At 41.0% G+C, this 121896-nt stretch overlaps 3 protein-coding genes and 1 long non-coding RNA gene across 7 annotated transcripts in view; 2 read left to right on the top strand and 2 right to left on the bottom strand.

The window, feature by feature from the left end:
* The first annotated feature begins 7158 nt into the window (after nucleotides 1-7158).
* On the top strand, nucleotides 7159-40444 carry LOC139764182 (uncharacterized). Of its 3 annotated transcripts, XR_011716321.1 has the most exons (5): nucleotides 11822-11958; nucleotides 21256-21383; nucleotides 37498-37579; nucleotides 37752-37920; nucleotides 39325-40444. It is a non-coding gene; the product is annotated as an uncharacterized lncRNA (long non-coding RNA). The 3 variants fall into 3 exon arrangements; XR_011716323.1 differs by lacking the exons at nucleotides 11822-11958; nucleotides 37498-37579 and adding an exon at nucleotides 7159-7178; XR_011716322.1 differs by lacking the exons at nucleotides 11822-11958; nucleotides 37498-37579 and adding an exon at nucleotides 15602-15709.
* On the top strand, nucleotides 7160-10353 carry LOC139764180 (uncharacterized). Its single transcript, XM_071690738.1, has one exon. It carries the CDS (start codon nucleotides 7329-7331, stop codon nucleotides 9738-9740), a length of 2412 nt encoding a protein of 803 aa, XP_071546839.1. The 5' UTR covers nucleotides 7160-7328; the 3' UTR covers nucleotides 9741-10353.
* A 120-nt stretch (nucleotides 40445-40564) lies between the features above and the next one.
* Nucleotides 40565-83820, bottom strand: LOC139764181 (armadillo-like helical domain-containing protein 3). 2 transcript variants are annotated; one of them, XM_071690739.1, is made up of 15 exons: nucleotides 83757-83820; nucleotides 77175-77345; nucleotides 73785-73931; nucleotides 72312-72453; nucleotides 67307-67440; nucleotides 66571-66726; nucleotides 63546-63694; nucleotides 61221-61457; nucleotides 58021-58241; nucleotides 55436-55668; nucleotides 53874-53975; nucleotides 49185-49285; nucleotides 45286-45364; nucleotides 41614-41730; nucleotides 40565-40933 (listed from the first exon to the last, which is right to left on the bottom strand). In XM_071690739.1, exons 2-15 carry the CDS (start codon nucleotides 77310-77312, stop codon nucleotides 40841-40843), a joined length of 2049 nt encoding a protein of 682 aa, XP_071546840.1. In that variant the 5' UTR covers nucleotides 77313-77345; nucleotides 83757-83820; the 3' UTR covers nucleotides 40565-40840. The 2 variants fall into 2 exon arrangements, with proteins under 2 accessions (XP_071546840.1, XP_071546841.1); XM_071690740.1 differs by having other exon boundaries at nucleotides 83368-83802.
* An 8418-nt stretch (nucleotides 83821-92238) lies between these two features.
* The window catches only part of LOC139764179 (uncharacterized), an 89362-nt gene continuing 59704 nt past the window's right edge, over nucleotides 92239-121896 (bottom strand). Inside the window, exons 8-14 of the mRNA XM_071690737.1 lie at nucleotides 119963-120090; nucleotides 118546-118742; nucleotides 117098-117343; nucleotides 116618-116737; nucleotides 115267-115376; nucleotides 107486-107676; nucleotides 92239-100116 (exon numbers count right to left, since the gene is read on the bottom strand). Coding sequence (XP_071546838.1) covers nucleotides 98849-100116; nucleotides 107486-107676; nucleotides 115267-115376; nucleotides 116618-116737; nucleotides 117098-117343; nucleotides 118546-118742; nucleotides 119963-120090 — 2260 coding nt within the window. The 3' untranslated portion in view covers nucleotides 92239-98848. The remainder of the gene's footprint in view (nucleotides 100117-107485; nucleotides 107677-115266; nucleotides 115377-116617; nucleotides 116738-117097; nucleotides 117344-118545; nucleotides 118743-119962; nucleotides 120091-121896) is intronic.

Raw genomic sequence — 121896 nt, 5'->3', positions numbered from 1 at the left:
GCACTACTCCTGAAGCAGGAGTTGCAGGAGTATGTGATTGAGTGTAAGAAAGTAAACTCTTGATTGATATGGATAAAACTGAAAGTGGATGGAGAGAGATGGGTGATTATTGGTGCCTATGCCCCTGATCGTGAGAGGCAAGTGTTTTGGGAGCAGCTTTGATGCATGAGACCGGGTGATATTGATGGGTGATTTGAATGCAAAGGTGAGTAATGTGGCAGTTGAGGGTATAATTGGTGTACATGTGGTGTTCAGTGTTGTAAATGGAAATGGTGAAGAGCTTGTAGATTTGTGTGCAGAAGAAGGATTGTTGTTTGGGAATATCTGGTTTAAAAAGAGAGATTTACATAAGTATACGTATGTATGTAGGAGTAGACAGCCAGAGAGCGTTAATGGATTACGTGTTAATTGATAGGCCTGTGAAAGAGACTTTTGGATATTGATGTGCTGAGAGGGGCTGCTGGAGAGATCTCTGATCATTATCTTGTGGAGGCAAAAGTGAAGATTTGTATAGGTTTTTAGAAGAGAAGAGAGAATGTTGGGGTGAAGAGAGTGGTGAGAGTAAGTGAGCTTAAGAAGGAGACTTGTGTGAGGAAGTACCAGGAGAGATTGAGTGCAGAATTGCAAAAGGTGAGAACAAATGACGTAAGGGGAGTGGGGGAGGAATGGGACGTATTTGGAGAAGCAGTTGATGGCTTGCACAAAAGATGCTTGTGGCATGAGAAAGGTGGGAGGTGGGCAGATTAGAAAGGGTAGTGAAAGGTGGGATGAAGAAGTAAGATTATTGGTGAAAGAAAAGAGAGAGCATTTGGACGATTTTTGCAGGAAAGTAGTGCAATTGGAACAATGTGTTATACCGGGGTCGACGTGCTGTCAGTGGATTGAACCAGGGCATGTGAAACGTCTGGGGTAAACCATGGAAGGGTCTGTAGGGCCTGAATGTGGATAGGGAGCTGTAGTATCGGTGCATTACACCTGACAGCTAGAGACTGAGTGTGAACAAATGTGGTTTTTTTTTTTTTTATTTATTTACCCGGCGCTACCTAGCTGAAGCAGGGAGTAGCGATGCACGCTGAAATAACCTGCCAAGCACCAAACAACCGAATTCACAACTCGGAATTGAACTTCAACCTGTCAGACATACACCCAACCAACAACGCCGTAGGAACAACTACACCAGCGATGTACTTCAGCATGCGGAGTCCTGCATGTTCAGGTCCCGATCACTCAAAATCTTTTTCACTCATCTTTCCACCTCCAATTTGGTCTCCCACTTCTCGTTCCCTCCACCTCAGACACATATATCCTCTTGGTCAATCTTTCCTCACTCATTCTCTCCATGTGACCAGACCATTTCAAAACACCCTCTTCTGCTCTCTCAACCACATTCTTTTTATTTCCACACATCTCTCTTACCCATACATTACTTACTCGATCAAACCACCTCACACCACATATTGTCCTCAAACATCTCATTTCCAGCACATCCACCCTCCTGCGCACAACTCTATCCATAGCCCGCACCTCGCAGCCATACAACATTGTTGGAACCACTATTCCTTCAAACATACCCATTTATGCTTTCCGAGATAATGTTCTCGACTTCCAAACATTCTTCAAGGCTCTCAGAACTTTCGCCCCCTCCCCCACCCTATGATTTACTTCCACTTCCATGGTTCCATCCGCTGCCAGATCCACTCTCAGATATCTGAAACACTTTACTTCCTCCAGTTTTTCTCCATTCAAACTTACCTCCCAATTGACTTGACCCTCAACCCTACTGTACCTAATAACCTTGCTCTTATTCACATTTACTCTCAGCTTTCTTCTTTCACACACTTTACCAAACTCAGTCACCAGCTTCTGCAGTTTCTCACATGAATCAGCCACCAGCGCTGTATCATCAGCGAACAACTGACTCACTTCCCAAGCTCTCTCATCCACAACAGACTGCATACTTGCCCCTCTTTCCAAAATATATATATATATATATATATATATATATATATATATATATATATATATATATATATATATCTTTCCAATATATATATATATATATATATATTGGAAAGGATCACAATTTTGCGCGTGATCACGTATATTCAAATATATATATATATATATATATATATATATATATATATATATATATTATTTTTTTATTTTTTTTATTATACTTTGTCGCTGTCTCCCGTGTTTGCGAGGTAGCGCAAGGAAACAGACGAAAGAAATGGCCCAACCCCCCCCCATACACATGTATATACATACGCCCACACACGCAAATATACATACCTACACAGCTTTCCATTGTTTACCCCAGACGCTTCACATGCCTTGATTCAATCCACTGACAGCACGTCAACCCTGGTATACCACATCGCTCCAATTCACTCTATTCCTTGCCCTCCTTTCACCCTCCTGCATGTTCAGGCCCCGATCACACAAAATCTTTTTCACTCCATTTTTCCACCTCCAATTTGGTCTCCCTCTTCTCCTCGTTCCCTCCACCTCCGACACATATATCCTCTTGGTCAATCTTTCCTCACTCATTCTCTCCATGTGCCCAAACCACTTCAAAACACCCTCTTCTGCTCTCTCAACCACGCTCTTTTTATTTCCACACATCTCTCTTACCCTTACGTTACTCACTCGATCAAACCACCTCACACCACACATTGTCCTCAAACATCTCATTTCCAGCACATCCATCCTCCTGCGCACAACTCTATCCATAGCCCACGCCTCGCAACCATACAACATTGTTGGAACCACTATTCCTTCAAACATACCCATTTTTGCTTTCCGAGATAATGTTCTCGACTTCCATGCATTCTTCAAGGCCCCCAGAATTTTCGCCCCCTCCCCCACCCTATGATCCACTTCCGCTTCCATGGTTCCATCCGCTGCCAGATCCACTCCCAGATATCTAAAACACTTCACTTCCTCCAGTTTTTCTCCATTCAAACTCACCTCCCAATTGACTTGACCCTCAACCCTACTGTACCTAATAACCTTGCTCTTATTCACATTTACTCTTAACTTTCTTCTTTCACACACTTTACCAAACTCAGTCACCAGCTTCTGCAGTTTCTCACATGAATCAGCCACCAGCGCTGTATCATCAGCGAACAACAACTGACTCACTTCCCAAGCTCTCTCATCCCCAACAGACTTCATACTTGCCCCTCTTTCCAAAACTCTTGCATTTACCTCCCTAACAACCCATCCATAAACAAATTAAACAACCATGGAGACATCACACACCCCTGCCGCAAACCTACATTCACTGAGAACCAATCACTTTCCTCTCTTCCTACCCGTACACATGCCTTACATCCTCGATAAAAACTTTTCACTGCTTCTAACAACTTTCCTCCCGAACCATATATTCTTAATACCTTCCACAGAGCATCTCTATCAACTCTATCATATGCCTTCTCCAGATCCATAAATGCTACATACAAATCCATTTGCTTTTCTAAGTATTTCTCACATACATTCTTCAAAGCAAACACCTGATCCACACATCCTCTACCACTTCTGAAACCACACTGCTCTTCCCCAATCTGATGCTCTGTACATGCCTTCTCCCTCTCAATCAACACCCTCCCATATAATTTACCAGGAATACTCAACAAACTTATACCTCTGTAATTTGAGCACTCACTCTTATCCCCTTTGCCTTTGTACATTGGCACTATGCACGCATTCCGCCAATCCTCAGGCACCTCACCATGAGTCATACATACATTAAATAACCTTACCAACCAGTCAACAATACAGTCACCCCCATTTTTAATAAATTCCACTGCAATACCATCCAAACCTGCTGCCTTGCCGGCTTTCATCTTCCGCAAAGCTTTCACTACCTCCTCTCTGTTTACCAAATCATTTTCCCTAACCCTCTCACTTTGCACACCACCTCGACCAAAACACCCTATATCTGCCTATATATATATATATATATATATATATATATATATATGTATTTAAACTATTCGCCATTTTCCGCGTTAGCGAGGTAGCGCTAAGAACAGAGGACTGGGCCTTTTTTGGAATATCCTCACCTGGCCCCCTCTGCTCCTTCTTTTGGAAAATTGAAAAAAAAAAAAAAAAAACGAGAGGGGAGGATTTCCAGCCCCCCGCTCCCTCCCCTTTTAGTCGCCTTCTACGACATGCAGGGAATACGTGGGAAGTATTCTTAACCCCCTATCCCCAGGGATGATATATATATATATATATATATATATATATATATATATATATATATATATATATATCGTGTATGTAAAGTTTTTCTGAATTTGATTACTGGATTTGATTACTGGTATTTCATGTCACGGGATACACAGATATGTAGGTATACCGTATAGAAGTAAAGGGATCCTGTAATAACAGACATCATATGATCACCTGTTGTAGAGTTAGCCTCTAAAAGGCCAGCAGAGAAAACGTAAACGTAACCCGAAAGTGATCATGGCAGCGGGTTTACATTTAGCTGTGGTATTCCATCCTCCTAAGGTTCAAGAAAGCGTCATTTCCGTCTTATCATCATCATCATCATCATTGTCAAAAGGTATTTCGAATAGGTTTTGGAAGAGGTGTTTATCTGGCTTCTCTGTATCATAGATGTTACCAAATCAAAATTATTTACACAGTTGAATGAACTAATAGATTCATAGTAGTTAGTGTGGTACAGTACCTATCCATCTACGATTGACCTACGACGGTATTTTGCCACAAGGCAGGTCTAGTGCGTATCGCATGACTAACAATGCTGTTTTTCTCCGCTGTTAACACACACTTGTATAACTGTCAATCTTGGCCTTATGTGGAACTGTTTTCAGGCATTTATTGAGGCTTCTGAATGTATTTTGTTTTACTTTGAGTCCTTATCTTTAACTCTGTCTCCTTGACAATTTCATTTTAGGCCTCTTTATAGGGTGAAACCGATACGTCTATTATCTTTCCATGATAGTTTTTTCCTAAATATATCCAGTGAAGAGAGAGAGAGAGAGAGAGAGAGAGAGAGAGAGAGAGAGAGAGAGAGAGAGAGAGAGAGAGAGGAGGATTTGCCCTCTCACAAGTGAATCTATAGAAACATTTTAAACAATTTCATCATAATTACGCAGCCTGTGTAACGTCACAACTTGGAAAACACAACTGGAAATGCACTTTCTAGAGTTCCATCTTGTGAGATCAGTTATGTGTTACGGAGAGAAAGAGAGAGTTTTACACTCGTGTTGACCCCGTCTCTTAACTCCCTACGTATGTACCATGTCTTAACCTTTTAACCTTAACTTTGTGTGTATATTAACGCTGGTGACTACGCGTGTATAATGTGTACTATGCAAGATTTTGGAATTGACGTGTACATGCATTTGTTTACTTTACCACTGGGGCGGCGGAGGATGTGCGTGTGGGTATGACGAAGAATAGCCTAGGTTCATTACTGAAAATATTCCGAGTGGAGATGCCGTTACCATCTTTGTATCCCAGTTTGTTCAAGAAAAAAATGAACAAATGGACTTGTAAACAAAATCATTGAGAAGAAAAAGAGGGTCCTTGAAATGCGTCTTCACAATTATGTCACGGCTTCCCCGACCTCTGCCACCTCGCCATCGCCCGCTAACACACCGTCTCCGACAACTAGTGAAACTTAAGGCGAGGTTGGCTGGTTGATAACCTGCGTCCCGAGGACTTTCACTGACGTAAGCCAAGGCTCTAGTACTCGAGTCTTGTAGGTTGGTTGTAGTGTTGATATGTATGCAGCATATGACCGAACCAGGTACTAGTGTTGATTCAATTGTGAGTAATGTGGCAGTTGAGGGTATGATTGTTTGGGGCACAAGGTATTCATTAAGGTGAGAGAGAATCGGTAAACAGTTTGTAGTGATGTGCTGAAAAAGGACTAGTGACTGGATATTCCTGGTTGAGAAAGAGAGACATACGTAAGTACGCGTGCGTGAGTATAATAGATGGTTAGCGGGCATTATTGGATTACATAATGATTAAAAGGTGTGCAAAAGAGAGACTTGCATGTGAATGTGTAGGGAGTGGCTAGACAGTTTACTATCTTGGAGGGCGAATATGGGCATGTTTGAAGGTAAAGTAGTGCCATCGTGGCCGTACGGATGCAAGGAATTGGCTATAAGTGAGAACATACGGAAGAGGATGAATGTGTTGGAAATGAAATATCGTAGGATACTCTACTGTGGGGAGGACTGACCAAGTAAGTAATGATAGGGTAAGAGAGAGATGTGATGAGATCTATGGCTAAGATAGCTGATGAAGGTACGTTGAAATGATTTGGACTTGTGGAGAGAACGAGTGAGGAAAGGTTAACAAAGTGGATATGTGTAATTACCTGATAGGTTAAGGAGAAGGAGGATATGTGGTATACGGTATAAGTGGTATGCGCGCTGTCATTGGACTGAACCAGGGCATATGAGGCAACCGGAAAAGCCCAGGGTATAAGAAGCAACGGGAAAACCGTGGACTGGTCTACGGGGCATGTTGTGGATAAGGGGCTGTGTTTTCGGTACATTACACACAACTCAACACCTAGAGAATTGTTGTAAGCGGATGAGGCTTTTTATTTTGTTTTTTTTTCGTTTGTTCCAGTCGTTACCTCAACCTGGGAAACGGCAAACAAGTATATATATATATATATATATATATATATATATATATATATATATATATTTTTTTTTTTTTTTTCATACTATTCGCCATTTCCCGCGATAGCGAGGTAGCGTTAAGAACAGAGGACTGGGCCTTTGAGGGAATATCTTCACCTGGCCCCCTTCTCTGTTCCTTGTTGTGGAAAAAAAAAAAAAAAACGAGAGGGGAGGATTTCCAGCCCCCCGCTCCCTTCCCTTTTAGTCGCCTTCTACGACACGCTGGGAATACGTGGGAAGTATTCTTTCTCCCCTATCCCCAGGGATATATATATATATATATATATATATATATATATATATATATATATATATATATATATATATATCCGTAATGTCCTCTGTAATATAACTAAAGAAATTATCGTGGCTCAGTCAAATCTGACTAGTATTCTTGCGTGGAAGGACGTGTGAACGTGGGAAGCGTGGGAAGACGTAGGAGGAGTGGCGGGCAACACCAGTGGCTTTCAGCAGTCGGGTGCAGGCCGCCACCCGGTGAGCACGTGTACTCAAGTGCGGACGAGATTCTGTTAGGTTTCAGCTCTATTTCTCACACACACACACACACACACACACACTTGTTTTTCTTCTCGTTTAGGATCTGCAGTGATTTTGTGAACGCCTTTCGTTGCGTCAGGAAAAAAAATGATGCACAGTGGGAATGCGGCGGTACTGGTGATACTGGTGAAGTTGTGTTGTGGAGTGAGTTACTCTGACTTGAAGGTCATGGGCGCGGTCTGCTCGCCCCTTGACTCTTGTGAACGTGACAGATCAGCGTCACTTCCTCTCGAGTTCAATGATGCCAACTGTTTTTGTGACGAACGGTGCGAGGAGTACGCTGACTGTTGCCTCAGTGCGCAATATAATGTCAGTAGGTATAAAGATAACCTGGAGAGCCACAGTTGTATTCAGCTGCAGGAATACGGCAACATATACATGACGGGAACATGCGGAGACGGTTGGCAGGATGAGGAAGTGTCCAGGTTATGCGTCAACGGGTCCCCAAAGTCTAGCGGGAGGAGGAGGGACCCTCTAGGAAACTTACCTGCGACCAGCCTCGATACCTCCGTCACCTACGCTAACTACTACTGCGCCATCTGCAACAGGGACACACAGTCGCTGAGGGTATGGTCTGCGCGCTGGGAGTGTTCAACGCTGTTGAAGCACAGCAAGAACTTCACCCGAGAGGACCTCGTCTCCAACCTGGTCTACAGTGGTAGTGAATGGGGTGTCAACTTCGATAACAACGGTACGATCGAATTCCACAGGTGTTTTATATATCCTGTGATACCTAAGGAGGTGAGAAGTGCGACTAGAAAGTGTTTTGAAGCGGTTATGACGTGTGCTGAAGGATGGAAGGAGGCGAGCGTGGCCGACTTGTGTCGGTCCTACACAGCCGTGGTCTACACCCGCAATGACTCCTTCAAGAACCTTCACTGTGCCATCTGTAACAACGTTACCCGAGAGGAAACCACCTGCTTGAAAGGTTTGTCGGATAGGACAAGAACAGACGAATTCTTTAACTTTAAAGCCTTCGCTCTCCTGTTGGACTTCACCGACTCCAGCGGCAGCAATGTAGTAGGATCAACCTCTACATGTCAGGAGTCAGAAATATGGGATCCCTTCTTCAGGAAGTGCAGAAGTGTCATGTGTGCCAAACAAAACCACGTATTAAAGCACGGCAAGTGTATCCCCGCCAGTGACCTAAACGCTGCTATAAGTACAGAGCCAAATACATTACCCCCTCCCACCTCAGCAGCCACCGATGGTGTTGGCGAACTGCCGACCACGACCCACAGTTCCATAGCAGCTGGAAGAGATAACAATGCCATCGTTTTCCCAGGCGAGAGCTTCCGTAGCACGCAGGTGCACACCACCACAGTAATAACGCCCTCCTCCACCACATCCACGATCTCCAACACTGCCATGTCGTCCAATGAATCCGCTGAATTTCTTAATTGTAACAGAATTTCTCTCTCCGAGGAAGAATTCTCTGTGTTGGAGAATGGAACTGTGTTCGTGGAGGCTTATGGCCGAAGCTACGACATGGAGGAGTACGAGGTGAGTGAGGACGGCATTCTGTTATGCTCACCACTAACGCCCACAGACAAGTTCTCCCAGGCGATGGGTTGGGTGTCGCTGGCGGGTCTTGGGCTGTCCTGTGTGTGTTTACTGCTTCACCTAGCCGTCTTCCTGCTGGTGCCAGATTTTAGAAACTTGTCTGGTAAGAACCTAGCATCCCTGTGCCTAGCTCTTGTTGCGTCATACGCCACCTTCATCGCCAACGTTTTTGTCAAGCCAGACCAGACTGGGTGCGTCATATTAGCCGCCGCCATGTATTACTTCTTCCTGTCTTCTTTCACGTGGATGAGCACGGCAGCCTTCGACATCTGGTACACCTTCCGGCGAACCAAAACAGAACTACGAGTTACGGGCGGCAAGCAGAGATACAAGTTCCTGGCTTATTGTCTCTACAGCTGGTTCCTGCCCGCCGTAGCCGTCATGGTTCTTGTGTTAGTTGACAGACTGGAACCTTCCGGGGTGCCTGAGGAATACCTCCCGAGCCTTGGAAAACGATGGTGTTGGTTTGGACATCGGAAGGCCTTGCTGGTCTTCTTCGCCATCCCTATGGTCGCCATCATCATCGTCAACAGCGCCTTCTTCATCAGTAGTGCTAAGATAATCGCAGAGACGACCCACACCGCCTCGAGCATGACGGACGCCTCGCATCACAAGAACCAATACAAGATGTACCTGCGTCTGGCGGTGTTGATGGGGTTCACTTGGCTGAGCGGCATCGTGGCCGGCTACCTGCAGCTAGAGGCCGCCTGGTATGTTTTCGTGTTGCTTAACACTCTCCAGGGAGTCTTCATCTTCCTGGCCTTCACCTTCAGAAGAAAGGTATGGCGGGCGGTAGGCGGCCGGTGCCGGCGTCTGCTAGAGCGAGGGGCGTCGTGGGTAGGTGGCCGCCATCACCCAGGACGGCAGACGCTGGAGCTGGGCGACGCTTCCGACCTTCACTCATCGTCATCACCCATCACCTCCCACGAAGGGTGATGACCACCCCAGGGCTGCCTGTCACCAATCACCCATTTTCCTCTCGATGATTGACGACTCTAAGGTCGTTCACCACTCATTACTTTCTACAAAGACTTTTGATTCCCTGGGGCTTCCAGCCGTCATCATCCATCACCCCTCGCGACAGACACAGGTTCCTGAGAAGCCAGTCAACATTCATCCCTTCTCATCACATGTTCCCTGAGGATACCAAACCAAAGCTGAACTAACGTGTGAGTTGCCATGCTTGTAACCTGCAGTCAGAGCTATATATTGTGACTCACTCGCATCTGCACTGCTGTTGTACTTTATGTCGTGTGTGTCTGCGTGATTTGTGCTATCCGACGGTATAGTCAATAAAGTACGGAGAGGGAGCTCTACACTCGTGGTTGCCCCTGTCTCCTGAGTGCTTGTGTGTTGTGTTCTGTGTGTACACAGACGTGTGTTTTAGTCAGTAGCTATAGGTCCATAGATTAACTTTTATATCCTCATGCATCAGAGACAGAAATAAACGAAATGCTCATGTAAATATCCACAAAGTTATTTATTTCATAATATATATATATTTCATATCTGACAAATGTATTTGAACCAAATAAAGTTTATTAATCAGGAGATTCCAGTTAGTTTACCATACATTCCTATGCATCTATCAACGAGATTCTCATAAATTACTTTAGAATTCTGTTTAGTTCTTACCAGCGATTATTTCAGTTTCTGTATATTGTATTACAGAGGAAAAGATATATTGCCGAATAGGTTTCTAAAACGATCTTTTTGTCTTTCATTAGATTAATCTTATTTTCAGTTTGTCCTACTATGAGGGGAACAAAGTTTTTCCAGAGAGGACAAAGGAAACCACATAGCTGACCTGAGGCAAGTGGGTTCACATCTGGCAAATTTGTACACTACAGTAGAAGCTGTAACTGGCGCCAAACGACACAAAGACACTTTATTTCCTTCAAGAAGCGAATGATATTCTTGAGAGTCAAGTTATGTTGTATGAGCCATCCATGGTGAACATAGGTGGTCGACACCCGCACTAGTGACCTGGTTATTTCATCCACAAGCTTAGAAGAAAAAGTCTGCTGTATTGTTGCAAGGCTTCAAACGTGAAGTTGAAGAGGTACCTCTCCCTAGTCCATACGGTGAAGTACAGAGTTTCGAATTTTCCTAAGGTAGTGAGCGATGCTTAACCAAAATCACTCCCAGAAAGTTTAAGAAATATGACAATCAGTGATGCTGACGGTCTTCTTGTTTACGCAAAGACTTTTTGTTTGTGTTTTTTATTTCATACGTAAAGCCTGTGGTAGCCTCAAACTTATCATGTCTGCAGTGAAAACAGATAATGGCGAGATTGGAACGTCAGAGTTTAAAAGTTCATGATTAGACCTATGGACTACGTCTCGTAAATATCATAGCAACTCGTTCCCCTGTTCCGCAGATGCAGTTCAGAAAGGTAATTCGACGATGTATGTATAGTCTCAAAGCTCTCAAGGCACTTCTGACGATAGTGTTAATAGTAGACCTCCTTTGAGTGACGTACCTGACTGAAACGGTCTCTTGTAGACTACAGCGCACCAGGTTTGGTCCTTTGTAACAATGAAGACAAAGATAGTAAAATGATGTCATGAGAATTGTACATGATTGTTCCAAAAAACCACTTAAGTACTTGAAGTGTAGAAAGAACTACGTTTACCCTGCGTGGATGACAGAGTACTTGCAGTCAGGCTCATGAAAGGACTGAAGTTTGTGTGTGGTGAGGCAGCTAATGTTATATCTACAAATCAAGATACATAGGCGATTCAAAATGTAAAACCACTATACAATAAGCGATCTATTGTCAAGGGTGGATGAAGATGGACCCCTCTGTCCTCAACCAAATGGTATAACTACCTGTTGTTGCTGCTTAATGTGGAGAAAGCATTATGAGAGAGAGGTAATCCGTCGCCTATGAATAGTTTACTTTCACCACCCACAGTTCCATCTGTTCGGGTTCTTGTGACTAACGTCATAGACAGTTAAAGAGCAATAGTTTCCCCCGGCTGTAAATGTCAACATGACCAAATTTGTTTCCTCAGCTGGGCGAGGCGGGCGGACTGATGTGGCTGCCTACAGCCTGGTGGCACAGGTCTCTGGTCCACCTGTGCTGGGAGTGGGAGGCACTGGACAGGGAAACGCAGTCGTCCACGAGGCTCCACACAATGTAAAGGATATGGTAAGGGATGACCACGACCACCACCACGACGTGACGGAGACAGTCAGAAAGGGAGAAGGATGACCATGAGAAGGGAGGGACAATCATGAAGACGGTGGGGACGATCATGCAGTGAGAGGGACGATCATGAAAGAAAAGGGATCATGAAGGGAGAAGGAGGATCATGAAGGGAGAAGGAGGATCATGAGGGAAGATAGATGATCATGCAGGGAGGAGGGCGACCATGAAGGGAGAGGGACGATTATAAAGGGAGAAGGACGATCATGAAGGGAGAGGGACGATCATGCAAGGAGGAGAAGGAGGATCACTCAGGGAGAGGGACGATCGTAAAGGAAGAGGGACGATCATGCAGGGGGGAGGAGGATTATTTAAGGAGAGGGACGATCACGAAGGGAGAGGACGACGACAAGGAAGGAAACGACTACAAAGAGAGCGGGAGGGGACGACCATGAAGGGACGAGCCACAGGTGCACGAGAGGCCTCCCTGGTCGGCCAGTATCCACAAGGGAGCAGTACAGCCCACACCCTCGCCCCCACACACCCATAACCCGGCCAACGTATATCATCATCCTGGCCTTAATAGACTTACATCATCCATCCCACACACACCCTACCCACACACTCTTCCGCCATCCACCCCACACAACTTCACCATCCTGCCCACACACTCTTCCATCACCCTACCCACACAACACAGTTTATCAGAAGGCTATTTTCTCTACACGAAACTGGTATGGAAAAAGCAGTCACGTCTGTGTGGTTTCTCTTGCAGTTTCAGGCTGACCGGTGTTAGCGAGGTGCCATGTACGTAGTTTAAGCGTCCATAATGAAGCAACTGGCCTCTTGTCACTTTGCACTCCCGATCCAAATCACTGTAAGGCGCAGATGGGTCATTTAAAGATCACTCGGGCACGTTACTGTCACATGCACGATAATCATCATGCAGGCCAAGTCTCTCCCAAGGATGTGTTCTCTCTCTTGCGGTTATCGTACAAAAGAACGTACAGCTCCATAAATGCTTTTGTAAACATTACCTAAAAAGAAAAAAAAGAAATTATCTCATGAAGTGTAGGGTTTACCTCAGCTTTAATCCGATTCCCAAAGAAAGAGATTTCATAAATCTGCGTCCTAAATTTCACATGTGCACCAATATGTCAGCCAGTAATATCCTGAGAGAATAATATTTTGATATTTTGACAGGTCCCTCAAAGAATCAGTTCTGTGGCTACAAGACGAAGTTATCTCGACAGATGACATCAGAGCTATGACGTAACCCCTGGAAATGCTACTCGGTTACCTGTAAGTCAGTGTTTATTACCTGCAGACCTTGGAAATCCTTGGTCAAAGTGACAACACCCCGAACATATCAACAGCTTACCTTCAGCAAACCTCAAATAGTTTTCTCAGATAATGTAGAACTTCGATCGTAAGTTGTAACCTACGAATATCGGTTCTCTCTATGAAGAAAGAGTTAACACTAAACTAAGAAGCAGTAATAGATAAACAGTACAATCAAACCACGCATCACAGTCTCCACAACATGTAAACCATGCAAGGTATCAGTCAAAATACCACAGGGTAGACATCTTACCGTCTAGGCAACGGGAAGTATACACCAAAATAGCCAAGGTTATTATCAAATTCAATTACTTGATACGTTGTAGTAGTGAACATTCCTAGACGATCCTGAAGAGAAATAGTGTGTGTCACTGTCCTCAGATGTAACACCTACGCAGTACATTTTCATTTCAACAGGATCGTTTAAAGAGAGGAGGAGTCTTGAGAGACAATGGAACAATATACAGATGTTCCACGACGGTGACGACGAGTCCTGTCACCTCGCGAGGCCTTGAAACCTACGGAGTGTGCGCGGTCTCCTAGCCACGCAGCGCCATGGCAGAACTCACCGTTATCCTCCTGTATGTCACGGGAGGCCTGCTTTATGCAAGCACTGAGGTCGACGCGTTCAGTTTACACGGTCTCAATGTTCGGCCAGAGGGTGAGCACGCGCAGGGCGGTGAGTAGGCGTCACTCAGCCGGAGGACACTGGTTTCCGCCCACTGCACCTGCGTCATGCATGACGTTGTGGGTTTTACCACAAGATGGGTATGACGTCAATGTTTACATTACCATGTCGGATCCCAGGAACCTTAGCCAGGTGAATGAGAGGAGACAGCTGGCTGGACACATGAATGAAGGAGTGGCTTTCCCTTGGTCATGTGTGTAGCCTGGCTAGAGTGTGGGATAAGGAAAATCAGGAGATGGCTGCTCTAGTGATGTTGGCTTGCTTCTGACAGTCTGGCAGCGCTGATTCCGAGATCTCAGCAGTGTGAAGGAAGAGGAACCTGGCTCGGTATGGCATGATCTGACGCGGTTTGCACGGCAAGGAGACAAGCCCTGTACCCTTGAGATACGTTACGGTAAGCACAGGCTTGACGCAGGTTAGAGACGCCTACACCATTGCCTCCGTTATCAGAATCACTGGCAAATGTACTTGTCTCGCTAAAAGGTTAATTAAACACGGCATTTTTCTTTTCTCCTTAGAACTGAGATTATTAGAAATAGGAAAATAATCTCCAAACCAATATACACACAGGAGTCCATTTCATACACCACGATGTCAGAGATCGTGCTGATGAAGGTTCCCTGTTGCCTTTGAAAGGCGCTGGTCTTTGCCTCCGAGGCTTAAAAGATCACACGCCAACATATGGCTCTAGAAATTCGATGAAGCACCTTAGCCACCACATGAGTTAGTGGCGGTGCTGATGTTAATGTTAGAGGTGGTGCTGATGTCAGTGATCCCTGTATTAAGTCTTCTCCTATGCCCGCAGGTACAGCAGTCCGGTGTGAAGCGGCTCCCAAAAGTGCTTAAAGATGTCTTTGCAGATACTCTGCAACTAAACTCTGTAGCTCACCCTTGAGGTGGAGCTGATAGATGGAGCCTTTCGTGAGGCAGCGACCTTTACGCTATTCCCCAAACAAACGCCGGGTTCCAGAGGGAGGAGGAGATCACGTATCAACTTCAAAATGATGTGGTGGAGTTGAGCGACACCGAGCGAGCTGTGCGCCAGAGCCAGACGGGACGTTATGGCTGTATAGTGATCAGCGAAGAGTTAATGCCCCTCACACTCTGACTTCCTGGTATCGACGACATCATTGATGTTGTGGGTGAACGTCCTCTGTTACCAAACTGGGTCTCCTGAAGCGATATCTGAGAAAGCGACGAGGTTGCCGGTCTCTGTAGCTCCCGACGGCTTCTACTGGTACAACATGATGCCCTTCGGCACGCGCGAGGCTTAAGAGGCTAATGTTATCAGGGTTGGTGGGACTGAACACATGACATCCTTGCTGGACGTGGTTCAACGCCTTTTGATACCCTGGTGTTATGTGGTATCAGTCCATTTGACAGATGACACAGCTTGAATTGTCTCACTGGTTCTCATTTATCATATGCCAACTACCGTATGGACTACGTAGCTTGTTATGGATGAATTTATATCACTGTATTCTATGTCACGTCCATATACAAATTGTAAGTGACTTGTGTAAGTTTATGAATGCATTTTGATTGATTTTTTTGTGTTGTATTAGAATTGGCAATGAGCGTGGTAATTGGGGCAGCCATACCGGGCCGTGGGGGAGGTGTCGCGTCAGTCACTCAGTGTCATGTTGACGGTTGGAGAGGAAAGGTGTATCGCAACGTTCTTGTCGAGACATGGCGAGGCTCGTACAGGGACTCGCGGGTTTTGTGGTGAGTCAGGTCTAGTTGTGGACAACATCATTAGAAAATTGTAATCCGTTATAATGATAATTTTTTTTGTAATTGTGTTAAGGTTCGTTGTTAAGAATTCTGGTTCTGTGCTTCGGTAAAGCCTTGAATTATGGTGACTATTTCAGCTGTACATAATTTTTTGTTGTACAGATGTATACTATGAAATTGATCATTGTTCTTCCTGCAAGTATTTTATTTTTTCGTTTGCTGTACAATTTTCCAGACTACTCTTAATGAACTGATTCTCGACAATTTACCTTAATCAGTGTTTTATGTTTCGTTTGATTAAGTCTTGCATAATAGAGAGAAGTGTTTACGTTGTTTTGAGAGTTGTTTGGTAGGCCAACTTTTGGAGGCCGTTTTCTTTGGATTTGTGCGAAGTCGCTGAAGGTGAGCGAGATGGACTCCTGGTGAGGATGACCTTGTCGTCCAGCGCCTCCACCCAAGACCTTGTGACTGTTCCCTGTCGTTGGTGACGCCAGAACAACAATAACAGCAACGCGCGACAAAGTCTCTGTTGTTAACTTGGTTTAATCTTGTCCTTCAGCTTCTTAGGATGTGGCGCAAGGGTGGGTGTTACTGGTGGTGTCGTAATCGTGTTTCTGGGATTGGGTAGATTTCCGGGGCTTTAGTAGTGGTTCAGGACGTGGGACGGGACGTGGCACCTGCCTGGCATTGCTTCACATGGTAAGGCTGTGCATCCTAGTGTTGTAGCGACAGACTTGTTGGGTTTCGCTTCGCCTTTATGAATATTGTTCGTTGCCTTGACTGTACACACTTCCTTTTTCCAACTTAAACCCGGGGACATTTCCGGTTCCACCTTGATCGGCAGCCGAAGTAGCCGAGAGTTCCGGAAGTTCGAGGTCACAAAGGGGTCCTAAACCTGGCCCGCCATTTATAAACTCTGGAACAGATACTGCACATGCAACGTCCTCAGCTTGGAGACCCACCATGATATTGTCTTCACTCCTATTGATGATCTCTTGACAGAGGGTGACCCCAGTATGAATTCATAGACTCGGGTATAGTGGCAGCAACATCGTAACAGTGGAACTTTCGAAGCTTCCAAAGATGGCCTGACATGTTTCCTCTTGATCAACAAATTCCCGTTAGCCAGCCAGCCAATCGTATTCCCGTTCCAACTACCCCAGCCTGACCATGATTGAGATAAACTGGGGTGGTAATAATAGAAGCTGGAATGGTAATAATGAGAGGAGCCGGGGTAACTACGTATGAAAATGTAATAGAGTAAGTCAGGTCAGAGCGTGTGTTCTTCACTGTGGTCGCCTGTCACCACAGCTGCTCCGTGTGGAGGCAGATGATCCGTCATTGTAGGGATCAGAGCCCTTTGCCGCCAGGGGTAGAAACCCTGATATATATTAGTGGTCTTTCCCTTCGCACCTGGGTGTGTGACGATCTGGCAAATCGTAAACTAACGGGTCCATGCTAGTGTGGGAGACTAGCCAAAGCAACTGGTGGCGTTCTGGCGTCGATCACTTGGCAGTGGACGTCATCCTGAACGCCGAATTTAAATAGGACAAATTAGAGTGCGTGGAGGGTCGGCCACCAACACCAGAGGGAACCCCCTGATGACTAATGTGAAGAAAAAAAAAGTTGAGCAAGCGTGTACCGCCCCAAGTATGGTACGGGGTAAACTTCGATGTCTTAATTGTACCTTGGTCGTCTTGAGAGACAAAGCGCACATAAACATGAGGTACTTGGGGAAAGCCTGCTGTGTCGGGGAAAGTGTGCGAGGAGTTGTTTGGAAACATGAGGTACTTCGGGGAAAGCCTACTGTGTCGGGAAGAGTGTGCAAGGAGTTGTTTGGTTGGTGGGCTGGGTCTGACGGTCGGCAAGCCACCACTTACACCTGCGACACTTTTTTTTATTTTTGACTGTATCAAGTCCCTGTACAATAATCCTTCTATCCAAAGATATACGAGTAGAATTTACATAAATGAACAAGAGAATAGGGTGAAATTTATGTAAATGAATATGAAGATAGGAATAGAAAGTTGTTGCTGTGTCAATGTGGCATCAACACCACAGTGCCCAGGGATGCAACTGCGAAAGAAAACGATGTCGATCAGGGTTGAACTTTTCAGTTGGGATCACGCTCCAGGTTCGCCGTAATGATGAACAGTTATATGGACGAACAGATTAAGATCTCCGTCAGTTTATAGAGAGACGCACGAGACTACTACTCCTCCAGAAATATCTGGTGATGGTGGGGCGCAGATAAGGGCTTGGGAAGGGATGGTAATTTGCAGTTGTCTTTTGACAACTTTGTTAGATCAGAGGTTCCTCGGGGATTGCCGACAGAATTTATCGCATTCGTCTTCCTTGGGAGTGAGGTTGAATGAAAATGAGGATGTGATGAGGAAGTAGTTTAGTGAGGAAATAGAAATGATAGAAAACACCCCTGCGCTGGGGCTCAGTTGCCCGATGCTCAACCAGACCAAAGCAAAAGCATCCACCTCCTGAAGACTTCACACAAGCACGAACGATCTCAGGTCAGAAAGTTATCGAAAAGAAACTTCAGTACCATTCTCCAGAACCAAAGTCTACGGAATCGCTTTTTAGACTTTTTTTGGTCGATAGCTCGTTTTTGGTATTGCAGACTTTATCCGGGCGAGAAACGATGGTAGACACTCTTTAGCCCGGAATTCTACTGTGTAGGCAGTTTTGCAGAGGACTGATAACAGTGAGTCCTCCACAGATGTTTCGTTACGAGGGAGAGGAGCCTTTCTCAAGGATAACCATAATTTCGTTCAATGTAGACCTATTTATGGCCTCCCGTACTGATTCCTCAGCTTGAAAGTCTTGAGATCTGCTTTTCAAGGGTATTAAATGCTTACCCGTCTCAGTGGCCGCGGTGGGGAGAGCCTCTAGTGTTGGCACGTTACTCAGGATTTTCCAGTGATTCGTTATGTTACCATATTCCAAGAATCCCTGGGATTATAACCCTGCAGCTTCCAAGACAGCTGGCGTCTTGCTGTTTCTGGGAACGAGAGCCTTGCTGATCAGGGCAGTTTTGTTCTCCCAGTCGAGGACTTGAGCCCCAGTCATCTTGGTGGGAAGAGAGAGTCATAGATGATTCGTCTTCCCCCTTGAGGTTTTCAGCCTCACTGGTCTTTGAGTCTGGAGCCTCGACAGCGACTGGTGTCCCACTACTCCTTGACAGATTCCGTATCATTCTTTAGATAAAGAACCTACCGTTGTGACTGACTATTCTAATCGATTCTTGGAAATAAAAAACTGTGGTAGGAGCCCCAATGGTTTGGCATGGATGTAGAATGTGTATGTAACCATTAAGAAGATTACTAGATATAGATGAAGCAGGTATTTAACAGGACTCTATTTGTAATAGGCCATTTAGACACAGGAAGGCAGCTGTCGCGTATGTTCAAGGTAAGGTCATCATTCGATCTGTGGGCATCAGGTCAGGGGTGATCGAGCTGACATACCAGATGAGGTTCGACTACACTCGATGCTCCGTGCATTTTGCTGCGTATCATACAAGCTGTCTGTACCAATGCCTGAAGTCTGAAATCCTACTGTTGAAAGCAACTAACACTATCGACTGATTCGTGTGGATGAGCATCGTCGAGATGTTCCCATGGATTTCGTGGCAGTGCTTTAAGGCTTTTGCAAAACGCTCCGCCACATCGTTCGTTGCTGGATGGTAAGGAGGTTCAGAAGCAGTGTTCACTGTTCCTAAACTTCTAGAAGGGGCGTTGTCTAAAATAGTCCTTCCAGTCAGTCTGTGGCAAGGGATCATCATGAGCTCTCGTGTTTTGACTTGAGCTGTTGCAAATTTGAACAAGAATTATCAACTATATGCGTCCACTACCGTGAGATATGACTGACCAGTGAAGGGGCAAAGATGATCCACACTGACACGTTGTCAAGGGTACTGTGTGACCCCCCCCCCCCCCCCCAGGCATGTGAGCGAATCGGCGATGGGTTATTCCAGTGTGAGGAGCAGTTGTGACTGGTCAGGTTGCCGGTCGTGAATATGCAGAACTTGCTTTCGCAAGGCGGGTGGACCCACATGGCTAGCAGGTACTCACTCTCATAGCACACCCTTGTTGCTTAGGTGGTTCTGACCACACGGTGAAGTATGGTTTGAAGTCTTTCTGGTTGCTGAGTAATTGTCGTCCAGCCATGCATGACTCCGTGGAACACCGTCTATAGCACTAGATCTTTCAGAGCCTGGTGAGGTTTGATTCGAGCTGTGACTTCAGGTGTGTGTTCTCGGGTGCGCCATTACGGGCACAACTTAGGTGTGTGTGTTCTCGGGGTGCCGTTACTGGCTCAGGTCAGTCCGTGTGTAACTGAGTGTTTTGGGCTCTTTCCAGTGGATGCACTCGATATTTTGTAGCTACGTATTTTCATCATTATTCATTAATTAGATTGTACATGATTTGCTGTAAGTGAAATATTCATGTATCATATGCAGAGCTGCATGCAGTTATAACTGAAGAGACATGAGAAATCCTTTCTTAAGATAGATTATCAAAACTTTTTGCTTTATCTTCACACTTTAGAGCTGAAATAATTATGATAGATGCCAAGATTTATATTGTGGAAGCAACATTTAAGTTTAGCTTTAGCATAGAATGTACACTATAGTAACCCAACTTATTAGCACTCGGAGAATACTTTACTATAGCTAACCCTTAAGATAACACTATTTTCTGCAATAATAATTTTGCCCATTTTCTTTTATCTTTTCGGCTATTGTTGCACGCCTTCTTGTCTTAAGATTATTTACGTCTAGAAATATTTAGTTAAGAAGCTATACTCGCAGGTTTTTGTGTTTCCTCAAAGGCTGCAGATGGCATCTATTTTAAAAGGGAAGAGCGATGGGCATTGTATTTTTTTTCATTGGCCATGACACTGGACGTGGCTACACAGGGATGGAAATGGTAGATTACTACGAATATATATATATATATATATATATATATATATATATATATATATATATATATATATATATATATATATATATATTAGAAAAGCGGTCACTGACAATAGTATATCAAACTAGTGCCCACAAGAGGCCATCGTGAGCACACTTATATTCTCATTATTTGAAGGCACACATACCCATAGCTACAACGAAAAAATGCCTCGCTTTTTCAGTTGATATTTTCTTTTACCTTCCAGCCAAATACTGCTTTATAGCCACAACAAATACAAGCTGCAATTGACCTCTTTTATCTTTGGCCCGATAAATGACACATAGATACTAAGACCGAAAAATCATGATCCCAGACTCGACCGTAAAACTGGCGACATGCCCTCTTATGTTACATTATTATATTACATTATCATATTAGTTGGAATATGCGCGCAGTTTTAGGTTTAACAGTCCTGAGTTCACACGGAGAAAATATAGAATAACTCCATAAACTCCAACAAACGTTTGGGCATTATGAGGGTTTCTTCATCGAAAGAGGAACTTTAATGACCCAGTTGGTATGAATGATATATAGTATTCTTTTCGTCTTCCACAGGTCGCCCGTGTCCCTCTGATCTTCCCTACGGTTGCCTTACGAAAAAGAGATGTTCATAGGAACCACTATTCTCTGCACACAGCCATTATAACGAACCATCAAAGGTCGTGAAGCTACACCAACACATGGTAAGGATGATAGCCCAGTGTAGAACATTTTACTGTTTGATAATCATCACTTTTCCTTGGATGGCCGACACCTCTTCCCCTAACCAAAGATTCGCTCCCTCATAATTACCATCACTTCGGTCTTCAGCTGAGAGTTCGTCCTTTACATATTTCTAGGTATACTGACACGGACACGTGTTTCATGATGAAATTGATTATGTTATCATATATATGTTGAGGCCCTGGTCTCTGGAATTTTCCATAATTCTTCTTCGTTTTCCCTATGTACTGTGTGCAAGTTAGGTATGCTTTTGTGGCGACCCACTCTCGCTCCACGAAGTGTTACCTTACTCACAACGTCTTGAATTTGTGGTAGGTCACAGCGGCCCTCTGACATCCTTCTTCGATGTTCGGCAAATCGAAAGATGCCTCTCTAATGATGACCTAACCTTTCCATTAGAAGAGCCGCCCTCAGTCCACCTGCATGGAGAGGTCAGAGCTTGCGACGTTCGGCTTCGACGACCTGGCCTTCCTGCCTCTTGTATACCGAGTATCACCTTAGTCAGGCAGTTGACTCGCTCTAGCCAAGTATATCACTCTATTACCTGAAGTCTTGGCGATGTGACATCAGACTCCAGCCACCCTTTGGGCTCGTCCAACATCAGTAGTCCCTACACGACTCCTGACGTTTCATCTTCCTGGCAGATTTTATTGTGCTGCCTTATCTCCGACATCTGCCTTCAGCAAGACTCGTATGGGAAATCGCCTCCACCCGTCACAAGCAGCAGCTGTAGCAACAAGGGACCAACGGCCACGCCCGCCGCCTTCCTGTAACACAACCACAAGCAGGCAGCCGCCGTAGGCAGTGTAGCGGGTGTTCTGGTTGGCTTGTTGGATTAGTATAACTGCGAGAGGGGCACGGTCCAAGACAAGTTAAACAACATTGCTTTATTGGTTAAGTTCTATAAAGTTATATAGCCTAACCACATCGAGATACTGGAGGTGCAGGATTATGGTGCTGAAGAGGTAAAGGTATGTTTAGTTATACGATACAGGCTTCGCAAGGTCCTGAATGCTGATGAGGATACCAGGATGAAGCAGGAGCAAGGGGAAGTGCCTGCTGCCAAGTCTATGTAGAGGTCCTGTAGGAGGTGGGCGTAGTACGTACCAGGGTTCGTGCAGTGTGCGGCGGCTGCCGATTTGTGCTTGGGTTGCTGGAGTGCTGCTGGTGTTGTTACAGCTGCTGCTCGTGACGGGCGGATGACATGTCCCAAGCGAGTCCTGCTGAAGGTGGACATCGGAGATGAGGCAGACAGTGAAACCTGCCAGGAAGATGGAATGTCAGGAGTCAAGCTGAGTCAGGTTTTTGAAGTCGAATGTCGCAGGCTCTGACCTCTGTCCGTGCTGATAGACTGGGAGCAGCTCCTCTCATGGAAAGGGTTAGGTCATCTATAATTACAGCGACATCTTTTGATCTGCCACTGTCGAACTTCGAGTGTGGATATCAGGTGCGCCCGTGGGCTGTCGGGGTGTCGTCAATACGGTGAGTCGCTGCATTTCCATGCATTTTTTCAATGAAAATTAGAAATATCCGTTTTAATAAAATATTGCTTATCTTCTCATTCTCACTAAATATCCGTAGAACTGTCGGCGGGGTCATAATATCTGGTACTCGTGTTCCCCACATAATCATCTCTCGTAACCCCACCAATCGCCTATTTCCTTTTTATCATCATTTCTTTATCAGACATTTTCTTCCCAGAATTAGTTTCATATAGCTCAACAGCAACAACCATGCCAGGACCTCATGATTTATTTCTTGTCCTAAACCAGCTAAGATATCCCAACTGTACTCTACTGCACCAAGCAGAAATTAATCGTGGGATTTTATAGATTTTGTTGATCCTTATAAATCATTTTCATTGTTTTATGTCAGCCCCAAGATTTTCTTTACCTTCAGCAAACTGTCCACTAGCGAGTTATTTATTTTCGTGGAATAGGATAAAAAGAACCCAAATTATAAGGTGCAGCTTTGATATATTCTGCTAAGTCTGTACTAACAGATGATATGAACTGTCAATATTTGTAGGGACAGTATCATAACCAGTGAGGTTAGGTCTCTTGGTGTAGCGATTAGCATTCCTGAATGCTAACCGCTACACCAAGGGAGTCATAATGAAAATGATGAATGCAAATTAAGGGAGAGCGTGGAAGTAGGAGTTGTATGGACAGGAATGAATGAAAATTATCAAGGAAGAAGTAAAGAAGGATTTGCTATTATGCTATCACCGAGAGTATGGGAGAGTGTCAAAAATCATGGATGAAATGGATCAAGAATTGTGTGGGTGAAAGGAAAGATTGGAATGTGTATGTATATGGCTATGTATATATCTGGCTGTTAATTTGAAGACAGTGCAAGGTAAAGGTGAAATGAAGTATTTCTGTAGAAATTTGAATGACTCTATAACTGGCTTTGAGTTGGAGAAGAAGGTGGCTGAAATGGTTGATACAAGAGGGATGTGATGAAACTGAAAGGTGAAATGTGATGAAATTGGCGAGATAGTTGGTAAGTAGGGAGTACCTGAAGTAAATGAGAATGAAAGTAATCTTGTGGATGTCTGGCTGAGAGGGGTTTATTCCTTGCAAACACCTGCAAGGTAAAGGTGAAATGAAGTATTTCTGTAGAAATTTGAATGACTCTATAACTGGCTTTGAGTTGGAGAAGAAGGTGGCTGAAATGGTTGATACAAGAGGGATGTGATGAAATTGAAAGGTGAAATGTGATGAAATTGGCGAGATAGTTGGTAAGTAGGGAGTACCTGAAGTAAATGAGAATGAAAGTTATCTTGTGGATGTCTGGCTGAGAGGGGTTTATTCCTTGCAAACACCTGTTATCAGCACAAGGTAATCCACAGGTAGACATGGAGGAGAAATGGTGGAAGAGAAGAGCAAAAAGGTTGACTGTCTATGTGGAAGTAGATGAAGGTCGAGAAAGGCTTTGCTGGATGCTAGAGCTGTGAAAGGATTCTTTGGAGACTGACCATTTTGCAAGTTTATTCTCATGAGAAATGGGACCCTGTCTGCAACAGATAATGTGACTGCATTATGCACCTTTGTAATGATTTTCTTCATACCAGATTAAGTAATCAAGTCTTTACCCTGTTTCCCAATTCTGATCTCACTTGCTGTTATCATTTCTTGTATGGACCAAAGAAAACTTATCTAGGTTCAAGAAAAAAACACTTAAACTCTCTGTATGTACATTTACCTCAATCACCAAATTTCATAATTTTATATCAAAATCTTAACATGATAATCTTAACCTGATAATTTATGAAATCAAATTAATACCATTATGGAACAATCCCCATTTCAAATGTACATAATATAGATTTAATTTACATCATATGCTTTAAAGGGAAAAAAAGTTGATGGATAGATGTTACAGACAAGAGGAAGACAGTATGCACCTCCAGTACAATAAAGAGGGGCATAAAAACTAAGTAGACTGGGTTTTATGATGTTTTAATAATTTATGTACAAACAGCATTCAGCTTCTTTGTAAGTACATTACTGATACAATAGATACACAGCCTAAAATGGCTACAAACTCATCTTTAACAGTCATCATTTACTACTGTGCATGGAAATTTCAGTAAATCATAAAATCTCATTGAGAACATGAGTAGTTATATATGAGTGTCAATTGAATATCCATCTTTTATTGAAAATGTAAGATTATATCAAACAATAATGTTAATGATGGATTTGCTAATCTGGGCACTTTTATTTATGTGGTATACATTTCACACATCCATAAATACTGTATACAGTTATGTACTAGATATTGATAAGTATAATGAAATACAAATCTGATTCACTAGGGTTAAATCTACAATGATCAGGAAAACACATAAGGGCCTTTTTTTACTATTCATAAATGACAATTATGGCACATTTTATAAGGAATCCAAATCTATTTTGATATTGTGGAAAAGGGACTAAAAATGCTTTGAGCCACAACATATTCATGTAAACTTACCAGTAATCTAAATAAAACAAAGCACATTGTCTACTTCTGCAATATAAAACTAACATTATCTGATAATCACGTGGGGAGAACATACATGAAAAATCAGTACACACTGATATATCCAACAAATGGGAAATAAACTGTATTCATTCTCATGACCACTTCTTACTGCTCAATACGTTTAGGCAATAATATCATTATGAAGAATAATATCATCACAATTTTCAGTGGCCCAGTGATAATTAGTAAAATCACTCCCCATGACCCTGTTACCTGCTCTATGGAAACTCTTCAAGGGGAAAAGACATATTGTCCATGACGATGACATAACCTGCCTATAATTTGGTTTAACACCATATCTCTAAACTACAATAGCTTAGCCATTCTAAGAACATTCTATTGTGATACACATGTCAAAATTTCAGTACAATTCCAAATGAATCGAATATGTAGTAAATATCAATTTATAAGGGGAAAAATAGTTTTTATTTATCTTACACTGTCATTGTATTTCACAGTATACCTACAGTACTATCATATTTGAAAATGCATGAATGTAATGACATGGGGGTTTTCTGCCTGTTCTCAAATACATATATATAGATACTTGATTGCTGTCTCCTGTATTAGCAAGGTAGTGCCAGGAAACAGAGGAAGAAAGATGCATCCTCTCATACACACACACATATATATATATGAATAAATAGAATTATGAATATATATATATATATATATATATATATATATATATATATATATATATATATATATATATATATATATATATATATATTTGTTGTTGTTCGCTGATGATACAGCGCTGGTGGCTGATTCATGTGAGAAACTGCAGAAGCTGGTGACTGAGTTTGGTAAAGTGTGTGGAAGAAGAAAGTTAAGAGTAAATGTGAATAAGAGCAAGGTTATTAGGTACAGTAGGGTTGAGGGTCAAGTCAATTGGGAGGTGAGTTTGAATGGAGAAAAACTGGAGGAAGTGAAGTGTTTTAGATATCTGGGAGTGGATCTGGCAGCGGATGGAACCATGGAAGCGGAAGTGGATCATAGGGTGGGGGAGGGGGCGAAAATTCTGGGGGCCTTGAAGAATGTGTGGAAGTCGAGAACATTATCTCGGAAAGCAAAAATGGGTATGTTTGAAGGAATAGTGGTTCCAACAATGTTGTATGGTTGCGAGGCGTGGGCTATGGATAGAGTTGTGCGCAGGAGGATGGATGTGCTGGAAATGAGATGTTTGAGGAAAATGTGTGGTGTGAGGTGGTTTGATCGAGTGAGTAACGTAAGGGTAAGAGAGATGTGTGGAAATAAAAAGAGCGTGGTTGAGAGAGCAGAAGAGGGTGTTTTGAAGTGGTTTGGGCACATGGAGAGGATGAGTGAGGAAAGATTGACCAAGAGGATATATGTGTCGGAGGTGGAGGGAGCAAGGAGAAGAGGGAGACCAAATTGGAGGTGGAAAGATGGAGTGAAAAAGATTTTGTGTGATCGGGGCCTGAACATGCAGGAGGGTGAAAGGAGGGCAAGGAATAGAGTGAATTGGAGCGATGTGGTATACCGGGGTTGACGTGCTGTCAGTGGATTGAATCAAGGCATGTGAAGCGTCTGGGGTAAACCATGGAAAGCTGTGTAGGTATGTATATTTGCGTGTGTGGACGTATGTATATACATGTGTATGGGGGGGGTTGGGCCATTTCTTTCGTCTGTTTCCTTGCGCTACCTCGCAAACGCGGGAGACAGCGACAAAGTATAAAAAAAAAAAATATATATATATATATATATATATATATATATATATATATATATATATATATATTCATAATATATATGCAATTGAGTGGGAGATGTATAAAAGAAAGAGACAGGAGGTCAAGAGAAAGGTGCAAGAGGTGAAAAAAAGGGCAAATGAGAGTTGGGGTGAGAGAGTATCATTAAATTTTAGGGAGAATAAAAAGATGTTCTGGAAGGAGGTAAATAAAGTGCGTAAGACAAGGGAGCAAATGGGAACTTCAGTGAAGGGCGCAAATGGGGAGGTGATAACAAGTAGTGGTGATGTGAGAAGGAGATGGAGTGAGTATTTTGAAGGTTTGTTGAATGTGTTTGATGATAGAGTGGCAGATATAGGGTGTTTTGGTCGAGGTGGTGTGCAAAATGAGAGGGTTAGGGAAAATGATTTGGTAAACAGAGAAGAGGTAGTGAAAGCTTTGCAGAAGATGAAAGCCGGCAAGGCAGCAGGTTTGGATGGTATTGCAGTGGAATTTATTAAAAAAGAAAAAAAATATATATATGTATATATATATATATATATATATATATATATATATATATATATATATATATATATATATATATATATATATTTTTTTTTTTTTTTTTTTTCGCTGTCTCCCGCGTTTGCGAGGTAGCGCAAGGAAACAGACGAAGGAAATGGCCCAACCCACCCCCATACACATGTATATACATACGTCCACACACGCAAATATACATACCTACACAGCTTTCCATGGTTTACCCCAGACGCTTCACATGCCCTGATTCAATCCACTGACAGCACGTCAACCCCGGTATACCACATCGCTCCAATTCACTCTATTCCTTGCCCTCCTTTCACCCTCCTGCATGTTCAGGCCCCGATCACTCAAAATCTTTTTCACTCCATCTTTCCATCTCCCATTTGGTCTCCCACTTCTCCTTGTTCCCTCCACCTCTGACACATATATCCACTTTGTCAATCTTTTCTCACTCATTCTATCCATGTGACCAAACCATTTCAAAACACCCTCTTCTGCTCTCTCAACCACACTCTTTTTATTACCACACATCTCTCTTACCCTTTCATTACTTACTCGATCAAACCACCTCACACCACATATTGTCCTCAAACATCTCATTTCCAGCACATCCACCCTCCTGCGCACAACTCTATCCATAGCCCATGCCTCGCAGCCATATATTATTGTTGGAACCACTATTCCTTCAAACATATCCATTTTTGCTTTCCAAGATAATGTTCTCAACTTCCACACATTCTTCAATGCTCCTAAAACTTTCATCCCCTCCCCCACCCTATGATTCACTTCTGCTTCCATGGTTCCATCCACTGCCAAATCCACTCCCAGATATCTAAAACACTTCACTTCCTCCAGTTTTTCTCCATTCAAACTTACCTCCCAATTGACTTGTCCCTCAACCCTACTGTACCTTATAACCTTGCTCTTATTCACATTTACTCTCAGCTTTCGTCTTTCACAAACTTTACCAAACTCAGTCACCATCTTCTGCAGTTTTTCACCCGAATCAGCCACCAGCGCTGTATCATCAGCGAACAACAGCTGGCTCACTTCCCAAGCTCTCTCATCTACAACAGACTGCATACTTGCCCCCTCTCCAAAACTTGCATTCACCTCCCTAACAACCCCATCCATAAACAAATTAAACAACCATGGAGGCATCACGCATCCCTGTCGCAAACCAACATTCACTGAGAACCAATCACTTTCCTCTCTTCCTACACATACACATGCCTTACATCCTTGATAAAAACTTTTCACTGCTTCTAACAACTTGCCTCCCACACCATATATTTTTAATACTTCCACAGAGCATCTCTATCAACTCTATCATATGCCTTCTCCAGATCCATAAATGCCACATACAAATCCATATGCTTTTCTAGGTATTTCTCACATTCTTTAAAGCAAACACCTGATCCACACATCCTCTACCACTTCTGAAACCACACTGCTCTTCCCCAATCTGATGCTCTGTACATGCCTTCACCCTCTCAATCAATACCCTCCCAGTAACAAAGTAAAATAATAGAAAAAAAAAAAAATATATATATATATATATATATATATATATATATATATATGTATATAGGCGTGGGCTATGGATAGAGTTGTGCGCAGGAGGGTGGATGTGCTGGAAATGAGATGTTTGAGGACAATATGTGGTGTGAGGTGGTTTGATTAAGTAATGTAAGGGTAAGAGAGATGTGTGGAAATAAAAAGAGCGTGGTTGAGAGAGCAGAAGAGGGTGTTTTGAAATGGTTTGGGCACATGGAGAGAATGAGTGAGGAAAGATTGACCAAGAGGATATATGTGTCGGAGGTGGAGGGAACGAGGAGAAGTGGGAGACCAAATTGGAGGTGGAAAGATGGAGTGAAAAAGATTTTGTGTGATCGGGGCCTGAACATGCAGGAGGGTGAGAGGCGGGCAAGGAATAAAGTGAATTGGATCGATGTGGTATACCGGGGTTGACGTGCTGTCAGTGGATTGAATCAGGGCATGTGAAGCGTCTGGGGTAAACCATGGAAAGTTGTGTGGGGCCTGGATGTGGAAAGGGAGCTGTGGTTTCGGGCATTATTGCATGACAGCTAGAGACTGAGTGTGAACGAATGGGGCCTTTGTTGTCTTTTCCTAGTGCTACCTCGCACACATGAGGGGGGAGGGGGATGGTATTCTATGTGTGGCGAGGTGGCGATGGGAATGCATAAAGGCAAACAGTGTGAATTGTGTGCATGGGTATATATGTATGTGTCTGTGTGTGTATATATATGTGTACATTGAGATGTATAGGTATGTATATTTGTGTGTGTGGACGTGTATGTATATACATTGTCTATGGAGGTGGGTTGGGCCATTTCTTTCGTCTGTTTCCTTGTGCTACCTCGCAAACGCGGGAGACAGCGACAAAGCAAAATAATAATAATAATAATAATAATAATAATAATATATATATATATATATATATATATATATATATATATATATATATATATATATATATATATATTTTTTTTTTTTTTGATTTTCCAAAAGAAGGAACAGAGAATTGGGCCAGGTGAGGGTAGTCCCTCAAAGGCCCAGTCATCTGTTCTTAACGCTACCTCGCTAATGCGGGAAATGGCAAATAGTTTGAAAGAAAAGAATATATATATATATATATATATATATATATATATATATATATATATATATATATATATATATATATATATATATATATATATTATTATTATTATTAGCAAATAAGCAATTGACTCACTCACCAGGTCCTCTTATCCTCAAGAGACTGCATACTCGCCCCTCTCTCCAAAACTTTTGCTTTTACCTCCCTCACCACCCCATTCCAAAACAAATCAAACAAGCATGGTGACATCACCCATCCCTGCTGCAGACCGACCTTCACTGGGAACCAATCACACATCTCTTCCTCCTTGTACACATGCCTTACACCAAAAATAAAAACTTCTCACTGCTTCTAGCAGTTTCCTCCCACACCATGATTATACATATATACCTTTCTCTTTCCATACTTAATGGCCACACCTTGCACTATGTTATCATGTGTAAAGCACCAAAACCACAGCTCCCTATCCACATCCAGGCCCCACAGAACTTTACATGGTTTAACCCATATGTTTCACATACCCTGGTTCAGTCCATTGATAGCATGTTGATCCCAGTATACCACATAGCTCCAGTCCACTCTATCCCATGCATGCCTTTCACCCTTCTACATGTTCTGGCCCCAGTCACTCAACATTTTTTTCACTCCACTTTTCCATCAATTTCTGTTTGATAAAGATAGATTATTATTCTTTATTATACTTTGTCGCTGTCTCCCGCGTTAGCGAGGTAGCGCAAGGAAACAGACAAAAGAATGGCCCAACCCACCCACATACTCATGTATATACATACACGTCCACACACGCACATATACATACCTATACATTTCAATGTATACATATATATATATATACATACACAGACATATACACATATACACATGTACATAATTCATACTTGCTGCCTTTATTCATTCCTGTCGCCACCCCGCCACACATGAAATGACAACCCCCTCTCCTCGCTCTGGGTTTTCATTGTAATCTTGAGTAATTCTAAAAATTCCAAAAGATAGGGAATAACTGTTGAGGGTTTGGCAGAAAAAAAAGCTTGTATCTTTTTTTCTACAGTATTTGACATGGCTCAGCCATTCTGTCCATGAAGCTTCTGCTGTGATGCATGTGTGGGTCAGGTGTTTGCTTTGAAGAATGTATGTGAGAAATACTTAGAAAAGCAAATGGATTTGTATGTAGCATTTATGGATCTGGAGAAGGCATATGATAGAGTTGATAGAGATGCTCTGTGGAAGGTATTAAGAATATATGGTGTGGGAGGAAAGTTGTTAGAAGCAGTGAAAAGTTTTTATCGAGGATGTAAGGCATGTGTACGTGTAGGAAGAGAGGAAAGTGGTTGGTTCTCAGTGAATGTAGGTTTGCGGCAGGGGTGTGTGATGTCTCCATGGTTGTTTAATTTGTTTATGGATGGGGTTGTTAGGGAGGTAAATGCAAGAGTTTTGGAAAGAGGGGCAAGTATGAAGTCTGTTGGGGATGAGAGAGCTTGGGAAGTGAGTCAGTTGTTGTTCGCTGATGATACAGCGCTGGTGGCTGATTCATGTGAGAAACTGCAGAAGCTGGTGACTGAGTTTGGTAAAGTGTGTGGAAGAAGAAAGTTAAGAGTAAATGTGAATAAGAGCAAGGTATTAGGTACAGTAGGGTTGAGGGTCAAGTCAATTGGGAGGTGAGTTTGAATGGAGAAAAACTGGAGTAAGTGAAGTGTTTTAGATATCTGGGAGTGGATCTGGCAGCGGATGGAACCATGGAAGCGGAAGTGGATCATAGGGTGGGGGAGGGGGCGAAAATTCTGGGGGCCTTGAAGAATGTGTGGAAGTCGAGAACATTATCTCGGAAAGCAAAAATGGGTATGTTTGAAGGAATAGTGGTTCCAACAATGTTGTATGGTTGCGAGGCGTGGGCTATGGATGGAGTTGTGCGCAGGAGGATGGATGTGCTGGAAATGAGATGTTTGAGGACAATGTGTGGTGTGAGGTGGTTTGATCGAGTGAGTAACGTAAGGGTAAGAGAGATGTGTGGAAGTAAAAAGAGCGTGGTTGAGAGAGCAGAAGAGGGTGTTTTGAAGTGGTTTGGGCACATGGAGAGGATGAGTGAGGAAAGATTGACCAAGAGGATATATGTGTCGGAGGTGGAGGGAGCAAGGAGAAGAGGGAGACCAAATTGGAGGTGGAAAGATGGAGTGAAAAAGATTTTGTGTGATCGGGGCCTGAACATGCAGGAGGGTGAAAGGAGGGCAAGGAATAGAGTGAATTGGAGCGATGTGGTATACCGGGGTTGACGTGCTGTCAGTGGATTGAATCAAGGCATGTGAAGCGTCTGGGGTAAACCATGGAAAGCTGTGTAGGTATGTATATTTGCGTGTGTGGACGTATGTATATACATGTGTATGGGGGTGGGTTGGGCCATTTCTTTCGTCTGTTTCCTTGCGCTACCTCGCAAACGCGGGAGACAGCGACAAAGTATAAAAAAAAAAAAAAAATTTAAGGGATATGTATTTTATATTTCTCTTATATGCTGTTATATTTCAAAATAATCCTGCTGTACTATCATAGTTGAAATGATAAGGGTGGACAAAATATGCCCCAATTAAGTCTTTCTTGGGTGAAAAGAAAAAGTAAGAGAAAAAGAATGAAAAAATTAATTAGGCTTTGCAGGTGTTTGCAGATCTAACTCTCGTATGGAAGTTATAAGAACAGAGAAGGATGAACAAAGGAGAATTCAACAGCTTCACATGGATGAATCATGGTATTCTAAAACTGAACAGCAAGAAATGAGTGACACTTAGAGATACAGGGAGAAACTGCATCTTAGCACTATTGAACTTTACTAGTTACTAGGTTACTGCCTCTTCATTCTGAGATACTGCACAGGTCTGATCTAAGGAAGAAAGCTTCTCCACTCTGAGATATTGCACCGGTCTGATCTAAGGGGGGAAATAAGTTGAGAATGAGAATAAATAATAAAATAAAGAAGGAAGGAAAGTTAGGCAAAGCAGGATTGTCTGGGTAAGAGTGAATAGAGTTAGAAGTTTATGAAACAATCAATTATGGAAGAAGAAAGAGAAGCCAACAATACCTTGAGGGACACCCATGTTGATGGAAAAAAAGGGAGAAGTTCCTCCGTCAACAACTACTGCAGTGCCCTTAAAGGTGTCATATGCCATGACAAAAGATTCACTTAAGTCATGAGAGAGGAGGACCAGACCTGAGTCACAAGGGAGAGATCACAAATGGACCTCATAGTGCAAGACAGTATTTTTGCACAGAAAGGAGTGAGATTCCAATTGATGCACAGAAAGTAGGGAATGAGATTCCAACAGTAAGGAAAAGTGGGAGTTGCAGAGATCTTCAAAGATTCTGGAGACAACAGAAGCTGGGGCACTGGACTGATGGTGTGAACAGTTAGAATGGTCTCCTTTCTTAGGGATGGGCTGCATCAAGATATTCTTCCATGAAGGAGGAACAGTCTGGAATTCTTTAGACAAATGAAATGTGTGAGCTAGAATCACTGCTAGCTCAGAAGTATACTCCCTATGGAGTATACCTCTGTGTGCCATCTGGGCCATACACATTTCCCACTTGGAACTAAGAAAATGCTTAGAAGATATTGCACAGGAAAATATGAGATGGCACACGTCCAGTGAGAGTAGGACAAGACACAGAAGCATAGAAAGTCCCAACAAGAGTGGCATTATCAGGTCAGAGGAGGAGATAGCATGAATTACACAACATATTGGAGATGACTTTAGTTAAGGACCAGAAAGAGTTGCCAATATGAGTCATCAGCACGCTTTCTTTTCATGAAAGTGTGTTGACTACAAATAAAATTTTGTTAATGATTCTGAGCAGAAATGAAAGAAGGGTGGGTTTCATGGGAAGGGAAGTTTAATAACCTGATATGTTCCATCCCTGATGCAACAAGTATCGGAGTATGAGTGATGAAACCCTGATTCGGAGAAAAATTGGATAGAAGGGATGTAGGACTCTGAGGTATAATCAATAAAATCAATAGCAGTGGACCCATTCTACTTCAGTAGAGTCAATCTAGCTCACAATCCTTATGTATACCAACAAAATGTAAAACTTTTTCTAATAGTAATGGACTTTGGTCTAAGAAAAAAATACCACAGTATTTATTTCTCCCAGAAATGTATCAGATGCTCCCAATTTACATCTTGTACACAGGCCTCCAACATTATCAAGACAAGCCTGCTACTTGCTTCATCTATATCATACCTAACTTCCCAAGAGACTTCTTGAACTTAAATGGCAAGAACTGCCCTTGGGCCTTCAGCTTTCAAAGGTGTTACAATAGTTGATGGATGGTTTCAGAGACCATGAAGAAGATTTCATAATCACCAACATGCTTGGATGCAGGGAAAGTTTAAACCTGATGGAGAAAGCCAATGTACTGGTCCATGTTCCAATAAATAGCCGTACATGTGCATGCTCCAATCAGCTTGTCAGCTGATCCTGACAAGCTGATTTCATAGCTGTAGATGATACATATTGTTTCATGCACAACTATAATCATTACCACTGTTTCATTTAAACTTTCATGCTCTTTCATGTTCCACACTGAGATCTGCCTCATGTTTCCAGAGATGCAAAGGGCTGTCTCATTCTTTCAGTTTCTCTTCCTCTATCTTCTGCTTACAAAAAGACATCTCATTACTTGGAACAAAGTTCTTTTAACCTTTAGAAGTCAGGAGTCATCAAATGATGACTTTTGTGGCAGGTGGTATGTATCATCCTATGAGCTCTAAGTTTTGTGGGCTTTGTTTAAGTCTCCATCAATATTTTGATAGTTGTAAGGGTGTTAAATGTTATCTTGTCACTAAAGGTGCATTCTACACACTCTGAAAGTAATTCTGAAGTGTGAATACATATGTATAAATGTAAATTTGTAAATATGCAAATATGTAAACAATATACAAAACAGTGATATGTCATTACGTTAACATATGAGGCTCATCCCAACACCCCTTTCATGCCCCCTTCCTCCACCACTCCATTTCACATCCATCAGCAGCAACATGTTCTTCACCACTATACCAAGGCCATTTCAGTGATATGCTATAACTTTATGTGCATCATGAGACTAGCCCCCTGCTTTAAGTCTACCTTTTTTCCAACATCCCTCCACCAAGATACCATGGCCTCTCAAGTTATGTTAGCTTATGCATCTGTGCATATCCTTTACTTTCACATTATTTCTTTCATTCCCTAAAAGGATACAAAAAATTTTGAGGACCTAAATCTTTGTCCAAGTCTGCCATTTAAGAGTAAATTTCCTTCACTCACTTTGAGTCATGGGGTCCCTTATAGATGGCAGTATTACCAAATGCAGTTTTGTACATGCTGAAAATAGTGGTTACCATTTTACCAATTGCAGCATAAAGTTAGAGTATCTGTGGTATTTTTTCACTCCTAGGACAAGTGTTGTGGCGGCCACAGGCTACTTCTAAAAGTTTCTTGCAACTTCATTGTTTGGCTTGTTCCACTCATCCACTCTTTTCTGATAAATGACATCTTAACCATTTCCAACTTAGTTTCTTGTAGCGCTTATAGAAATTCTATATAGTTGCAGGGAGCTTTATAAATAATAAAAGGCATGCTGGAGATAAAACTGAATATCTTTTACAAAAAGTCAAGGAAAATTTCCCTCCTCCACCTCCAACTGAAATGGTTGCTGAGTTAGACAAGTCAGAGGGTGACAAAGATATCCCTAGTGTCCTTCTCTTTCCCTCCCAGTAACCATTATTTTCCCAAGCCCATCATCACATTTTCTGGCAAATTTGAACTGAGTATTGTCTAAATCAATAGTTGTGTTTTAAGTAGTTCTTGGTCATAGATGTTGCATGTATATTCCAAGAAAAGTGCTTAAAAAGTAACCCAAATATATAATGGGTTGTAGCGGTGAATGAAAAATTTTGTACAATGACAGGTTTATCAGAAACATAACCTCACCATTATGAGGCTGATGGGTGTATTTATGTGCATGTATAATACTTTTTTCTTATTATTTTGTTAGCCACATAGCACCAGAAACAAATGAAGAATGGCCTCATTTACTCACATCCCCACTCTAGCAGATATGTATAATGCATTGAAACCGGAGCTCCTTATCCACAGCTTAGCCCTTGAAATTTCTGTGGTTTATCCTGACCATATCATGTACATCTATTCAGCACACAAACAGCACATCACCCCCTGCAGACCACATTGCTCCAATCCCTTGCATGCCTTTTACCCCTTTTGCGTATTCAGGCTTAGATAACTCATAGCCTCTTTCACTCTGTCCTGTCACCTCTTTCTTGGTCTCCCCACTGCCCTTTCCACTTATGAAATGCATGTCTTCTCAGTCATTCTCTCTATGTCATCTCCTCCACATGTCTTGACCATTTTAGCCCTCTCACATATAATCATATTAATAATGAAAATAATAATAATAATAATAATAATAATAATAATAATAATAATAATAATAATAATGAGCTTTGGTTTCGATGCATTACACATGATAGCTAGAGACTGAGCGTGAACGAATGTGGTCTCTTTTGGCAGTTTTTCTGGCACTACATCACTGAAGCAGGGGGTAGCAACGCTATTTCCTGTGTGGTGGGTAGCAACGGGAATGGATGAAAGCAAGCAAGTATGAATATGTGCATGTGTGTATATGTGTATGTGTGTATGTGTATGTATGTATATGTTGATATGTATATAAATGTATATGTGCGTGTATGGGCATTTATGTAAATATATGTGTATATGAGAGCATGGGCCATTCTTTGTCTGCTTCCTGGTGCTATCTCGCTGACGTGGGAAACAGCAATTAAGTATAATAATAATAATAATAATAATAATAATAATAATAATAATAATAATAATAATAATGGTAATAATAATAGGAGTGTGTGAGGCACGCATGGAATAGATGTTTTGAACCAGAGCAACTCAACAGGCTGAACCAGGACAAATGAACAGTCAGAAGAAACAACAGAAAGGTCAAAGGAGGCTTTGGTCTGGTGCATTACATATGGCAGCTAGAGAGTAGATGTGAGTGAATGTCATTTCTTCATCTCTTCCCATCACTATCTTGATATGGCTGGAAACACTGTGAATGTGTGAAAAAAGAAAATTATAATTTCTAATTTTCATGGATTCTACCTACAGGTGATGATACTGTGAGTGAGAAGTCATCTCTGATGAGGCTTTATCATCATTAGCAGAAAGGACATAGGACAGTACAGTTGAGGTACCTCCTTAGACTCCATCTTAACCTGTACCCTCATGGAGCACAAACTTGAAACAGCAAGCATCTTTTAGAAGAAGTACAAGGGTGACTTAGTAATGATACATATGTATGTATATTATCCCCAGGAATAAGGGAGAAAGAATACTACCTATGTCTCTTCTGCATGTTACAGAAAGCGACTACAGGGTGGGGAGCAGGAAGCTGGAAATTTTCCCCTCCCGTGCAACTAATTTCAAAGAATAGGAACAAAGAACAAAGCAAGGCGGGAACTTTTCCTCAAAGGCTGAGGCTGAGTCATCTGTTCTTGGTGCTACATCAGTAAGGCGGGAAACAACAAGGAGGTATTATTGAAAAAATATATATGTATGTACAGGGTATACCTTTTCTAGATTAATTCTGAAGGGATCAAAGTCTCGGAAGAAGGGAACTGAATAATTTTCTATATTTCTGTAACAATTTCTTTGCCTACCATCCCATTTCCCCTGGGCATAGGAAGGAAATAATACTACAACCATACCTCTATTAATGAATCCTCTGGGAACAAAGTTAAAATGATAAAAAAAATGGGTAAAGCCACTTGAATCTAAATATGAGGGCTTGTTTATACATTAATGTCATGAGTTCATTTAAGAGGTTGGTTGTGGTGGTGGTGGTTTGTCATGATTATAGTGGTAGTACTGGCTGTGTTGATGATGGTACTGTTGACGGTTGACAATGGTGGCAGAGGTGGTGATGCCAATTTGGTGAATCAGGAATGGAGTAGGAGTAATGCAGTGATAAATTAGTGCTAGCTCTTAAAAAGTAAACAAATGGCGAGTGTCATTTTGATTCACTATCGTACTTTGGTACTTTTAATGTGTATACTTTTTTCTACATATGAGTATTCAAATTATCAGGCAATATAAACTTTTGTTCGTATTTAATTATGCTTATTCAATGTTGCTGCTTGTAGTACCCCCCTTTAATCCTAAAACACATCTCTTTGCATCCTATGTTATATTCTCTGGTAAAATATTTTCTGAGCAAAATAAAGCCATGGAATACATCCACTTCATTAAAAGATATGTGGGTGTACTCTTTTATCTCCTGTGTATTACAGATGAATATGAGGTGTGGAAGCATGGGGCTGGATATCCTTTCTTTTTGTGTAAATTTTCTAAAAGTGGGAACAAAGGTAGGGATTTCCCTCAGAGGCTGAATTGTCTGTTCCTGATGAAACCTTGCTGAGGCAGAGAAGGCAAGAAAACATGAGATGTATGTATCTATATATGTATGTATAGCATATATTACCTCTAAATTATTTCTGAAGAATTCATTTTCTTAATGAAAAAAAACAAATTTAGTCAGAAAAGTTCTCTTTGTTGACAAATATTTTCTACCCATTCCACCCCTTTTAATTTCTTTATATTCACTCAATTATGTTATGAACTGTACAGTTTATAATTATCAAAAAGTTCAAGCATATACAGGAATTTGTAAATCAAATTCCTCCAGTTTTTCTAAGAGGATACATGAATCAATAATGCATCTTGCATTCTCTGACTCAAAAGCTATGATAAGGTGATGAATTTGAAAAATGGCTGCTGTCTCACCCTAATTTATCTAAACCAACGGGAACAGTATGGTGGTTTCATGGCTCTATACTTGTATTCTCCTGCTATTCTCTGTAGTCTTCAACACTAACTTGACTTTCTGAATTCAGTGAATGACAGCCCACATCTCATAACAGCTACCTTTTCTTTCAGGCATGATGATGTAACACCAACCAGGCACCTGCCATTTCCATTAGGCATGAGGAGATGGGATTCTCCTTCTTTTAGACAACTGGCAGAGCAAGACCACCAGTAATGATGATGTTAATCTCATTGTGTCTAGAGTACTGTCCTACTGTAATAACTTGAAAGCATATTGGCCATATTTTACTTCAGTAATAACTTGTCACAAACTGAAGCAACAAAGCACTTGGAGAGATTCAATTTTGTTACGGCAGACTATAACAGGAACTCAGTCCCATCTACAATTCAACCCCAGCTATTCATTATTTACTACCATTCCAACAGGCATTCACATATACTTACAGTAAAAGAGGCTTTACTCTTTTTCAGACCTTTGTCTCACTACCTATACATTCTTAATTACAGTTTCTCTGCCTTTTTTTTATAACTGTTAAAATTATTTTGCATATTCTCATTCTCTATTTTATGATTACAATCTTCCTGCACTGTGCTTGGCCTTACAAATACAAAAATGAAGAGGAAATATGATCACACAAGGTTTACATCAATACCACATCAAACATCTGAAAACAGAGTAATATCCTCCTAATAATGTGCAATATCAAGTTAAGAGTGAGACTGTAAAAATTAGAGAGATTTTACTGTAATGCTACAATGTAATGTTTCAGTTCTAAGGCTTATCAAGCTTTCTTTGAACACAATTACTAATGAAGTTCTAGACACAAGGCCACAAACATTAGGATGTTTCACCACACCAACCCTTATCTATGTATGAGATATACTATCCTAATATGATCCCCGAGTGACTTTGCACATGGCTCAGTAAGGAACTGAACCTGGCTCTTCCTAACACCAGGCAGAAATGCTAATCAGCCACCTAGGCAGGTACAGTGTTGTTATGCTAACTTTAATCAAAATATAATCCACAACTGCCCAAAAGATGTCACTAATATTCACAGTTCTATGAATGTGATAAAAGAAAAAATATGTAAGTAAATATGAAATTCTATACAGACAAAATCTCATGATACAGATAATAATATGACTGTTACTAAGACTACATGATCAATCTGAATATTACTGAACAATATGGCCTTCATATATGTAATATTAAATGTCTAGTAATGCATGATGATAATAATTCCTGAACACTGTTATTTTACTTGTTAAAAAATATTTTTCATATGAAAACACTTAAGCATAAATCTAAATCATCTGGAGGTAAGAATACATTTAGGGGTAATTCATATTCTCTTTCTTTCTTAGAATGAAAATATATTTACATATTAGACAAAGTATTATACACGTTAAATAAATAACTTCAATACCATCCACACAAGATATTTGAGCAACTTCACACATTCTTTGAATGATTTTTTTTCTTAGAGTAGTTCTTCAAAGGAAATACCAGTCACTCTTATATTAATTGCTCACTAATCACTCTGAACATACTCATCACTGTCTATGGCATAGCCAATTGTTCTAAAAATCACTCGATTCATAACCCGACCACCTGAAATGGATCTCACGTTGAGTTGCTCAGTTCTTGTAATATCGACAAATTTTCAAATGCACTGAAATCTATACTTTGTCTTGTATCACTGAGAATGCTTCTTACCTGAAAAGAAATGGAAAAATACTAAAGATTCAAGTGCCTGTCTTGTGTATGGTCATATCTTAAATCTAGTTTTCATGACCATCAATTTTTTCATGTTTTTCATATGCTTGTAAAAAAATGAAATGTCTAAAGGAACCATAGAGAAATTAATTCTCTACACTTCTGCAGGTGATTGTAATGACGAATTACATGATATATCCAGGCCAAGATAACCCTAAAATTGCCCAATCTTGACATGTGCATACAATGTCCATAAGCTGGCAATATCAGGGATTTATCATATGAAAACCTACTAGGGAATCAATGTTGATGGACCTGCTCACATTCAGGGCAAGTATAGAAGGTTTGCTACCAAGTACCTATTCTATAATCTATCTGTTACTGTTGTCTAAGTTCCAATTATATATGGTGGTCAGATGCACACAGCCCCTCAGTTCATTCATACACATCCTCAACACTCATCTTGTGAACTGAGTTGCTTTTCATGTCAGAATAATCTCCATTCACACACTTGACTTCATACACAGAATACTCTATGACACCCAGATACAAATCAGCCATTAATTTTTTTTCAATCTGTACTGAACAATAATTAATCTTAATGACTATAAATGGAAGCTACTACCTACTTCTTTGTTTCAATCTCCTTTTTTGCAATCACATATATGTTATGTACTTACCATATTTGTAAAAAAGTTTGCATGTTGTGGCTTTTCTGCATACTTTTCATACTGATCAAGACTATCATGGAGTTTGAGAGTCAAACTGTCATAGTTGTTCCGCACAACCTCCAAAACCTGCAATGCAAGACCTCAATATTTCATGGCTTATTCTTTAATATCTTCCCATCTTATCTATCAATTAATCTATAGTAAAAGAACAGTTTACCTGTCAAATAACAGTTAATTTCGCATGCAGAGCAAACGACAAATATTTAGTTACATTTAAAAAAGGACTATATGATTAAAGGTACAAGGGGAAAAGTATACTTGAAAAGAGATTGATCCAGAGAGTAAAATACTCAAATTTAGGGGTATATCAAAAGAAGATGCCATGGAAATTTAGAAACTTTTGCTAAAGAATCCAACTCCACAGCATTAGATGGTAGATGCACTGTCCTACCCTCTGAGAAACTATTCCCTCTGACATCAATGTTCCTTCCTTTCTTTAGATGTAGACTAAGCTAAGGTTGAGTTAAACATGATGCCCTTGGACAATATTAATAAATGACATCGAACAAAGTCTATCACATATAAACACGGATGGGTTTCTACAATGAGCCCTGGAAATTTCTGGAAGTCTTGTTTTAACAAACACTGACAATGATATCCAGAATGGGGAGTAAAGATCAGTAATTAGGCATTTACTCTTGATACAGAATTGTTGTTATTCTCACTGCCATGAACTTGTCAATACCTCCAAGAAAGTCCAAGTATATGAGACTTTGTCTTTTCACTAACACCTTTAACATGACTGTAATATGCTTGTGTTTGAAGCAAGACAGAGATATAAAATGATTCATAACATTCAAAAGACCAGTTATTCTGGATGCTTTAATGTACTGGGCTATGAATGTATGATAGGAATGATGAATTAGCTAAATCTTACACTTCTATGGATGAAGTTAACAGAGATAAGGGTCTACCTGCATGTAGTAATATAAGCAATCACCTAAAAAGAGCTTAAGAAGCAAAATTTTTTAGACTTGAATGGAAGCAGACAGTAGCCTATCCACCTATCAACATAATATCAAGCAAGAAGAAAGAACCCTAAACATATTAGGTAAATTTCATGCCACAAAGGATGGAACTAACAATAGCACTGGTGTACCTTTATGTAGCTTATAAATGATTCCCCAAAAGAACTTAAATTTTTTTTCTTTAGACTTGAGATGAATGGATATGGACAGAAACCAATCTGTCTACCATCATGATCATGCAAGAAGAAACCCTTATATATAGCTCTAGAAACAAAATCATTAGACACCCTGATGTAGTTGTGGCCCAAGTACTGCTTGGCTATAGTGGGAGTATGCTCATCCTGTTGATACTGAACGACAAAATGCAAGTTTTGCCAGCAGCATTGCTCCCGTACCCTTCAACAATATGTACTTAACTGTTATAAAATCTGTGAATTCAGAAAATATTACTCCCAGTTACTGCAAGAAATGTGTAAGTATTTCATCCATGAGTGTTTTACCCATTGTAAGTAGTTATTCATATTTCATTTTACTTGATTGCCATTTCCCTCGTCAGCAAGGTAGCACCAGAAAACAGACAGAGCGGCCCATCCACTCATATGCACATATACGTACATAAACCATAAACTCCCATACAAGCACATATACATATATATACATCTACATATCTTTGGGGCCCAGTTCCAGGACCTTTTAAGTATACTGTATCTTCTTTTGCACCAATGTTTGCAGGGTAGATAGGAATGCACAATATATCCACAACATTTTTGTGCAAATTTCAGAATCAATGTGCTCAAGCAGTTACATAAGCTAACACAATCTTTAGTTCCTGGAGTACTTATCCAACCATGTATGTACAAAGAGATGCACACTGCAGAGGGTATTGCCCTTTTCTTAAACTGGAGCTATATAGACTATATGTATCTAATCAGGCAACCTATGGATGCACATATCAATAAACCCAATACAACTGAGAACATGAAATAAAAATTTAAGACAAAACAATGGTTCAAATAATAAGAGTTGTGAATGATAAAGTACTGGGTAAAACAAATGAAAAAAAAAGCATTTACCAGGTTAAATGATATCTGGGTACAAATGTATGACCAAGTAAATACAAAAAGGGGTATGTGTTGCTATGCTATTATAAATGCAGCAGCTGAAATGTGTGGAATACAAGAAGAATTATCATGAAAATATGAAGGTGTCCAGAGCAGTTAGGAAGACCTAAACATGCCAGCTGATGATGCAGCACATGGAAATCAATGGGGTAATGAAAAGAAATAAAGAAGTAGTATCAGATGTAAAAAACTAATTAGGTACAGCAGAAAGCATATGGATGAGATGTGAAGATTGAAGCTTAAGGCATAATTCAGTAAAGTTGTGCACTTTGTGCAATAAGACAAAAAAACAAGAAAGATGGAAGGAAAACTGAAGGAAAGCCTTCTCTTAAAAGAAAATATTCAAACCATTAGGCATATATGCTGAAGTCCCAGTTATCCTGACCACATAAGTCCAGATATACAGAGAAAACAGAATTAAAATGTTTTCATACATCAGCCATCATAAATGATAATTGACCATGCATCTGGATGAGATGAATGTGGTTAAGATGACAAGACCATGAAATTTTATGGACAGATTCTGTGATGATTTTTGCAAAGAGGTAACTGATCAAAAAATCAATAACTGCTAGACAATGCCCCTAACCATTTCAGTACTAACCCTTGAACTACAGCAATCATAATAGCCAAGGTACACTGTGTGAAATATATTCAAATACCCTAATTCATGATTTTCATTACAATTAACAAGAACATAATTTTCAAAATAAAATAATATACAATTCAGCCTGGTGGGAGAATGTTTAGTGTTAAGTGCCCTTTAACTTTGGATGCTTCACTACCAGATGCATAAAATACTCCAGAAGCATTTTCAAGCATAACTAGTGAGATATGTGGTATTTTCAGAAGTGTTTTTGTAAGAAACAAATATGATTACTAAGGGTCTTCACTAGTCACTGTAAGATTAATACAGCTTCAAAAAGTATTATACAAAGTGAGGGTGTAGTTCTCTTGCAAGCTTCCTTGACATCTCCAAATAAACTGGCCACCATATGAAAAATATTTAGGCTGTGCTGTCTAGAGACAATGCATGGGAAGCCACTAAAAGCACTAATGGCTGTATTTATAGCTCCAGCTGTAATGAAGAAAAGAATTTCTAATGCATATAGGCCATTGTCACCGTGAACAGAGAAAACAATTATTGTACAATACTAAAATGCCCTCAAACTCTCTTTAGAAATGGCTATTGGACACTTCAAAGATAATCGTTCCAACAAATTCACATGATGGATTGGCAATACATTGTACATGTCAATAGCCAGCCAACCTTAAATTTCACCTGAAGACTAATGCAGTGTTTAACGCTAGGATGCATTATGCAGAGTTTTTTTGGTTGGAATATATCTATGGTTAGTTCTCTGGAATTCCTGAGGCCAGAAGGTAAAAATTTTATAAGTAAAATCACAAAGTGGTTATAAAGTTTGTCTGACTGATCAAAGGAAAACAAAGACACAGAGGACATAACTGATCATAAATGACATGTAAAAGTATTATCTCTATTTCCCAGCAAAAATGAACATTTGACTGACCTGTTCCTCAGTAAGAGTTGAGATACCATGCTCTTGGCTCCATTTGTCTAGCTTTGGAGTAAAATGGTTGATAATTGACCTGTCAGTGAGAAAAATATAAATAGTACTTCTAAAAAAAATTCTACATTCTCTTATTCAGTACACTGTCTCCCACAATCAAGTAAAAGTTTGATGGAAACTTTATGAATTAAAATAGTTTCCTGCTGACTTTTTTATCTTGTACATCCTCCTACTTCCTAGATGAATATCTTTATTACCTAGAGCTTCCTTCTATCTATCCTGACAATTCACTTTTGATCTTAACTGACTTATGACAAAACTAATTATATCATTATATTTTATTATGGTCTGATCGAGTATGTAATGAAAGGGGGAGCGAGATGTGCGGGAATAAAAAGAGAGTGGTTGAGAGAGCAGAAGAGGGTGTATTGAAATGGTTTTGTCACATGGAGAGAATGAGTGAGGAAAGATTGATAAAGAGGACATATATGTCAGAGGTGGAGGGAATGAGGAGAAGTAGAAGACCAAATTGGAGATGAAAGCATGGAGTGAAAAAGATTTGAGTGATCGGGGCCTGAACAAGCAGGAGGGTGAAAGGCATGCAAGGAATAGAGTGAATTGCAACGATGTGGTATACCGGGGTCGACGTGCTGTCAATGGATTGAACTAGGGCATGTAAAATGTTTGTGGTAAACCATGGAAAGTTTTGTGGGGCCTGGATGTGGAAAGGAAGCTGTGGTTTCAGTGCATTATCCATGAAGCTTGAGACTGAGTACGAACGAATGTGGCCTTTGTTGTCTTTTCCGAGCGCTACCTCGCGCACACACGGGGGAGGGGGCTGTCATTTCATGTGTGGCAGGGTGGCGACGGGAATGAATAAGGACAGACAGTATGAATTATGTACATGTGTATATATGTATATGTATGTGTGTGCATATATATGTATACGTTGAGATCGGGGCCTGAACATGCAGGAGGGTGAAAGGCGTGCAAAGAATACAGTGAATTAGAACGATGTGGTATACCGGGGTCGACGTGCTGTCAATGGATCGAACCAGGGCGTGTAAAGCATCTGGGGTAAACCATGGAAAGTTCTGTGAGGCCTGGATGTGGAAAGGGAGCTCTGGTTTTGGTGCATTATACATGACAGCTAGAGACTGAGTGTGAACGAATGTGGCCTTTGTTGTCTTTCCCTGGCGCTACCTCGCACACATGCAGGGGGAGGGGGTTGTTATAGTATGAAAAGAAAAAAAAAAAAAAAAAAAAAATATATATATATATATATATATATATATATATATATATATATATATTTCTTTCGTCTGTTTCCTTGCGCTACCTCGCAAATGCGGGAGACAGCGACAAAGCAAAAAAAAAAAAAAAATATATATATATATATGTGATTGGTTCTCAGTGAATGTAGGTTTGCGGCAGGGGTGTGTGATGTCTCCATGGTTGTTTAATTTGTTTATGGATGGGGTTGTTAGGGAGGTAAATGCAAGAGTTTTGGAAAGAGGGGCAAGTATGAAGTCTGTTGGGGATGAGAGAGCTTGGGAAGTGAGTCAGTTGTTGTTCGCTGATGATACAGCGCTGGTGGCGGATTCATGTGAGAAACTGCAGAAGCTGGTGACGGAGTTTGGTAAAGTGTGTGGAAGAAGAAAGTTAAGAGTAAATGTCAATAAGAGCAAGGTTATTAGGTACAGTAGGGTTGAGGGTCAAGTCAATTGGGAGGTGAGTTTGAATGGTGAGAGGCTGGAGGAAGTGAAGTGTTTTAGATATCTGGGAGTGGATCTGTCAGCGGATGGAACCATGGAAGCGGAAGTGGATCATAGGGTGGGGGAGGGGGCGAAAATTTTGGGAGCCTTGAAAAATGTGTGGAAGTCGAGAACATTATCCCGGAAAGCAAAAATGGGTATGTTTGAAGGAATAGTAGTTCCAACAATGTTGTATGGTTGCGAGGCGTGGGCTATGGATAGAGTTGTGCGCAGGAGGATGGATGTGCTGGAAATGAGATGTTTGAGGACAATGTGTGGTGTGAGGTGGTTTGATCGAGTAAGTAACGTAAGGGTAAGAGAGATGTGTGGAAATAAAAAGAGCGTGGTTGAGAGAGCAGAAGAGGGTGTTTTTGAAATGGTTTGGGCACATGGAGAGAATGAGTGAGGAAAGATTGACCAAGAGGATATATGTGTCGGAGGTGGAGGGAACGAGGAGAAGAGGGAGACCAAATTGGAGGTGGAAAGATGGAGTGAAAAGGATTTTGTGTGATCGGGGCCTGAACATGCAGGAGGGTGAAAGGAGGGCAAGGAATAGAGTGAATTGGAGCGATGTGGTATACAGGGGTTGACGTGCTGTCAGTGGATTGAATCAAGGCATGTGAAGCGTCTGGGGTAAACCATGGAAGGCTGTGTAGGTATATATATTTGCGTGTGTGGACGTGTGTATGTACATGTGTATGGGGGGGGTTGGGCCATTTCTTTCGTCTGTTTCCTTGCGCTACCTCGCAAACGCGGGAGACAGCGACAAAGTATAAAAAAAAAAAAAAAAAAAAAAAAAAAAAAAAAAAAATATATATATATATATATATAGTTTAAAAGATATATATATATATATATATATATATATATATATATATATATATATATATATATATATATAAATATATCTATCCCTGGGGATAGGGGAGAAAGAATACTTCCCATGTATTCCCTGCGTGTCGTAGAAGGCGACTAGAAGGGGAGGGCGCGGGGAGGCTGGAAATCCTCCCCTCTCGTTATTTTTTTAATTTTCCAAAAGAAGGAACAGAGAAGGGGGCCAGGTGAGGATATTCCCTCAAAGGCCCAGTTCTCTGTTCTTAACGCTACCTTACTAACATGGGAAATGGCAAATAGTTTGAAAGAAAAAAGAAAGAAAATAATTATAATAATAATTATCCTTATTTCTATCATTATACTTAATCACTGTTTCCCACATCAGCGAGGTAGCACCAGGAAACAGACGAAAAATGGCCTATCCACTCATAAACACATGTACATACATAAACGCCCATACACGCACATATACATACACATACATATCAACATATAAACATATAAGTACATATACACATAAAGATATACATATGTACATATTCATACTTGCTTTCCTTTTTTCCATTCCTCTTGCTACTTTTCCCCACAGGAAACAGCATTGCTATCCCCTGCTTCAGCGAGGTATTAAAGATAATAATAATCCATATGTTCCTTGCTCCATTTCATTCTTCATTGCCTATCTCCTTCACAAACGTCAATTTTCTGACATTCTCCTGAAATCTGTTCTTTTGTATATCAATACCAACTGAGATTATCACCTATAGTTATTCCTACTACTTTTTCCCTATTTCACATGTCCCTGACATACTCATTTCTCACTTTGTGTACTTTTCATACTGTACCTCTTATCAAGTGTAACCAAATCCATCTCTACTGTTTACAATCATGAGATTTTCTTCCAACAAGGGGCCATGCTTTATTCTCATACATCGCACAAGGTGAATTTTGCCTGTTATCGGAGCTCATTCAACATACTCTACAATTTTCATGTGAAAGTTAAAGATATCTCCAACCTCTCACCATTTCATTAAATCTTGTATCTCAAATCCTCCTTCTCAATCATCAACACTAAAAATCTAATATTCCCTTAAATTACAAATTCCTAGTTTTTCTACTATTTAAGTTGTTAACAAGTGCAAAATATAACAAAATTCCAAACTGAAAATCCCTTGCACTCAAATCTGTCCATGCCCACATCAAATGAAGATGGGGATAAAAGAATCCCTTGTCTCACTTTCACATCAGTTACAAACTGATGTCCCTTCTTTATTAATATATGACTGGTTCTTTCTATATACACCAATAACTTACCTAACATTTCCTAGAGAGTTCGTCAGTTTTTGTGCACTTTCTTTGTAATCTCCATCTGTCCGGGAGTAGCGAAGACTCATAGAATACATGTTTTCAAATACCTGCAAGATCCACAGTTTTTGAAATTACTAATTTCTCATGTAATAATTACTAACGAATAAGTACATTAAATTTCAAGAAACCTAATTCTGTTGCACTATGAACATAGAATATACTAAATGACACTCTATCTAGTTTGCTAAACACTTCCCCCTAAATCAATAAAAGCTTTCAGCTTGCCGAGACCTTTGCATAATGAGACAAGCTCAATCAGGTTGACCAAGAATACAAAAATGATAGCAAAACCAGTATCAACATCCTGTAGCAGAGGGAGTGAATGTCCCCTGGCTGTGGATATCCTCCTTTTTAGCATCTCACTGCCAGCTCACTGGATAATATACTGATATCTCAGTGTGGTAGCAGCAGTGGCAATGGTAATTGTAGTGATAGTGGAAGAGGCATTAGTGATAGTTATGCAAGTAGTAATGGATGTCTTTTCTTTCTTTTTTTTCCTCTAACAAGTACCAAGGGAAGATACAAATAATAGCTGCAACTCATACAAAGTAATACTTTATTTTGTAGCCCTAAACTAAGCAGAGGTTGCATTTTACTTTATGGGAGATGATGTGACATATTTTTGTATAATATACATTTGAAAAGCTGCAGATTATGTGTGGGAAGGAAAGTTGAGCACAAATAAGTTCTATAGGGAATAAACATTGGGAGAGAGGAAAATGTTCATGTATACAGTTTCCAAATTGTGCAATACTGGTAACAAGAACTGCAATACTAAGTGATGCATTTGGGTTCACACAAAAGCATACATGACTGAATTTCTTCAGAGCACTGACTATTCAAGCACTAATAAAGTTAAGGAAGACAGGGCTTACACAAAAACAGAAAGAGGTGGGAAATGACCGCTGACCTATTCACAGGGCATGCATCCTAGGAATGGATGTTGCCACAAAGGGTGATAAAAGACTGGGGATGAACTTATCTGGTGTAGAGAAAACTTTTTCTACACAGTAAGAAACTGTGAGGATGTAAGTGAGAGATGGGCACAAAAAAAATTTCTTGCATCTTCAGAAATATTCATACTAAGTAAAACTGTAGTTGTAAGGCAATTTTGGAATGTTGATGGATATGGGAAGTTAATTCAGTGTTGTTGAAGATAGGAGGAAGTTTAAATTCGTTTTGTCTGGGGATTTTTATTATTACTTGAGTATCTAATGAATTAAATGTTACAAGACTAGACTTTCAACTCCATTGTGTTGGTCAGTTCATTCATACCTTGAAAAACATCTGCTCTGAGCTTATGAAAAGCATGTTTTTTGTCTAGAATCCTCACTTAACCTTCATCACGCAGTTCTATAAAGCTATTGAAGCCATATGGTCGATATCAGAAAGACAAGAAAAGCAAATATATGGCAAAAATTTCCACAGGTACACTTAATGCACTAAACATAATTGTAATGTGTCCTAAAGGGCAATGTGACAAAACTACTCAAGACTGCTTTAATCACCTGCTAAAGCTGTACGATTGTGTGCCTTATCCATGATGTCAAGCTGCCACAATCCCCAACCTCAGCCATCTACGATGTCAGTCTTGAATCCACAAAGGCTATCATAAGGTGAGCCAACCTATTTAGGGGAGGATGCGTTGGGCACATGAGAGGTGAAGGACAAGTGAGAATGCTAGCTCAAAAACATGTTTTTCACGAGCTTAAAGGTGAATTCTTGAGTCCTATCCCTCACTTGCCCTTTGGCATACAGTAGCCAGCAGGAGGATTTGGGTCATATCCCTCACTTGCCTTTCGGCATACAGTAGCCAGCAGGAGGATGGGTTGGGCACATGAGAGGTGAATGGTAAATGAGGATTTCAACAGAAAAACATGATTTTCAAAAACTCAAAGATGCAATTTCACAGAAATATCTCACTTGCCCTTCAGCACAGAGTAGTCAGCAAGAGGATGAGACATGATGGTTTAAGTGGTGTATGTTTGAATGGGGAGAACCTGGAGAGAGATGACTGCTTTAAGTAACTATGAGTGACTCATAAGACGGGAGAGGATGTAAAGGTTTTAAAATAATTGAAAAGTGAGTGGAAGGAGAGGTTCACTGTCTGTGAGGGCAATTATAGGTATATATTTGATAGTAGTAAACTGGTGTTATATGGGTGTGAGTCTTGGACCCTGATTGCAAAATAACAAAAGGAGGTGGATGTGTTGGAAATAACATGGCTAAGGATAATGTACCAATTAAGCAGGGTTGATCATGTAAGGAATGTCAAGGTAAGACAGATGTATGATAGTAAGCAGAATATGATTGAGATAACCTACCAAACTCCACAGACCATTCCACTGTTTCCCCAAATCTGTTCATGTATCCTGCTTCAGCCCACTGACAGCACATAACCTCCTGTATACCATGCCACTCCAATTTGCTCTATTCCATGCACTGCATACCTCTCCCCTTCCTGAATGTTCAGGCCCTGAGAAATTCAAATCCTCTCACTAAATCCTGCCATTTTCCTTTTGGTTGCTCCCTCCCGCTTTCCTTTACTTCTAACAAGAAGATCTATTTAGTCAGCCTCTCTTTGCTCACTCTTTCTGTGTGTCCAAACCCTTTTAGCACATCCCCTGGTCAACTCAATCATACTGGACTTACTACCACACACCAGTCTTTGCCATTCCTTACAAAATCAACCAGCCTTATACCACATATTGTCTTCAGGAATTTAATTACCATTATGTCATCATGTCCACTCTCTTCTGTCATTTTCCATTTGGGGGCTAAGCTTCACATCCATACAACTAGAAACTTCAAACGCATCCATCTTTGTGGGTAAGTGGTCACAAGAGAGTTCATGTAACATCTTTCAGGTGGTCCGTGAGTGCAGTGCTGAGGTGTAAAAGGTATTGTCTGGTGAGGTTGGCTGCTAGAGGTGGGGGATTAAAAAACTGACTGGCTGGTTGTGTAGGATGAGGACACAGAAAGATTTCAATTAGTTTAAAATCTGTTCACCGTGAGTGTCATGGGTGTATCAAGCCATGCAGGATGGTGGATGCTGAAATCTCCCTACAAACAGGTGCTGGTTGTGTTGGTAAGGTCGAGTACTTGGGTGTATATTTGGGGTGGCTTAAGCTAAGGGAAGGTATATGGGTGCTGATTACGGTAAGGCAAGTGTTATGATGTTTCATCTTTATGGATGGCATTTCAAGAGTGTTGTCAATGTTTGTGATTTGTTGCAAACATTGAGCGGTGTCTGAGAACGAGATGATGTGTTGTGTAAGAGTTAAATGTCCTTCTTCTTGTCCACCTTTTCTGTCTTGTCTTAAAAGTGCACATCTTTAGAATGGAGGGAGGCTGGTCTGTTTGTAAGTTTCATTTCTTGGATAAGGGCTTTGAGTATATTTTGCTCTTGAAATAAGTTAAAACAGATCTGTGTTTTTTTTTTCTTAAATGTTAAGTATGTGAAATGATGCAGATAGTTTGTCCAGAGTATGGTTGTACATTATGTGCAGTTGCCTGCTGAGTTTTTATCCTTGGAATGTGAGTATTTGGGTGTGTGTTTGTCTCCAAATGATTGTTGCATGTCCAGGGCTCAGAGTAATCTTTTGTGAAGGGGAGAGATGTGCAATGGAGGTGATACCACTGATGGAAGCTGTACTTCTGACTGAGATGTGCATACTTGTGAGCGAGGTGCAGCATTATGGATTAATGTACAGTGGGGTTCCAGAGTTGGGTCAATGTCATCAGACTGCATCGGCAGATATGGGATGACCACCAAAGTATCTTCTCCATACCGTGGAAAAGTATATGTATGTGTGTAAGTTGTTTGGGTTTAACCCTTGGCCTGGCAAAATGAATAAGGGCAGCCCAAGGCTGCATTCATCTTGGGAGCAAGAAGAAATAAGCTCCTCTAGTGTGATCGTTTTTTAAAACCAATAATAAGCAGAATCCGGCTGTGGTCCAACAACAGGCCTTTCTGTATCAGATACCAGAACTACACTATTTAAAATCAGTGATACTGCAATTAACATTTGACATGATTCTCAATAAAATAATAGAAAGATTATAAAGAGAAGCATTAGCATGATACAAAGAGAAAAGCAACATAGAATAAAATAAGCACTAGAATAGTCTTGTACTCTTGGCATGATGTCAGTATCTGGTGTAAAATGAATTTACTACACAGCTGATAATAAATCTATCCAAAACAGACGGGAACCTATAATCCATATCAGCCTACAGGCCTACAGGCTGCTTCCTAAGCACAAACCACACTTACATATAACTGCTGCAGACAGAAGTTCACTCATGGATGTATATGATCCCCTTAAAAAAAAAAAAAATGGAACTTGGCCTTCAAACCATAGTCAAACATGTTATAATTCATGTCTAAAGACAGTATGAGTTGGAAGTAAGGCACTATGCCCACAAAGAGCAAGAGGAGAAATTAGAAGATATCTTTATGACTGTATTTTAAGTCAATTCATCTGTCATCTGCCCGGTTCTTTTTCTAAAATTTCCATAATCATGATCAACCAAACTGAGTTGGTCAGGCTGGCTAGAGCCAACAGGTAGACATATGGCAAGTGTTTTACATATATAAAATGATATAAGGTATATGAAACTAAGTTTTTGTACCTGATGCATGCGCATGATTTCGTAGTAAAGTTCATCATAGCTAGAAGGTGTTGAGAGGAATGTATCTCCATATGTGATGAATAGATTGAAAATATTCATTACCTGAAAAATAGAAAAAAATACTAGTTTAACAAGGTATGGCCAATGAATATCAGTTTATATTCATTTTTGAACATAATGCAAATTTTGAGTTATACCTGCATCAATGAAAAAGTAAGCAGCTTAAGTACAAAGTCTCTGTGGCAATGTTTATCAATACATAGTATACATCAATAACATACATAATTGAGTTTCAGCTTAAATATAAAAATGAGAAAGTTCTGCTTTGCAAAGCTACTTTTTCTGCAATACCTTGATCACAAAAGCATTTATCTAACAAAATAATTCATACATATTTACAATCATACCTCACTTGAATAATATATTTTCAGAATTTTCTTCCATTTTCCTATGTACCTTAAATGTTGTTCCCCACACTCAATGCATATTTCAAGATAAATTTTAGTTATAGACTATTTTTGTAACATCAAAAGGCCTGAAACACTTGCTAAATAATGCATATAAGAATGGACATCTGAATATCATGCTGTGGACTTGGTCAATTCAGATAGCATACATAAATTTAAGGGGTTGTATGACAGCAGAGAATGTTCACGAGATGGGGCCTTACAAATATAAGATTCCCTCCCCATGCAGTTCAAACACATAATTACAAATAAATATTTGCAAATACGAATTTACTCAAGTTTTTTCTTAGATGATGTAAAATGAGTCACTGGAATGTGAGTACAACTATTTGGAAGATACTCTATGTACCATCCAAGTACCTGATTATCAAGGTGATGGTGATAAAGCTTAAGACTGTATTACAGCCTCTTGCTTTTGGTTTGATTTTTTTTTTTTTTTGCAAAGGGTATATAACACAAAAAAGTGCACTTATCATATTATCTAAAATTACTGCATGTATCTATGTGTGTCTACATATGTCTGGTGCTTCTGGAGTCCACACCTGCAGAGAGTTTGCAAGCAAGACGTCAACTTTGAAAAAGTTATATCACTGTCATCAGACTGAAAAAAGTACATCATTGAGGAACTTCATTTGGATATAATAATGCTGCAACAATATTTTTGTAGGTGTGCACACATTTATGAGCATAGCAAACCTCCAACAACACTGGGTTTACTTATCTTTGGCCCTCTTAACTATATACAGCACTGACAACAGGAAGTTGACTCAAAAAAAAAAGAAAAAAAAATTAGATCAATGACACCTAAAAATAATCACGGACAATGTAACAGTTACTGTCTTCAGCTGTAAGAGTTATACGGCTTAATTGCAAATATTTCATCTACATTAACTTTTTTACTGGAAACTTTGTTTACATATACCCAATTCTATGATTCCCATCTAAGCCTCTAATCATGCTATTCCTTTCTATCTTGCCATCAGCCTGCCTTATCATTTTTGCTTAAAAACAAAGTTAATCTTAGTCTGATTTGTTCTCCCCATCTTCCACTACTCAAATATACTTTTAATTACTACCACGTTTTAACAAACTCACCTGATGAGCTAACTGGAAAATGTTCATTTTCTTGGCTAGGTAGGCTTCATTAGTGACAAGAAATTTTGCAAGAGCAATAAGGGCTGCCCAAAGATCTTTCCAGTTGTAGGGTAATCTCACAGAGTTGCGTTTTTGGTAACACAACAAGCGGTGGATGATGCTCACATTTTGGAGAAACAGCTCAATTGGAAGCTTTTTCATCATGTGTGACATCATGAATTCCACCATAACATCTGAAGATAGACAGTAACTGTTTAAGACTGATTTCATTGGTTTTTGCACATATAAAAATCTCTTTTAAGATATCTATCTATATCATAACTTTAATCTTATGTGAAGGGAGTGATCATGAACATAAAGCCTCTGCAAACATCTCTCACACTAGGAGGTCCACCTTTGGAAAATTGCAAGATATAAAACTAACTGATGTCATATATTATAAGTGCATTTAAGTACATCATTATTATCACTATCATTCTTCTTCTTCTTCTTCTTCTCATTATCATTATTATTATTATTATCATCATTATCATTATTACACTTATCAATATTATCATTATAATCATCATTATTCATTTATCTATTTATCATTATCATACTTGATTGCCATTTCCCACATTAGCAAGGTAGTGCCAGGAAGCAGATGAAGAAAGACCCATCCACTCACATACACATATATACATATATATACACATACATATACATATATATGTATGTATTATTATCATTATTATCATTATTATACTTTGTCACTGTCTCCCGCGTTAGCGAGGTAGCACAAGGAAACAGATGAAAGAATGGCCAAACCCACCCACATACACATGTATATATATACATGTCCACACACGCACATATACATACCTATACATCTCAATGTATACGTACATATATATATATACACACACAGCCATATACGTATATACACATGTACATAATTCATACTGTCTGCCCTTATTCATTTCTGTCGCCACCTCGCCACATATGAAATGAAAACTCCCTTCCCCCGCATGTGCGCGAGGTAGCGCTAGGAAAAGACAACAAAGGCCACATTTGTTCACACTCAGTCTCTAGCTGTCATGTATAATGCACCTAAACCACAGCTCCCTTTCCATATCCAGGCCCCACAAAACTTTCCATGGTTTACCCCAGACGCTTCACATGCCCTGGTTCAATCCATTGACAGCACGTCGACCCTGGTATACCACATCGTTCCAATTCACTCTATTCCTTGCACGCCTTTCACCCTCCTGCATGTTCAGGCCCCGATCACTCAAAATCTTTTTCACTCCATCTTTCCACCTCCAATTTGGTCTCCCACTTCTCCTCGTTCCCTCCACCTCCGACACATATATCCTCTTGGTCAATCTTTCGTCACTCATTCTCACCATGTGACCAAACCATTTCAAAACACCCTCTTCTGCTCTCTCAAGCACATTCTTTTTATTTCCACACATCTCTCTTACCCTTTCGTTACTTAATCAAACTACCTCACACCTCATACTGTCCTCGAACATTTCACTTTCAACACATCCACCCTCCTCCGCATCCATCTATAGCCCATACCTCGCAACCATATAACACTGCTGGAACCACCATTCCTTCAAACACACCCACCTCTGCTCTCTGAGACAACTTTTTCTCCCTTCACCCAATAACATTAATAATAATAATAATAATAATAATAATAATAATAATAATAATAATAATTTTTCATTCTTTCAAACTATTCGCCATTTCCCGTGTTAGCGAGGTAGCGTTAAGAACAGAGAACTGGGCCTTTGAGGGAATATCCTCACCTGGCCCCCTTCTCTGTTCCTTCTTTTGGAAAATTAAAAAAAAATAATGAGAGGGGAGGATTTCCAGCCCCCCGCTCCCTCCCCTTTTAGTTGCCTTCTACGACACGCAGGGAATACGTGGGAAGTATTCTTTCTCCCCTATCCCCAGGGATAAATAATAATAATAATAATAATAATAATAATAATAATAATAATAATAATAATAATAATAATGATAATAATAATGATAATAATAATGACAATAATAATAATATTACAATTAAGCAGTAACTCTCATGACCTTCATGAGATGTGTGATATCAGTTACTGAGCCTACAATATTTTTTAGTTGCCTTCTACGACACGCAGGGAATATGTGGGAAGTATTCTTTCTCCCCTATCCCCAGGGATAAATAATAATAATAATAATAATAATAATAATAATAATAATGATAATAATAATGACAATAATAATAATATTACAATTAAGCAGTAACTCTCATGACCTTCATGAGATGTGTGATATCAGTTACTGAGCCTACAATATTTTTCTCTAGCTTGGCATTTTTCACCAGCATTAAGAAAGGAAACTATTTCAATAAAAGATACCAAACATAGTTCACAGAAGCAAATGCTCTCACATTCTAAGAAATTTCAAACATATACATACTGCTGTTTGTAAGCAGGGCTTTGCTTATGACTTAACTTGTGTATAAGCAATAGCCATCAAAATGGGAGATTTACATAAGTTGCTATCACATCCACTCAGGTTAAACTAGGTTGATAAGAGCAAAATCAGGACTGCATTACCTAATACTGCACATGCTAGAGGACGAGCATGGGCAGTTTTTTCTGGTATCACCTTTCGATGTCTCATGGGTAGTCTGTGCAAGGGTACTGTGAAGACAAGGTTGGCATCATGAAGAAGCAGGTTGCAGTACTGGTCCTCAGCTATGCAAGTTATGATGATAAAACAAAGTTTGACATTGTTGAGGCTTTCTTCTGTTTTTGTGTCTTGCATCACTATGGAACTAGAAAAGAAAGAATTAGTATATGGAAGCAATAAAATAATTCCAAGTTGTACGCACAGAAGTAATTCTAAATCTAGATTTTTATCTTGATGGGGATGACTGCCTTTGAGACTTTGTATAGGTCAACCACTGGAAAAAATCTGTACCATAGTGCATCTCAAAACCCAGAATTTCAAATCAAAACCTGTCCTCATCCCCCTGAAACAACCCAATATTGCATGGCAACATCACTCTTATTTTGCTTCCACCAATATTCTTTAGATGTAACTAAATGACAAGGTTGGTGGAAGCCAACACCAAGCTGGACAACAGTAGACATGGTCTGAGTGTTTTGCATCTTTCCTCTAATTATCTGAGCTTGATACCCTTATAGATTTAGCCCTACCTTCTGAGAGTGTGACAATATTCAACTGTGCAGTATTTAACCAAGTGCCTGCTGATGTGCCTTATATGATACAGGGTGACCTGGCAGTTGACTGTGAGTGTTCTGTACACAGTCTAGGGCATTTAAAAATCCTGGGTGCAGTACATGGCAGTGATTCAGGAAGGAAGGGCTGGAAACTGCAACAAAGTTTCCACATACTTTGCCCATATTTTTGCAACATAGCTGTTTAATAACCATCAAAATGCCATGGAGGATATTAAATCATTTTTGAACTGCCAGGGTAGCAAAGAATATGTACATGAGTAATACAATACAGATTCATACAAATATTGTATATAGATATATATGAATAATGGAACATGTATCACTGAAAATTATAACAAATGCATAATGAGAGGCATGCATATAATACCAACAGGTTGGCTGCACTGTATACCAGGTAGCAATGAAGCCTGAAAATTTATTCATTTGATAGTTTCACCATGTTTGTAAGCAATGAATATTTATTCATACTTATTTATCATGCTTAACTGCCGTCTCCTGCATTAGCAAGGTAGCACAAGGAAACAGACGAGGAATAATCCAACCCACCCACACACACATGTATATACATAAACGCCCACACATTTACATACATATATATTTCAACATATACATACACAGACGTATACATATATATACACGAACATATCAACACTTGCTGCCTTCATCCATTCCCGTCACCAACCCGTCAAACACAAAATAGCATTCCCGCCCCCCTCCAGCAAGGCAGCACCAGGAACAGACAAAAAAGGCCACATTCGTTCACACTCAGTCTCTAGCAGTAGTGTGTAATGCACTGAAACCACAGCTCCCTTTCCACATCCAGGCCCCACAGACCTTTCTAAGGTTTACCCCAAATGCTTCACATGCCCTGGTTCAATCCATTGACAGCATGTTGACCCCAGTATACCACATTGTTCCAATTCACTCTATTCCTTGCATGCCTTTCACCCTCCTGTATGTTCAGGCCCTAATCGCTCAAAATCTTTTTCACTCCATCCTTCCACCTCCAATTTGGTCTCTCACTTCTTCTTTCCTCCACCTCTGACAGATATATCTCTTTATCAATCTTTCCTCACTCATTCTCTCCATGTGTCCAAACCATTTCAACACACCCTCTTCTGCTCTCTAAACTACATTCTTTTTATTACAACACATCTCTCTTACCCTTTCATTACTTACTCGATCAAACCACCTTACACCACACACTGTCCTAAAACATTTAATTTCCAACACATCCACCCTCCTCCTTACAACCCTATCTATAGCCCATGCCTCACAACCATATAACATTGTTGGAACAACTATTCCTTCAAACATACCCATTTTTGCTCTCCGAGATAACCTTCTCTCCTTCCACATATTCCCAAATGTACTTTTGCGTAATGATCTCATCATCAGAGGAGACACAAGAGTGAAACATAACAATCAGTTGATATACAACAAAGAGATTGAGTTAGGACACCATTTGGCATGTTTATGAGCAGGTAGAGAGGACAGTGATTTGTTCCAGGTGAAGGTGGGTCTGTGAAAGGAGTGTGTGATGTCACCATGGCTGTTTAATTTGTTTATGGTTGGGGCAGTTAGGAATGTAAATGCAAGGGTCTTGGAGAAAGGCATGAATATCTGCTGCGGTGTGAACACGGTGAGGGGAGAGGGTCTGAGATATGAGTCAATTGTTATCTGCTAATGACAGTACTGGTGGTAGATATATATGTATTCTGGGTGCTAAATGTTCCTACAAATTTCATGTGTATCAACATTTTCTAGCTTCCAGGTGAGAACTTGGGCTTTCTCCTCCTTAGAAAGGTGAGAGTTAACCATCTTGAGGCACAGTTCTAAGAAACATACCAACCAGAGATGAAGTGGCAGCCAGTAAGAGTTAAGAAAGAACATATTCCCTTAAGAGAGCCTCAGGCACTATGAGGGTGGTTGCTAGTTCTCAAACCATGAGAGACACCAGTCTCAGCAACCAGATGTACGATGATTTTACCAACAGCATCATATGCTTGTACCCACAATAAACCGTAACCATGTATCGCCTTTGAAAGGCAGACAATGTTTTTTGCGGACACTGTACATGTTCAAAGCTTTCATATTGACAATATTATGCCAAAAAGTAGTATTTCATCCCTAAAATGTGAGTAAGAAAGTCTTTATAACTGCCACAGGTGTTAGTAAACTTTGAATGCATGAGGTTACACCATGAGTGAAAAGTCACCTTCGGTGAGGCTGTATCTTTAGGAGTGTAGTCTCAATGATTAACTTTTCATTCCATTAGAGTTAACATTTCCCTGCTATAGGAAATAGTGCAGCTTTGGCTTGCAGAAGCTCCAGGACAGAGCTCCTTAGTCATCAACAGGACTCTATTTTTTGAAAAGGGAGTCCTGAGGTAGATACAGATAAATAGAACAAATAAAAAACTAAAAATAGGGCTTATTTGCAATGTCCACAGTCTTGGAACAAGTCCTTAAAAATGCTGTCTAAGAAAAAAGATATAGGAGTTCAACATCACATATCACTATCCATATATAGTTATGAGAACAGCTTACCAGTATTCTAAGAAAGTAACCAATAGATTTGTTGGTTGTACAGAAGCCTCCATCTCAACAGTTGGTGTTGCATCGGGTGTGTCAGCCGAATCTGGAGTTGGAGGTGTGATGCCACGGTCCAGTGTGTTGGCTGGAGAGGGTGGTGTGGAAGGGTCCGTGGCAGTAGTAAGAGCAGTTATGAAGTTGCGATTTAAGTGAACTGCCTCATACAGTGCCAGTAAAAATGAGTCATTTGCCCTATAATGGAAAATCACCATAAATTCATAAGATTCTACATATTTCTAACAAGACTTAACAAGAAAATATACTCTAAATATAACAACTTCAGAAAGTGATGAACAAACACATCAAACTGAAATGCACAAAATAAAACCTAATCAGAAATTCATACAAAATCCTTTCCTGCATTCTGTATGAGTGACATAAGCAAAGTTCTTCACTCATCTAACATTACCACACATTTACCAGTGGATGCAAAACCACCGAAAATCATTATCAGAACTTTAAACTTTGGTGTGCCTATCCTATCACGCTTGTGACAATCATGTATGTGGATCAACTACCTTTGTTGTACTTGAAATATGTGAAGAAATTAAGGTTGCCTCATCAGAACTTCTGAACAGAAAATATGGCCATAACAGAAATCTTCAGTAAGAGATAGGCCGCTCCATCTTTCTAACCTATAAATCTCCTACACTAGCTCTTTTCTGGTAACTAAGACTAACTAGCCTACTACAGTAAATCATCATATAATGTACTGGAAAAACTAGACCCTATAATGTAATCTTATTCCCTTATGGATGCATAATATATACATCAGCTCAAATTCCAACCAACAGACACCCTCTATATCAATATTCTAATTAGTAATTGGAGGCTTGAGGCAGAATCATATACAGTCATATGCATTATCTATCAACCTATCTATCTGTATCTCTGAATCCCATTCCCTACAGGAACTCCCATCAAGGGGATGTTCAAGGTAAAAAAGTTACCCTGTCCTAACATGCCTCCCTCTGTGCATTATCATCTCTAAAATATTTGAGAACGTATCTGCACACTCTTTTCTCTAATCTTGAGTAATTTCTTTGTGCATATATCTACATGACTAATAACATCATGAAGAAATCCTGATGTATAATCAATAATGAAAACTATTGACCATTCATTAATATAACATCTTTTAAAGTGTTTTCATAACATACTTTTCAATCTGGATTTAGATCACATTATCATTGAATATGAAATGCTTAGCCAAATACTGCACATTTTTTACAGGAAATCCATCAAGACTGTACACTTCACTGTAACTCAAGTTGCATAACACAGCAGAACAGGTAGTTGGCAACTACTATCCCTACACAGTAATTAAGTAATTACTGAATGGCTGACAATACCACAGAAAAATGTCATAAAGGAAACTACATTCATTTATTTGGAGTAATCAAAGAAAAATTCAAGAGCCTGTATATAAGTCACTTCTAGAAGCCAAGCATTATATGGCAATTCAGCCATATATGAAGAAATAAGATTTTCTCTCTTGATCAAAAATAAATCAAAATAATGAAGCATACCAAGTACAGAATACTGGGCCTTTTCTGCTAATGGTATTAATCATTAAACAACAAAAAATTATTTACATTATCCATCAATTTATCATCTTCAGTTCTATTAACATGTGGTGGATCAGATGTGTAGGGCCTTTTACCTTAATCACTAATGCCCATATGTTCAAAATGATGCCTTGAGCAATAGTACAACACTTTTCAATCCTTCACTGTTCTAATCAATATGCACTGTGTGATGTGAAACACCTGTGTTCTTATGTACAAAATGGCTCTACACTGCAGGCAACAGTGAAACCCCTGGCATACCTGGATTACATATCATATTCAACACTTTATCAAGAGTATTCAACAAACTGTTTCACAGTCTATTTCCCCTTGTAACAATTTCAAAAACTTTACCAACCTCTACTCTGCAAAACATTCCAAACAGCTGTACTATCTTAACAAGCTTTCATCAATGCAGCTTGTTAATAATATCTTCACATTATAAATCTTATTGATAGTTTTATTCTTCAATATATTCTCTTAATTCCTACTACACAACATAAGGTAATTTCTGTTGCTTTTGTTTTTTACCTATAAGCTCTAAGCCTTTTTCTACATGCTATACAGTTCTCTGATTCTTCTCATTCAACTAAGCTCCTAGTTTATTGGCTTTTGGTTCAGCCTAAATGTTAAAATGAAGTTAATTCACAGTACTGGTATAAGGAAGGGACAGCTTTTGATACAGGACATCAACCAACACAAAGTGACATACTTTATGTGTTCATTGCGTGTTGCCATCTCCTCAGATATGAACATTGAGCCAACCATGGAGGTGAGTGATGCAAACCATCCTGATCCCTGAGGCTCCATGAAGTGTGCAGAGTATTTATGGTTAAAGTCTGCTAATGAAGCTGTGATGACCTGTTTGACAGAAAGAATTATACATGGATGAAACTTAGAATAACCCAAATATAGTCTATGATCTACATGGGCTCATAGAAATTCTTTACAAAAATAGTTCTCTTCATCTTTATATGTTCAGACATTTTGCAAAAAATTCCGTGCTTATACATGATCCACATCACCAACTACTGTTTCTTTACATTTCATATGCATACAATGTATCATGTGCTTAAAACCTTAATAAAAGTGAATTAAGAAAAATGCTTGCACTGTCAGTTACAAAGTAGATTCCCACACTAATTCAAAAGCACTGTAATGTCCCAGTCATGAACTAAGAGGCCTTAGAGCCTTTAGACTGTTAGCAATATGGTATGCATTTTCTCTTGCATATCAAGATTTCATTCTCTAAGGTAGGTAGGAAAGGGCAACAGATTTTGTCAATCACATGCTTAAAATCTCTAAAAAAACATCATTCAGAGCTCTTACATCTCATCTATAATCATAAAGCCTCTTATTTGAATCTCTTCCTGTTTCACCTATACATATATTGTCAGAACATTCTTTGCAAGGGAACAGCATTGCGTTTAAATCTCTTCCTGTTTCACCCATACATACATTGTCAGATCATTCTTTGCAAGAAAACAGCATCGCTACCCCCAAGCTTCCAGCAAGGCAGCACCATGAAAACAGACAAAAAACACCACATTCATTCACATTCAGTCTCTAGCTGTCAAGCGTAATGTATCAAAACCACAGCTTCCCATCCACATCTAGGCCCCACAGACCTTCCCATGGTTTAACCCAGACATTTCACATGCCCTGGTTCAGTCCACTGACAGCACATCAACCTCAGTATACCATATCATTCCAATTCACTCTATTCCTTGCATGCCTCACCCTCCTGTATGTTCAGCCCCCTATCACTCAAAATCTTTTTCACTCCTTCCAAAAACCTCCAATTTTGTCTCCTGTTTCTCCTTGTTCCCTTCACCTCTGACACATATCTTTGTCAATCTTTCCTCACTCATTCTCTCCATGTGTCCAAACCATTTCAACACACCCTCTTCTGCTCTCTCAACCACACTCTTTTTATCATCACACATCTCACTTCCCCTTTCATTACTTAATCAAACCACCTCACACCACATGTTGTCCTTAAACATTTCATTTCCAGCACATCCACCCTCCTTTGTACAACCCTAACTATAGCTCATGACTCGCAACTATATAATATTGTTGGAACTACTATTCCTTCAAACATACCCATTTTTGCTCTCCAAGAAAATGTTCTCTCCTTCCACACATTCTTCATCACCCCCTCCCCCACCCTGTGACTCACTTCCACTTTCAGATATCTAAAACTCTTCACTTCCACCAATTTTTCTCCAATCAAACTTACATCCCAACTAACTTGTCCCTTAACCCTGCTGAACCTAATGACCTTGCTCTTATTCACATTTACTCTCAACTTTCTCCTTTCACAATTTTCCAAACACATTCACCAACTGCAGTTTCTCACTCAAATCAGCCACCAGTGCTGTATCATTGGCGAAAAACTGACTCACTTCCCAGGCCCTCTCATCCCCAAAAGACTGCATATTTGTCCCTCTCTCCAAAACTAGTGCATTCACCTCCCTAACCATCCCATCCATAAACAAATCAAACACCCATGGAGACATCACACACCCCTGCTGCAGAGTGACCTTCACTGGAAACTAATCACTCTCTTCTCTTCCTACTCGTACACATGCCTTACACCCTTGATAAAAACTTTGGATCTAACAGCTTACCTTCCACACCATATACTCTAAAGACCTTCCACAAAGCATCTATCATATGCCTCCTCCAGATCCATAAATGCTACATACAAATCCGTCTGTTTTTCTAAATATTTCTCATAAACATTCTTCAAAGCAAACACCTGATCCACACTTCCTCTACAACTGCTCCTCCCCAATCTGATGGTTTATACATGCCTTCATCTTCTCAATCAATACCCTCCCATACAATTTACCCGGTATATTCAACAAACCTATGCCTCTGAAGCATGAACACTCACCTGTATCCCTTTTGCCTGTATACAATGGCACCAAACATGCTTTCTGGCAATCTTCAGGCACTTCACCATGATCCATACATGCACTGAATATCCTTACTAATCAATCAAAAACACAGTCACCCCCTTTCTTAATAAATTCAACTGTAATACCATCGACTACTTTCTCCTTGATGCATTTTATCTTATATATGGATTTCACCCCCTGTTCTCTCCCCACCAAAACACTTTCCATGACTCTCACTTTGTATATCACCCCAACCAAAACACCCTACATCTGCCACTCTATCATCAAACACATTTAGCAGTCCTTCAAAACACTCACTCCATCTCCTCATCACTTCTTGTTACATCTTATGCCCCCTTCACTAATGATCTGATTTGTTCTCTTGTCTTTTGCACATTATTCACCTCCTTCCAAAACACCTTTTTATTCTACCTCCAAACTCTCATTTGCTCTAATTTACAACCCTTTCACCTTCCTCCCTTTACCCTTAAGCTTCATTTCACTCAGAGCCAGAACATCCAGGTTTCTTTCTTCAAACATACTACGTATCTCTCTTGACTTCTCATCTTGGTTACATCCACACACATTCAGACACCCAAATCTGAGCCTTCGAGGAAGATGAGCACTCCCAGCTGGCTTTCTCTTCCATTTCCTTTTAGAAATTGAAATACAGGAAGGGGAGAGTTTCCACCCCCAACTCCTGCCCCCTTTAGTCACCTTTTACGACAAGAGGGGAATATGGAGGTAGAATTCTTTCTGCCCTACCTCAGGGATAATTGTATAAGTGAAAATTTTCATATCTAGAAAGTGTACTAAGGATTAACTTCTTACCTGTCCATAACCATTTAAGATAAGTTCATCATCTAGCAGAGAGAGGTTGACTGTATAAGGATTGGTCATTTCATGTTTCCGGTAGTTAACCATTAGCATGAGGTACAAGACAGCCTCAGGTCCATGCTGATTGCGTGTGCTGGAGTGACTCAGGAGCTGCAATAGGAGGATGAATGCAGTTTTCAAAATTCAATTACTGTAGTAATAAATACACAAAAAGGAGAGATTATACAGACAGCTGTTGCTTGCATGAAGTGTGTCTACATTGTGTACCTGATCAAGAAATTTGGAAGATGGGAGATGTTAAACAAAAGCTGAACATCCATGATACACCTTGTCCAAGGCTTCCCAAATGATATGCAGGATCAATTTTTAATTGCCTGACCACCTAACTTTACAATTTCTTTTACTGGAATGGATCAAGCCATTCTTAGACATTTATGATAAGGACATTAATATGAAACGAGACAAGATGAAATGAAAAATCTAATCTTTTTCTTCTTTCATATGTGTTCAGTATATCATGCATGAGCAAGTTGACATAAAAAACAGATGACTGAGCCTTGGGGGGAAAACATCCTCACTTTGCCTCTGCTTTTGTTTCTTCTTTTAGAAAGTAATACAAGTTTGAGAATTTCCAGCCCCCCATTTCGGTTGCCTTTTATGTCATGTTGGGGATAAGTAGGCATTATTCTTTCTCCTATCCCTTGGGTAATGAAAAATACTAATATCTCACCTGAATGACAGCATCGAAGTTACAGTTGATGGTGAGGTACTCCAGCACAGTATTTTGACTGATATTATCTGTGCCAGTTGCTAGCACAAGCAGGAACTTTAGACTTAGAGATTTGAGACTGTCACAGTATTCACCTGCAAAGAAACAATACTGTGTAATGGCTGAAAATATGTTAACAGAAGTACAGATAACCACAACAGCCTGCATTATGAATGATGTACACCCAATGCCCCATTTGTATGAGAGCTGTTATTTTTGAGAATTCCATGCAACAGGAATCTGTGCAATTAAAACCTATCATAACATATGAAGGTTAAGTTTCTACCCCCTTCTGATTTGATCTAAATTAACCTGACACAATCTAACCTAATCTAAACCCAACAACCCCTAGTGATTAACCCTTAAACAGAGGGCATGGTCTGGAAAGACCTTTAAGGACTGTGCCAAAAAGTAAATAGAATAACAGTTGCATCCTTTATGAAAAGATTCAGTATCATCCAATTGTAACCAAATATACAAAGAAAGTTATATCATATTGTGTTGGCCCTGCCCACTGCTTATTAAGTGCTGGAAGGGGGTAGGTTTTAATGCTTCTGACATCTCTTGAATGGCAAAAAAACATGGAAATGACCCATCTTTCTATCAAGCTTGTACTGTGCTCTTATGTGATACACAAGCAGAGTTTTGTGTAGTAGAAGTATCATAACCAATGAGGTAGGACATGCTGCCACAGAAAACAGGGGAAAGTCTTTGAGTTTCAGTATCTTAAGGGATACTCTCGTTTTCTAAAGTATACAAGTCTCACCCCACCTTCTCATGGTGACCTTGTTAATACTCCCTTTAGGGGTGGAACTGAAGGGTGATGTGTTACCCAACAGTATCAGGGTAATCCTTTTAAATAAAGACACCTGAGGTGTGCTTGGACTTCTTGGTTTTCTGGTCAATTTTGGAGCACCAGTACCTCTGAAACACTGAGCTGGAATTGCCCTCTACCAGTGGCCTGTTAAGGGCGAGGCACAAAAGGCTAAGAAGCAGCACTGGAGTACACCAGTTATGCTGAGGAGTAAAAGAGAGAAGTGACTGAAGGTGATGGCACTGAAAGTGTTGGGAGGATAATGAAGGGTTTCCACTTCTTTTTTATACTTTAAACTTTCTTCATAATTCATAAACACTCTTGTCTGATACATACCATAATTTCACACATACAATGCTGTGAATAACATGAATATTATCTATCATACTTAATCACTGTTCCCGTCATAAGCAAGGAAACAGACGAGGAATGGCCCATCCATTCATATGCACATATATATTCATAAATGCCCATACATGCACATATACATACATATAAATATACACATCAACATATACACATATACATACTTGCTGGCCTTCATCCATTCCTGGTGCTACCCTGTCCCACAAGAAACAGCATCGCTACCCCAGCTTCAGCGAGGTAGTGCCTGGAAAACAGACAAAAAAGGCCACATTCGTTCACACTCAGTCTCTAGCTGTCATGTGCAATGCACCAAAACCAAAGCTCCCTATACTCATCCAAGCCTCACAGACTTTTCCATGGTTTACCCTAGACATTTCACATGCCCCGGTTCAGTCCTGACAGCAAGTTGATCCCGGTATACCGCATCACTCCAATTCACTCTATTCCTTGCACGCCTCTCGCCCTCCTTTATGTTTAGGCCAAGTTCACTCAAAATCTTTTTCACTCCATCCTTCCACCTCCAATTTGGTCTTCCGCTTCTCCTTGTTCCCTCCACCGCTGACACATATATTTTCTTTGTCAATCTTTCCTCACTCATTCTCTCCATATGTCCAAACCATTTCAACATATCCTCTTCTGCTCTCTCAACCACACTCTTTTTATTTCCACACATCTCTCTTACCCTTTCATCACTTACCCTATCAAACCACCTCACACTCCATATTCTCCTCAAACATTTCATTCCCAACACATCCACCTTCCTCTGTAAAACCCCATCTATAGCCCATGCCTCACAACCATATAACACCATCTGAACTACTTCCTTCAAACATACCCATTTTTGCTCTTCGAGATTACCTTCTCTCCTTTCACACATTCTTCATCGCTCCCAGAACCTTCGCCCCCTTGCCAATCCTGTGACTCACTTCCACTTCCATGGTTCCATTTGCTGCTAAGCCCACTCCATACATACAATGAATATCCTTACCAACCAATCAACAACAGTCACCCACCTTTTTAATAAATTCCACTAAAATACCATCCAAACCCGCCGTCTTTCTGGATTTCATCTTCCGCAAAGCTTTCACTACCTCTTCTCTCTTAACCAAACCATTCTCCCAGACCCTCTAACTTCAGACACCACCCCAACCCAATCACCCTATATCTGCCACTCTATCATCAAACACATTCAACAAACCTTCAAAATACTCACTCCATCTCCTTCTCACTTCATTACTACCCTTCACCAATGTTCCCATTTGTTCTCTTGTCTTATGCACATTATTTATCTCCTTCCAAAAAATCTTTTCATTCTCCCTAAAGTTTAATGATACTCTCTCACCCCAACTCTCATTTGTCTTCTTTTACAACCCTTGCACCTTTCTCTTGACCTCCTGCCACTTTCTTTTATACATCTCCCAGTCATTTGCACTCACTCCTTGCAAGTATCATCCAAACGCCTCTCTTTTGTCTTTCACTAACAACTTTACTTCTTCATCCCACCACTCACTATCCTTTCTAATCTGCCAATCTCCCACCTTTCGCATGCCACATGCATCTTTTGCACAAGCTATCACTGCTTCCCAAATACATCCCATTCCTTCCCCACTCCCCTTAAGTCATTTGCTCTCACCTTTTGCTATTCTACACTCAATCTCGCCAGGTAATTTCTCACAAAAGTCTCCTTTCCAAGCTCACTTACTCTCACCACTCTCTTCTCCCCAACATTCCCTCTTCTTCTTTGAAAACCTCTACAAATCTTCACCTTCACCTCCACAAGATAGTGATCAAACATCCCCCCACCTGCCCCACTCAGCACATTAACATCCAAGTCTCTCTTTTACACGCCTATCAATCAACACGTAATCCAATAAAGCTCTAGCCATCTCTCCTACTCACATTCGTATACTTATGTATATCTCTCTTTTTAAACCAAGTATTCCCAATCACCAGTCTTTTTTCAGCACATAAATCCACAACCTCTTCACCATTTCCATTCACAACACTGAGTACCCCATGTATGCCAATATTACACCTATTACACTAAATAAAAATGTGTGAGAGAGGCTGAGTGGGTTGAATACTAGAGACTTTTCTTTGAAAATATTCTAGCTCTTCACCTATTATCTGTTGTCCAAGTCCTGCATTACCCAGTGATTACATAAAAATCAAATTAGGCACAATTTCTATGTAATTTCTTCTACAAAAGAAAGTTCACTAGAGACACCTTTCCCTGTAATCCTTGCTAAAATCACTCTCTAAGTCACTTTTTCTTTATGTCTCCTATTCTCCATCACATTCCTCACCAACTGATACATATCATTAGAGTTTTTGGTAATAATTTTGGTCATCCAACAAAATATGCATCTTCCAGAGGATCACCGTGTAAATGCAACTAGATGGACAGCTGTGCACTTGACAGTGAGAGAACAGCTGGATGCTTTAACATGTTCTCTTAATTATGGAAAAGAGCTCTATTGGCTTATAATGGTATGATATATCAGATACATATTCAAACTGAGGCACCTTGCTTTTGTGTAATCTGGGGGGGTTGGGTGTACTAACAAATTTTGTGTTAAAGAAAAAAAAAAAAAGAGGCCTTTTCCTTCACTGTATTATCTGGTACGTCAGAATAAATGCTCATCAGTCCTTAAACCGTTACCTTGCTACTGGACATACAAAGTGGATAACTGTAATACAAGCAAGAGGTTTTGTACACTTCTCAATACATGCAACTAACCTTTCCTAATGAAATTCCAACAACAATTATATGCAACTACAGTCAACCTCAAGAATAAAGATCTGAGAGGGCGGGAAGAATCCTTGTTAGAAGCTGATAAACACAATGAAAAAACAGGCTTCTCAGTTTATTCAAAACGTTTTTACATTTGCTGTGATTCTGTCAGTTGCCAACAAATGTCTATAAAGAAATGGCAATTCCTGTGTGGGTACAAAAATCTGAGTAAAGAATGCACAGTGTCAATTGTCAACAAACTTATAAAAGCAGGATTTAATCTAAGCTAAAGTTGCTTTCTGAGGATATCAAATAAGCTTTAAATGAAAACCCTGCTGTTCAATTATCAATGATTGTAACTGTATTACAGTTTAAAAATACAATACTTATCTGTGGCATTAATCAAACAATGAAAAGAGTACATTAATAAAGATAGGAAATATAATTAAAGCATTAGTACTAGAGACAATATGACTCTGCTTGCCATTTCATGACAAAAATGGCAGTGAAGAGTCTGCTGAATTGTGATAAACTAGTCATGTATCAGACTCGAGGAACCCTTAAACGACAAACTTGCTCATGGACAAATAAGTGTTATTATGAATATGAATGGTCTGAAGCATGTATATGGGGACTGCATGTTATTTGACAAAAAAATACTATTTGAACAAAATGATGGTGTCTGAAAGGGGCATTTGATGTATAAGCATGACCTGGGTAAAAAAAAAAGATACTGTACCAACAGATGAATGAGGAAACTTAATTGTAGGATACTATTATGTGAATCATATCTTTAATATATTACTTATTCATAGGCAACTTCTACAAATTGTGTACAAAATACAGAATTTGCTGCAAGCATAACAGTATGACAGGAAGATCACTAACGATAAAGTGCCTTTGTGTAAAATCACGAGCAGAAAAGTGGCTTTGTGTAAGAACAATTCAACATGAAAAAACTATGAATAAGCCCTTCAATCTTGGTAGGGTATGGCTCACCGACGAAAAATATATAAAAAGCAAAACAAATAACTATTCACTATTGGTCTAACCTGTGAGGAAGTTTGAACAGTGGTTTAGTAATAGCTGCATCTGCTCCTCTGCAGCATCAAAGCCGATGAGGATGTTGATAAAATCAAAGCCATAATCACCTTGCATCTTACGATACAAGCCCCTGACCAAACTGCACAGGGTCTATGGAAGAAAGAAAAAGCTAAGTATGATAATGAATAAATGTTCACTCATTAATCAACAACTTGTACAGAATAGTGAAAAAAAAAGCAAGTGTTTCACAGTCAAATCTCCAGATTATTAGAATCTAGTGCAGTGCTCCAAAATCTACAGAATGAAACAGTGCATCACTAACAGAGTTTATAGATATATTGATATACCATTATACAAGCACAGGATCCCTAAAATGGGGCTTCTACAGTTTTGAGGCTGCACTCCATGCAGGAGGAGGGAAATGGACTCCTCTGAAGTGAGTAGATCCTCAACAGACAAGACAATGCTCCATCTGCTGACAATGATGTAGCCTTGCCAAAGGAGACTTCTCAATTACCAGGCAGCCTGGTAACACCTGTATGTTTAAAGTGTCCACAAAAATATTGTTACCCTCATATTTTTTCTGAGGCAATATGTGCCTAATCTGGTTGCTGAGACTAGTGTTGCTAATAGCGTAAGCACCAGCGACCTGCCTATGTGTGCCTCAGGCTACACTGAGGGAAGGACATTCATATAACAGGTTTGTTTGTTTGCCCAGACTCACTTAAACTTAGAATGTACCCTTAACATTTCAATGGGAATGACTTAAGAGGGTTGGTGTTGAAAAAAAAAAAAATCCTCAAGAAGCACTTCTTTCCACTAAAAGATGGAGATCTTTTCTACATTGTCTGAGGTCCACCAAACAAGTTTAAGAAGTTTCACAGTTTTCAGTTGGCAAATGTAAAATATTTCAAAGCTTCTGTACATAATCTATCAACTAAATTACAAACAGTATCCAAAATCTTTAAGCTCCTTGGGGGCTGATGGAATTCCAATCTAGTTTAGAGTTCAATTTACTTAAAGTTTTATGGGTCACTGCCCACTCTAAATGGGATATCACTTTAATCACTATACTTCTGAAGAAATCATGTTAAGTTTGAAAAGGAAGTATTTGCATTTCTTAGTAAAACTTTATATAATGTTTTCCTTATCTTTCAACATGCTGAAGGAAATGGCTAGTGTTTCAGAGGAAACAAAGAAAATACCAAGAGTGATTCCATCATTAGCAAGTTATCATAGTGACTGGAAAAAATTATGTCTGTAGCCTTTGAAATCTCAAGAATGTGGTTCAATAATCCTAAAAGGCAGCTACATCAATGAAAAATGAAATTCTCTTACCATGACTTGAGTGAGCAAATTATCACTAACTAAATTTTCCACCATATGAATCAATGAGTCATACATTAACATTTTCACAGGTGTAGTCAACTAGTGGAAAGAAATATATGACAATAAAACCATCCATAGCAATGTCAACTCACCAGAAGAGCATTGACTACACGAATATGATGTTCATGAGCAAGCATCTGGACACATTTGGCAAAGAGTGTGTTGATATTTTCCTTAAGTCCCAGCAGCTGGTCAGATGTGCATCGACTAATTTCACCTTCTAATGCTGACATTTTTGGCTGTTAGAAAAGGAAATAAGGGGCTATACAATGGAACTAAAACAATTAACATTTGGAAAGAAGCTCAAAAATTTGTTTCTTATTCCTCATTACATTTCTATGTAAGAATGTCACAGTTAAAGTGAAAATCTTTATACAATATCAATAAATATAACTTAATTTGACATTAAAAATGTACATACATGAATTAGAGAAAAACAAATCAATGATGCCCCTATCATCTGTTCTAATCAGGAAGATCATCTAAGTCAAAAAATCTTAGCCTGGTTTAAGACCATGTGATAAAAAGTTTTAGCTCTCAGCATTCCATAGCACATACTTCCTGAATCTGCACATTCCACTAATAATAATACCCTACCCACAGTCATTAGCCTAAACAATGAATACAAGTCATGTAATGTGAAAACTGGGTATTATAATCAAAAGTATTCCACCTCAAAAAAGGGGTTTGTAATATTTTACATTACACAACTGTAATATCAAAATTGAATCATTATACAGGTTCTATGTTTTGATGTCTATATGCCTATCTATATCTTTGATGCTTGTTCCCTCCAAGAGCTCTCATCAAGGGGATGGCCACTGTAAAAGAGTCTCCACTTACCCCTGTCCTTACATGCCTCCTTCGCATACACAATTCCATGCATTCTTCCACCATTTCTCCCCCTCCAGTATTCTTTCACTATATTTGCCCACATCACAGGTGGTCTTCCCCTCACACCAACCCATTATACTTTAATGCACTTTCCCTATAAAATCCAGTCTTACATTCTTTCCACATGCCCAAACCACCTCAAAGTATTATGCTTCACCCACTCTACCACTCCACAATTCATTCCCTTTGCATTTCCTGCCATACTACATCTCATATACACCCTTCATTTTTTCCTTATTCAATCTCGTCATGCCACGTGCTCTTCTCAAGTGGCCCATTTCCACAGTCTGGATTCTTGATCTCTGTGACTCATTCCATGTTTCAACTGCACAGGTCAGGGTTGAGAGGACCGTGCCATCCCTTAATTGTCTCTTCACTTCCATTCTTACACATCTACCCTTCAGTATTCTATCATTGATGTTATTTTTAAAAATAACCAAAAAACTATGTAGTTACACAGTCTAGCACTTACAAACTTTTCTAAACCTACACAGTGCTAGTTGAAGAGGTTATCTACCTATCTATCTGTATCTCTGATGCCTGTTCCCATCTAGAACACCCACTAGGGGGTGGCCACTGCAATAGAGTCTCCAGAACAAGTGAACTCCAGGCCACTTCTTAGCCTCTAGTATTTCACCCTTAACAGGCCACTGGCAGAGAGCATTTCTAAAGCAATGTTTGAAGAGGCTCCTACCTAATGTTCCGACTGATTACTACCACTACCTACTCTATCTATCCATAGCTATGACTACTACCTAATGCTCCAACCCAGCACTCCTATCTACTAACACTATCTAATGTTTCTACCTAATGCTCTTGCCTAAGTGTTCCTACCTACCACTTTCATGAGCTGCTTCTACCATTCTGCCAAAAGGTACGGATAGTGCAATGCTCACCGCAGGAAAATCTAATGTTAGGAAGAATGAGCTGTGTGGGTTAAGAGCTGTCAAGTGTTATCCATATTGTTTTTAAAGAAGCCACCAAAGCATACCCTACTCATGGACTTCATGGATGAAAGAAAAAGAAGGAAGAGGAGATTAATTACAGAAACCATATCTATATAAAAAAAAAATCTATGATGTATCTGTATATGGCATTTCATAAAAAATTGATATCGAAAAGGGAAAAAAATTGAAGTTTCTAAAACAAGGTGCAGCAACAGCATCTGATCATTCTAGTGAGCAATCATTCAGTAGCAAATGGCAGCATCATCAAAGCAGGCACTTACACAAATATGGCTATATGATGGTGATATAAACCACATTCCTGTGTTCCTTATGGTTAGTAGATTTGGTAAGGTTCAAGTGGTTTCCAAAAGAGGGTAGATGATACAGTTATGCCTAAAATGTCTATGCTACTGCAAGGCTGAACCTCAATGAAAAAAATTTGATATCAAGATAAATATGCATAAACTGCATTTTTGTAGAAAAGACCTTGCATTGCAATCCAAGATGCTGCACAGGTCTCAACTATGATATGAAACAAGTCCAGTTTGAGAAACAGAATGCATACTATAGTTAGAAGAGGATGAAATACGAGTGAGAAGAGGAAGGAATGCAAGCTGAAGTATCTTGAGTGGAATCATTTACATAAGGGCAAATAGAGTAAAGCAATTAAAGAAAGATCATTCATGGAAAGAAGAAACAGGTTAGGTGACAGGACACAACCTTAAGGAACACTAATAATGACAGGGTAAGAGGATGAAGTTGTTCCATCAACGACTTCCATGACAGAACAACTAGAAAGGAAACAATCCATCACAGCATTACAGCATAGAGGCCAAAGGAAGAAAATTCGAAAGCAGAGACTTCTGTCAAACCCTGTCAAATGCCTTAGAGATGAACAGGGATTAGACAAATTATTACCTTCTCTCTACTTTTGAAGATTCCACATCTAAGCCTCCCCTTCCAACTTTACAGAACCTAAGCCCTCCCCTATATTTCTCTCAAGTAAGGTTTTCTTAGGTCTCCCCCTGTCACAGAAGAGAGAAGAGCACCAGCTGAACTTGCATCAAGAAAGCTATACGAGTGATCTGAATGATAGGAATGAGATTCTAAGCCTAAGTGAGAGTTCAAGATAGTTTCAATGACTTTGGAAATAACAGGAAATGAGAGTGATGGGACAATTGTTGGAAGGCGTTAGAATGGTCCCCTTATTAGGGACAGGCTGCACTAAGGCATTCTTCCAAGAAGGGAAAGTATGCGTTTTTAAAGAAACAAGGTTGCTCACAGCTACATTCCCATAAGACACGAGGAGTCATGCCATCTAGTCTACACTCCTTGCTCACTTGGACGACCTTAAGTGAGAAAAACATAAAAAATGGCTTAGGTAGAATGGAGGACTAAATGAGTAATCATCAAAATTCTTTACATTCATAATGACCCATTCAAATCCATGATATGATGCATATCTATCAAACAAAGTAGACCAGGCAAATGAACATTAAACAATTTAATTTATTTAACCTATACTTGTATTCAAACTAAATTTTAGCTGTTCCTATGACTGTTTTGAAAGTGGTTCTTATAATTAAAACCATTCAAATAACCCATTCTTAGAATCATAGCCATCTCCACAAGCCACTGTACCTTCAGTAAAAACAAATCCTCCCAGAAACGTGGGTTGTTGATGCAGGGGTCTGTACCATGAAACAAATCCTCATACATTTGGACAACTTTTTCTTTAAGATGTCGTCGTACCCCACCAGGCTTTAACTTGCTTCCCATGTTGAGTGTTCAGCCCTTCTCTTACTTATCAACCTGTGTAAAATACTACATCATCAGTATCCATTACACTTCATGTAAGCAGCAGCTGAGATACAAATCTATACATTATAATCACTGATTCTATGTTAGCACAAGATATGGTTCCACAGCTTACTCCTGTATCTTTTAATCATCTGGGAAACTGGCACACTACTTCCTCAAAACATATATGTCTACATGCACTGCCAATGCTCTTCATACACAATGCAGTAAGTGTTTATAGTTTATGAAATGAAAACCAGTACTAAGGTCAATCTTGATAAGCAATAAGACAGGCAAAAAGTCCTATAAGCCACCTATCCTCTAGTAACGATTTCTTAAAACAATCTGTAAACCTACGCACCACTGAATTCACTATGCTGGTAGAATACAGTAACACAATCTTCTGTTCATACATGATCAGGGGGTATCAAATGTGGCAAGGATGTGTGATGTCACCATGATTGTTTAGTTTGTTTATGGGTGGGGTGGATAGGTAGGTAAATGCAAGAGTTTTGGAGAAAGGGGCAAATATACAGTCTGTTGGGGATGAAAGGGCCTGGTAAGTGTCAGTTGCTGTTCACTGATGATACAGCACTGGTGGCGTATTAAAAAAAACTGCAGAAGTTGGTGATTGAGTCTGGAATAGTGTATGAAAGGAGAAACTTGAGAGGAAATGTGAATAAAAGAAAGGTTATTAAGTTCAGCAGGGTTGAGGATCAGTTAGTTAGGATGTAAGCTGAACTGAGAAAAATTGGAGGAAGTGGGGTGTTATAGATATCTGGGAGCAGACCAGGCAGCAAATGGAACCATGCAAATGGAAGTGAGTCATAGGGTGGGGGAGGGGGTCAAGGTTCTGGGAGCGATGAAGAATGTATGAAAGAAAGAACATTATCTACGACAGCAAAAATGGGTATATTTGAAGAAATGGTTTTTTATACATATTCGCCATTTCTCTTGTAAGTGAAGAATAGTACTCCCAACAATATTATATGGTTGTGAGACTTGGGCTATAGATAGTGTTGTGCAGAGGAGGATGGATGTGTTGGAAATGAAATTTTTGGAGAATAATATGTGGTGTGAGGTGGTTTGATTGAGTAAGCAATGAAATGGTAAGAGAAAATTGTGTTAATAAAAAGAGTGTGGTTGAGAGAGCAAAAGAGGGTGTGTTGAAATGGTCTGGACACATGGAGAGAACGAGTGAGGAAAGGTTGACAAAGAGGATTTATGTGTCAGAAGTGGAAGGAACAATGAGAAGCAAGAGACCAAATTGGAGGTAGAAGGATGGAGTGAAAAAGATTGTGATCAATCGGGTGCTGAACATGCAGAAGGGTGAAAGGCGTGCACGGAAGAGAATGAATTGGGAGGATGTGGCATACTGGGGTCAATATGCTGTCAATGGACTGAACAAGGGCATGTGAAATGTCTGGGGAAAACCATGGAAATGTTTGTGGAGTCTAGATGTGGCTAGGGAGCTGTGGATTTGGTGCATTATACTTGACAGCTAGAGAATGAATGTGAGCAGATGTGGCCTTTCTCTGTATGTTTCCTGGCACTATCTTGCTGCTGTAGAGGGGGGGGTAATGCTGTTTCCAAGTAGTGCAGGGTGGTGATGGGAGATGGATGAAGGTGAGTAAGTATGAATATGTACATGTGTGAATACACGAGGGTGAAAGGTGTGCAAGGAATAGAATGAATTAAAACAATGTGTTATACTGGGATCAACATACTGTCAGTGGATTGAACCAGGGTATGTGAAGCATCTAGGGTAAACCATGGAAAGTTTTGTGGAGCCTCGATGTGGAAAGGGAGCTGTGGTTTCGGTTCATTACACATGACAGCTAGAGACTGAATGTGAACGAATGTGGCCTTTGTTGTCCTTTCCTAGTGCTACCTTACGTGTGCACAGGGGGAGAGGGGTGCCAGTGCCATTTCATGTGTGGTGGGGTGGCATTGGGAATGGATGAAGGCAGCAAGTATGAATATGTACATGTATATATATGTATATGTCTGTGCATGTATATGTACGTATATGTTGAAATGTATAGGTATGTATATGTGCGTGTGTGGGCGTGTATATACATACATGTGCATGTGGGTGGGTTGGGCCATTCTTTCATCTATTTCCTTGCGCTACCTCGCTAACATGGGGGACAGCAATAAAGTATAATAATAAGAATATATATTTTTTTTTTTTTTTTTTTTTTTTATACTTTGTCGCTGTCTCCCGCGTCTGCGAGGTAGCGCAAGGAAACAGACGAAAGAAATGGCCCAACCCCCCCCCCCATACACATGTACATACACATGTCCACACACGTGTATACATACCTACACAGCTTTCCATGGTCCACCCCAGACGCCTCACATGCCTTGATTCACTCCACTGACAGCACGTCCACCCCTGTATACCACATCGCTCCAATTCACTCTATTCCCTGCCCTCCTTACACCCTCCTGCATGTTCAGGCCCCGATCACACAAAATCTTTTTCACTCCATCTTTCCACCTCCAATTTGGTCTCCCTCTTCTCCTCGTTCCCTCCACCTCCGACACATATATCCTCTTGGTCAATCTTTCCTCACTCATTCTCTCCATGTGCCCAAACCATTTCAAAACACCCTCTTCTGCTCTCTCAACCACGCTCTTTTTATTTCCACACATCTCTCTTACCCTTACGTTACTTACTCGATCAAACCACCTCACACCACACATTGTCCTCAAACATCTCATTTCCAGCACATCCATCCTCCTGCGCACAACTCTATCCATAGCCCACGCCTCGCAACCATACAACATTGTTGGAACCACTATTCCTTCAAACATACCCATTTTTGCTTTCCGAGATAATGTTCTCGACTTCCACACATTTTTCAAGGCTCCCAAAATTTTCGCCCCCTCCCCCACCCTATGATCCACTTCCGCTTCCATGGTTCCATCCGCTGACAGATCCACTCCCAGATATCTAAAACACTTCACTTCCTCCAGTTTTTCTCCATTCAAACTTACCTCCCAATTGACTTGACCCTCAACCCTACTGTACCTAATAACCTTGCTCTTATTCACATTTACTCTTAACTTTCTTCTTCCACACACTTTACCAAACTCAGTCACCAGCTTCTGCAGTTTCTCACATGAATCAGCCACCAGCGCTGTATCATCAGCGAACAACAACTGACTCACTTCCCAGGCTCTCTCATCCCCAACAGACTTCATACTTGCCCCTCTTTCCAGGACTCTTGCATTCACCTCCCTAACAACCCCATCCATAAACAAATTAAACAACCATGGAGACATCACACACCCCTGCCGCAAACCTACATTCACTGAGAAGAGCAGTGCGGTTTCAGAAGTGGTAGAGGATGTGTGGATCAGGTGTTTGCTTTGAAGAATGTATGTGAGAAATACTTAGAAAAGCAAATGGATTTGTATGTAGCATTTATGGATCTGGAGAAGGCATATGATAGAGTTGATAGAGATGCTCTGTGGAAGGTATTAAGAATATATGGTGTGGGAGGCAAGTTGTTAGAAGCAGTGAAAAGTTTTTATCGAGGATGTAAGGCATGTGTACGTGTAAGAATATATATACATATACATATATATTTTTTTCATACTATTCGCCATTTCCTGCATTAGCGAGGTAGCGTTAAGAACAGAGGGCTGAGCCTTTGAGAGAATATCCTCACTTGGCCCCCTTCTCTGTTCCTTCTTTTGGAAAATTAAAAACAAGTGGGGAGGATTTCCAGCGCCCCGCTCCCTTCCCTTTTAGTCGCCTTCTACGACACGCACAGAATACATGAGAAGTATTCTTTCTCCCCTATCCCCATATATATATATATATATATATATATATATATATATATATATATATATATATATATATATATATTATACATAATCGTTGTTTCCTGCGTCAGCAAGGTGGCACCAGGAAAACAGACGAAGAATGGCCCATCCACTCATGTACACATATATATATACATTAACACCCACATACGTTCATATACATACATATACATATCAACATATACATATACATACACACACAGACATTATATACACACACACGTACATATTAATACTTGCTTGCCTTCATCCATTCCTGTCACTACCCTGCCCAACAGGAAAACTGCATCGCTATCCCCTGCTTCAGCGAAGCAATGCCAGAGATACAGACAAAAAGGCCACATGTGTTCACACTCAGTCTTTAGCTGTCATGTGTAATGCACCGAAACTACAGCTCCCTCTCCACATCCAGGCCCCACAGACCTTTCCATGCTTTACCCCAGATGCTTTACATGCCTTAGTACAGTCCACTGACAGCAAGTCAACCCCAGTATACCACATCATTCCAATTTACACTATTTCTAGCATGCCTCTCACACTCCTGTATTTTCAGGCCCCGATCACTCAAAATCTTTTTCACTCCACCTTTCCACCTCCAATTTGGTCTCCCACTTCTCCTTGTTCCCTCCACCTCTGACACACATATCCTCCTTGTCAATCTATCATCACTCATTTCTCTCCATATGTCCAAACCATTTCAATACACCCTCTGTTCCCCTCTCAACCATACTCTTTTTATTTCCACACATCTCTCTTACCCTTTCATTACTTACTCAATCAAACCAACTCACACCACATACTGTCCTCAAACATTTCATTTCCAACACATCCACCCTCCTCCGTACAACCCTACCTATAGCCCATGTCTCGCATCCATATAACATTGTTGGAACTACTATTCCTTTAAACATATCCTTTTTGCTCTCCAAAATAACATTCTTTCCTTCCAAACATTCTTCCTCGCTCCAGAACCTTCGCCCCCTCGCCCAACCCACAACTCACTTCCACTTCCATGGTTCCATTCGCTGTTAAGCCCACTCCCAGATACCTAAAACCCTTCACTTACTCCAATTTTTCTTCATCCAAACTTACATCCCAATTAACCTGTCCCTCAATCCTATTGAACCTATAACCTTGCTCTTATTAACATTTATATATCTGGAGTGAAAAAGATTTGAGTGACTGGGGCCTGAACATGCAGGAGGGTGCAGATGACAAAATTATGTCACCTATGGTGAGACTGTATCATAATCTGTTGATGAAAGCGAGTAATTTTGTTGAGGAGCCTCTCACTCTAACGAACTCCTTCTATCAGGATCAGATGAAGAAAAGGCCTCATTTGTTCACATCCATTCTCTAACTGTCATGTGTAATGTATCATAACAGCCCTCAATCCATGGCCAGTTCCCACAAACATTTCTGTGGCTCCCCCACCAGCTTCATGTGCCCTGGTTCATATATATTATATATATATATATATATATATATATATATATATATATATATATATATATATATATATATATATATATATATATATTTTCTTTTCATGCTATTCGCCATTTAATGTGTTAGAGGTAGCATTAAGAACAGAGGACTGAGCCTTTGAGCGAATATCCTCACTTGGCCCCCTTCTCTGTTCCTTCTTTTGGAAAACTAAAAATTAGAGGGGAGGATTTCCAGCTTCCTGCTCCCTCCCCTTTTAGTTGCCTTCTACGACACTCAGGGAATACATGGGAAGTATTCATTCTCCCCGATTCCCAGGGACATATATAAATATATATATATATATATATATATATATATATATATATATATATATATATATATATATATACTTTTGCATTAATCAGCTTCAAATTTTCCTGATTATTATAAACCCCACCACATCTACCTAATCTGATCCCAGAGAAACGTTTTCCAACCCAATGGTGTTTAAAAGTACACAAACATCTTTACAATATATATATTAACCATAAAGTCATCTAAAATAATTTATACATGGAGATTTATTCACTTAAAACCATGAAAGTCATGTTAAACAATTTGTTCTTCAGAGAAGCAAGTATGCAGGCTTTAGCTTCAAATAAATTTTCCAGCCATAAAATACGTTGACAAAAATGTTTATCCTTAAAATATACATTTACAAGCACAATTCAAAATCCATAAATAACTCGTGCCATAATCATATTACCTAATTAAATGTCCTGAAGCTTCCTGTCATAAGCAACGCTCCAAATGGAACAGCAAGTCCAAACAATAAGTTCCTACAAGCAGTATAGAACAATCTGCGACTCAGGATTATGAAAATGCATATTAATTCACATGAATTTACACCAGTTACCAAAGCAATACTGTGGGGCCTTCATTAGGAATAAAATATCAGCCTCCCGCACACCCTGAGGATAATATTTAGAAATCACAAAATCCCGCCTCCTAAATCACTTCATTTTCAGTCATCACATCAGGGTTACGAAGAATGGTATCGCCTCTAATTCACTATTTGACTGCATAATCAATTTTTCATTGGACATATGATAAATGAAGTATCATATCATAGATACGTCGTAATAATCAAATCACCTCTTCCACCTCTCAGACAACTGGGCTGGGTACGTAAACAAACGTCAGCTGGTCGGGACAAATGACACACGCCATAATTTATGCACCATTTATTACTTAAGAAACTACTAGTACGGAAAATACATGCCATGAATAAAAAAGATATTTTATAAAACCCAATAGAAGTTCCCGTAATTCAACCTATGGACAGGCAAAAGGCTTCAGATAGACCTATTATTTAAAGGGATTCAGTCGACTGAAAATCCGGAAAGAAAATATATTTTCTGGCCTTGTTGAAGTGGAGAAAAGTGACCTATATATTTCCAAGACTCCATGAAGAATATGTGAACCAAGAAGAGTCTTCATACATGAATCAAGCTTATAGATATAGGCGAAACTGTACAGAAACAAACAAACAAACCAAAGCAGTGCCGGACCTTTGTAATTATGTATGGAGAAAGACTCTAAAACTCCATTGTCACACCTAAGGCTAAGGGAAGATATGAGTGAAGGACAACTTTGACCTTTAAATGGTTCACTAAAAAATTATATTTTCACGGAACAAGGAGAAAAATTGTGATATCACGTGAGATGATGCCACTCGAGGACTGTATCTGTCGAATTCCTTAAATCGCGGACTTTTAAATACCCCTTCTCTCGACGAAAACTGGCAACAGCCTCATTAAAGAATCGAGTAAGTAGTAGTGACCCCTCTAATTTCTTCGTAATGTCTTCATCTGTGTCTTAACTATTGCTTATACCTTCATGTTTAGTTTTCCTATATTTCTTCACGTCTCCATGACGTACTGTCTCCCTTATCCCACATATGTTTATATGAAGATAAAAAAGTAGTTTATTCGTTGATGATCTTGACAGACAGAAAAACTGTTGTCTTACCTTCACGGAGAACGGTTGATGTGTAAACCAGCTGCTGATACATGGGATTAGTTAAGAATACATAGAAATAATTGGAAGGACATGAGAAAGACAAATAACAGGAGACCTGTTGGTCTATGTCGAGGTTACTTGCGAGGGGACAATACGTGGGAAAGCCAAATAACAGCAATAGTATTCTGAAATCTCAGTCTACATAAATGGAGATAGGACAGTAAAGCAGAAGGTTCCCCCTCACCCACGACACCCCTTTGCATATTAACCAGCAGGAAAAATACCTGTGAAGGAACATAATACAGTAGAGAGAAAACATACCGACATGGAAAGTGTAAAGAAAAGGATGAATGGGAAAGATTCTGATCTCATTATAGCCACCCTATACTGTGGGGGGAAATATAAAGATAAATGTTAGAGATCCACACTGAAAAGAACTCCATATATATAATCAAGGTAAGAGAAGACTGGGGTGAGGAAAGTGACAAGATGATTCTCTGAAATAAATGAGACAGACCGATGGGGCAAAAAGAAAAAGAGAAGATCAAAAACATCCGAGAAAAGAAGAAACACTGTAAGAGAAGGGTGGTTATACAGCTGCGCTTTTCGCTCTTCATAATGTTCGTAGATATTTGTCTTCCAATGATTTCGAGATGAAGTTAGCTGTCATTCAGCATGGTTCGTGGAAATTCATGCTTCCCAAGTAGCAGTATCTGCATCGTACTGAATACCGCCAGAAGGAAGATAGAAGAGTCTCCTAAATACTCGCGCGACAGGTGAGAACATTAATGAGTAGAAACAAATGGGAGAAGACTTAAATGGGTGGTGAAATCGTCTGGGCAAGAGATATTTCGGAATTTGTCTAGGTAGTCATTTATCGTGTAATAAGATAATCCAGTCTTTACTTAATCCAGTTACCAGTTTATCCAATGCACGTGTTCAGCTAGACAGTTGCTAGCGCTGAGACAAACCTTGTCTAAGCCTTATAAAAGGGGAATATAACAAATTTATATTTATGTTTATACGGAGATTGAGATTGGATTTGCTCCGTCAGAATTGTCAACAGAAGTCTGTGCCATAAGGAACAGGGCTTGATTAAGATCTTTATGTGAATCGTCTCGCTCACAGCTATGCCGCCATTGTATCTTAATGCATATCAAATTAGGCAAGCCTTATCTATTAAACTTCAGTGGAAGACACTATAATTTACGATAATCATATTTTCGTAAGCGCGTCGCACCCTAATTTAAGTTGCACGTTGATAATCCTTTTGATACTAGGAACGTCATTTATGTTCTGGTAGAGTGCAATCACTTCAGAAATCTCATATGCATAATGGGAGCTTAGGAGATGGCTTGAGAGTGGAGTGGAAGAACTATATATTAAGTGTGGAGAGACTCCTTCCGCCTCTTCCACTTTAAGAACTTACATTATGTACATCACTTTGCATAAGGATGTGCGAGGGCCTATACTTCGGTTTCAATAATGTACAGTCCTCAAGCCTATTATACAATTTACGTACTCATTGTTATTCAGTAACAACAGTATAGAAATCTGATGTAGAGTTGTAGATAGGAACATTAGGTGGGAACAATGGGTAGAAGTAGTAGGTTGGAAGGTTAGTAAGGGACATTAGGTAGTAGTCGGTAGGAACATTAGGTAAGGGCTGTCTTCCAGTGGAAAATAACGGAAGAAGTTTCAACTAAACCAAGCCTAACAAAACTAACCTAACTTGACCAGGGCCTGGATGTCCGAAACAGTAATATTACCATAACTCTAGGCTTCCGAGTATATTTCCTTGCACAAGACAGTCAATTGGACATCTCTAATTCAGGCAGGTCTGCAGGTGAAAAATAGTATTGTGAACCTGAGTGAAATCTCAGCAGTTTTTGCAAATGTTGACTCTTCCAGATGACTGTGCTAAAGTTGCTTTCTCTTCCAAGAGTGGGTCCTTCACTCTCAGGAGTGGCACTCGACCTCGTCTTACTCCATCATCTATAATGTAAACCTCCATCCTGTATCAGTTTTCAGGGGATTAAAAAGATGGGGCCCTCGATTTTTTTTAGACCATTGAAGGCGTGGTAGGCTGGCAGGTAGTGAGAGAGGTAGAGAGTCGTCACCAGGGTGGAAAGTTGCGGTCGTGGTGAACGAAGGTGTAGAAAGTCCTCCGCAGGAAGGACCAGACCCATTCCCATATTTATTGGCAAGCATAATTGCAAAAACACTTAATACTTTGCAAACCACTGCATCACATTATCATTGTGCGTTCATTTTCAAGACAGGTTTTTAAATTTCCCTAAGAAGTCTTGGACCATTCTTCTTTTCTCCTTACTTATCTCTCACTTTAGCCATTTTTATACTCTTTTTAAAGAATGACCTCGATGGAAAATTCTGTCCGTAATTAGAGACTGCGACTTATAATAAAATGTCAGTGGATGATTAACGTCTGTGACTTTCTTTCTTTGACTGACGGCTCTGAATGAGCGAGAATCTGACGCTTGCTGAGGGAACGGGGGCAGGCATAACGCGTCTGAAAACTTTATTTAGATTTTAGATTTTATTGATTTTCTTTCACATTTTTTTTTACGTTGATTTATACAGTGTTAGGGTGCGAGCACGAGGAATGGAATTAAATGGAGATAATAGAACGGATAGACTTATCCTGCTTCTGTACATTCTTGGTCGCTCAGAACACGAATCTCAAAAGAGAGTGAATACTATTTGTGACTTCTGAGTTGTGTGTTACGGGAAGAGTGATTTACAGTCATGTTGCCCTGTTTCTTAACTTTGTATATGTGTACCATTTCTTTACTCCTATGTAGTATGTATAGCATGTATGCACTCACACACACACACACACACACACACACACACACACACACACACACACACACACACACACACACATACACACACACACATAAACACACACACACACACACACACACACACACACACACACACACACACACACACACACATCATAGCTTATGTCAGGATGTGGCTTAATATATTTATGTGCTGGTGGCATATAAAGCCACGAATATATCTTTTGACTTGTTCATTGGAGGGGAAATGTTTTGAGAGTTGTAGAATTTGAGAAGGGGTTTGTTGTTGAGCTATTGGGAAAGCGGTTAGGAAGTGAACGACAGGAAAAGGGAAGGAAAGGATGTAGGCAACAGGTTTTTGGCTCCACCTAGTTTCTTCTTTTTCAGAAAACGTCATTTAGATATGCCCCTGGTGGGGACTTGAAAGCATGCTGAATAAAGATACGTGATCTGAAGGAATTGGGAACCTAAGTATTCTTAAACGAACCCCTTCCCCAATTCTACAACTTTCTGGACCTCAGTGTCCCCTTCCGGACCTCACTGCCTTGTCCGGGACTCAATGTACATTCCTTGACCTCAGTGCCTCATCCTTGACCTCACTGTCTCGTCCTGGACCTCAGTGTGTTGTCCTGGACCTCAGTGCCTCGTCATGGAACTCAACACCCCGTCGTTTACCTTCGTGTCCCTTACGTCGTAAGACAATCAAAACTCAACACTAAATGTAGGAAAACCTCATGTAAAGAAAATGGGAGAGGAATTGCTCATCACATGTCAGGGATTTTGTGAGTAAATTTTTGATGGGTGATTCTCAATTGGTGTGGATGAGTCTCTTAGCAATGAGTAGTGGTGTATAAGTCAACACGCCACTGGTGAGTGAACCTCCAGTCATGGATGAGTTTGACTGTTAGAACCCTACCAGTGATATGGTGGGTCTGTCGATAATGGATGAGTCTACTGGTGAATATGTATATTTTTCTTGTGGATGAATCAAGAGCTGAATATGCTAGTGATGGGTAGCGTTGATGGGGCTTTGATGAAGATTATTATCTTGATATACGCTTATGTACGGAATCTCTCTCTCTCTCTCTCTCTCTCTCTCTCTCTCTCTCTCTCTCTCTCTCTCTCTCTCTCTCTCTCTCTCTCATATATATATATATATATATATATATATATATATATATATATATATATATATATATATATATATACACAGTGGTGTTGTAGTGTCACTCTGTTGTTAGGGCAGTGTCACTGTATTGACACCACAGCGTGTCGAGATGGATTATAATTGACACTGTTGTTTCGAATGTACCCTTATCGACACTGTAAATGTCTCGAGTTGCGCTGTAATCGATACTCTAGTAGTCTAGGTCTACTGCAAACACACACACACACACACACACACACACATATATATATATATATATATATATATATATATATATATATATATATATATATATATATATATATATATATATATATATATATATATTTATATATAAATGTATGCCTTTAAGGCATTAATTTCATCCCACCAACGTAGGTATGTCTATTCCTCAAAAACAATTGATTATAAGAAAGTCTCATGTATGATTTTTGTTTTACACTTATTTGCTGAATGCTTATGTCATTCTTCCTTTTAGTGGTTTTATTAAATATTCATGAGACAGATATTGAGAAATCTCTGGTTTTCTTATATTTTCGATGTTTAACTCACTTGTTTTCGCCTTTCATATATACCCTTAAAGAAACATACATGTACGTAATATAACGCATAGTTTGTATGGAATTGACATGCACATACGTATGTATGATTATACCCAATGGCGAGTAAAAATATTGGTGTACCATGTTAAAAAATGATTAAGATACATCGGGATGTCATTGATAAGTGCAGGTAAGTACAAGCTGTTTTTTCAAGGGGTCGCGAGCAACGCTGCGCTAGACGTTGATCTGTCACTCCTTGCTACACGCATGCGCACAATTCTCTTGGTAAATAATTTAGTCTGTGTTTGGAGATAGTAAACCTAAAACAAGGGTTGTGTTTCAGGGTCGCATGTAAGGTTGGATCGTTCAATAGCATGAACTTTAGCTGAAGAAGATAGGCCTACTGGCATGTAAAACAACAGTATTTCATAATCGCGTGTGAAGTCAGCTGGCAGCCAGACGATGCAAAATCCTTCGTTAAGTCGCTGTTAGTTTAACATGCAATTTTTGTTTTTGTTTTTTTGTAGTTATATCAGTATAACAAAATTTGTATCTTTCCTGGTAAAATAATTCTTGTCGTTGACGAATAAAACAGCTCATTGTTAGAGCATAAATTTATAATCTGGAGTTGATGACTTTATTGAAGTGTCTTTTTTTTATTACTTAAGAGGTGTTCTACTTTGTTTCCCTTCTAGTTATTATAATCTTCAGAAATTTGGTTACATACCCTCATCGTTCTCGTTCACAAATATAAAATGACGGTACAAGAAGCGCCATTGAACATTATGCGGTGCATAATTGTTTCCTGAACATTTATGAAAATATATCTCGATTTACGAGTGTTTCATGCGATCATTGGAAGTCAGAAAGGAAATATTTGTTCAGCTTGATGCCATACTTTCCCAGTGACAGTAATATACAATACATATGTATACTTCATCTACTGGGTGGCCTACGGACCGCCCCTGCCAGCCGTGTGATCATTTTCTTTTGATAAATTTGAGTTTCTTGTGTATCCTCATCATCTGTTCTTCTAAATTTGTAATAATTTTGATTATTCAAGAACCATCTTAGAGGGACGGGAGGTTATCTTAACACGATGGCCAGCATGATGAATCTGACGACCCTTGCGACTTTAACCAAACCCTACCGACCTGTTCGTCAAATATTTGAATCGTGCCTCCTGAATAAGCTGAAATACGCTTTTCACTGCAAAATGTTATACCAGGTGAATTCTGTTGTCAAACACAGAGCGAATTTAGTTCGTTGTAGGATATTCTGTGCGTTGCTTCATGTAATGTAGCGGCTGTAGTATGTGTGATAGGATAGGCGTTCCTGAGTCACTGAAAGCCTTCGCTATGCTGGCGTATAACATCTCATAGCAGTGCGACAATGCGAAAAGCTTTCTTACGTCGGTCTCAGTTTATGCTAAGCGGTCTTAAAAGCAAACCGTAGCTATGTGAAGGCAGAGATACCAACCTTTAAGTAATGATACCGAGATTTCTGGGGGGGGGGGGGGGAAGAAGTGCCTGGTTTCTGTTTGATGCGAACAGATCTCACCTTTTAAAGGGGTGGGAGTGCCATGGTTCCTCGGAATTTTTTTTTTTGGGGGGGGGTTTGACGCCCCCCCTCACCTCCTTCAAAAAAAGATTTCAAGCACTTGATACTGAAATAATCTTTATTTTGTGACATGTCAGTCTCCAGTGCCAGTGCAAAATACAGCAGATGTTGTAAAGGTTAACGAAGCGTAACAAAACTGGCGTTGATGAAAATTTCCGTGTGGTTTGCTCGTTTAGTCATGAGACGTATACCAGCTTGTTGCGACTCGCTAAAATGTCGCAAGGTTTGACATGCCTGTGAAAGGATTGCTGTGGATAATGCTGCGCTATGCTTATATTTAACATACCCATGTCTGTGTGATAATCTCATGTCGATATCATGCTACGCTGTGTCATATAACAACCCTCATAATTCAGAGAAATGAGTCCTGTCTCTGGTTGAATCATCATGCTCTCGAATCAAAAAATCACACAGTTGTAAGTAGGCTGAGTAAGAAAGGTTCTTCGCTAGCTAAGGAACAGGATACTTGTAGTTCTTTTTCCAAGGATATTCTCAAGGCTCAGTAACCTGCAGGACGGGGATTATTAAATATTATTATCAAGTCATGAACAATATGACTCCGGTCATTCGTGAGAACCAAATGGGGAGGATAGTTAAGGCTTCTTCCCTGAGACTGATGTTCGTTTCATCACATTCACAGCAGCATTACTAACAGGCTGTTACACACTGTCGTATCTTTATTCTTCCTTTTTTTCATAGCTATGTTCCCATTTCTTTTCCCTTTTATTTCCCCCCAGAATACCAATGAGTCTGTCCATGGAAACCTGTTTTTTTTTTCCATATCATTTTCCAATTTCTACATATCTTGTAGATTAACATTTATTTCACATTTTTTTCTTAGATTTGTTATGATCATATGAAGTTTTTGATAGCCGGAAAACGCGAAATTATTTTGAGCAGATGCTTTGAGCCTTGTTGGTGGGTATCCGACGCTTGGAAGGTGTGAGGATGAAGAACAAGTATGTCTGGGTTAGGTTCTGGTTGTAGATCTTAGCTTGTGATGGAGGGGAACACCATTCCTGAAATGTAGACAGATGAGACACTTGCTTGCGCGTTCGTGGAGAATATATGAATGTATATATCCAGCGTTTGACCAGGAGCTGTCTTGAATATAAGAACATATATACTCACCAGAAGGCCCACGGACCTAGCATGTCGGAGCGGGACACTTCGACAGGGGAAAAAATTTTGTTGAAGGCCCAAAATTGTGTAAGGAGGGCTATACTTCTGGATGTTCAAGAGCTCCTGCTCTATACCTCTTTTAAGCGAGCACAATCATGGTGGGTCTGACAAGTGCTTCATCAGTTACCTTCCATGACCTTCACCGGCCCTACGATCTGTTTTTCAGTGATGCTAGTAATTGCAGAAAGACGGTTCTGTTGCTGAACCTTCCTTAGTTCAGGCTGGCGTGTATACAGGGTTAACCAGTCAGAGGGGGATCATTTTGAGAGACTACATTCATTTTACACCTTTACTCATTATGCATCAAAAAGGCAAGTTTTCATCAAAATAAATGTCTAAATGAAGAGAAAGAAAGAAAGAAAAGAGAAACTATGCCAAGCCCCCTAAAATGATGTGAACAACAAAGTGAACTCTCATTCAGCCTTAAGCAATGACCGATATCTCAAATGACATGATAAAATTCATGACAGTCGAGGGCGCATGCGTCTTGCGACGCACACTGAACTACTACTGATTTTTTTTTTTTTTCTGGAGTGGATATTGTACGGGCCCTGCTTTGCCGTCTTGTCATTGCATCAATTGCGGCATGTAACAGAAAAATAGACTAGGTTCTGATAGATTTAGTTAGAATGTTTGGTTAGTTTTTTTTTTTCTACAAGAAATGTGTACATTAAGCAGGTGAGGTGTTCGACTAATCACCGTCGAGATACTTGTCCCCTTACGTAATTATTATACAGCAAGGGCCCGAGACAGTATTCACTCCCCCCCCCCCCCATCCAGATACAAATATTGTTTAGTCATCTACTTTATATTTCAGTGCATATCCAGATGTCTGCTGTTCGAACGGCATCCTTGTTATGTTCGACCAGCCATAATTATAAGGGATTAGGTCTTCTCTGAGTGTTCACTTTTTTTTTTTTTTTACTAAAGAGTTTAAATGTCTTGTTACTTATCCAAGGTGTAATCCTTGCTACACAAACAAATTGCCCCGTATACACTGGGAATGGATTGTCTCGAGTTTTCACAGTGTATGTCGGTTAAGAGCAGGAACATGCTTGTCTCTGAGTCCTTATAATGCCAAAGGTATTCTGTTTCAGCTTAAGTTTAGGTAGGTTAAGGTGAAGTTTTGCTGGACATATTTGTGTGGGATCATAGATATGTGAATGCCCAGTGTGACACATCTTGGTCTCCGGAGGACAGTTTTGAAATCCCGAATGTACAGTCCCAAAACAGTAACAGTTGAGCTGTTGTGATTGGATACAAGTAGTCATGTCTGGGCATGAGCAAAAAGGTTATTGGGGAAGGCAGTGTTTTAAGTGGGATATGGAAACTTTAGATGTTCATGATAGGATGTGGAAGCTTTGGAAGTTGAATCAAGGACATGGAAGGTTAGATGAGGGAGACTGGGTTCGGATAGGGTGTTGAGAGGTGGGATGTGGAGGGTATGTCGTGGTTATGAGGTTGCAGAGGGCGGAACGTGGAAATCAGAAAGACAAGATGTGATACAAAAGATTGCCAAAGATAAGAGGGAGTAATGTACAGACTTTCCAACACTGTGTATAAAAGTATGTTAGAGAACTTCATAGTATGTGTATGGCTGGGTGGTTGCCAGAGGACGTCAGCAGGTGCTGTCCCAGTGGAAGATCCACGAGTCGATTTTGTAGTTGCCCTTGGCAGCGTTTAAAATGCGTCAGAGACGAAAAATAAGTCTTAAAAACCCGTAGAAATTATATATATATATATATATATATATATATATATATATATATATATATATATATATATATATATATATATAGTGTTTGATACCGATCGTTACACGAGGCGCTGTCATAGCTGGCTCAAGACTGAACAGTATCCCATTTATTTGCATCTTTTACTGTCAGCTCACCATCTCCACTCGATTTGCACATGGATCGATGGTAGCTGAACCGTGGTCTCTCTGTCTGGACCTCTGATAAAGTGCATCTCATGGATCAGCGAGAGGAGAGGTTGGGGTTGGGGTAACGCTCGTCTTTTACCAACAAGCAATAGGCGCCGTAGAGAAGTTCATATTGCAGTCTGAAAGTAGGTTAGTCCAAACACCGAGGACAGTGATTTCGAAGGCAAGATGATCTTTGAGTTATATGACTAACCGACCAACGAAACAGCGAATTCGTTGAAGACAGCACCTCCGCGACGCATCGTACAAGTGGAGACTCCTCACTTTTAAGAGCAGTTATGCACCCCCTCCCACAGAGGCTTGTGGCCCCTTTTTCGCTTTTCAGACGACATTAATATTGAGTGACGAAGCATAAAAAACACATCCAAAGTTGCGGATTTAGAAATGCTGCCGATGGAATATTTGCTTCAAACAATATCACTGATCAGTCGACTTCATTCAATGATAGAGTTTAAACTGTCACATAAAACATGCAGAAAGAAAGAAGCAAATAAAGAGCGCTCATGTGGTATAATTTATCACATTTTCAGCAACATTTATCGGCTTCGTTTTCCTTACTGATGCGTGATTAAGATGTTGCTGTTATCCCTTATGAACAGGAATAGCCTTATTTGCTTTTCTTTTGCTTGTAGAGTTCCACTGACTAGCAAAGGTGAACTTCAGTGAGCTTTTTCCCCTTACAACAGAAAGATGTTGAACATTGTTTAAGATTAACAAAATCGGCCTTGACGATCTAAAATCATGAGTTCTTTGGTTCGGGGGAAAGAGGTAAAGAAAAAATAATACGAACTCGCCAAGATAGCGACGAAAACCTCGAAACAAGTGTGGTATGTGAAAGCACAATGTACCTGGAAGAACTTGCAACTCTTTTTTTTTTTTTTCCATTTCACTTGGAGTTGATTGCCATTACTAGTATTAGTCATTCTCATAAAACTGTGAATACAGAAGGAAATTTATCATGAGTCCGGCAACCGTTTCAAAACGAAGATATATATCTGTAATGTTTGATAACGTAAACAACTGATGGCTGTAATCAAGGGAATTTTGTTCGATGCTTAAACAAAAAAAAGTCAAAATGCTTTTACAGACGGAGGAAATTTCATTATTCTAAGGATATAGATTTAGAGAGGCAGTGAAACGGACACGACTCTTTCACTGGTTACCGTTTGTTCCGCTGGTCACTGTTGTTTCACTGGTTACCGTTTGTTCCGTTGGTCACTGTTGTTTCACCGGTCACCGTTGTAGATCAGTGAAACAGTTGACAAACATGTGCATTCACTTTTCCTCTCGACGACTACAAGGGTTAGAATAATTCTGATAATGTAGTAAATCATTATTATTAATCAAGAGTTTATTTTACACTATACAGCTCTAAGGAGGGGAGAAAGGCGCATTACACATGACAGTAGAGAGGATAGATGTGAGCGAGTGAGGCCTTTTCCTCGTCTATTCCTGATGCTAACTCGCTAATGCGGGAAACAGCGAACAAAGATGAAAGAAGGAATATATATATATATATATATATATATATATATATATATATTGGTTTCTCATGAACCATGTGACTATCAAGTCTCGTCTAATCTCAAAAATTGCCGCCTGACTGTTATTCATATCAAAATAGGTCAATTACTGGCAGTTTAAGTGCGACATTCCTTTTTGAAGGCATATGTTTAACTTAAAGATGCTACGCCTGAATTCGAAATCAAAAAGGCACTTTTTGATTTCTGATATGGACCAGGTGCCACAGCTCATGCCCTCATCCAATCAGCGTCTAGGTCTTTACGCTTTCTGCCTATAAATTTACAGTGGGTGTATGTGCACTATCCATGTTGCCATTGTAGGAGCAACAGGTTACACAACAAGGGGTCGCTATAGGCTGCGCGCGAAAAGTTAACACGCCACTAGGGGCCTTATATTTTCCGCAAGGTGGTGGTAGATGTCGCAGAGCGAGATTGAGAAAGGTGGTAAAAATCCTGTGCAAGATGGCAACAGGCAGCGTGCGTAGTGGTACGGTCGGGCACTTGGTAGAGGATTCAAGCCACCTACAATATTACGGTTCGTGTGTGCGCGTGAGGCTAGATATGTGTGTTGGAAGGTCTGAAGATAGCATGCGGCAAGCAGGTCATGGAAGGTAACTTGTAGACGAGTAACTGAGAAAGAAGGTACATTAAGGCAACAAGAAGTGTGAAGGTAAAGTAACGTTGTGGTAAGCAGGATGAGCGAAACCGGTTGGAAACGTTAGGGTAGATGGAGTTGAACGTGGAAGGAAGGACACGGAATTGATGATTTTTTAGAACAGGATGAGCCATTGCGAAGGAGGCGTTTCCAGTCCTCGGGGTGGTAGGTAGCCAGCAGGTCAATGATTGTCGGGTTCTAGAGGTCTGGAGGCCCCTTGATTCTGCCAAGTTAGGACGGGATTTTTTTTTCTTTTTTTTTTGAGAAATCCACGGAAGTAAGATTAAAGTCACAACTGAATAGTGATACAAGAATGATAATGTAAAGGAGTGGGAGAACCGCGAGCCTAGATATATATATATATATATATATATATATATATATATATATATATATATATATATATATATATATATATATATACACTACACAACCCGCAGAGCTAGGCTACACTCTCCCGCTCCCGGCTGAAGCGACCTATCTCTTTTTTTAACATTCACAAATTGATCAGAGACGGTAACTAGACATATGAGTATCAACAAGGATAAGCTTGGATGTTTAAAAAATCAACAAAGATTAGATTTGCATGTTTGAGCTTTAACAAACACAATATGTGGCTGCTTGTGCATCAACAAATACAATGTCTGGATCATGCACTCGCGAAAAAGTGCTTGGATGCCTCGTCATCAACAAAGACAATCTCTAAGTGTATCAACAAACACAATGTACTGACATCTGAGAATCAAGCAAGACAATGTGTGGATGCTGGAGGAGGCAGCAGCCCGCCCTGTGCGGCGGCAACCGCAGCTCCAGGCGGCAGGCGGCTGCTGCTCAGCTGGTCTTTGAAGCTGTAAACTCCCATCCTTATGCAATATTATTTTTTTTTTTACAAAATTATTTATATTATAGATAACCCTAAATGCCATATAATTAAATGCTAGGGACCTAGTATTACTTGACCTACATGAAGGGAAACATGCTCTCTATCTCCATATAAGGTGCCTATTTCATATATCTTAACATATAGGATGAAAAACCTATATGGGAGCTTACCTTCAACGGACCACGTTACCTTATAAAACAGTTTTGGTTCACCGTGATTCGTGATCAACACATTGTATCAACGACCATTCTCTAGGACTATAAATATTATATAAAACTATTAAAATAAGATGTTATGAGAAGCCAACACAATGTCTTACAAATGAAAGAAACAGTATAGCCTACAGCGAATATTCATGTGTATGTGTGTATGTGTGAGTGTGTGTGTGTGTGTGTGACAGAGAGGGAGGAAGGGGACAAGAGTAAGAGGATTATAGTGTCAATTTCCTAGAATGAATTAGAAAAGCGTTTACAGGAACAGTGACACTGAAACAGAATCAGAGGAGCGTTCGTGAACCAGGAGACGGAGAGACAGACAAACACAGTAGCTTGCTCGCAGGAAAATGAATGTTTACGTCAGTCCCCGTCAGAAACTTGGGTATAGTAGCTACTGCTTTTTTTTTTTTTTAATATATATATATATATATATATATATATATATATATATATATATATATATATATATATATTTTGAGAGATGGCTAGGACTAGTTGTTTCTTATTTTTTGATTAGGCTGCTTTCGACTCAGACGTAATAAATGGTTTGATCTGCCTTCCTTGTAGCGTACTAAAGTCATCTAGCTTTTGATTTGTGGCTGATTAAATCGCCCTTGAGTACATAAATGTGACCTGCATGGGGCTATCGACGAATGAACTACACTTCTTATAATATTCTGAGGGTTAATTTCTACGTCCGAGAGTAACCAATATTGCGATGAATCGACTCTTTAACTCATGTACACAACTAGTGGAGTAGCTACGAGGAAGCTGGCAATTATCAGGCTAGTCTCCTACAACTGGCAGCTTATTTTTTTTTTTAAAAAGTTGGCTTGGTATGATATCTTGGAAACTGTTTATAGAACTTTTATATGTATAAAAGACTATCTTAGTGCATATCCCTATCAGAGAACACCCTTATCACTTTCCATGAACAAAGTACATAACATAATGTGTTTGTTGTTGGTCTGTAAAGCACCCGGAAGCGTTGTCCATCGTTAGGCCTGGAGCATATTGTAGAAATGCAGTCCGTAGAATCCCACGTTAATTAACGTCCATAAAAAATATGACGTGTATTTGATGACAATGAATATCCACCATGTTGGATCTGACTCAGTACTCCGTTTATATGAAATGATTATGCGTGGAATATGGTTTTTGTCTGGTGTACTCTGGCAAACGAGTCCATCCCGCGGGACTGGCGGCGGCATGTTGCCAGTCTCGACAAACTAGGGCGGTGATGCCACACTCGGTCTAGCAGTTTCTGTTTTTCATCAGTTTTCCAGCTCATTAGGAAACGAATCCTCACTCGGCAGCCTCACTAGCACATCGTCGTACACCACTCAGTGAACACAGCTGTGTATTGATTAGTTTCTATTATCACAACACTCAACACTTTGAAAAAAAAAAAAAACAGGACGATCTCTTGCGTCATATATCAAATTTGCACAGATATACATACTCCATCAGTTCGTTTCAGTTGCTCGACTTTTATCTCTGTATTTTCAGGATCACAACCTCGGCAGGCCACCGTTTTCTTTTATCTAGCACTTGGAATTGGTTTATAAGAAGTAAAAGAATTAACAGTTTCTCAGGCTGCAGGCGATGACAAGCTTGAAAATACGTGTAAAAAGACGTCCTTTAAAAATTATGTCTATGAGTGATGATCATTTAGTCTTCTTTCGTCTTAATATTCTTGTTTCGTGAACCGCCGCCACCAGTGTTTTCACCGCTTCCTCGTGACCTTCGAAACTGTCCGCCTTCCTCAAGGTGCCGTGTCTGGTGGCTCCAAGGCTGCCACCCCCACTACCACCGTCACCTTTCCGGACTGTTCCACCTCTCCCAGCGTCCGAGGGCAAGGCATCTAGAGAGTTCTGCTTCTTGAAGACAGGCCGAGTGTGGAGGTCGTCCCGGTAACTCCTTCCGCTGGATAACTCTGTCGATATCGGGACGTTCTCGTAGATGTTTTCTTTCTTAGACGAGGTCTTGCGAGGGACAGTGGCCACGGCATAAATAGTTTCAATATCTCTGCGGCCAGGAGATTTGCGACTGGGTGCCCCCAGTTGCTCAGCGTGAACGATGGCTTTTACTTCCCCTAAATTGAATTCTCCTGACCGACCTTGTCCCCCTTGAGGCACCTGGGGCACTGGCACGGCTTTGGGAGTCCTGATTCCCGCCTCCCGCTCCGCTGACCGCGCCCGCCCCTGGGAACTTTCGCGGGAACGACATGCCGCAGCCACTGCCCGCACTTGGTTCTCGCGGATCTCGTCCACTCGCTCAGCACTTGTGCGGCTGTTGGGATCTGGCTCACCACTAACACCTCGTACTGACCCGATGCCAGAATACAGCTTAGCAGCCGCACGCATCAGTGTGGTATCACAGGCAGACTTCGGCCTCTCGGGAACTAACGAAGCATCAAAAGCCGCGGCCGCGAGGTCCAGGTAACGTTCAGGGTGATGGTCGGGCATGGCCTTGGGTCGAGAGAGGCGATGCACCACCCGACCTACAGCGCCACGCTCTCTCGACGACGCCCGACCTTCGTCTGCGTCACTCTCATACTCGTGCTTCTTTTTCTCGTCCCGCAAGCGCACCTTTTCAAGGAGCTGCATAAACACACCCTTTTTAACCTCTTCTACGTCGCTGCCTTCAGACCCGCGGCGCTGATTGATTCGTAGAGACGACGTGGAAGACACCATTTCCGTCTCGCTCTCACACCCACGATGTCGCTCCCACACCAGCGAGTCTCCTTCACTGTTCTGCCGCTTGCGTCTGAAGCTGCGATCTGCCCGCCGCACCTCCACGTAGGACCCGCCCAGCGCCGAGGAGGCTAGGGTGGAGCCCATGGAGGACGCAGGTGATACAGGACCGCGATATTTATCTCCTTCTCTAGTGGGGCCCGGATCTGCTCGGCCTGAGCCCGGCCCTGGAGAGAAGCCTGAAACACAAGCCTGTCAATTGGGCGTCAGTGCGCGCCGTTCTAACTACAGGGAAGGTGGAGAGGGACGGGAGAGGAGCAGGAAGGGGAGCCAGCCGCGCCAAACACTGTTTACAAGCCCTGGAAATGTACTCTGAGTCATTTGAGGTAACTGTCTCACTTCAGAACGCCCCCCCCCCCCTTTTTTTGAGAGAGAGATGAATGGCTCTAGTGATCTTATTTGTTCATGTGAAGCATAACTATCATTGACCCTCTGCTGTGACACTGAAGGCCAACGGTTACCTCTCACGACCCCGAGTCAAGCGTCATGTCATACGTAACACCGTCCAGCACCAGCCACCGTCATGGAACCTGGAAATAATGAGAGTATTCCATCAACACTTAAAGAGACGACTAAGTTGTCTGTCTATTCAATCTCTACAATGACATCCTGGACTTAATGAGACTTACACAGAGCATGATATATCATGATCTAATTTGACAACACTAGATGTGGTCTATGATCTATATATTGATGGATCATCTTGATGATAGTTTGTCAGTGAAAACTGCTCTATTTGCTTAACCAAAATAGCAATTTCTTTTTTGAGATTAATTCATATACATAAATAAATCACACACAAACATATACATATATATATACAAACACATATCATATGTGTTTACTAATGATTGAAATCAGTAATTCCAAGAATAACAATTACAATTAAAAGATCAAGAAAGAGACCTCTACAGCCTCTCATTGACTACACCTACTGCTGGCTCCGATGTTGGCCAAGGAGTAAGGCTGGGGTTCAAGTGTCATGCACTCCCTGTGTCACTCATTGCCTCTTGCGACACCTCGAGTGTCGCCTCCAGTGCCCTAATGCTCTCTCCTGCCTTCTTTGTCTGATGATGTCATATCTCAGGCGTCACTTGCACCGCGGTCCCTGGTGGTCCGTTCGAGTGTCACGGTGCCATATGGTACATTACGTTAAAGTGCCACTTGCGGTACTGTATAGTATGGGACACGTTCTACCGCTAGTCTCATTTGTTGTCGCTTTGGCTCGAGCCCAGGGCCATCTATTTGGCCACCAATCCCCATCCCTCCCACTTTGGAATGACACCTTTATGCCACCTTGTCACTGACGACTTTTGAGTTGCTGGTGGAGGAGGAGGCAGGTGCTAAGAGACATTAACCCAAATCCGCGCATTGCGGATGTGGAGGAAGTTATTCGGCTTTACAATGTGCGCGTTCATTTGCATTACATTTGTTTGGTATGGATGTATATATGAGTCTTATTAACTGTTATCAATCCTCTGCAGAGTTCATCTCCATGAGGAGGGGATGTCGACTGTGGTTTGCCAGGAGAGCACATTTTCAACCATCGGGCAGCCAGTAATGCTGGTCTTCACAAGACATCGCACAGACGGCGCCGGAAATGCTAGAGTAATGTAAGTCTTTATGTTGCATCTTTGCTTTATCATTCTCCTCCCCTCCCCCTAACGTCACCTCCGCTCTGACTTCTCCAACAGCCCTGCGCCTTCCAACACCTGCTTCTCTTCCCTTGTCCCTCCCCCCCAAAAAAAAACTGTACCTCCCAGGACCTACTTCTCTATCGCTATACCTGGCAAGACCTCCCTCTTTACCCCTGCACCTCCCAAGACCCCTTCTCTATCTTTACATCTCCTAAGACTTACCTCTTTACCCTTGTGCCTCTCAAGACCCCCTCCCCTATCTCTATACTTCCTAAGATCCCCCTTTTTATAAATTGTAACTTGTAACACCTTCTCTATCCCAATACCTCCTGAGATCTCCCTCTTCACCCTTGTACTTCTCAAGACCTCTTTCCTTACCCCTGAATGTCCTAAGGCCTCCTATAACCCCCGTACGTGTTTCCCAAGACCGCCAGTACCCCTCGTGGGTACAATCTTCCCCTTTGACTTTCGTACCGCCCCCAACTTTCCTTCCAGCACGTGTGCTTTCCGGGGCCTCCATCTCAACCCTTACCCTCCTCGCTTCTGTACTAAGCCTCGCCACCTCCATCTGTACCACCGTCATCCACCACGACCTCCTCGCCATGTCCACCTGTGTCACCGTCATCCACCACGACCTCCTCGCCCCTCCACCCATACCACCGTCATCCACCACGACCTCCTTCACGCCCCTCCACCTGTACGTCCCTCATCCACCAGCACCTTAGCCCTCCACCTGTATATCCATCATCCACCACCACTTTCTTCTCCATTAGACGTACTCCTCATAACTGAGCCCTGAGCGCCGGATAGTGTGTGTGTGTGTGTGTGTGTGTGTGTGGGAAGTGCAAGAGGGACGCATCTGAAATGAGGGAGTCACCACAATCGCGTCACTCACCACTTAGACGAGTTGGTGGGTTGGGGAAGGGGGGGTCACCACAATAGCGTCACTCACCACTTAGACGTGTTGGTGGGTTGGGGGAGCCACCACACCCGCGTCACAAACCACAAAAGCGGGTCCACTCTAAACACTGTGATGTACAATGGCACATCACCTCTGTGGACAATGAAGGTACACAGGTGTCCATAAACACTCATCTTGTACACATTTACACTATCGCCAAATATTGACACAGTTATAGTGGCCACAGATGGAGGCTATATCATCAAAGGTGCTACATGCCTAAATCAAAAGTGTGTGTGTGTGTGTGTGTGTGTGTGTGTGTGTGTGTGTGTGTGTGTGTAGAGGCACTCCTTTAGCGAAAATATAATCAGACTCATCCTGCAAACACACTGAACACACAAATACACCAAGGCACTCCCACGTTTACTGATGTCCCCCAAATGAACAGTTCTGTGTTACCGGTAATGTACACATGTACACTCACAAAATAGTCCACACACTTGCACGCCCTAGATAGAGTTCCATGTACGTACATAAACCCCGCCCCTACTGACAGACAGACAGACAGACAGACAGACACACACACACACACACACACATACACTTTGTTTAGTAGATTTTTGCATCATCACTAACAAATGCCTCTATGCTGTGCTTCATGAAGGTCAGCAAATATTTATGCAATTATCACGTATTTAATAACTTTATTTCCAAAATACACGATTTAACACTAATGGACTTTGCATTTAATCATCTCAGGCCAAATTGACGGTTTGTTTAGGTCATCCCGGGCAATCTATATATAGATCTTCAAATGTTATTCAACGTCCTATTTTAGTTAACGTCTCTAAATGGAGTGTTGGATACACCTAAGGTCTGATCAGATACGTATGAAGACAAAGTAAATTGGTTCAAAGACTTCGAGCCTTGTGATACTCCATTATTTACAAAGAACTCGATGCTTTATGATAGCGTCTCTTACCCAGCTGTGTATTTCGGTACCAAATCTATGTTATTTTTCTATCATACGCAAAATACAAGTATTTCAAACTTTTTGTTGAAGATTAGTGTTTCTTTAATTTCTTGCCAGTGTCTATGGTAGTGATAATGAACGAGTCTTGGTAAGGAATCGAACTTATACATGATAACTTACATCACCAATATTATCAATCGATTTGTCTACCTTGCCACGGTAATGTCTTGAAGCCTAACTCAGCAGATTTTTTAATTCCAGCAGATCCCTACTTGTTACGCTCATGGTAATGCTGTAAACACCACAAAGGTTATTCGAAACGTTTGCAAAGGAGATATCAAGCCAGGCAACAAGTTTTGTTTCCAGAATTGCCCAGAGCAATTTATGTCGTTGGGTTTGATATGCCACAGTATTTGAATATAGAATATTTGCATTCTGCTGTATGCTGACTCTGCTTTGCAAGACTGGGTGATGTAAAGTTTTTGCATTATCACCGTCGATGAGACAGAGTTTCATACGAATCTGCTTGAGGTTACTTGAACGCCTCCCAAATAGCCCCATGGAGCGTGATACGGTAAATGTAAACAAAAGATCAACTGATTTCTTCCTCGGGTGGAGAGACCACACCACTCCCTCCCATGCCCTGCAACCTAACACAGAGATATTTCAATATGTTGTCTCATATCTCCTCAGATGAACAGGATATTTAACAGAGCTGATTGGTTAACGACACATTCAGCCAATTGATATACAGACAAACATTCACGCTATTGCTGTCATAGTCCTTTCAAGCTATTGGTCTGTTGAGGTATATTTAGGCAATTGTCCTTTAGAATAGTTCAGGCAGTTGTTATTTGTTGACACAATGAAGCTAAGTGTATATGAGTCATACATATAGACTAACTAATTTAGAGGGTATTTGAAAAAAGAAAAAGTAGTAGTTAGAGAACCTGAAGATGAGGAATATAAACATCCACATTTAACACACATACACGCGCACACACAAATATATATATATATATATATATATATATATATATATATATATATATATATATATATATACAATGTACCTACAAAGTTCTGTTTTGTGGTTCATAACACGGACATGATAGAGCGGAGTACAGAGTGAGGAGAGCTGGGTGTGGGTGGGGAGTACAGTTAGGTCAGTAGTGGATGGTTGACAGCGTCAAGGCGAGAGGAAGGAGGTTGCATGACTGCTATTTTCTAATCAGGGTGTTCCGCCTTCAACACCCCCCTTTTCTTTGTACCTTGGAAAGAGCTGCGTATGCGTTTTCCAAAACTTTCTTATATTCGTATTCTCGTCTTCAGTAAAGAATATATTGCTGAGAGTTTAGTTTTAGAATCTCTGATAAACTCATACCTCACATATGTTTTCCATCCTCTAGCCTAGCGTAGCATTGGGTGTGATGAAACTCCACGGGTTTTTCGCTTCATATGTCACAGCTGGAGTTTTCGCTGGGTCTTTTACTAATCTTCAACTAAACTGTTGAATTTTAACTCCACATATGGCGTGCGTTACTCGTCTCTATATTTTAAGCTGCTGTTTGTTCTATCACTCAACGCCCTCTCGATCGACTCTTCCCTTCCATCTCTCACCCTACATTACCATGTCGTCCCACTTCCTTCTCCCTTCTCTTACCCTACGTTACCCTATCCTCCCACCAAGATTACCATGCCGTCCCACCTCCTTTCAATGTCTCTCGAAAGGAAAGTAAATCAACAGCCATGCTGGCATTATCCGCCGGTATTTGTGTGAGGTTATCTTTTGCAGTACATTGCATTGGCTCGCCATCTGAGTGGTACATATTTGAGAATTGTTTACTTTCTTTTCTGTGTTGATCTTGCACGCAACTTTACCAATATCATTTAGGTAACGCTACTAGCTTCAGATGTAAACTTATAAGTTCATATCCTTTTCTCTCTCTCGTATATATATATATATATATATATATATATATATATATATATATATATATATATATATATATATATATATATATATATATATATATATATTCTGTCACCTCACCTACGTTTCTGTACATACGTATTTCGCTTTCTTTTGAACATCGTCTCCTATTCCACCTGTTTCTGCTGAGACAACTCCCACTTCCGCCACTGTGAAACGTGTTATATCTATCACTTCTGCTGTCTCTTAGAACTGCAGGAAATAAGAGATGACTGGTCCACCTTTATCCAAATATGTCTGTGTCCACTTGTCCCTGACGTGAGTGAGGACATCGCTCCTGTAACAAAGATCGAATGGTGACCTCCTCTACCACACAACAAGTCTCGAGGAAGGTCTTCTGCTGTCCAAACCCTCCAGCTGTTGCTCTCGCACAAGCCTATCCCATTAGCATCCTTGAGCTCTTCGTTGTCTTCTTCGTAGTCCTCTTTGATCTAAAGTATCAATCATACTTTTTGGCGTAGTATGTAAAGAGATTTAGTCTCCTTCACCTTTCGGATGAACTACTGAACATGTGCCGAGATGTATGTCTACAAAATCCTGACAAAGTCCAGTTATAATTTATCCTCAAAGTATCTGGCATTTATTTCGGTGTTGTCACGTTCGAGCCATCGTCGTCCTGCCGTCGGAGACGCATTGGTAACGTCCGCGACATCTTTCGACGGATCCTGCAAGCTATCTCCTTAATGACGACATCCAGAGCAGACTCTCCCCATAGCTGGTACCCAGTGCAGGCTCTCAGTCTCAAAGAATTATCCTATCTAAAATATTCTCTCTGGATTGGGATGTCTGTAATATCAGAAGAAGCAGAGATACCAAGAATAAAGTAAGTCATACACACACACAGCAAAGTATCTATATTCATATGAGACTCTGGGAGATTTGTAAGGAGGGCAAAAGTACGTGCAAAAAGTAGTTCAAAAAGTTTTTCCTCTCTTTTTAAGAAGTCTAAGATTAGTGTGTAGAAGAGTGCAGTTCACCAGCACCTTGTACAGCTAATGTTATCCACACAATGCCACACACGTGCCCTGTCTAATTTACCTGGGCCATCTCCATCTTGCCACCTGCCTTCCCACACTACAGCTCCTCCCAGCCACCTGTGTTTTCTGTTCACTCGTCCTTGACATTCTCAACCCATTTTCCCTCTTTGCTATATAGTCTTCTCAGTCCACTCTCGCCTCCCCAGTAGCTTTCTCATCTGTCCACCTCTCTCTTCCAACCGCGTTTTTCAGCCCACCCGTCCTCTGCCACCAGAGGACGGGTGGCAGAGGACACCAGCCTTTCCCGGATCTCCTTCCTGTCCCAACACCCTTCTTAGCTCACTGGGCTTCCTAGCCCAATCTATCTCAGCCGTTATCATTCTCAGCTCACACCCTAGGCCACCCTAGCTCATTCTCAAGGCTACTTCCTTGTGTTAATCCACTTGCCTAGTGCCGACCAACTCTTGCAATTCTCCACTCCAACACCAACCTCCCCCCCCTCCTTCCCCAAGCCCACTCACCTCTGTCCCCAAGCCACTCATATCTCTCTCCCTCTGGCTCACTCATGACTCTCTCCAACCACGTCATTTCTGCCACCAGCTCACCACTTCCTTCCTCAAGAACATCTAATAATTTTGACAGCACTGCTCATCCTCTGAGGATCACTTGTCTTTACTGGTTCACGGTGCGTCTACTCACAGCCTCTCCGTGTCCTCTCCTCTCCCTCCTCTCACTAGCTTCTCCTCTTCCTCATTCCTCTTCCTCTCTACCCCTCACACCTCTCACCTCACTTCCACGTTTCCCTCGCTTCTCACCTCATCACTTTTTCACCTGTTGTTTCTTTTCCCTTCCTTTCTTCTTCACATGGTATCCTCTCTTATGTTCTCTCTCTCTCTCTCTCTCTCTCTCTCTCTCTCTCTCTCTCTCTCTCTCTCTCTCTCTCTCTCTCTCTCTCTCTCTCTCACACACACATACACTAAACCTCTCCTCTTTGCCCTGCTCCTGCCCTCCCCTAATTCCCCTGCCCCTCCCCCTGTCTCCCCCTACTCTCGCGGTCAGCCACTCACCATGCGCATGATCGCTTTCTTGGTCCTCCTCCTGGTCAGGCGTCCGGCGGGTATGGGGCGGGTCAGGGGGCTTAGGGATCCCACTTATAAGCATGCCAGAACTCGCAGACCCGCCGCCGCCGCCGGCTCCCGCATCGTCCACAGGGCCTGAGACGCGGCTAGCCCCGTCTGCACACCCCCGCCCCTCGGCTCTGAAGTGAGGGAGACAGTGAGAGAGACACGGGCTCTGGAGGGAGGGGAGAGGGGCAGAGGCAGTGTGGCGTAGAGGAAGAGAAACATCGGTGGAATGAGACTAGTGGTGTGGGAGAGAGAGAGAGAGAGAGAGAGAGAGAGAGAGAGAGAGAGAGAGAGAGAGAGAGAGAGAGAGAGAGAGAGAGAGATGAGGGAGGGATGAAGGGAGGGTGGGAAAGGTAGTGAGGAGGGGGCGGGGAGTGGCGGTGAGATATGGTCTATGAAGGGAGAGTAGAGAGGCGGAGGAGAAAAAGAAACTGGTTCTGAAGGGAGTGAGGAGGAGGAGGAGGAGGAGGAGGAGGAGGAGGAGGCAGCAGTGATAGAGAGAGGGGCTCTGGGATGAGGGCAAGTAATGCGAGATGGGTCTTTTGAAGTAAGGGGAAGCAATAAGAGAGACGGGGTGGGGGGGTGGGTGGTTTGTGGTGAAGAGATAGTGAGAGACTTTTGGTCGAGAAAGTCTGTGGACTGAAGAATGAGAGTGTGAGGAAACAATGAGGTTGGGGGGGGGGGGGGGGGGGAGGATACTCGAGACATTGAGTTCCTCACATGAGAAGAATTAACACTTGGGGGATGGGCGGTGATCTGTTGTACAGACAATGAGTTGAGGGGAGGAGGTGAGTTTGTGAGGTGTGAGGGCAGCAGCGGACGAGATGGTGGACAGGTTCTAAGACTTGATGCTGCATGTTGTGGAAGAAATAAGAAGACATCATTGAACGACTTGGAAGTTATTTTTTTTTTCCCCAATGAACAGCTGGGAGACACACACATAATCAACAAGACATACAGGTGAAAATGGAAGATGAACAGAACAAATATTAGCAAGAAAATACGGGGGAAAGATACGGCTTGGCCTTATACTAGCAATACTCTCAGTGGACAACATGTGGAGTGTGTGTGCTGGACGAGGAGGGAGGGAACGACACCAGGAACCAAAGTTCCCCACACCGACACTTCCTCCGACAACTCTTGCACTGCTACGAGGGCTCTCGTGTGTGTGTGTGTGTGTGTGTGTGTGTGTGTGTGTGTGTGTGTGAGACAATGGAGGTGCAATCTGCTAAGTGGATCATAAAAGGCTTATTAACTACCGTGTGACTCACTGAATTGGTCGTTTCTTTCCTGTCTCCCAGGAGCAAGGAGGTTCGTGCTCTCGGGCAAGCACTCCTTCAGCTTCTGATCACCGAGTTCTTTTACCACCTGCAGGTGGAAGAAGGGCGGGGCCCCTCGGTTCACTGTCCTTCTGGACAACGGGAGAATTGGTATGAAGAGTCAGTAACATTATCTTTTGATATCGCTTGTCACAAGAGTCATCTTTGCAGAATCCACACACACACACACACACACACACACACACACACACACACACACACACACACACACACACACACGCGCGTATATATATATATATATATATATATATATATATATATATATATATATATATATATATATATATATATATATATATATATATGTATATATATATATATATATATATATATATATATATATATATATATATATATATATATATATATATATATATATATATATACATATGCTGTGATTTATTATGATTTAGACCATCTATCATAATGTGATAAAGCTTCTCTACCCTTTATAACCAATTCTCCCAAGCAATTAGACTCTACCCAGACTCCTTACGTTCCCACATTTGTCACCTTTCCTGATTTTTTGGTTAGCACCACCTCCTCTTAAAACCTACCTCGCTCGGGCAGTATGCATTACATAATCTTCCCCGTTCGCTAAACCAATTTACCCCATGACTCTTCCGGCCAAGTTAGGAACCAAATGTTTCTTCGAGTATCTCCACGGATAGATAGGTACTCCGTCATCTGGCTTCTGTTCAAACGGTTCTCAATAACACTGTGTTAGAGAAAAATCTGTTTACGTTCTTCGTTTCACTGTCTTCCCTCACTCAGTTCTCCAACTTCTCGATCGAGAGTTGGAGGCAAGGCCGTTCTGAGCAACCACCTCTGAAGTCAGTCCTTTCCATACATATATTTTCCCGTCCGAAAACGAGTGGGTACATTGTCCAGCGACAGACTGCCCGTCTGATGACGGTCATGTACAACAAAAAACTTATTTGACAAGTTTCAATTCACGTAAATATATTTTCCTTATTCGTATTCCATCTCTTTACCTGTTTAGTAGTCCCTTGTCACTTCCCCTAAAGCACATGCACTGTGCTCACACCCACCTGGAGCCTTATCACACATACAAACCATCCGTTGAACCCTTTACAGATGACCCCTAACTTACGATGGGTTTCTCGGAACGTAACCCCATCGTAGGTCGAGGAACATCTGTATACGCGAGCGAGAAACCATCGCCTTATAACTGGATCCATCACGACCTGAGGAGTCACCTTCCGTAGGGCTGTATCGTTATCAACAGACAATGAGGAGTACAATAATCTCGTTTGAAGGACTTATTTTGTTTCGAAAGGAACCCCATCATTTCCCCTCCCTTGGTCATGTTTTCATGGTGTAGCTTCGAAGGTGCAGGAGCCTCCTAAAAGAAGTCGTGGGTTTTGTAGACGATGATGACGATAATGATACTGAATGTTTACTCAAGTTCACTGATGATGTCTTTTTGGTATATATAGCCAAGCGCCTCCCACACCCCGCCAACACCAGCCTGGATTTTAATGACCTTCGTAAAGCGTTTTGACTTTCATAAACCTGTGTAAAACGCCTTCCCTTCATTCATATGCCTTGGTTTGCTCCCAACGCGTACTGTACTTCTGAACCGTTTCATCGTATTGATTCGGCACACACACGCACACGCACACACACACACACACATATCGATGCGTTTCACGAATAGTTATTGCCTTCACCAACTGTACTGAGGTGAGTAGTTATATACTTTACCGAGAGAGAGAGAGATAGATAGAGAGAGAGAGAGAGAGAGAGAGAGAGAGAGAGAGAGAGAGAGAGAGAGAGAGAGAGAGAGAGAGAGAGAGAGAGAGAGAGTACTTGCGAAATACTTTGTCGTGATTTGGAGACATTGCACAGCGCCCACCGCACGTTGTTCTCGACGAATAAAAATATTCCCCACAGCTATGAAACACTGGTGGCCTCTTGTTCATCTGGGTTTGATTTCCTCCATATGTCAAGTTTTCTTTTAGATGTTTTTGTGATGGTTCCATGCACGTTTCTTATTTTTCCTAGTAGTATACCGAGTAGCCGTTCGAGCTTACTGGCTTGGATTTTGCACGTATTTTTGATATTGTCTAAGATGTTCTCGCAGACATGATAACTTTGTGTCTTCCGTGTTCGGGGGATTTCATGTTCAATATGCTTTTCTTTACGCCTATAATTTGTAGTCAGGTTAAGATCGTATATATATATATATATATATATATATATATATATATATATATATATATATATATATATATATATATATATATATATATATATATATATATATATACTTTTGTTTTTGTGAAGGATTTTAAGATCATGCCACTCATTATTTGGCTTGATAGTGCTATCGTCTCAGTATTCTATGGTGACATCTCGAATATTTTACATTTGTTTCACCCTCTGTGGTTTTCCCTACTAGGGGGGGATACGTACCACAGTGTCACCCGTGTCTTCTCACTTGTACCGTGACTTACTTGCCTAAACCCATCTTTCTTTCCACTCCACGGTCCACTTGTGCCCATTTGTGGTCTTGTCGAAGTCTTTTTGCATCTCCTTTGGATCAGCTACGGTTCCAGTGCTTCTTTCTCTTTGGCGTTATCAGCAGGTATACTTACTCTACTTTTCTTTTGCTTCTCTGTCGATTTCTGATATCATTGTTATCATCACTGGGCTTGTTTGTGGTACCTAAGATAGGGCATCTTCCTCAGACACTTCGAACTGTCTGCTGGTTAAAAACTCCCTCGAGCCATCTATATTTAACCCTGGTAACGTTCCTTTTACCTACGTTCTCTATGTTAAAAATGCTGTGCTTTATTTTGTCAAATACCTTTAAAAAAAAGTATCAAGGAAAAACACACCTTCTATTCACTTTGCATTAGACTTTCGTGTAAGTAGCTGTGACGAGAGAGAGAGAGAGAGAGAGAGAGAGAGAGAGAGAGAGAGAGAGAGAGAGAGAGAGAGAGAGAGAGAGAGAGAGAGAATATATGATAACAGTTCCCAGTGCACTTGGATTTATTTCCGCCTCAGAATCAAAGCCAAAAGCAAAAGACCTCAGACTATGGCTGCCATGTACTGTAGTTGAGTGCCACTGACCTGGCTCGCCCCTTCCCCTCCTCCCCCAACAGGAGCTTATAAGCGCCCCAGATCACCAGCTTATGCGGGGCGGGCGGGCCACAGTGCCTCCCGCGTGTCTACTGCATGGTTAATGAAGGTATCCCCCCACCCGACTAACACTTAAGAGTCCCATTCTCATCGTTAAGTCATATTGCACGTCGCGTACTTCGTTTTCTTTCGGAGGGGCGACAAAGAGAGACGATGAAGGATGCCGCTGTGGCTCCTCCTGCTGGGGTGGGGTGGCTCCTCCTGCTGGGGTCGTGTCTCTCTCACGACGACGCCACGACTCACAGACACACAGTGCGCCCATGACCACACGGTTGTGATGACCGTCACACGGAAGACTGAGTCGTCCCAGGCGGATTTGCAACCTGGGAGAGTAGCGTCATCGCGTGGGACGGGGGCGTCATACGGGATGGCACCAATCACATGGCCCAGTACGTCATGGTGTATTATATGGGACGGTGCATCGCACTGGAGGGTGGATCACACCGTACGTCACATGGGACAGTGTTGCCCCTGCGTCACAGCGCCGTATAGGGCAGTGTTACCATCACGTCACAGCATCATACATACCAGTGTTACCGTCGTGCCACAGCGCCATATACGGGAGTGTTACCAACTTGTCACAGCATCATACATAACAGTGTTACCGTCGTGCCACAGCACCCATAGAGGCTAGTGTTACCAACGTACCACAGTACCGCACAAGATCAGCGTTACTGAACGTGTCACAGCACTGTATAGGGCAGTGTTGCCCGTGACCTCAGCACCATGGAGGCCGATGCACTTTAAGTAGACTACCACATCACGGGAATCAGTGAGGAGCCCCCACATCCCACCATCACCACCACCACCACTGTGAGGCGGTACAACCACAGCGCCTCTGCTGATGGAAAACAGGAACGGTAGCTAAATAAAAGGCAAATGGTCAGAAGTCATTGTACCGGAGTGACATTTTTTTTTTTTCAACACCATGCAGACCAGTGGGTAAAACCGTGAATCACTTTAGGGAGGAGGGGGTTCGAACCCCACCCGTACAACAATTTCTATGGCCTGCCACCAGCGTGGTGGTCATTTTTGCATGGATTGGGTATTTGGTTCGTGATTTCTGTTATATATATATATTTTTTTTTACTAATCAGTAATAACGGATTGATGTGTATACCAAGATATCACATAGAGTCATAAGCCTCATACATGGGGTTTACTGTGCAAATATCTAAAACTTCAGGCATCCGAGCAGATAAACCTCCACACGGGAAGCATAAGAAAAATCCGTCTTCACGTATACATTCTAAACCAGAACTTCAGTCATGATCTTTATCATATTTACATTTTTTTTCCCCTCTTCGAAATATAAATCACATGCTATTAGTAACCGTTGTTTTCTGGTCTATGCTATTTCTCGTTTTCATAATAACAGATTCCGTCGTAAAGCAGAGGATACGAGGGGCAGTCCAAAAAGTTTGGGAAACACCGTATGAAATAATATGACAGGGTCAATATGTTTTTCTATTACGAGGACTGTGGCTCTGGTTCATTTCACCCTTGTGGTATCATTTTGTTGTTTCAGGCCGAGACTTTGAACTATAACATCTGAAATATATATATATATATATATATATATATATATATATATATATATATATATATATATATATATATATATATATATATATATATATATATAATTTTCCAAAAGAAGGAACAGAGAAGGGGGCCAGGTGAGGATTTCCCTCAAAGGCCCAGTCCTCTGTTCTTAACGCTACCTCGCTAATGCGGGAAATGGCGAATAGTATGAAATATATATATATATATATATATATATATATATATATATATATATATATATATATATATATATATATATATATATATATATATATATATAAATATTTGCCGCCAACGAAAAAAAGTCTGTGACAAAAGTCCATCAACGTGTGCATAGCCGCACATGATGCTGGTGTCTCGCCATCTGCCACAGTAACAAGATGGAGTGTAGAAGAAAGTAGCCAACGGTCGTGACGGTCTCAGAATGACCGCTTCTCCTCTCCTCCCTCGTTAGGACGAGCCTTCAGACGCTAGCGATGAGGCCACCTGTGAACGAGTTCGAGAACTTGATCATGGCAACTCTAGCACAGGGATGGCATTGAGAGAAACTGGCACTGAAGCCAAGAGTTTCTCACGGAAGCGTCAGGACCATCACCCATGAGCATTGAGGCATGTCCAAGGCTTTCTGTAGGGTGGGTGATCGGAGCTTCGGTGTTCTGGATTGACACAAGAGAGTTCCGTGAAATTCCGAGTTGCTCGAACAGTATCAAACCAAAAGAGCCAAATGTCCGTCTTTTTTTCGATGACGAGGGATGAGACCTGAATCCATCCCGGTAGTCCCAGTGGTGTATCCCACAATATATTTACTAAAAACAAATCTCCATCATGTGTGGTAAAGTAATCCATTTTCTTCGGATGCCTCCACCTGTCTCATCTTCAACAAAAGATGTTTCAAATGTCATATTTCCCTCAGATGTTTTGCACAGATGTTTCAAGTTTATACATGTGGCTCACAGGTGTTTTTAGCTGTATAGTCGTAGCCCAGCGGATGCTACAGCGTCTCCTCCTGGACATGTCTTCCATAATCCACCGCTGGTTGTTCGGAAGTGATCCTTTATACTTCTAGTTAATGTCCCTAGCAATGCTGTCTTTCTAGCAGGTGTCCCCTTTCCCAGCAGATGCTCCCAGCACTTTAAGCCTCCCAGGGCGTGTTTCAAACAGTCTGTCTAATCCAAGCACGTGTTAACACCAGTCCTGACTACTTACATGTATGAGTTTCTGATAGTACACATGTTTAAACAGATGTTTTCATTGATTTGGCTATCCTTTCAGCAGGTATTTCCGTAGAGACCATATCCTACAGCAGATGTTTTCAGTCCTATAGTCCCTCAAAGAGAGATGTTCCTCCGCAATATATTTCCCCAGTCAGATGTTTCGTGCAATAGATGGCCACCACAGTCCCAGAAGAGGAGTTGTAAAGATTCTGTTCCCACAAAACAAAGGTTCCCACGAATTTTAGTCCCTCACTGAACAGAAGCTTCCACTGGTGTAGTAACTCACAAACAGCGAGTCCCACTGACTGGGTGTCTCACAAACAGAGGCACTCCACTAATGTCCCTCTCATGAACAAATGCTCCACATCATCCCCAACAGATGTGCCCGACATATGTTTAACCCCCCCAGACAGATGTTAGTAACAGTATGATTCACCTCTGCTGCTGGTCTGGATTGCAGGCACTGATCTGGTCGAGGATCTGTTGCATGATGTTCTCACTCGAGTCCACCACCGACACCGTCGACGCCGCCTGGCTCTGCGGGACCTGAAGGGGAAGCAGAAGAAGAAGGCCGGAGTTATATGGTGAGTACTGTCGTGAGGGGTCGTCTGTCATTACTGATGTTAGTTATATGGTCACCTGGGGGGAATTAGTGGCTATGTGGAGGCATAGAAACTAACATGTGGAGCTTAGATGCCACGAACGTGACAAAGGTGACCCTATGGAAAGCTCATAAGGTTTTCATGAACGTATGAGAATTGACCAGAAGAAAATACACATGCTAAGCTCAGTACATTTATAGGGATACACTTATGTGTGCCATCACCTCTATATAGTTTACGTAGTACTTTATGGAAGGTGAGATGACTAGGGGAGTTGGGAAACCTAGATAACAGAGGACCTGATGGGCTACAACGAGGTTATCTGCTGGAGGACAGCTATAGCATTCTCCATTCTTAATGTATATTGTGAGAAGACAGTAAAGCAGGTAGGTTATTATTATTATTATGTGCAGGTAGAGGGATTTCCGTAAATGAGAGGAGTTGTAGAATATGTGATGTATGGGGTGAGGGGATGCAACAAGTTACAAGAGACAAGAAACTGGAATAGCAAGTTTTACATTTGGGTTCAAAGGAAAGAGAACAGCAGAAGGCACTGACGAACTCCCGAGACACTCCAGACCTTCTGGCATGACATGCTTATGAGGCTGGACGTATGGCTGGAGGGAAAAGATGAACATCAGAAGTGGAGCAAGAGGAATGACAGGTAAGAAACGGGTGTCTAACTTTGGTGATAATAGAGACGGTGTCGCCTCACGTTGGTTGTATGTAAGATAGAGTTTTCTCACGTTAATGTGGGGTGCGGGTGGGGAGGGGGTGATAAGTGAGAGTGTGGCCTCATTCTGAGAGCGTCGCCTCACTTTAGAGGTAGGTAAGACAGTTTTCTTTTTTTTTTCACGTTGGCAGAGAGACTACAAATAAGACCATGTTGTCTGACCTCGTTGGTTAAGTGAGACAGTGTCGCCTCACTTTATGATAAGATAGAGCTTTCTCACGTTGGTGTTAAGCAAGACAGTGCTACCTCGTTCTTAGTGATGAGCAAAAAAGCGCTTCCCGCTCTGAAGACAAACAAGACAGTGTTAGATAGGATGACAAGTGTGTTATGGACGTGTTGTCAGAGGGGACTTATTTGCCGGGATATAAGGAGACCAGAGGGCGAAGCCATCCCTCATCGAGACTCCGTTTCCTCCAGCAGTGCGGGGTAAGGCCTTTAACCCGCCACCTCACCTGGAGCTTGGGAGATATTCTCTCCATGAGGGCCGTGATGGAGCGGATGTAGGGCTCTAGTTGCTGGGCGATGATCATCAACCGCTTGTTCTCGTCCCGCAGGCTGGCCACGTCATTCACCTGGCCCGGGGGGAAACAACAGGTCAGGTCAGGTCAGCCTAGGTCAGGACTGGTCTCTAAATGATATCTCTACATTGAAGTGAAAAATATAGATCACAAGTTATTTCTGAGAATTAGATGCTCCCACCAAACATCGTTTGACAGAAGGAATAGATGTTCATTTGTCTGTTTTGGGATGGTATTAAAAAAAAATGTGTTCTGATTCCAGACGAACAAAATGTTTTCTCCTGATGGAAGTTTGTAGTAACGACTGGTCTTCATAATGCGAGTCTCAGGGAAGGAAAGTTTGGAACAGGCAAATCTCTTCATTACCCAGTGTGTGTGTGTGTGTGTGTGTGTGTGTGTGATTCACAGTCGTACCTGAGATTGGAAAACTTCCTGCTCGGCGTACACCCTCTGGATCTGCTCGTCCCAGGCCGAGTCGAAGACGGCCCTCAGCTCCTCCAGTTCGTCCGTGTAGGCGCGGAACTCGTCCTCGAGGGCGGCGCACTCCCGGACGATCTCCTCGACCCGGCCCCGTCGCGTCAAGCACCTCCTGAGGGTGACGTCCCGGTGCAGCTCCTGAGCTTCTTCTTTTAATCTCGTGAACTTGCCGGTCAGTTCTTGCTGTGGGGAGGAAGGGGAGATGATCGGTTCTTATGGTGGGGAGGAAGGGGAGATGATCAGTTCTTACAGTGGGGAGGAAGGGGAGATGATCAGTTCTTACAGTGGGAAGGAAGGGGAGATGATCAGTTCTTACAGTGGGGAGCAAGGGGAGATGATCAGTTCTTACAGTGGGGAGCAAGGGGAGATGATCAGTTCTTACAGTGGGGAGGAAGGGATATGATCAGTTCTAGCAATGGGAGGAAGAGATAATGATCTGTTCTTTCTGTGGGAAGGACTAGAAGATGATCCCTTCTTGCTGTGGGGAGGAAATGATGATCAGTTCTTGATGTAAAGAATAAAGATGATCAGTTCTGTCTGTGAGGAATGAGAGAAGGTGATTAGTTCTTGTCATGGACAGTAAGAGATGATCAATTATTGTGTTAGGGAGCTAGATAAGGTGATTAATACTTGCTGTGGGGAGTTAGAGGAGATAATGGTGAATTGATTGCGTCGGTCAGCTTTTGCTGTGGGTAACAAGAGACTTGATGATGATAGGATTGTGTGTGTGTGTGTGTGTGTGTGTGTGTGTGTGTGGCTTTGCTGTAGATGCAATATGACTTCTGAGTTTATGTATAGAGCGTTCAGGTAAGACATACGTTCACGTTGTGATATTATATTTTTTACATTAAGAATTGTTGCAGTTCTTCGTCATATTTATAATTTTCACCCACATTTTGAGCGGCACAATTACAATTAACTTTATCAGTGATTAATTCGTAATAGCTCAATAATAACAAGCAAGTCTGACCTAAATCTCTGTTTAATAACAAGTAACTTTCCCTAAATTCAGTCTCAACAACAAGGCTATTCAGAGAACTGAAAAGAAAGGATAAGATGAAGAACACCAAGATGAAAGATATTAGACGTATTAGACGTATTAGAAGTGATAGAAAATATTAAGCCATGTACCAGGAATGGAAGGCGCAACATACGCCAAGAAACATTCCGAAGGTGCCTACCAGAACGTCTTAGTAAGAGATGGATGAAGGGCATCAAGAGCTCGCTCATAAGAAGAGGGATAAGACACTGGAAGAAGCTGAAGAAAATGAATCACGAGGGCAGGAACGAGTGGAGAATATTGACTGGAAGGCTTGCGACTCAGAGACACTACTGAGTCAAACCCGGCCTCTAGTGGGAAGGGTAACAGAGAACGAGTAACTTACCCTAAATTTATTTTCGTGCGTCTTGCAGTGCTCGGCGAAGGGCCCTCCGCTCTCGAGGATCTTGAGCTTGGCGGCGGAGAGGGATCGTCTGGAACCGGGCATCCCAAAGGGCGCGGGGCCCATCACCGAGGCTGCCGAGGGCGGCCGCGACGCGCACCCGCCGTCCGACGACTGCTTCTCACTGCACCCTGATGATCCTGTTGGGGAGGTCCTCTGGTTAACGTTCGACATCGAAGTACATTGGTTAGGTTTGATTTCGAAGTCCTCCGCTTTGCGTATAACTTCGAGGGCCTCCGGTCACGTTCGACTCCGAGGTCCTGTGATTGGACTTCGAAGTCATCAGGTTACGGTTGACTTAGATGTCCTCTGCTTACGTTTGACTTCGATGTGATGAGGTTCTAAACCACGGCATGTAAAAGTCTAGCAGTTATTGTTGGCAAAGTTTTTTTTTGTGCGTATGGCATCTAGAGTCAGTATGTGTTTGACGTAGCGTTCTCGTGCGTGAATGGGAGATTCCAACAAGACATTATGTACGGTTCTAAAGAATGATATGCGCGGTGTTTCAAAAGTACGATATGTACGTTCTTTTTTTTGTACTCGTATGCAGGCTTTAGAAACAAAAGCCTGAAGCACAAAGCACCATATGAAGAGGTTGAGACCTAGAGTATGATGTATAGAGACCGAGCACGAGAGATTCCGAGACCTAAATTGCGGTATAGAGTGACCTAGAGATCGTGATGAACATCCGCCAGTAAAACAGGAGATTTGTGGTGGGAAAGATGTAAATATAGATAGTTCAAGTCTAGGGTGTTCAGTAACTTAGGAATCCTTTGGTACAGCGCAGCGCTAGAGGATTTCAGTAGAGTATTGTAGAGTTCAAGTGTCTCGTTAGTACATGGAGAGTCCAAGTAGATCTCGTTAACCTGAGGGTGTGACCAGAGGGCCTCTGTCCACTCATACCTTACCTGAACTTGGAGGATTCCATTGTACCTACAACATACCCAGAGGACGTTACCAGAGGAGTCCTCATCTACCTTCACGGTATCTGAGGGCATGTCTACACGGGTTCTCACCTATTTATACCATACCTGAAGGCATGACGACCAGGATCCCCCACCCATCTGCACCATACTGACTTGACGATGAGGTTTACATCAACGCACAAAACCTGCACTTCCCACCGACACCATGTACAAAGCCAGGACTATGAAGGGGGTCCGCCCACCCACAGTTATGAAGCCATAATTCGGGGACCACCACCCATGTTCCGTCCCCACCCATCACTACTACACCATGGCGTACCTGAGGGCGAGATGCTGGGGGGTCCTCCAAAGTTTTACGCTTCCCCCAAGGGACATGATTCGGAGGCCTGTACTCAGGTCTCACTCCCGCCCATCACCACTACACTATGGCGTACCTGAAGGCATGATGCTGGGGTCTCCTCTGCCCTTGCCGACGACGGAGAGGAGGGGTTCAAGGCTTCGGGAGAACTCGCTCTTAAAGTTACTTCGAACCTGGCTGCTCTGGCCCGGCCTGGGGAAAGAACTTTGAGTGAAAAAGTAAATTACTTTTTATGGAAGGAAATATATATGTGACGGGGCACAGCCTTATTCTTAGTGTTAGTTTATGGAGTGATGTGTCAATCACTCTTATAGGGGAAAATGTACGTAACATCATATGCTTCTATTAGGTTGTCTGATCGACACTCTGTGTGAGTGGCTCAAACACGTCACATATATTTAGCTGCAGGTGTTACATGGGAGATTTGGGATGCCTACGTACATACGTACATGCATACACAAGAACATGCTCCTACCTATATACGCTCACCCATACGCATGCGCTCGTGCGCTCACAAACACGTGGATTCACACACACACACGCACACACACACACACACACACACACACACACACACACGGGCATCCGTGATAAAGTGATTAGCGGTGCTGACTATGTTTCAGCACGGTTCAGCCTACTGGTCAATAGATGGGTACATGGATAAGGACTGTATGTGTGTGTGTGCGCGCACAGATACATGGGAGTATAGAGATAGTACATTTATACAGGGCGGGGAGAACACGAGTGTGAAACTGTTTCCCCGTAACACACATGTAATGCTCACACACACACACACACACACACACGTGAACGCACCTACACCTGAAATATATATATATATATATATATATATATATATATATATATATATATATATATATATATATATATATATATATATATATGAACGCGCACTTTTCACAGAACACATAATGCCTTCCAACAGCAAGGATTCGATCCCGCACCATTTGCGTATCCTACCCGGCAACCACGCAAATAGTGTAGGATTCAAATCCTTGCTGTTGGAGGTCATTATGTGATATATATATATATATATATATATATATATATATATATATATATATATATATATATATATATATATATATATATATATATATATATATATATATATATATATATATGAGACAGAGAGAGAGTGAAAGAGATGATGATATAGATGGACATATAGACATAAGGACAGACTGGTAGTTACACAAAGATACACTGAAAGATACACTGTAGAAACAGAATGGCAGACAAACTAGAGGATGACAGGATAGACAGACATGTCTACTTATAGACCAAAAAAAGATACGAAAAGTAACAAGGATGCACAAGACGAGGACAGAAGTGAGACGTCAACTCATGTATTTGTTTGAAGACACTGTGGACGTGTAATGATTCCTGTGCTTAGTATGATTAGCAACTCACGGTGGATATTTTGAGTCATACTATGTGCCGTGTGTGTGTGCGTGTTTGTATCATACTAAGTGTGTAAGAGAGATAGTTATCATTTGACGTAGCTCTAGGTACTAAGTACTGTTGAAGTCCTACAAGCTGATAGATTTCCTGTATCAAGTGTGTGTGTGTGTGTCATGGTGAGTGTGATGATGAGTGTAAGTATTCGTGTATCTTATCAGTCATTCTGAGTGTGACTGTTGACTGACAATGACTTGTCGTGAGTGTGAGATATGCTGTGTTGTATACTTCACACTGAGTGCGTTGTGGATTTTGTCACTCACGCTGAATGAGGGTTAAGTTATAATGACTGTGTGTAAAGTCACACTAAGTGTGCCTGTGAATATCGGGGCATACGGGGGTTGAGGGGGTGTTGGGGCTTGGCTTTGCATGGATTTGCTGTGTGAATTTGATTAATGTCGTTCTGCATGATTGATGACGGAATGAGGCATTGATAGCCGACTGGGTGATCAACACGGTTGATCGGCGGATTACATGATAGAGAGGTTGGGTGTAGGGAGAGAGAGAGAGAGAGAGAGAGAGAGAGAG

The sequence above is a fragment of the Panulirus ornatus genome, chromosome 48 (genome assembly GCF_036320965.1).
Source record: "Panulirus ornatus isolate Po-2019 chromosome 48, ASM3632096v1, whole genome shotgun sequence".
In the NCBI taxonomy this organism is placed as follows: Eukaryota; Metazoa; Arthropoda; class Malacostraca; order Decapoda; family Palinuridae; genus Panulirus; species Panulirus ornatus.
This window is presented reverse-complemented; position numbering and strand designations above follow the sequence as displayed.

Coding starts and splice junctions, on each gene's coding strand:
- LOC139764181 (XM_071690739.1), bottom strand. CDS start 77,312: ATGGGAAGCAAGTTAAAGCCTGGTGGGGTACGACGACATCTTAAAGAA. Junction 73,932..77,174: donor AGGATTTGTTTTTACTGAAG/GTACAGTGGCTT, acceptor CTTTTCTAACAG/CCAAAAATGTCAGCATTAGA. Junction 63,695..66,570: donor TCTTAAATGGTTATGGACAG/GTAAGAAGTTAA, acceptor TCTGTCAAACAG/GTCATCACAGCTTCATTAGC.
- LOC139764180 (XM_071690738.1), top strand. CDS start 7,329: ATGATGCACAGTGGGAATGCGGCGGTACTGGTGATACTGGTGAAGTTG.